This window comes from Pituophis catenifer, unplaced genomic scaffold, assembly GCF_029215685.1.
Source record: "Pituophis catenifer annectens isolate HBS135680 unplaced genomic scaffold, rPitCat1.0.hap2 SCAF_29, whole genome shotgun sequence".
Classification (NCBI taxonomy): domain Eukaryota; kingdom Metazoa; phylum Chordata; class Lepidosauria; order Squamata; family Colubridae; genus Pituophis; species Pituophis catenifer.
Window position 1 is genome coordinate 447,665 of NW_027256909.1, and position 143,481 is coordinate 591,145.

The 143,481-nt window shown below is 43.0% G+C and overlaps 2 protein-coding genes across 6 annotated transcripts in view; one reads left to right on the top strand and one right to left on the bottom strand.

Annotated features, from left to right (window-relative positions):
- The window catches only part of LOC139326283 (dual specificity phosphatase 29-like), an 18,002-nt gene extending 16,996 nt beyond the window's left edge, over positions 1 to 1,006 (top strand). For all 3 annotated transcript variants that reach the window (XM_070956441.1, XM_070956442.1, XM_070956443.1), the window contains one exon: positions 656 to 1,006. In XM_070956441.1, the coding sequence (XP_070812542.1) occupies positions 656 to 906 (251 nt within the window). In that variant the 3' untranslated portion in view covers positions 907 to 1,006. The remainder of the gene's footprint in view (positions 1 to 655) is intronic.
- A 4,929-nt stretch (positions 1,007 to 5,935) lies between these two features.
- Positions 5,936 to 105,312, bottom strand: LOC139326282 (histone acetyltransferase KAT6B-like). 3 transcript variants are annotated; one of them, XM_070956438.1, is made up of 17 exons: positions 104,695 to 105,312; positions 79,900 to 80,008; positions 73,266 to 73,381; positions 72,520 to 72,601; positions 66,537 to 66,669; positions 58,356 to 59,281; positions 57,395 to 57,516; positions 54,825 to 54,940; positions 53,697 to 53,838; positions 48,647 to 48,808; positions 38,844 to 38,937; positions 26,229 to 26,460; positions 24,752 to 24,911; positions 19,100 to 19,423; positions 13,970 to 14,264; positions 12,690 to 12,703; positions 5,936 to 9,826 (listed from the first exon to the last, which is right to left on the bottom strand). In XM_070956438.1, exons 1-17 carry the CDS (start codon positions 105,310 to 105,312, stop codon positions 7,412 to 7,414), a joined length of 6,060 nt encoding a protein of 2,019 aa, XP_070812539.1. In that variant the 3' UTR covers positions 5,936 to 7,411. The 3 variants fall into 3 exon arrangements, with proteins under 3 accessions (XP_070812539.1, XP_070812541.1, XP_070812538.1); XM_070956440.1 differs by lacking the exon at positions 12,690 to 12,703 and having other exon boundaries at positions 5,936 to 9,840; positions 59,226 to 59,281; XM_070956437.1 differs by lacking the exon at positions 12,690 to 12,703 and having other exon boundaries at positions 5,936 to 9,840.
- Positions 105,313 to 143,481: the final 38,169 nt, after the last annotated feature.

Consider the following 143,481-nt stretch of genomic DNA (forward strand, 5'->3'; position numbering starts at 1 on the left):
TTCTCCCTTTCTCCATATCTACCCCCTCTCCTTCTTTCCCTCTCCCTCACTCCCTTTCTCCATATCTCCTTCTTCCTCTCCTTCTCTCTCCCTTTCTCCCTCTCTCCCTTTCTCCCTTTCTCCATCTCTCTCCCTCCTCCTCTCTTTCCCTTTCTCCATCTCTCACACTTTCTCCCTTTCTCCATCTCTCTCCCTCCTCCTCCTCTTTCCCTTTCTCCATCTCTCACACTTTCTCCCTTTCTCCTCTCTCCACCTCTCCCTTTCTCCCTCTCTCTCCCTTTCTCCTCTCTCTCTCTCCCCCTCTCCCTCTCTCCATCGCTCTTTCTCCCCCACACAAGCATGAGCTACATCTAAACTACCATTTACACCACTGAAATGTGGCTCTATGCCTGTTTGCCTGTCCATTTCACTGATTTCAAGAGCTCTTGTTCTCATGAATCTTAAAAAAGGCCATGAGGAGCACTGTAGTGGATTCTTTAAAAGACAGTCACCACTGGATCCTAAGATATTCAAGATCCTTACACTTGCTGAGACCCCTGTAGATCTGTGTGCTGCCCAAGAGCACGCCAGCACAAAATCAAAGCCTCTGATGCCAAATCTCAGTGGTTTCTTTCTCTCACTCTCTCTCTCTGTTTTGGTTTCTTGATCTTTGCAGACAAGATCTTGGTCCACTGTGCCATGGGGCGTAGCCGCTCAGCAGCCTTGGTCTTAGCCTATCTGATGATTTACAAGCACATGACCGTGGTGGATGCCATTGCCCAGGTGCTCAAGCACAGATGCATCCTCCCGAACCGCGGGTTCCTGAAACAGCTCCGGGAACTGGACATAAAGCTGGCCTTGGAAAGGAAAAACTGCACCAACAGGCTCAACGCTAGCAAAGAGGAGAAGGCCCACGCAGAGATTTAACATTCCGTTGTTGTTGGTTTTTTTTTTTAAAAAAAGTAGCTACAAAATAATCAAGGAGTATGCAACCATTAGGTAAAGAGAGTCATTTGTTACCAACTAAGGAAGGAACGAGGTGGGAGTGGGGAGGTGGGTGCAATCAGAAGCCCTTCAAATGTCTTTTAAGTTATTTTCAGCTGGATTATATGCAGAGAAGGAGCGATGGAGGGCAGCTTTTTCATAGGGAGCTTGCAGAAAACGAGGAAGGCAGCTCTTCTGCAGAAAAGGAGAAAGGAGTCTGTAAGCAAGTCTGACGATGATACTGAACTTAACGGTGTACAGTGTGCAGAAAGAGAATACACACAGTGTGTAAGTCTGGGTCGAACTGTGGAGTCCTGGGGATTTTCTGAATTTAGTTGTTGCTTTGCAGCTAGGTAACATCATCAGGGCACTGATGTATGTAAGCAAGTCTGCACACAACCTCAGAGAGCATCAAGGACTCCAGAGTGTGCAAAAAGAAGAGCAACCTATTAGGAGAACCAATTAGCATCTAAAACAGATCATCATCGTTTTTGTTGTCATCGTCATCATCGTTATCTTAAATCACTCCAATGCGGGATGAAATCCTTTGGGTCTCTAACCTAACTCTAACTAACCACATCGGAGCAGCATGTTAGATTATAATCCATAAACTTGAATAAAGAAATCTTCATTTTGTAGTGGATCAATTTTAGGATTATCATCATCATCACTAACACCACCAACAAATCGAGGTTAACACACTTAAATTATTTTCTCCTGGGGGATGATGACTTGCACTTCCTTGAGTGTCCTTCTGTTTTTAAAGAAGACCAGTGAAGCACAAATCATCACCTCCAGAAGCAAATTAGCAGGAACATCTTAGGTTGTCCACACCTATTTTGGGGGGCATTTTGTTAAGAGAGCAATTGAATACTCCTGCGAAGTTCTTGGCATAGATGGTAGTCAGGTACTCATATTTGTTCCCACCAAGTTGCTGGGCAGAATTATTTTATATTATTTTGTCACCCATCTCCACATTGGATTATATTTAACTTTACCCTCACTATCATTTCAAAATATTTTGGATTTGCCTATTTTAACACGATAGTGGGCAGCGACCACAAAACCCATAAGTGTTTAATCAATGGCGGACACTGTTTCTGGGGATATGGAGGAAGATTTCAAATTTCTTAAATGCTCCAAAAGCATGACCCGTTTTCAACACTGAACACATTTTTCTTATTTAGATTTAATTTCAGTTATTTATTTCCAGTAGATCATCATGTCTTCCAGACATCACTTCTGGACATTTAAAGCCACAGCAGATGAATCTAGAAGTGAGGTATTGTGAGATCTGCATGCTGGCACTTTACCCCAAACTTTCCTTTATCGTTGTCCAAAATGACAATGTGGAGAGCAATGGAGTTAAACTGTGAGGTAATTGTTCATGTAGGTCATTGGCCTTCACAGATATTGACCTAAAAAGAAACTAAAAACATGACTAAGTATTAATATATTAGTTTATCCTCTATTTCCTATAGATAATTGTAATTCAGGAGCCATTTATTATACTAATGTGGTGTGAAAATTCCTTAATAGGTTTTTCAGGCCAATTAGCATATCTTGAGTAATTGCCCCCCCAAAAAAACTATGCTAGTCAACCCAAATGACTCTGTACCTTCCACCCATACAATCTTTATTGTGAGCAATGATCTATACAAGGGGTATCAAACTCAAGGTCTGCGGGCCGAAGCCGTGGAGTGCTTAAATCCGGCCCATTGGACCGGCCTGCAAATATCAAAGGACCGGCCTTTGAAAATGAACCAGTTGCTAAACATCTGAATTTTCATTACATGGACCTGGGGATGCTGCAATGGTCGTTAAGTGTGAAAAACAGCCATAAGTCGCTTTTTTCAGTGCCGTTATAACTTTGAACGGTCACTAAATGGAACTGTTGTAAGTCGAGGACTACCTGTAGTTGGGGGGCCCAAGTTTTTCCCCAAAACGCAGAGAAGCAGACTTCAGTTCACGCAGCTGCCTTTGCTTTTTCTAAAGTAAAGAATAGGAATGGCTCAGAAACTAAGCAGTTTGTCCCGAAATGACTTTCCTGGGGGGGGGGGGGGCGGCTGGCTCTGGCTGAGTGACATCCCCCCCCCCAAAAAAATCTGGTTCTAGCCCTAATGATAATTTTGGAACACAGCCGCTACCGACTGGATATTGCTCAAGGTTTTGAAGCTAAACAATTCTGGTTTTATTTTTTGAAGGAAAACCTGAAAGATGTAATGATGTCTTCAGTAAGAACTGATACCGTGTTTCCACTCCAAAATAAGACCGGGTCTTATATTAATTTTTTGCTCTCAAAGTCGCATCATGGCTTAATTTCCGGTTAGGACTTATTTTGGGGAAAATACAGTACTCTCTGATTGACGATCTTAACTGGGGCTTATTTTTGGGGTAGGGCTTATATTACGAGCATTCTGGAAAATAATGGTAGGGCTTATTTTCCAGTTAGGTCTTATTTTGGGGGAAATACAGTACTAAATGCATCCATCTGGCTGACCATCTTAACTGGGGCTTATTTTGGGGGTAGGGCTTTTATTACAAGCATTCTGAAAAATAATGCTAGGGCTTATTTTCTGGTTGGGTCTTATTTTTGGGAAAACAGGGTATATTTCATCATTTATGTTGTTTAGGAAGCAATCCGGCAATCCCCCGCTTTTCTTTCATTCTTTCAAACAATTTAATACCACCTGTCCCTTTTTTTTCTTTCCTAGAAGCTCAAGGTGACGTACATAATAATTCCACCCCCCCCCCCAAATAAGCGTGTAAATTCTGCTGGTCGGAGTGAAGGTTGGTTCCAAGTCGCCTTGTGAATTTCTGGGGCTGATAATGGACTTTGGTTTTCCTGGATAGCTGAATCAATAGGAAAGGGGTAGATTTTTAGAACAGGCTTAAATTATAAATTTGACAGACAGGTAGACAGATCATAGGTAGTTTAGACAGATGGACAGAGCAAGCATTGGCTTCTTTTATATTCACATCCTAAGGCTAGAGACGTACCCAAAAATGGATTTTGTCTACCTTCACTATGAAAGTAAAGATTTTCTGTCAAGAATTCAGCACACGTGCTTCAGAAAAGAGACTCTTGGTTTAGAGCAGGGGGTCTCCAAATTTGGTAACTTTATGACATGTGGACTTCAACTCCCAGAATTCCTAAGCCAGGAATTCTGAGAGTTGAAGTCCACATGTCATAAAGTTACCAAATTTGGAGAGCCCTGGTTTAGAACCATGAGCAATATCAAGCAATTAGGAGGTCATGACTTGATAAAGAAATATTTCGACGTAGGCCTGAGGCTGGTTCCCTCAAATGGAGCCAGGGAGGCAGCTGAAACAGATGAGGGAAGCCCCTTCGTTCCCCAGATGTCCATTCAGATCAGTGATGAAATCCAATTTTTTTTACTACCGGTTCTGTGGGCGTGGCTTGGTGGGCATGGTGTGGCTTGGTGGGCGTGGCAGGGGAAGGATACTGCAAAATCTCCATTCCCACCCCACTCCAGGAGAAGGATACTGCAAAATCCCCATTCCTTCCCCACTCCTGGGGGAAGGATATTGCAAAATCTCTATTCCCACCTCACTCCAGGGGCCAGCCAGAGGTGAAATTTGCCAGTTCTCCGAACTACTTAAAATTTCTGCTACCGGTTCTCCAAACTGCTCAAAATTTCCGCTACCGGTTCTCCAGAACCCGTCAAAACCTGCTGGATTTCACCCCTGATTCAGATGCCTCCATGTCTCTCCTCTTTCTCTCGCTCAAACTAACCCAACAACCTGGAGCCTCACCCAATGGGGTCTATGACAATTCGCCATGGCCAACTCACTGCGGGATAAGAGTTACACTAATACCCCCCCCAAAAAATGGTGGAATAGAATCATTAAAGAAAGGATGAGAAAGAAGGGACAGAATGAAACGTGAATGGAAAAAATTAAAATAATTTTTATTTATTTTAAATAAATAGAATTGTTAAATTGTCCCGCAACAAGTTGTCTCGCGGTGAGTTGGCCGTGGCGAGTTGGCTGCAGTGAGCTTGCCTCAGTGAGTTGACGATGGCAAGTAGTCCCATCCCCACCCAAAGACCCCTAATGCACTCTTTATAACCCATCATCCTTGCAGCAGAAGAAAACATTAAACATTAAAAAGATTTCTCCTCTCCAGCAATTTAGGTCTCAGATTTAAATGTTTTTGAGCATCACTTCACTTGGGGAGAGGCTGGGGAACGAAAAGCTAGATTGCTGCTCTCTGAGTCAGCCTGTCTTAGTCTCTGATTCAGCAAGATGAAGATAGATAAAGATGCAGAGAGATAAAAGATATCAGCAAGGGTTCTCGTGGGATCTCCAGAGAGAGGTTGCTGGATTTCCTGGATTTGTGGTGATCTGTGAGAGAGCTGTGGTGGCTCAGTGGTTAGAACGCAGTACTGCAGGCTACTTCTGCTGACTGCAATTTGGCAGTTCGAATCTCACTAACTTCACAGTGCTTTACAGCCCTCTCTAAGCGATTTACATAGTCAGCCTCTTGCCCCCAACAATCTGAGTCCTCAATTTACCGACCTAAGAAGGATGGAAGGCTGAGTCAACCTTGAGCCTGGTGAGATTCGAACTGCCAAATTGCAGGCAGCCGGCAGGCAGCAGAAGTAGCCTGCAGTACTGCACTCTAACCACTGTGCTATGCTGTATGGCTGTGTCTACCTGGCAAATAGAGCCATGGTGGCACAGGGGTTAAAATGCAGAATTCCCGGCTGATTCTGCTCGTTGCCAGTTCGATTCTAACCGGCTCAAGGTTGACTCAGCCTTCCATCCTTCAGTGTAAAAGCACTGTGAAGTGGTATATAAGTCGAGGTGCTATCGCTATTTTGAGCCAGGTCCCGTGATCTAGGACCAACGTCAAGAAGCATCATCATTTCCAACTGCATCAGTTATCTCAAGACAATAGGCTAAAGTGGCTCATAATTTATTTTTATGTTAAAATGTACAGCTCGTTTTTGTTTTATTTAAGTGACTGACTAGAAAGTTAACATAAATACAAGAAGTTTCACCGTGTGTATTTTTTTTATACATGGATGGAACCACTTTTGGCTCGTACTGTCACTCTGTACAAGTACAAAGGCTACCAAAGGGGGGAATGGGAGGAAAGGAAACCATATAAACAGACACAGATACCATTTTCTTTTTTTTCTTTTTTTACATGCGTTCTTTAAACTTCATTTGATCTATTCACACGCTACTGTTCTATTTACTTTTCTTAAAAAATAACTCCCATATTTTATAAAGATAGAAAAATCTACAGATGGAATGAAAATGTAAAGTTTAGAGGCATTTCCATAAAATAGCAACTTTACACCAAATTCACAATTTAAAAAAAAAAAAAAAATCCTGCAAATTTATCCGCATATGAAAATGTTTCAAAAACTTGATTACACGCAGATAATGCTTCTTCCAAACAATAAATGTTTGTATCTTTAAAAAGAAAAAAACACCTGTGTTAACAGTAAGCTGCCTTTTTTCCCCCCTTCTTAACCGAAAATGATCTTGTTATCTGAACAAAAAGGAGAATTGTCTTTCATGAAATATTTGCCATTCAAAGGTGCAATCCACCATGATAGTCTTCTGGGTCGGCTCCAAGAAAAAAAAATATCAAATTTGTGCAACCACACAGAGGAATTTCCCAATGAACAGCACCCAGAAACTGATCAAATCAAAATTGGAATCATTTTCAATGCTTTTTCTTTTCTTTTCTTTTTAAAATCTAATTAGCAAAAATATATATGTATGTATGCATGTAAGTATATATATTAATACCTCTTAAAGAGGAACAACCAAATCAAGGCAAAAGACCAACCAATTTAAGGAAATGGCTTACTGTTAAGCACAACACTTGTACAGTACTACAAAACGCACTGTCACTAACAAAGACAGCGGCATGCGGAAGTGTCCACTTCGAGGAACAAAATAATCCAATGAATGAATGAATGCAATGCGAAAAAGGCATTTACATGGTGGAGACGAGGGAGGGAAGCTGACAGCCAGCACAACACCGGAGAGGCTCCAGAAGAGCTGGAGTCAAAGAGGAACAGGCACATCCAAAAATGGCAGCGAACCCTCGGCTGAGTTTGCACATTCGCAACGCAAGTTTTCCCACACTACAGAAGTTCCATTGTATTTTTAAAAACAACCCCCCCCCAAAAAAAAACCCCTGCCAATTGCAAACAAAGCAAAATTGCAAATGAAAATAAAAATAAAAATAAAAGGACGTTATATAAGGCTTTCTGCTGCATACACGTTTATCATGGTGCCACAAACCAATGTTTTTTTTTTTGTTTCTTTTTTGCATTTACACCAATTGCTGGTTTTGAATCACACGCTCTGAAACAGCAACGCATTGAGGCAGGTCGACCCCTCGCAGGCTCGCTTAGCAGGGAGGGGGGCATCTCCCCCGCCCGCATTGGGAACCGGGCTCCTATCTCCGCATGTAGGAGCTGTTCAAAGACTGCTTGGGGTTTATGTAGCCGTGATGCGCCGGAGGGGAGTACATCATGTTGCTGTGCGGGGTAGTCTGCATGGGTTGCTGAGCGTAAGCCTGGGTGCCCATCATCCCCATCTGCATCTGCATGGGATACTGAGCAGTTTGATTCATGTAACCGGGATTGGCGTGGTAGCCTCCATTCATCATCGGCTGAGACATGCTATAACCGTTCATAGCGTTCAACGTGTTCATGTTCATATTCACCGAATTGACGTTGTACGCCGGAGCTGGCATTAAGTTCACACTCATGTTCATGCCACGCTGCATGGTTAAGGTGCGGGCTGGCCCTTGCATGGCCACAGACTGCGAGGTGCGCCCATAAAGCTGCGGCTGATGGGCGGCGGCGGCTGCCGCTGGCGGCAGAGAGGATGACTTAGTCCTAACGGAAACGTGGCCTTTGCCGGCCATCTGAGTTTGAAGTCTTTGGGTGTGGGACAAGCCAACGTTAGACGTAGCCAAGTTGCGTTGCAGAAGGGGAGGCGGCAGATTCATAGGGGGAGGAGTGAGGTTAGGGGGCGGAGTCATGGTTGCCTGGACTTGGCCCCCTCCTGGAACCGGGTGGGAAGGCTGAGAGAGCTGGACCAGGCCTGAGCTGCTGAGCGCAGTGGTTAGAGAGGCACCGTTTGCATAGGAAGTCACGGCCGCTGAATGGCTGTAAGGCAACGAATGGTCCATCAGGGTATTGGTCAGCTGTTGTAGTTTAGCCAGGCTGAAGGTGGCGGAGGGCTGCGGGTAATGCCCTGCCGCAAACTCCCCCTGGCCCACCCGTTCGTACAAGCCGACGTTGGCGCTGCCAGCCTCAGCAATTTCGCTCAGCTGGAGAGGCGGGCTGAAGTTGGCGGCCAGGCTGCACTGGGAGAGCTGCTGGCTGCTGCTGGGAGGCCTCTCGACCCCACAGGCTTGGGGGGATTTGACGCTGCAAGGAGGGGGCGAGTTGATGCTGGCGCTCTGCATCATGCTGCAGCTGCTGTTCATGCCCGACATCTGCTGGGTCACGGCGCAGCTGCTCTGGGTCAGGTTGCTGGAGGTGAGAGCATTGTACGAGCAGCTGTTTTGCGACGCAGTGTTCCCGCAGATGTTATTACCCATGGTAGAGTCATAGCTGCTCGGATTCTCGTAGTTCTCTGTTGTGCTCTCAATGCTACCCAGATCGCTGAACCCGCTATCGACCACCTGCTGGGAATGGTCAGACACTGACGGGACGTCCATCATGGGGCTGGTTTCCATGTTCTGCAGGGACGAAACCGAGATGCCGCTCTGATCCGAGCTCATCTGGGCATAAGTGTTTTCTAGGGCAGGCACGTTTGGGCTGCTCACCGAACGAACCGATTGGCTTGGGTGAGACTGGACAGATGAAACGGGGCTGCTGTGATCCGACTGCTGACAATCCTCTAAGGCAGCTGCCGGTGGGCTTTGGGCAACGTTGGAGTAATTCTGCAGGCTCTGGCACGCCTCTTGGGTCTCTGCACAATCCTGGAACACGTCTTCCTGCTCTGCTGATTCCTGGGTTAAAGACTTGACCGCCTGGATGGTCTCGGAGTCTATTTCCAGAGTTTCTGAATTCGTCTCCTTGAACACGCAGTTGAGTTCATGGCTACTGGCTTCACTGGAATTTTCCGCGCTTTCCTCTCTTGGGTCGGGCCCAGGTTCCAGAAGAGCAGGAAGCTCTTTAAGGTCACTGTTACACTTGGGCGAAAGGTCAACTTTACAGTCCATCAAATCCATTTCATTTGGCCTGCCACTCAATTCTTCGGCTTCTACGAAAGCTTCTTGATTCTCAAGCACTTCTTTGAAAGCTTCGCCTGATGCGACCTCCTCTGTTTCCTTTGAATCCAGCTGGCTTCCAGCCTCATCCTCGGCCTCATGTTTCTCCTCATTGCAAGACTGCTTCTTTCCCTCATGTTCTTCTTCAGGCTCGGGCTCATCTTTCTCCAGGATCTTCTCCTCTTGTCGGTCCTTATCTTGACTCTTCATACATTCCGTTTCGATGTTGCTTTCATCCACTTCACCTGCCTTTTCCATCCGGGGAAGTTCTAGATACTCAGACACCAGATCTCTTCCTTCATCCTCGTTTGAGAAAATGGTTTCAGAGTTTTTCCCTTTTTCTGGTGGAGAAGAAACCGGAGACGGGTTGTTTTCAGCTACCTCCTCTGCCTCCTCTCCCTTCCCCTGACAGTCGGGTTCCATAGGAGTCTCGGGTGGCGTGTACAAATTAAGCTTAAACCCTGGTTTTCTCTCTTTATTTTGCCTTCGCCTGGATGAAGACTGCTTCAAGCTTTTAGGCCATCCCTGCTTATGCATTACGGGTTCAAGATTGTCTCTAGTGCTTTCTTTGAGGACATCCGCATCCTCTTCGGCCATAACTGTGAGGAATGGGGAAGAAGAACAAGAAGAAGAAAAAAGTTAGTCAAATTCAAAATGATTATAACTAGTCATTATGTATATTTTTGTTCTAATTAAACCAAACAGCCGAAGCACAAATGCCCAGAGGGTTTGGTAAAGCAAATAAAGGGTGGAGGTCATTAGGACACAGGTGGACTTTTGACCATACCATCACAACACCTTGACCTTTTTTGACCCATGGACCCCTGAGGCAAAAAACCCCATTGTTTTCAATTTTTCGGGCAGAGAAATATAACTTCACTGCAATTTTCTTGCATATTAGTAAGTTGTAGGGACCTTGCATTGGAGGTCCCTGCTCCAAGATGTACCTTTCAGGTGTTTTGACCTGTGCGCAGAATGAAACGGGATCCTTTTCATTCTGCACACAGGGAGAAGAGGAGGGAAAGGCTGAGGGACAGGGTGGAATAATGCTGGAAAGTTTGGGAATCTCTGCTGAGAAGGAGAGGGGACAATCCACACTTATGACTGCCATTCTCTCTGTCTGTCTAGATTTTGTTTTATCCAAACTCCAGAATGCCAAAAGCGTTCCAGATTTGTTGTGGCCCGCCAGCGGCCAGCAGAGCTGGTGGGAGACTCAGACAGTGAGGAGGTTGGGGAGGAACATGGGCCAGTCCTGGAGTCTGGGGAAGGCTCTGATGAGGGCTCTGCGTCGGAGGCAGAGATGGGGCCAGGGCCATCCGACAGTTATCAGCTGCCTTCAGTATTGGATATCAGTGGGGCAGAAGAACAGCTGGAGCCTGTTCCTGATGTGCCCAGGCTCAGAGCTGCCAGGAGAAGGGAACAACTAAGGAACAAGAGTCGACTCGGAAATAAAGGCACAGGTGGACGCTGAATGGCCCCTTCCAAAGGGAATAAAAAGGAGCAAAGGGGAGGGGAGTTTGCAGGAGACAATTAGTTCAATTCAGGAGGGTGAAGATCTGTTCCTGACGTCTTGCCAAGTAATTGCTGCTGCTCCAGTGTGGCGTTTGGAAGATATCCACCTGGCAACTCTCCAAGCCTGATAAAGGTCTGTAGTTGTGAAATCTCATGAAAGACTCTTTGCCGGGACTTTGCTGGAGAGGAATTCCATTTAACCTAAATGAAAGAGGTTTTATCGGGGTGAGGAGTCTGCTTTGTGGTTTGGGGAAGCCTAGGTCAGAACAAGATTTCCATTCTGTTGATCGATGACCAAATTGCTTGCAAAGGCAGCAAACTACCCTAAGCTGAGGCGCTCTATAAAATTTTGCCTTATTTACTAAATATATTGTTCAGGAAAAGAAAAAAGGAGAAGAATATTACTACATAAAACTTTTCAGATAAACATTTATGTGACATCCAAACATTGCAGAATGAGGATTATTTTTACAGGTTAAAAAGCTATAGGAAAGTAACCATTATTAGTCCCCAGTTTGTTTGTTTGTTTATTTATTTATTTATTTATTTATTTATTTATTTGTTTGTTTATTGTTTAATTATTAATGGAACTTGTATGCCGCCCTATCTCCAATGGACTTGGGGCGGCTCACAACAATCAAAACAAAACAAACAAACCATTAAAACAAAAATCCAGGTTAAAATTAACAAACAAAATTTACCTGCTTTTCTTTAAAAAAGTACCGGTATATGTTGCACCTAAATCATGCATCAAAGTAATAAGCTAACAGGCTCGATTGGATTGATTGAAAAGTAACTGTGAGTCCTAAAGAATAAGCCTCAAGCAAATTTGAACACAACATATGGACTAATGTTTTATAGCAGTCGGAGCCCAGGTCTTAAAAAGTTAAGTAACCAAATACAATTTGAGGATACTATAAAACCTAATTAATTAAGTAAATCAGCTCCTTCTGTTTGAACACGTCTTTTACTAATACCAAAGGCAGTGGAATTAAATACTTTCTAATTAGATTATCTGACTATTAAAGGAGTGACATTTTTTCAAATAGAAACCTAATTTCAAGATGGGGAAAGAAAAAATCAGAATAGAGCTGGAAGGGACCTTGGAGGTTTTCTAGTTCAAACCCCTTGCTCAAGCAGGAGATCCTATACCAGTGATGACTAATCTTTTTGCCATCACGTGCCAGGAAGGGGGGTGGGTGGGGGAGGTTTGCATGTGCATGTGCCCACACCCATAATTCTATGTGCCCCGCCACACGCATGCGAGCGCAACCCCCCTTCCCCCCCCCTCCTGGCACGTGATGGCCCGGTAGGCCCGTTTTCTTTCTCACCTGGCTCCAGACCCTCTCTATGCATCTGGGGAGGGCGAAAACAGCCTTTCCCATCCCCTCGGAGGTCGGAAGTTGAGAAACGGACCGTTTCGGGCCTCCGAGGGGGTGGGGAAGGCTGTTTTCGCCCTCCCCAGATGCATAGAGAGGATCTGGAGCCAGGGAGAAAGAAAAACGGGCCTTCCCCCCCCCAAGGCCCTCTTCTGGTGGGCCCAAAATCAGCTGACGGAGCTGAGCTGGTGTGCCAGGCAACATGGCTCCGCGTGCCACCTGTGGCATGCGTGCCATAGGTTCGCCATCATGGTCCTATACCATGTCAGCCAAGTAGTTGTCCAGTCTCTTCTTAAAAGCACCCTCAAAAGGCAAGCTGTTCCACTAGTTAATTGTCCTCATTGTTTCCAGGTTGCTTCTCTCCTTTGATTAGTTTCTTTCAATTATTTCTTGTCCTGCCTTCTGGTGCTTTGGAAAATAAATTGACCCCCTCTTCTTTGTGGCAGCCCCTCAAACACTGGAATACTGCTATCATGTCCCCCTTAGTCCTTCCTTCCTCTAGACTAGCCATAATGGACACCATTCAGCAATGTGTGAGTTTATTTTGCTGAGATCACATCCTGCATTTGGTCTTTCTGTGGCCTAAGTGGAGGAAAAATAAGGAATCCTTTCGGGGATGAAAATTGTTGGGAAACCCACTCTTTTGGGATATCCTTAAAGCTGGAGGAACTTCAAAACCTAACACAATCTCAGGCCATATCCTTTTCCAAAGGTTTATCTGTAGCATCCCCAAGGTCACATGATCAAAATTTGGATACTTAGCAACTGACTCATATTTATGACAGTTGCAGTGTCCCGGGGTCATGCGATCACTTTCTGTAACCTTTTGACAAGCAAGAACCATTTTTACAGAATAACAGAGTCGGAACGGACCTTTTGAGGTCTTCTAGTCCAATCCCCTGCCTAGGCAGGAAACCCTACACCACTTCAGACAAATGGTTATCCAACATCTTCTTAAAAACTTCCAGTGTTGGAGCATTCACACCTTCTGGAGGCAAGTTGTTCCACTGATTAATTGCTCTAACTGTCAGGAAATTTCTCCTTAGTTTTAGGTTGCTTCTCTCCTTGATTAGTTTCCACCCATTGCTTCTTGTCCTGCCCTCAGGTGCTTTGGAGAATAGCTTGACTCGCTCTTCTTTGTGGATTGGGCCATCCTATCTACAAGACAAAAGGCTGGACCAGCTTATCTACAACACAAAAGACCTTCACCCTCAGGGCATAATAGGATTAGCCCTCTACCCATCTCACCACATGGCACCTGGGAAGATTACATCACCCAGTGGAATTCAACCAAGCTTGGGATCAAGACAACCTACAAAGTTGCCCCTACATGGCCCCATGGGAGTCTGACAACCAATCAGAATACATTTCTTCCACAGGAATAGGAAGCAAGTTCAAAGCCCAAGAGAGGGTATAAATATATCTCACTCTCCACTCCATGTGGTCAGCTACCCAGGACTTCAAACCACGTGGTCCTGTCCACCATTAAACCATCTTTCCAAACAGTCTTCATGTTTCCAGTGTCTTTCTCCCCACTTGAAACTGAACCCGGATGGGACATTTCTTCCAATACAACATTCCACTAAGACAAAAAGCAGCAGCTAAACTTATTCAAAATTGGCAGTTCATTTATATGATGATGTTAAAAACACGGCTGTTTTTACTGCCAACCTTCATCTTTCAAATCAATGTATCAGCAACTCACTAACGGTAATTTAAGGCCCTCGCTTCCATCCAAAAAGCTTCTGCAAAAAATCCTGCTAAGTTTAATGTGATTTATACTCAGTTCCACATGTTGAAAGCTGCTTTCCATCTATCTCAAACCTTTGAGACTCACCTCTGCATGGACTCTCTTTCTGGTTACATTGATTGTCTTTCTCCTGCTCCTCTTCCTCTTGTTCTTCCTCTCTCCCAGACTGGTGTTGTAGCATGGTAGGGCACCCAGTTTTCACTTTCTCCTGTTCTCCATCCGTCTCACAAGTCGGCTCCAGCTGTGTCACCGGCTGCTCTTCCTCGGAGTTATTAAAAGGCTCATTTAAAACTTCGGTGGTTTCAGAAATGGTCTCCGTTGTAACGCTACTGTTCATCTTTCGGCGTTTACGTCCCCTTTTCTTTTTCAATATGAAAGGCCTCTAAAAATAATGTGAAATATGTTAAAGTTGGGTGGAAGAATTAACAATCCAAACTAAGGCAACCTTCCCCCCCCCCAATTTTTTATTATTTTTTTTAAAACATAAAACATAAAATACATCTTCTTAGAGCAAGGGTTTGGCATAAAGTAAGTACAATTATTCAAATTCCCTCAATCAATTTTGTTCCAAATTTTGTCCATTTACATCTTAAAAAAAAAAAAAGAAAAAAGAAAAAAAATCTTATTCTAAACATTTATCATTCTACTATTACACCCAAAATTCTAAACAATAAACACCATTCTAAATCTTTATCATTTTAACGATCAATATTTCATATATATTCCTCAGTCCTAAAACCCATTACCTCAAATCTATATTTTACTTCTCTTAAATGACATCTAATATCCATAATCTTGACAAAAAGTATTTTCCTCCTCTCTTAAAGTCATTTCATAAGCAATCAACATTTCCTTCTATAGTTTGTTACTTCCACAATACTTTATTTTATTTATTTCAAATTTATTCTCATATTCTATTGAATCTAATTTTTGGTTAATTCATAGTTTAAATATAAGGCAGTCTTAAGCTACTGCTGTCAACAGAACATCATCAAGGCTTCAACTAGACTCTAAAAAGCAAAATATGTGACTACTGCTAGGCTGCACTTCTTTTCTGACATATTTAATTTAATGAAGAATGAAATACGTCTATATCGTATAAATAAAGCCAGTTAAATCTGTAAAGCAAGGGTCCTCAAACTACAGCCCACGGGCCGGATATGGCCCACTGAAGCCATTCATCCGGCCTGTGCGGGACCATGAGGCTGGCCTGCCCACATTGTCCCACCTACCCGCCAGCCCCCACCTGCCTTCTGGAGGCCAAGGCCAAAAACGGAACGCGTGGAGGCCTCAGGAGGCAAAAAATGAGCCTGTTTTTGGATAGCAGAGTGGTACTGAAGTGGTACTGTTACCTTCCCCAGCCTCCAGAGAGAGAGAGAGAGAGGGAAGGAGGGAGGGAGGGAGGGAGAGACAGACACGGGGGCGAGGGAGGGAGAAAGAGGGACACACACACAGAGAGAAGTCCCTCACCCCACCCCACCCCCAAGGCAGCCACATCCCTTTACTAATCTGCTTTCCACCCCCAGGAGCATAACAAATTAGTTTAATTTATGTGTACTGTTTAATGGACTGCAAAATTGGCCACGCCCACCCAGTCACATGACCACCTAGCCACGCCCACCCAGTCACATGACCACCCAGCCCGCCTAGCCGGTTCGGCCCCCCCAACAGTCTGAGGGATCGTGAATTGGCCCCCTGTTTAAAAAGTTTGAGGACCCCTGCTGTAAAGGTACTTCTAAAAAATCTTACATCAAAGGCTCAAATTTGGAGTTTTGATGAGAATTTTCAAGCTAAAGCTAGACAGAATCCTGAAAAAGTCTGGGAAGTAATAGCATTAAAAAATGTTTCAAATTTAAACAGTTATCAATTCACACTCCTTTTGAGTTTGAAATAATTGTTTCAAACTAGAGACAACTGTTTTGCATCTGAAATGGGCCATATTGGAAACATTTCCAACTCAAAACAACTTACAACTACTATTAAGTCAAACAAATGTTTCCAACCAAGATTGAGACATTCCAAATTGGAGACAATTGGAATTCAAAGTGTTTTATATAACCTTTCCAATATTATTTCCAAAATAATATAATTTAAAAGTGTGCAATATTTACTAAAACTTTAATGACCACTGGATTACAAGAACCTTTCAAGAGACCAGTAGTGAAAGGTTTGCTCAAGTTCCCATTAATATAATAATATTAGCATACAATTAATATCCATTATCTACTTAACTAATATATGTAGCCGCCCATCACTAAGTGACTCTGGCTGGCGTGCAATGGTATATAATCTTAATTATAAAGTAATTAAGACCAAAGGTGGTCTCTATTTTTCTACTTGCATTTTTTACGTGCTTTCAAACTGCTAGGTTGGCAGAAGCTGGGCCAAGGAACGGGAGCTCACCCCGATACGCGGCACTAGGGATTCGAACTGTTGAATTGCCGACCTTTCGATTGACAAGCTCAGCATCTTAGCCACTGAGCCACTGCATCCCTAATTACTGTACATAGATAACATAGAATAATCCGGTCCCCATTCTGCTTCTCCATAAACATCGCTGAAGGTGAGGCACAAAAGTCAGGATGGAAAATAGGTAAGAGACCTTTTGTATTTCAACTTTTGGCTTATTAAGGACACTGCTTCATTGAAATTATAAAGTAAATAAAAAGTACAATGATAAAAAAAATAATGTTTTACCAATAAATAAAACGATAGGTACTAGAATCTGTTTTCAATCAATCCTTATTACGGTCACAGGCCAGCCTAAAAGTTAAATTTTGGAATAAAATAAAACAGAAGGGAAACTTGTGGTTTACAGAAACTCTTGACCTATTTGGTGCTGCCTGAGCCTCATTTAGATGAATTCAGAAAAACTTGAAGAAAAGCTGAGTTAAGGTTGTTTGAACCTTGATGAGCGAACAAGAAGACCTTGATACAGAATCTGATCTTTTTACAACATGGTATTGGTGTAATCCAGTGGTGGGTTGCCCCTAATTCGGACTAGTTTGCAAGAACCAGTAGTAAAACCGGCGGGAGGCTCCGCCTACTGCCCTGGATGTCATCATCGGCGATCTGTGCATGTGCGCGCCATCCCGTTGCGAACCGGTAGTAAAGGTAAGTAGAACCCACTCCTGCTGCAATCTATTAATTTTCCCTTATGAGTTTGTCAATTGAAGGAACTCTTCAGATTTCTATCCCAGCGTTCATTTAGTTATATTGCACGATGCTGGTTTTGAGGATAACAATAAAGCTGTTAATTTTTCTTTAAAAATGTAGGGGGGAGAAAATGGATTACCTCCAACAATTTTCAACATGGCCTCTGACAAAGATTTCAGAAGCATTAATCTGATCTAATTGATTAGCAATCAAAGCACAACTAAAAATTAAAAAGGAATCATCATGTTTGGCAATACCAAAGGATTTTAAAATATTGATTACATTTATATATTTTTTAACACATCAAGAAAATATTCAAAGAGAGAGGGGAAAAAACGGGGGAATCATGTCTTTGTAACAAGAATAATCCTGCCAGTAATGGCCAAAATTGTGGAAATCTTTTGGGAAAAGTGTATTTTTGAGGTTTGATGGCTAATAACACTTTTTTTTTTTTTTTTGGAGTTTCAAGATAATCACATCCCACTGCTGGAATGGCCTGGGAATAGCTCAGACCTTAACCCAATTGAAAATCTATGGAGCCGACTAAAGAAACTGGTTGTCAGAAGCGACCCAGCAATAAAACCCAGTTAATAGAAGCCATGATTCAATCTTGGTTTCACATTAGAACAGCTGCAGAACTAAAAGACTTGGTTCGCTCCATGGGAAGACATTGTGAGGCCATAATTCATGCTAAAAGTTACCCAACTAAGTATTAACTGACATGGTGATAATTTTTGTATATCTCATTTTTTCTACGTGTTTCACTTTTCTTCTTTATACTATAACTGCTATTCTAATAGCAAATCCTTCATAAAAGTTATTGCATTACATTCTTGATTAAATTAACTTTCCATGGATATATAATTTTATGGTACTACTCCAAAAAAAAAAAAAAGTGGTGTTATTAGCTAGTTTTAGAAAATATACTTTTCCCAAAAGGTTTTAACAATTTTAGCCACTACTGTAGGAGATCTTCTGGCTACTAAAATGCAATCCAATAAAATAGGTTGGCTAAAAACAAACTGGAGACAAGACGGTGACGATGTCCCAATTATTCCACAGGATGTTGTGGGTTGCTGGAGGCACATGAATGGGAAAAGCAGAGATCCCATGGGAAACGTTAAAGAAGTAACTAGAGAATTATCTACTACTGTGTTAATATCAGGTGTAAACCTGTGACAGATATACAATCTGATGTTTTATCTAGCAAGCAGAAGAGGCGACAATCTGGAAATGAAGTGAGGGGATGATACCTGGACAAGTCTAATTTAGCACTGGGGTGGGGGGGGGGGCACCACTAGTTTTAAAATTCTTTTTTGGGTCCCTGCGCAGTAAAAAGCTGCACAATTATTATTATTATTTTTGCAAAGGAAAGAGACCGTAAAATGTGTAAGACGACTCACCTTAACACCCGCAACTACTGACACGAGAATAATATTTTAATTGCAAAAATCTGTAAGAAATTAGCGGTATTTCAAAATACGCCTGTTTGTAAGATAAAGACGGAAATCTACTGTATTTTTCGGAGTATAAGACGCACCTTTTTCCCCCCTAAAAGAGGGTGAAAATTTAGGTGTGTCTTATACACCGAATGTAGCCCCGCCTACCCACTGTCCCCCCCTTTGGCCTCTGCCTCCCAGCATTTACCTCCTTGCAGCAAGCAGCAAGAAGAAACAGCTCATTTCAGCTTCAGCACAGCCTAATTAGCACAAGTTGATTGGATCGGCCTCCCAACTCTCAGCTGTTTTGCGCGGACCTCTGCGGCTTGCTGCAAGGAGGTAAATTGCTGGGAGCAGATTTATTTTTTCTTGTGCTAATCAAGCTATGCTGAAAACAAAAATGAAAGTAAAGCAGGCGATTTTCTGTTTGCTGCAACGAGGCAAAATTGTTGGGAGGCAGAGGCAGATTTCCTTTTCTTGTTTTCCTCACCAAAAACGGTAGGTGCATCTTATAGTCTGGAGCGTCTAATCCTCCGAAAAATACGGTAAGCGCTCCAGCATCTAAATGGAGTTAGCCCAGCATTAAAAATCAAGAGATTCTGAATCAGTGTTTGGAACTGACCTTTCTCTTCATTGCAAGCCACTGGGGTTTTGCCAGCCTCGGAGGAGAATTCTGATGATGTCCGTCCATCTCCTCCTCCTCCCCTTCTTCCTTTTCTTCCTCCTCCTCCTCCTCTTCCTCCTCCACCTCCTCCTCTTCTCCACTGCTTTCTCTTGGTAGGTCTGCAGACGTCTCTCTCTCCATTACTACGGTTACATTTTCTTGAGGTCGCAAATACTTGCTTTTAGACTGGGCTTTTTCGGGCAATTGTCTACTACCTCTCGTGGAGAACAGCTCTTGCTCCTCTTTCTCCCAACAACTTGCTTGCTCCATCAACCGCTCAGCCTGAGCAGCACAAGGGTTAAAATAACAGGGCACAAAAACAACACTGAGTTATAGGTTAGCTTTGATCAACACCAAATCCTATCAAAGATGCACTCTCGGAAAAGGTTCCTCTAAGCCAGGGATGGGATTCAGAAATTTTAGCATCTTTGCCCTCCTCAGATTCCTCGAGCCTCCGGGAGGGTGAAAATGGCCTACCCACGAGCTCCGGAGACCCTCTGGAATCCAGAAACGGGCCTGTTTTTGGACTTCTGGTACTTCTGGTAGGCCCGTTTTTCACCCTCCCCATGCTCCGGAGGCTTTCCTCGAGCCTCTGGGAGGGCAAAAATGGCTTCCCCTGGGCTCCGGAATCCGGAAACAGGCCCATTTTTGGACTTCTGGTAGGCCTATTTTTCACCCTCTCAGAGCCTCCGCTTGGGCCCTGCACTTACCTGGCATCCAAAACGGGCTGCGTGGAGACTCCTGGGAGGGGCAAGTTGGGGTGGGTGGGGTCAGCCAGTCCTTGCAACAAAAGGTTTGGGGAACCAGATGAAAATTAACATCTGATTCACCTGAACTGTTCCGGACCAGCTGAATCCCACCTCTCCTTTAAGCAGGTTCCCCCCCCCATAAGAAAACAAATTGAATTTGCATTTTATGGAAAATTTTGCCTCCTTAATAAGGCAACAGTGATTTTAGTTCTTTGTCAGCATTATGCTCTTGGATGTGCAATTTCAACCATCTCAGAAAGGCACAGAAAAAAATAATTAAAACTTTTTGAACTCTGTGTCTGGTTCTGCCGAAGCCTGTGCGTTTCATAGCATTTGGGAAGAAGCAGTGAAAACACAAAGCAAAAATGGTTCCTGCCTTTACGTTGCACCACAAATTCTTTTTTAAAAAATGATTTGGCACTGATTAGCAGGGGTCATTAGAGTAAACTACTCTTTATCACCCACACAGAACTTTATACTATAGTAGATGTCAAAGGTTCATCTAACCTCATCACCACCTGTATCTCCATTTTTTAGAATAGAATAGAATTCTTCATTGGCCAAGTGTGATTGGACACACAAGGAATTTGTCTTGGCGCATACGCTCTTGGTGTACATAAAAGAAAAGATACATTAGTCAAGAATCATAAGGTACAACACTTAATGATAGTCATAGGGAAACAGTCAATATAAATCTTAAAGATACCAGCAACAAGGTTACAGTCATACAGTCATAAATGGGAAGAGATGGGTGATAGGAAAGATAAGAAGATTAATAGTAGTGCAGACTTAGTAACTAGTTTGACAGGGTTGAGGGAATTATTTGTTTAGCAGAGTGATGGCGTTCAGGGAAAAAACTGTCCTTGTGTCTAATTGTTCTGGTGTGCAGTGCTCTATAGCGTCGTTTTGAGGGTAGGAGTGGAAATAGTTTATGTCCAGGATGCAAGGGGTCTGTAAATATTTTCACAGCCCTCTTTTTGACTCATGCAGTATACAGGTCCTCAATGGAAGGCAGGTTTGTAGTAATTGGTAGTAATTTCAGTCTCTTTCTCCTTAGTACTTTTAACTAAATACCTTGCAAACATTTTGGTCATCTCTGTACTTTGTCTGCTTTTTTCACCTCCTTGCTGTTTCTTTCTCTTCAGAGCTCAGTACTCTCCCTTTGATTCAGAACTCTAAAGTCATGAATCTTCCAATTGTTTAGAAAACAATCTCAGTAGGGTATTATCATTTGTTTCCTCTCTAAAGCTCTGTAATGATGTTTCCCAACCTTGGCAAGTTTGAGATATGTGGACTTTAAACTCCCAGAACTCCCCAGCCAGCCTGAGGAATTCCGGGAGTTGAAGTCCACCTATCTTAAACTTGTCAAAGCTGAGAGACAATGCATTGTTCTTTCTTTCTCACAATTCTGCCTGCTCACTTAAACTGACCCACGTTTCTTGGAGCTACTCCTGCTCAGAAATCCTTTTTAAAGGATATGATGCTTCCCAACAAACTCTGGTGTAAAAACATACTTAAATCTTTGCCCCTATTTGAAATTAGCCTTTAGGAGCAAGAATGCTGCCTTGTGATCCACAAGGAGAGCAGTTATAAAATTGGTTAAATAAATTGATTCTGGTGGCTAAACCGTGAGATGAACAGGGAAACTAGATACAGTTCTACAGAGGAATTATTGAGTCTGTCATCTGCACCTCTATAACTGTCTGGTTTGGTTTTGCAACCCAACAAGACAGACACAGACTTCAGAGGATAATTAGAACTGCAGAAAAAAACAATTACTACCAACCTGCCTTCCATTGAGGACCTGTATACTGCACAAGTCAAAAAGAGGGCTGTGAAAATATTTACAGACCCCTCGCATCCTGGACATAAACTGTTTCAACTCCTACCCTCAAACGACGCTATAGAGCAGTGGTCCCCAACCCCCGGTCCGCGGACCGGTGCCGGGCCGTGGAGTACCTGGCACCGGGCCGCGCAGCGGCCGGGGGACATGAACGCTGCAGCGCAAAGGCTCCTGGGCCGTGCGCAAAAGCTCCTGGGCCGTGCGCAATGGGCCGTGCGCAAAAGCTCCTGGGCCGTGCCCCCACCCCTGCGCGCGTTCAGCGGGCCGCGGCGATAAAAAGGTTGGGGACCACTGCTATAGAGCACTGCACACTAGAACAACTAGACACAAAAGCAGTTTTTTCCCGAACGCCATCACTCTGCTAAACAAATAATTCCCTCAACCCTATCAAACTAGTTACTAAGTCTGCATTACTATTAATCTTCTTATCTTTCCTATCACCCATCTCCTCCCACTTATGACTATACAACAACTTGTTGCTGTATCCTTACGATTTATATTGTTTTCTAGTATGATTTGATTGCTTATCTGTTCCCTATGACTATCATTAAGTGTTGTACCTTATGATTCTTGATGAATGTATCTTTTCTTTTTATGTACACTGAGAGCATAGGCACCAAAGACAAATTCCTTGTATGTCCAATCACACTTGGTCAATAAAAAATTCTAATCTAATCTAATCTAATCTAATCTAATCTAATCTAATCTAATCTAATGAAGAGAAGGTTTAGGGGAGGCCTGATAGGAGTCCCATACTTTAAGGGCTGTCAACAGAGAAGAGGGGATTGATTTATGCTCCAAAAAGACCCGGAAGACAGGGCAAGAAGTAATGGATGGAAGCATCGGAGAGAGAGATCCAATCTTGAAATAAGAAGAAATTCTCTTACAGTAGAATCATTAATCAGAGGACAGGTTGCCTCCAAAAGTAGTTGGTACTCCACCACTGGATATTTTCAAGAAAAGATTGGACAAACCTGCCTTGGGCAGGGAATTAGACTAGAATTCCCAAGCTCCTTTCCAGCCATATAATTCTATGATTTTATGACATCATCAATACGCTGATGATACTCAGCTGTACATTTCCACCCCGGACCACCCCAATGATGCCCTTGACGTGATGTCCCGGTGCCTGGAGGCCATGTGGATCTGGATGGGGAGAAACAAGCTCAGACTCAACCCCTCCAAGACCGAGTGGCTGTGGTTTTCGGCGTCCCGGTATAGCCAGCTGGCTCCATCGCTGACTATTGGGGGTGAGATCTTGGCCCCCTCAGAGAGAGCTCACAACTTGGGTGTCCTCCTGGATGCACAGCTGTCTTTAGAAGATCATATGACGGCTGTGGCCAGGGGGGCTTTTTATCAGGTTCGCCTGATTTACCAGTTGCGTCCCTTTCTGGACCCGGACGCCTTGTGCAGGGTCACTCATGCCTTCGTCACCTCCCGTCTGGACTACTGTATTGCTCTCTACATGGGGCTCCCCTTGAAGAGCACTCGGAGGCTCCAACTGGTCCAGAATGCGGCTGCACGGGTGATTATGGGAGCAACACGGCGCACCCATGTAACACCTCTCCTGCGCGAGCTGCACTGGTTCCCGGTGGTCTTCTGGGTGTGATTCAAGGTGCTGGTTACCACCTTTAAAGTGCTCCATGGCTTAGGATCTGGGTACGTACGAGACCGCCTTCTGCCACCGATAGCCTCCCACCGGCCAATACGCTCCCACAGAGAGGGACTCCTCAGGGTGCCGTCGGCCAAACAATGTCGACTGGCGATACCCAGGGGGAGAGCCTTCTCTGTGGAGGCACCAGCCCTCTGGAATGAATTGCCCCCGGAGGTTCGCATGATCCCCGACCTACGTACCTTTTGCCGTGCCCTTATGACTCTATTGTTTCAACAGGCTGGGCTGGCTTAGAAAATGAATTTTAATTTGGGTGTTTGTAGTTTTTTAATATAAGGGCCAAATTTTTAATATATTTTAAACTGTTTTTAAATTTTATGGGTATATGTTGTTTTAGTATGGCTGTACATCGCCCTGAGTCCTTCGGGAGAAGGGCGGTATAAAAATTTAAATAAATAAATAAAATAAATAATGAATGAATGATCCTCTCCACCCATATGTTTTCACTGCTTCTCTTCTCACCACAACCAGCTTTTATGTTACAATTGCGACTGTGTTATATGTACAGTGCCAACAGAACTATAGAAATGAATTGACCACATGAAACCTACTGGGAGAGGGTCTACAGTAGGGGTGTCAAACTCTAGGCCCGGGGGCTGGATCTGGCCCACGGGGTGCTTAGATCTGGCCCACTGGATCCTGGAAACAGTGAAGGACTGGCCTATGGTGCATCTGCCAGCAAATATGGAGCTCAGGAGGGGCGCATGTAGCCCTCGCAAGCTCCGTTTTAGCTGGCAGAGGGTTACAGGAGGCCGTTACAGCCAAAAACGGAGCTCGGGAGCCCATTTTCGCTGGCAGAGCGCTCGGGCCGCCACAGGCGTCCCCGTCACGAGTGAGGTTGAGCTGGCCACGCCTACCCTGGCCACATACCCCCATCTCCCCCAGGTCAAATACAATCCTGATACGTCCCTCAACAAAATCGAGTTTGACACCCTTGGTCTATGACAACTCGCCGCGGCCAACTCACCACGGGACCACTCGGTTACACCAAGATCGAGGAAATAGTGGAATAGAATCACGGAAAGAAAGGATGCCAAAGGAGAGGCAAAATGAAATACGAATGACAAAAAACAGAACAATTTTTTAATTATTTTAAATAATTAAATTAAGTTGAATTGTTCTGCAGCAAGTTGCGACGTGGCGAGTTGTCCTGTGTTCTGTAGAGAGTTTACAGTTGGCTACGGGAAATTGGTTGTGGCAAATTGGCTGCAGCGAATTGTCCCATTCCGTTGGGACAGGGCAGCCTAACATAGCTTTTTTGTTTTTGTTGTTCTGCCCATCATCTTCACAGATTTATTTTTACTTATGTTCAGGAGGTGGTTACCACGTGACGTGGTTGCCCTTACCTCTTTTTCAGCTTCTCTCTCTTCCTCAGAAACAGCTGCATTCGGAACCTGGAGAGGACTCCACCTCAAACTTTCTGGGTCCACTTCATTGACGCGCGGATGGCTTTTCAGTTTCTCCATGTAACGGGAGATCAATTTCTCTCTTCTAATTACCGTAAATCTGTAATGGAAACAAATCCGAAGTTAGAAGAGAACAATACAAATAAGCAGATGGGAATGTAGGGATTGGTGGGTCTGGAATTAGAGTTAATTTTTTTTTAATACACTTAACCCCTCCTTTATGTTGAGCAGGGGTCTCCAACCTCGGCAACTTTAAGACTTGTGGACTTCAACTCCCAGAGTTCCTCAGCCAGGAAGTTGAAGTTGAAGTCCACAAGTCTTTATTTATTTATTTATTTTCAGATTTCTATTCCGCCCTTCTCCTTTTGGACTCAGGGTGTTGAACAGCCAAAATAAAACATTTGTACACAAAAGTTAAAATAGATTTAAAATAATTAAATAAAGTTTGGCCCATAATTTAGTCTTAAAGTTGCCAAGGTTGGAGATCCCTAATGTAGAGGCCATTCTTGCCAAAGCATTTCTCCTAGTCTTGTGATCGGACCACCATCCAGAGGTAAAAAGCTCTCACACATAAGGTGTAAGTCCAGCTCCTGGGGTAAATAATTGGTTTTATCTTTTTTGATCTTATCTAGTGGTAGCCCACATGTTTGCAATCTGGATAAAAGCTATTTCTCAATCTTGTTTTTTTTTTTTTTTTTAACGAGCAAAGGAGGGACGGGGGGATTTGGAGACTAGCCGCCAGCGATGGATGAGGAAGCTGTTAGAACCTGTGAGAGCTGTTTCTGGTGCATGCAGCTACTGCCACTGAGGGCAGCAAATAATCATTAGTTGAAGAAAAGAGACTCTTCAACTTGATTTCTCAAGTGGATTGCTAGAAGGTTATAGTGGAGAGCATGTAACCCTGTAATGTAATCACGAGATGGGCACCAACTGCCCGGATTGCAATCATGTGACAACGGGTTGCTGCAATAGCTGGAACTCCCAAGAACTCTTTGCAAGTACACTGAGAGTTTATGCACTGAAGACAAATTCCTTGTGTGTCCAATCACACTTGGCCAATCAAGAATTCTATTCTATTCTATTCTATTCTATTCTATTCTATTCTATTCTATTCTATTCTATTCTATTCTATTCTATTCTATTCTATTCTATTCTATTCTATTCTATTCTATTCTATCCTATCCTATCCTATCCTATCCTATCCTATCCTATCCTATCCTATCCTATCCTATCCCTATTCCTATTCTATTTTCTACTCTACTTTATTATTTTGCACTATTGCAAGTTTGAATGGTTGCTGAACAAGTGGTCGTTAAGAGAGGGATGAACTGTGGATGAACTTAAACACTAGGCATCTGCGCTTAACGAAAGCAAGCAAGAGAGAGAGAGCAAGTGCAGCTCAGGAGCTGTTACTGACTTTTCTTCTCGCCTGTCAATCATGCTGTGATGCTGGAGGATGGTAGCAATGTCATGGGGACACATCCCGGTGGCTCGGCTCATCGCCTTGATGCTGATCTGTTTCTCGGGGTGGCAATGAAGATATTCCCAGATGACGCTTTTCCAGTAAGCCAAGTACGAGACACGGCCGAGATCGGAGAGAGGCTTTTCGGGCGATCCGGCCTGTCCCTCTTTTCGAGAAAGTAGATAACCTAGCAGAAAAGAACAAGGGGAAGAATCACAATGTGCCACTCGCAGAAAACGTTATTTTATTTTATTTTATTTATTTTGTCAAGCATGTATTAGATAACAGACATAAGTATAAACATGATTATGAATACATGAAATGGATACGAATAAATGGGGACAGTAGGACGGTAGGCACATTGGTGCGCTTATGCATGCCCCTTACAGATTTAGGAATGGGGTGAGGTCGACAGTAGGCAGTCTAAGGTTAAAGTTTTGGGGGTTTGAGGAGGAAACCACAGAGTCAGGTAGTGCATTCCAGGCATTGACCACTCTGTTGCTGAAGCCGTATTTTCTGCAATCGAGTTTGGAGTGGTTTACCTTAAGTTTGCATCTATTGTGTGCTCGTGTATTGTTGTGGTTGAAGCTGAAGTAGTCATTGACAGGTAGGACATTGTAGCAGATAATTTTATGTACTTAGGTCAGACTGAAGGCGACGTAGTTCTAAGTTGTCTAAGCCCAAAATTTCAAGTCTGGTGGCATAAGGTATTCTGTTGCGAGCAGAGGAGTAGAGGACTCTTCTCGTGAAATATCTCTGGACTCTCTCAATTGTATTAATGTCTGATATGCAGTGTGGGTTCCAGATAGATGAGCTGTATTCGAGAATTGGTCTAGCAAATGTTTTGTATGCTCTAGTTAACAGTACAATATTACTAGAGAAGAAGCTATGCAAGGGAGTTTAGGATACAAAGACCTTCCACACCAAGCATATTACTCTCTCTTTTCAGTATATCTGGCTCGGATGATAAACTGATGGGGAAAGCAAATTAGCTAGAGGCAGATTTCAAACCAAGTTCGGGGATGACAATGAAATCAGATTTGAGTTGGAAGATATGCTACTTTAAACTCCTATCTTACTGAATATTAGATATATTTTTTTACTCCAAACTTGCTGTCATTCATGAAAACATTAACACAACGAGCAACGGACTGTCAAGATTTCAACCATTTCAGATCAAAAGATAACTTACATCATGCTTTGTTTTTAAAGGTCATATTCATCACAGACCGGGGTGAAATGCATCTGGTTCGGACCGGATTGCTCAACCCGGTAGCGATGGCGGTGGGTGGTTCAGAGAACCGGTAGCAAAAATCCCTGCCCCCCCCATGCCTAGCTGAGCCGCGCAATCATCAGAGGCTTTTTTTTAATTTTTAAAAGCATTTTTTCTACAACTGCTTCAGCCAAAAAAATGCTTTTAAAAGTAAAAAAAAAAAAGCCTCTAATGATCACGCGGCTCAGCTGGGATCATTAGAGGTTTTTAAAAGCATTTTTAAGAAAAAAACCCTCTGATGATCAGGCAACTCAGCTGGGATCTTCAGAGGCTTTTAAAAGAAAAAAAGCCTCTGCCGATCAGGCAACTCAGTTGGGATCGTCAGAGGCTTTTAAAAGCATTTTTTTACAACCTCTTCGGCTGAAAAAATGCTTTTAAAAGTTAAAAAAAAGCCTCTGATGATCACACAACTCAGCTGAGATCATTAGAGGCTTTTAAAAGCATTTTTTCTACAACCTCTTTGGCCGAAGAGGTTGTAGGAAAAAATGCTTTTAAAAGTCTCTGACAATCCCAGCTGAGTTGCCTGATTGTCAGAGGTTTTTAAAAGCAGTTTTTTTACAACCTCTTCGGCTAAAGAGGTTGTAGAAAAAATGTTTTTAAAAGAAAAAAAAAAGTTGGCCACGTCCAGTCACATTACCCCACACCAAGCCTTGCACACAGAACTGGTAGTAACAACTTGTACATTTCACCACTGTCACAGACATCTAAATATATAATGAATGTAGTAAGGAGTTCGTGGCATAAGAAAACCACCATTTTCCATTTTTTGAATTTTCAAATTACCCAAGTATACTGTATTTTTCGGACTATAAGACACACCAGAGTATAAGACGCACCAAGATTTTGAAGAGGAAAACAAGAAAAAAAAAAGGTTTTGGCCTCCTCACGTCCAGTTTTTGCCCTCCCAGGCCCCCAGGAGCACTCTGCAGGCCTCCCAAACCCTCTGTGCGTCCTGTTTATGGGAGTTTTGAAATTGTAAGGATGCATGTGGAATTACCGTACTTTTCGGAGTACAAGACACAATTTTTTCCCCCTATAAGAGGGTGGAAATGTTGGTGCGTCTTATACACCGGATACAGCCATTTTTGGCCTCCTGAAACCCTGCCCAAGCGTCCTGTTTTTGCCAAAAACAGGCCTTCTTTTTCACAAAAACGGGACACGCAGAGGGTTTGGGAGGCCTGCAGAGTGCTCCTGGGAGCTGGGGAGGGCAAAAACCTGATGCGTGGGTGGTTTGGGAGGCCCTCCCCGCCGCCCAGGAGCACTCTGCAGGCCTCCCAAACCCTCTGTGCATCCCATTTTTGCAAAAAACGGGCCTGTTTTTGGCTAAAATGGGAAGTGCGGGGCAGGGTTTCAGGAGGACAAAAATGGTTGTATTTGGTGTATAAGACGCACCAACATTTCCACCCTCTTTTAGGGGTGTGTGTGTGGAAGTGTGTTTTATACTCCGAAAAGTACAGTAATTCCACATGCATCCTTACAATTTCAAAACTCACGTAGAGAAATACACATCTCACACAGCAGAAGAGTATCTTTTGTCTCTCCTAAATATCTTCAGAACAGCAATTATGGAGAACTTAATTGAATAGGCTTATTATTCCCCTCAGTTCAAGGGTCTCTCAAGAGCTTATTTTCTTAATTTTCCAATAAACCAGTTCTACTGCTCAGAAAATCTTAAACGTTCAAGACAAAATTACACATGATTTGTGAATGCTCCTACACACCCAAGTCCCTAAGACCGAGTTTCTGGACCTTAGCAATAGGACATGTGAATTTCAACTCCCAGCCAGCCAAGAGGAAATATTACTTGAAATACATTTATCAGGTTAACATTCCCTTTTTCATTCGGGGGGCTCAAGGTATCTCCTTCTCCTCAAATTGCCTGTGATGTAGGTTGGGCTAAGAAGACAGGACTAGTCACAATAAATCTCAGTAAATAAAACTCTCTGTGATTGTTTCTGGAAAGCAAACCTAATGCCAATATCATCTTGCAAAATAAGTTATTCAAAACTGCTGGTTCATCATGATGCCTATAAAAAGATGATTTTGCCTGGTCTAAACTGGTTATGTGCCTTCTTGAAAGTGGGGCGCTTCTAATTTTAGGACAAAGGCTGAGTAGAGTAAAAAAGCGAAATATGCAGTCTGTAAATCCATCTAATTCTTCCTTATAAATCTTTGGCAACTTAAGAGTCTGGCTTGCCGCTCTTAAAATGCATGACACACATCATCCTTCACCCAAATGCCTGTTCTGTCAAATGGTTGCTTTCTTCCAAGTGCACAGGTTGAAATGAAATGGGACTGCCAATGGTTTGAAGCCTCAAGAAAGCTAATAGTATCAGGTCTTTCCGATAAGGTGGTTCAATAGGATGACTACAGGTAGTCCTTGAGTTACGAATGTTTCCCACGAAGAAACATTAATCATCCCTCTTAGCTATAGCAGCCTCAAAAATCCAGATTCACGGAGCGAGTCACTCCATTTCCTGTGCCAGGAGAATGTAGTGCGTCACGTAGCTTTGATCTTTCTCTTAATTATCCTTCTGCCAAAGCGCTCAGAGGGAATCACAGCGAATGAAAGTGACAATCCGTTGTGTGGGTGTTGAGAAAAGAAAAGGCAAATTCTATCCAAGGTATCGTTAGGAAGAGGATAGAAGGTAAAATGACGTGCTTGAATCAATGATGTGCAGTTGCAGTTGGCTTTCTGGGTATAGTTCTGATCACTGCATTCAAAAAAGAATGGGAAAGAAATGCAGAAACAAGCAACAGAGAAAAACCAAACAGTTGTCTCCGGAGCACAATGATTTTGCATATTACAATGCGTGCCTGTGTTCTGTTTCATGTCTGAATAAAGTTGGGGTTCATTGAGGTTCATATGCATGCAGTGGTGGGCTGCAAATAATTCAACAACTGGTTCTCTGCCCTAATGACCAGCTGGGTGGGCATGGGCAGGGGGCGTGGCTGAGGGGGCGTGTCAGCACTCAGCCTCCTGCAGCACTCTGCCAGCCAAAACAGGGCGCAGGGGGTTAACTACAAAATGTGGACTTTGCTTTGTGACATCCAGATCCAGCGAGCAAGGAGTGTGAACTGCAGAGAAAATACACTTTTGTTTGGTTATGAAGAAATACCCCAAAGTCAGATGTACACTAAATGTAGACTGACTTTTAGCTACACACCCAGTGGTGGGTTCCTCCCAGTTTGGCCCAGTTCTCCCGAGCCGGTAGCGGTAACGATATGATGTCACTGAACCGGTTCTGTCCCCCCGCCCCCTCCAGCGTTATTCTTACCTTTTATTTGGCCCCACCCCCAATCTATTGCTGCCTCCTGAGTCCCAGCTGATGGCTAGAGGAAAAAAAACTTTTAAAACTCTTGTCGCGGGGCTTCAAAGGGCCGCCCTACAGCTGATCAGTGTTAAAAGAAAACAAATGAGTAGACCAGTGCCTGCAAAAATAAATGGGTAGACCAGTGCCTGCAAAAATAAATGGGTAGACCAGTGCCTGCAAAAAATAAATGGGTACATCGGTACAGCTCTGCAAGCAGTTAAAAGCCTGGTAGACCAGTACCTCTGCCAAATCCTAAAGAATTGTCACATGACCATCAAGCCACGCCCACAAAATAAGCCACGCCCACAGAACCAGTAGTAAAAAAAATTAGAACCCACCCCTGTACACACCTCCCCAGCAAACAGCAAATTTTGAAGCTCCAGGTAAAGAGGATTCATTTTAGGATGAGTAAACATGGTTTGCAGGCTGGAGGTTCCTAAAGGAATGCTGGGAAACTCTGTATTTTAAAGAACATTTGAGGGAGGGGTGCAGAATAGCCCTTCTCTGCCTGAGACTGTAAAGACCCGGCACCAATCAAAACACTTTTTGTGAAACAACTGATCCACACTGACAGGGTAGAATTGTGTTTGCTAAAAACTGGAAAAATGAGAAAATACCAACGCAAGATGAAGTTATTAAGAAAATTATGGAATGTGCTGAAATGAATAAATTGACATTTGAAATTAGAGAACAAGAAAATAAACAGTATTATAAGATATGGGATTTATTTTATCAATGGCTAGAAAATAAAACATGGAAATGAAATATGATATATGAAATGAATGTTATAAATACAATATTTGAAAATAATTTTTATGAAGCGATAAAGCCATAGTTAAATAAATGATAAACGGGGATGTTGATCTGTTTGACAATATGAGAAATTAGATAATTAGTAAATTCTGAATATGGGGATGAAGCACAAAAGATTTGCAACTGACCGACACACTGATTATTTATTTATTTATTTATTTATTTATTTATTTATTTTTTATTTATTTATTGGTTCCATTTATATGCCACCCTTCTCCAGAGACGCAGAGCAGCTTACAATGCGTTAAGCAATAGCCTTCATACTTTTGTATATACCTGCTTAGTAGGGCTTTCGGCCCCCACAAGCGGTGTTCTTTTTTATACAAAGTCAGCTTATTGCCCCCACAATCTGGGTCCTCATTTTACTTATCTCGAAAGGATGGAAGGCTGAGTCAACCTTGAGCCTGGTGAGATTTGAACTTGCAGTAATTGCAGGCAGCTGGTGCTACTTAATAGCACTTTAGTCTGCTGCGCCACCAAGGCAATTGTAATGGATGATGGATTTGTTTTATGTTTTGTTTATTAAAAAAAAAATTCAAAAAAACAGCAACACTGACAGGGTAAGCCACTAGTATATGAAAATAAGAGCAAACTCCACTCCCTTCTAATACTGATGATGTTACCTAGTTTGGTAATGAAACGTCTGCAAGAAAACCATCAAGCTCAGAGAGCACCAAGAAATCCACAGTTCAATCCTGAGCTATAAATATTCTCTTCTATCGATAAACACTTTTTGGTTAGGAATCTTGAATTGGAGTAAAAGAGTTCATGTCGGGTGCAAGAAGTTAGAAACCAGAAGCCACGATAGAGTTCAAAAGTACTACAAGTTTATTTCATGCTACCTATACCAAAGAATCTGAAATAGTAACATCCGAGGCGAATTGGCGACAGATAGTCGCCAATTCTCCTTGAATGTTACTATTTCAGATTCTTTGGTATAGGTAGCATGAAATAAACTTGTAGTACTTTTGAATTATCAACAGACTTTAAGGAGAGCTGGACTTAGGTCTCTTAAAGGGGCACGGAGACTCCAAACTGATGACGTGATTGACACCACCACCTGCTCATCTCATACCCCATCCATGATGTTAAGCAATCAAAATACACTTTATCAGAGTTTCAAACCCAGAAGCACACCCAGATAACTGATTCAGCTGGATTCATTAACTTCTTTATATACATAACAACAGATGAAGTATTTACAAGACCAATAGTTGATTCCTTCAATGTGGTAGAAGTTGCAGGCAGAACACAAGGCAGGAGGGAACAGTTAGTTTCATTTCAGCAGAGCAGACAAGCTCACACACTGGTTTCAGTTTCGATTCTCAGCACAGACTTGGAAGCTGCAGACTAAGACACGCTCTGGCTCCAGTCTGTCTCAGCTCCCAATTGGCTGACTTAGTTGCTATGCCTATTCACTGGCTGACCTTGTTACTATGTCTCTGCCGGTTCATGAATAATCTGACACACTTCTTCATAAAAACATTCCTGAGACCTGGCAGCAGTTGTTGCTTCACCTTGAGTTTGATGAAGCAACAGGTAAGCTGGTTCATCAGAATTAAGACACCGTATTAAGCATTCTCCCAATTTAAATTTTGCATTTCAAACATCGCCTTTTTCATCAGAAGAGAAATGTCAGCCGTCGTTTTGATTCAGTTCCTGAATACTCTCTGACGATGATCCCTGCTGGGTTCCAATTTAGAAAGAGGAGGCAGGCTTTTGAAAAAGATTTTTTTAAAGTTTTCTAGCAGCACTCAAGTCCCTTCTGTAATTTCTGAAATGTCAAACATGAATATTCTGAAAGAAAGTGATTAGCAATATCTCTTTTTCACGACCACCGCTAATGCAAAACAAAACTTCCTACTTATATCCATCTTCTTCCCAATTTCAATTTTGACAACACAGATCACGGAGAAGAAACTCTACAGTGCCAGAAATGTCAAGTTTCTTTTTTTAAAAAATGTGATTAAATGTGACTTGAATTAAGCATTTGGGGGGGGGGGTGGCGGGGGGAGAAAATAAGATAGATGAAAGAAAAAGGAGAAAAAAATTCAGAAAGATAAAACACGAAGTGAACAGGGAATTTACAAGCAGCAAAGAGGGTTTACCGGGTTTACAATAATGAAATACAATTTTAAAGACTACAAATCATTGTCAAAACCCAAGTAATATATTAATATCAACTGCAGTACAGATAGTCCTTGTTTAATGACTTCAATAGAGGCCAGCCAATCTGTTGCTCACCAACATGGGTGTTAAGTGAGACATCAGATGACTCATAACTATGAGCCTCGGTGGCGCAGTGGTGAGTGCAGTACTGCAGGCCACTTCTGCTGACTACTGGCTGCCTGCAATTTGGGAGTTCAAATCCCACCAGGCTCAAGGTTGACTCAGCCTTCCATCCTTCCGAGGTGGGTAAAATGAGAATCCAAATTGTTGGGGGCAATAGGCTGACTCTGTAAAACCGCTTAGAGAGGGCTGTAAAGCACTATAAAGCGGTATATAAGTCTAAGTGCTATTGCTATAACTTGTGATTTGTGATGCCTTCCTCGCATCCTGGACATAAACTGTTTCAACTCCTACCCTCAAAACGACGCTATAGAGCACTGCACACCAGAACAACTAGACACAAGAACAATTTTTTTCCCGAATGCCATCACGCTACTAAACAAATAATTCCCTCAATACTGTCAAACTAGTTACTAAGTCTGCATTACTATTAATCTTCTCATCGTTCCTATCACCCATCTCCTCACATTTATGACTGTATAACTGTAACCTTGTTGCTGGTATCCTTACGATTTATATTGACTGTTTCCTAATATGATTTGATTGCTTATTTGTACTCTATGACTATCATTAAGTGTTGTACTTTATGATTCTTGACGAATGTATCTTTTCTTTTATGTACACTGAGAGCATATGCACCAAGACAAATTCCTTGTGTGTCCAATCACACTTGGCCAATAAAGAATTCTATTTTATTCTATATTCTATTCTTCCAATTGGTTGATTGATGTTTTGATGGCCGGCGATTGGCTATTTCTTTGTGTTGCCAAGTTCTTGGCTCCTAAAATAAGCTGGTGGTAAATCAGTACTCCTGTTAACTCCATTTCCCAGGCTTCGATCACTTCCTTGGTTATCTTACCTGTTGATTTATGATCAGCTTATCAAATACTTAGGAACTGAGGATTTGGCAGGAAAAGGAAACAACAGCCAACGACTTAGTGGCCACCCATCAATACCCCAATCAAAGCTAGGGGGCCACACAGAACCAGGCACCACATAAATACTACCTATGGAATAGCTCAGTGGTGGCGAACTTTTTTGGCACCGAGTGCCCAAAGTGGAATGCGCATGCCGGAGCACCGGAAACCCGAAGACCATGCGCGCCAGCCAGATGATCTTTGGGTTTTTGGCATGCGCATGCGTGCCGGCCAGCTGGTCTTTGCACGCACCCAAACTCAGGAAACCCGAAGACCAGGTGGCCAGCGCATGCGTGCCTGTTTTTTGACTGGTGCTGCCCGTTTTTCAGGCCGTTTTTCAGCTGTTTTCAGGCTGTTTTTCGGAACCTTTTTGGCCTGGAAAACGGCCCAGAACACGGCCTGTTTTTGGGCCCTTTTTTTGGGCCATTTTCTGGTGCTCCGGCATCCGCAAAGACCAGCTGGCCGGTTAGCATGAGCGCGCCAGAAACCAGAAAAGCAGCTGGTGACGGCTCGTGTGCCCACAGAGAGGGCTCTGTGTGCCATCTCTGGCACGCATGCCATAGGTTCGCTATCACAGAAATAGCTCAAATTATACATTCCAATACAGAGAAGTTCCCCGAGGATGAGCTTCAACACGAGTCTGAAAGCTTGGAAGACTAAAACTCTGGTCCTGGTGACGGACCAGATTGGATCCTGCAACATTATCTTGGGATATGTATATCATGTGATTTTTATTGCTGGCTTCTCTATTGACTGCTTGTTGGAAGCTGGCTGTTGTGGTCCGCCGGCAGCCTGTGGAGCTGGCAGCGGAGTCGGACAGTGAGGAGGCTGAAGAAGAATATGGGCCAGTCCTGGAGGCTGGTGAAGGCCTGGATAAGGGCTCTGCGTCGGAGGCAGAGATGGGGCCAGGGCCATCTGGGAGTGATGTGTGGACTCCGGAGGCTCCAGAGACTGATAGCAGAGAGGCAGAGGAACAGGAGGAGCCTGTTCCTAGTGCACGTATGAGAAGAGCTGCCAGAAGGCAAGAGCAGCTAAAGCAAAAAGGACGACTCGGGAGAAAGGCCAGGAGATGATTGGCCCCTCCCATAAGGCTTAAAAGACCAGCAATGGCTTTTGGGCTCTTTGTCGGAAAACAATGTTGATAGATTTGTTTCTTGTCTTGCTGCATTTATTCTTGTCGGGGTCTTCTGCTGCTGAACTTTTGCCAAGAAAAGCCTTTGGCAGGTTGCCTAATTAAACCAAGGTTGGTGATAAGGCTGAAGAATTGTGTTATGAAGAATTTGTTTTGAATTAGTTTGGACTACGCTGAGAATAAGTTAATTCTCAGCCGTTCTAATAAAAACCGTTTGTTTCGAACTGATTGCATCTGATAATACCTACTTGGGCCTGGGTCACAGCACTGGCTGTGAAGTGCGCGAATGGCAATCATGGGATCGCAGGATGCGAGGATCAGTCATAAAGTAACCTTTTCAGCACCATTGTAGCAGCACCAAGTCAAAAGGTAAAAGAAAAAAAAAAGAAGTTGCTTTGGGACTGTAAGCTTCTCCTTTCTCTGAAGACGCCTAAGGAGCTGGACCTTAAGAATTACTTTAAAGAATACTAAAAAGTTGCTAATTGAGAAGAACGATGAAAAAAGGTCACAGAAGGTGATCACGTGACCCTGGGACACAGCAACGGTCATAAGTATGAACCAGTTGCCAAACATCTGAATTTTGATCACATGGCCTTGGGGATGCTATGAAGGTCGTAACGATGAAAAACGGTCATAAGTCACTTTTTTCAGTTATAACTTTGAACAGTCACTAAAGGAACTGTAGAGGTTTTGTTTTATGCTACGATGGATGGGCGGGGGGACAGGAAGGGACGAGACCAGAGATGGGCTGCTGTTGGTTCAGGCCGGTTCAGGTAAACCGGTAGTTCCGACCAGCAGCTGGTCCCACCCACCTGCCCTGGCGCTATCCTATCCTATATGATTGCCGTGTTTTTGAAGCCGCGTGCACGCTCACATTTTCGGTGCTTGGCAAACCGATTGTTACATTATGTGACACCCACCTCTGGATGGGACCATAACTCCCTTCAAAGATTTTGCCTCTGCCTGGAACTTTGCCCATCTCCCCACCCAAGCCTTCTTCCTGGCACCTGGAACATCCCTTTCTGAAGTTTCATTCTGACCTGCATTACGTACACTATGGATGACAGTATCCCACCTGTGCCATCTGCCCCCTGAGAATAAAATGCATGAACAGACACTGTCTTTGTCCTTTCTTAGTGATAACACAACCTTTAATCTAAATTGCAAACCATGGCCACAAAATGTCTTCTTCTATTATCGCGAGACATATACTATCCTGTTTCCCCCAAAATAAGACATCCCTTGATAATAAGCCCAATCGGGCTTTTGAGCGCATGCGGTAAAATAAGCCCTCCCCCGAAAATAAGCCCTCCCCCAAAAATATTTAAATGCATGCGTAGCCGGTCCTCGCCATTTCCTCTGGTTAGGGTTAGGGAGAGAGCTGGAATTCAGGTAAGATGGCAAGAGGAGCCCCATCTTGCTCCATACACTCCAAAATAATAAGACCTCCACGAAAATAAGGCCAAGCGCTTATTTCGGGGTTAAAAAAATATACTACAGGGTCTTATTTTCAGGGAAGCACGGTAGCTACCGGTCACCAAGTCGATTCAAACACTGTGTTCAAAGTTTTGCTGCGCCACAGGAACTCTGATGTTCTACGTTTCGCCGAAGCAGTTGTTATCAATCGATTGAAACCTCCTTTGTGTGTGCAGAAACAACTGTACGTCAATCTACAACTTCCGTGGGCCTAAGGTTTGTCATGGGCTGGTCTCCGCATACGTTGTATGTTTAAATAACGCTCTCGCTAGACCCTATGTTCTATGTCGCTTTTAACTGTGTTATTGTAAGTTTGGTATTGACTAGTCAGTACGAAATGCTTGCATCTACTGCTGTTTGTTTTTTAACTGCATGGTTTAAATCAGGGGTGTCGAACTTAAGGCCCGCGGGATGCTTAGATCTGGCCCGCAGGGCCGCCCTGGTAACAGCAAAAGACCGGCTCGCTGTGCCTCTGCCAGGGAAAATGGAGCTCAGGAGGGCTGCAGGCAACCCTCCCGAGCTCAGTTTTCACTGGCAAAGGGTTGCAGGAGTCCATCGCAGCCGAAAACAGAGTTCGGGAATCCGTTTTCACTGACAGAACACTTGGGGCACCACAGGAACCCCTCACACAAGTGATGTTGAGCTGGCCATCCTAACCCCCTAAGGTCAAACACAACCCTGATGCAGCCCTCAATGAAATCGAGTTTGACACTCCTGGTTTAACCGTTTAGTCTGTTTATTGGTTACGTTTTGTTTTCCTGCCTTTCGATAAAAACTATACAGAAGCAGTAGAGGTAATAATTTAAGCTGTTCAAAATCTGCCGGCTGGCTAAGTGCGTGATTTAAAAAAAAAAAAAATTAAAATCAGGATATACCGTTTTTTACAGCGTGCTCCAAGAAGTATTATCTCTTTCAGACAGGAGACAATTACGTTTTTGAAAGGAACAAAAGCCTAAAACGTTATGCTCCGTTTTAAGTACTGCTCAACTAAGGTACACTTTACGCTAAAAAGAAATCTAGGAACTGAAGAAGGTCCTAAATTACCTTCTTACTTTAATGACAAATCACGGCTTCTCTCAGTATTAATGAACAATGTGAAAGGAATGCAATTTAGACAATTCGTTCAACCTAACAACACCGAGAGCTAATATCCCTGCGAAGGGAGAAGGCGTCTGCTGCTTCAGGTATATACACAGGATTAGATGTTTCTTTTAATAGACTTATTCTGCCCGGATGCAATTAGGTACAGAAAAGCCGATTATCTATGCACAGAAAAGCACCGTTGCTCTTGCTGGTTTCCCACTGCAATATCTACTTCCCAAATTCAAAGGAATGCAAAGGCAGCCCTTCACTTACTGAAATCGATGAGGAACCTCCCAAATCCTTGCCTTTGGTATTGGGGCATGATCATGATGCAGGAGACGTTGTACTTCTGCTGGCAGAGCTTTTCCTGGAAAAGAGGAAACAGGGGAGACGGCTGAAAATATCGTGAAGGGGCTGCTTTTGCCTCCCCACCCCCACCCGCGTTCAACTTTGAACATTATCCCAGAAAGCAACAGGTGAAAACTGAGATTACGCTATGCCTCAGAAAGCAGAACAAGGCAAAGGAGACCAAAACTCGAAAGATTCTGTGTTTTATGAATGAAGAACTGGGAGGGGGACGAATCCGAAAGGAACTGTGCGATCAAATTAAAAAAAAAAGTGGGGGGGGGGGGGAGAAGATGGATATTTATCCTTCCCCATTTTCCCCCCATAGGAATTATGCAAAAGAGGTAACCCCCCCACCCCAAAGCATTCATTCATATAGGGTGGATCAAAGGCCACGTGTATCAAAACGACTGCTTTCCGTTTTTATTTCATCCGCCAACATTGCCTGGCACAACTGTTTATCTACAATAAAGTTATACTCTGGAATCTTAAGCATACCAGTTCTGTTTGGAACATCACCCAAGATCAGACAAAATAAAAATTCCTCCAAAAATGTCTCCTACAGAGACTGTAGGAAGCTAACCTCAAAGTAAGATCCTGGGACACTTTCTATGATTGGTCAGGGGTTCACATGTGTTGAGAGAGGCCTGTCTACAGGAGGGAACCTTCCATGGTGCTAAGACGCTTATCAGGGTTCCAAGTAACCCCCTCCAACGAAAGAAAACTCCAAGGCTTGAGTTTCCTCAAAGTTCTATTTTTTTTTTTTTTTAAATTTGATTTATATGCCGCCCTTCTCCGAAGACTCAGGGCGGCTTACAATGTGCTCAGCAATAGCCTTCATCCTTTTGTATATTTATACAAAGTCAGCTTATTGCCCCCACAAACTGGGTCCTCATTTCACCTACCTTAGAAAGGATGGAAGGCTGAGTCAACCTTGAGCCTTGGCGAGATTCGAACCCTGCAGTAATTGCAGGCAGCTGGTCTTAAGCAGCTTAATAACAGGGTGCCTCAAACCCTTGTACTACCAAGGCTCTTATTAGAGATGTCATATTGGTGCATCTAGGAAAACCCGAATCTGAAAGCTTCCAGGTTTTCCCCACTCAAAGGAAAGTCCAAGTCCCTGCCCAACACCCACAAGTCCATCACATGGTCCAATCCAAGCACTGTCCCAACTGGAGATGACTCCCAGTTCCAACCATTCAGGTGCAGGGCAAGATGTCCTTGACTCTCTGAGAAAGGAATGTTATTATGACTACATATCACCCTGGTTCCATACAATCTCCCCTCCCAGTTTCCCACAGTAGTAAATGTGGCAGGCCTGAAGGCCCAATGCAAAAGATGGCTTCCACCACTGTCCTTACCATGTGATTGAAGTCAGGATGAAGAAAGGTTGGTTCAAGGGAATATCTTACTAGTAAATCAAAACCATGAAGTTTGCCACCTGGAGTCTTCTAGAATCAGGAAGGGGAGGGGAATGTTTGTGTCACTGTGGCGGGTGGGAAGTTTACCTCCCCCCACATACATATTTTTAAGGAGATCAGTGAGTGTGGGATAGGAGGAAAACCAGGAAAGCAAAATGGAGCTTATGAGATGACCGGCTACATCCATGGTCCTTCGGAAATAGGAGTGGACAACCTCTCCGGCTGCAGATGGGTCCCAGCACCCTATTTGCAGCTCCTGAGATGCCATCCATGAAATTTGGTGGCAAAACCTCTGAATGTTGGGAATTATGCCTCTCAGAGTAAACTACAAAAAGAAAGAGGGGGTGGGTGGGACTCCAAAGCCTTCATTCCCTCTCTCCATCCACCCACAGGATGACAGCAGAGCCATCTTCATCACTCCCTCCTTTGATGACAATCTACAACCTACCAACCAGCCACTCAGGAAAAAAAAAAAAGAATTGTAGTCCTCCATCCAGGAAAGCTGTCAATCATGCCCAATTTAGTATAATTTACTATCTTTTCTTACGCAAAAGGAATCAATAGAACGAACTCACAACTGTGCCCGATATAAATTTGTACTTAGGCAGGCCTGGTCCTCTTCTGGCACAGTTGGCTATCTATCTACAATGGCTATCTATTTCCATCTGCAATTTTATGAATTCGGTGTCTAAAGGAAATCTGCAAGCCACTTAGCATAATTACTTTCAGAGATCTACGTAGCTCTGATCCTCTTAAGAACTTTGTTCACATCGTTCGCTGAATGAATTGGCTCACGATTCCTTCTTCTGCCAAGAGGACAGAGCCTAACAAAATGTATTTTTTGGCGTTGTCCTGAATGAGGCCCTTAGTGAAATCTGACTCATGTAGCATTTCACATTTAAGCAACATTCCTGACACTTACATGTTTTCCTGCAATATTTTTTATACCTGCAATATTTGGAGCAAGTGTTCCAAAACACCAATGTTTTTATGTTCAAAATAAAAAAAAAGTGAACAAAGAAACAAAAATAATGAGGAAATCTAAACAATGTCAACAAGGTTTTCTAATTGGCCCATTGATCAAAATAACCAAGATGGCAGGCAGAAAAGCCATCCTGATTTTTTTTTACACACACACACATACACACACACACACATCAGCATTTGCCTAGTGTGCATAACTGCTAGCTCATATGTCTGCTCTTCCTCATCAATGGGAAATAGCCCATTATTTCTACAAAGTGAGGAATTTTGAGTGAGCGAGTTAACTTGAGGTAAATGGCTGGCTGGTGCTCATTACAGGGCATGTTGTTGTTTTAATTGAACAATGACAGCAGTAAGACAGAAATTGGCTCTTGGGGAAATAGACCAAGATTGCTCTAAAGCAGGGGTCTCCAACCTTGGCAACTTTACGACTTGTGGACTTCAACTCCCAGAATTCCTCAGCCAGCATGCGCTGGCTGAGGAATTCTGGGAATTGAAGTCCACAAGTCGTAAAGTTGCCAAGGTTGGAGACCCCTGCTCTAAAGGAAAGCATGAAAGCTATTGGCTCCTACTTACAAACAAACAAATCTTGGTGAATACTTGAATGAAGGAAATCCCAGGGCTGCAGAGTAGAATTGGAAATCATAAAACTACCCACACAAGACCAAGCAGAGCCCTTCTGCATTGTCAACAAGAAAAGCTACCCGGAGTGGTTACTTGGAGTATAGCTGAGTTCAATTCAGAGGGAACTTTAATCTTTATATTATACTTGAGATCATTTTTTATTTCTACCCTCACCCACCCCCAATATCTTATCCATAAATGGACTTTCGCTTCTTTATTGTTAGATATCTTTAACTCTAGAGATAGAGAGAGAGAGAGAGAGAGAGAGAGAGAGAGAGAGAGAGAGAGAGAGAGAGAGAGAGAGAGAGAGAGGGGATAGATATAGATAGATGATGGATGGATGGATGGATAGATGAGTGGAAGAATAGGAAGAGATAGAAAGAAAGGGAGGATAGATGGATGATAGATAGATGGATGGATGGATGGGAGAGAGAGAGAGAGAGAGAGAGAGAGTCAGTCATCAACTTACGACCACAATTGAGCCCAATATTTCTGTTGTTGAAGTCCACAAGTCTTGTTAAGTGAATTTTGCCCCATTTTACGACCTTTCAAGCCACAGTTATTAAGTGAACCACTGCAGTTATTAAGTTAGTAATGGGAATGCTGCAATGGTCGTAAGTGTGAAAAATGGTCATAACTCACATTTTCCAGTGCCGTTCTAATTGTGAAGTCACTAAATGAACTGTTGTAAATCGATGATTCCTTGTGTATGTAGATCTATATCAGGGGTCCCCAAACTTGGCAGCTTTAAGACTCATGGATTTCAACTCCCAGAATTCTCCAGCCAGCAGAGCTGGGTGGGAGTTGAAGTCTTACAGCTGCCAAGTTTGAAGACCTCTGATATATAAAATGCAAATAAAATACTCAGAATCAGTAAAACAAAATGGTCATCAGACTCTCAAATTTTAAAAGGAATGAAAAGAGTAAGGAAATAAATTAATTAATGTAAATGATGGAACAAAAGTGCCCAGAAGATCTATCTGGTGTACTCCGAAGCAGACAAAATGCAAATCAGAAACCCCTTGAATAAACTGTTGTGAATAGATAACAAGCAAACTATATTTCATTAAGATTTGCTCAGGGTTTTTTTTTTTTTAATCAGACGTTAAGAATCTATTTATTCTAGTGAACAGATGGTCCTTCTGTCAGACTTCTAACAATTGGGAAAAGAAGCTGGAACCAGCCAAGCAAAAGAAGAGGGGATGAATTTGGAATGCAGAACATCCAGCATTTCTCCATATGTGGACTTTCAGCTCCCAGAATTCCTCAGCCAGCATGCTGGCTGAGGAATTCTGGGAGCTGAAGTCCACACATCTTTACAGTTGTTGGAGTTGAGAAATGCAGAAAAAGCAAAGAAGACATTCAGTAACTTCTGGTCTGTGCCTTTTTTTGTTTTATGCTGTTTCATTCATGTGTGAAGAATAATGTATGAATGTATTTTTACAATGACTATGATAACGATCCATCAATACAGTATGTACACTGAGCGCTTATGCACAGGAGACAAATTCCTTGTGTGTCTAATCACCCTTGGCCAGTAAATAATTCTAATTCTAATTCTAATGCAGGGCTGCAGAACTCAGTCCCAAAGCAATGGCACGGGGAAACTCCAAAGAGATTCTAATGCGTTTGGGTGATCCTACTCAGGACTCAGAAAGTTGTGCAAAATTGGGCGGGTGATGGGTTTTGGAAGAAAGAGAAGTGGCCCACACACCATTTTTGTTTCTGAGATGATGATGTTCGTCCATCGTGTTCAAAGAGGATCTTGACATCTAGCAGGTTGTGGACTGTCCACAGTGTGTCCACAGGTGGCTGGTAAGGCCTTTACGGGCACGGACTGTTCTGCCACATGTCGGGCAGACGTGTGTGGGCACGTGTGTGGGCACCACTGCTGCAGCATTTGCAGTTGGGCTTTCAGAGTGGCTGGTGCATCATCTCAGAGATGAACCACTCAATGGAAGACAGGAAAAGAACACCTTACTAAATCTCCTATGTTGAAACGAAACGCATGTTTTGGAATTGCAGCTGCTCGTCACCTCATGTAGGCCAGCCAGGAGGACAATTATAGCCATGGGTAGGCTAAATTCCCAATCCCATATTTTGAGGGAGGAGTTCATTTTTGGCCTAGTGCAGGGGTCTCCAAAATTGGCAATTTACAGACTTTAACTCCCAGTGTGTCTGGCTGAGGAATTCTGGGAATTGAAATCCACAAATCATGAAGTTGCCAAGGTTGGAGCTTCTTGGCTCCAGCTCTTCCGCTATCTTGCTTATCAGTATCTTCCCCCCAATTCTGGACAGCAATAACAATAGCCCTTAGGCTTATATACCGCTTTACAGTGCTCTACAGCTCCTCTAAGCAGTTTAGAGTCAGCATGTTGCCCCAACTATCTGGGTCCTCATTTTACCCACCTCAGAAGGATAGAAGGCTGAGTCAACTTTGAGCCGGGTGAGATTGGAACTGCCAAATTGCAGACAGCTGGCAGGCAGCAGAAGTAGCCTGCAATACTGCATTCTAACCACTGTGCCACCGCGGGCTCTTAATCTTAGTAAATCAAATGGATACACTCCTAAACCAAGCACTGGGCTGTAGTTTTCTAATACTTCTTTTTCAAGCAAATCTTGAGAGTCTATCTGGAGGCCCAGAGGCATTTATGTAAATAAAAATGGTTAGAGAAGTATGCCAGCTTCTAGTTTTCAATTGAAATACTATTAAAAAAGAAGAAGAAGAAGAAGAAGAATGCCAGGCGATGCTTTGAATACTAAGAACAACATCTGAAGGCAGATTGGTGCCACAGGCACTTTTACCTACCCATAGTGCCATTTTTTTCCCATTCCAATGTAATTTTTTTCAGTGCATATTGGAACACTGTCACAGCTTCCTCCTGCGATGGACATCTTTCATGAGAAATTGCGGCAGGGGGTTTTCACACATAACTCAGGAAAAAGGAGCCTTCTGCGTAATTTAAAAACCCACTCTTTAATTTGCGCCCTTATCATTTATTATCAGTTCATTATTAATTTGCACCATTATTACTATGAGTATTTCCGTTTGTCTTTATTAACAAATACAGTACGATAGAACTCAAGAATTTTCACTGAAAGAGGAAAAACTGATGTGCACATATTGAAACGTAATCAAAGGGAGTGATCGTGTGTCAGCTATCCCACACTTCATGTGGAAAGCAAACATAAAAACATTGGGAGAGAATGCCATCACTGCCAGGTTATATTCCCATTTCAAAAAGAAGAATTTTAAGAAACGGACCAAGTTAAGACCAGATACGAAGCTAAATTGAGTCGAGTTCCACAAAGCCAGAAAAATGGCACCTGCGGCCAGGGTCTTAATAGGTTCGTCCTACAATGAGGAACAATTACGTACAATGTCATTCATCTGTGCTTACTTACAACTTACCCTTCATATAAGCCACATTTTTCCCTCTCCTTTTAGGGGCAAATCCAGATGGAAGGTTGGAGTGCCTGGGACGAGCAGAGAAGCCTAAGATGCCCTGAATCCTATGGAGCTGTTGCTTAAATCAGTAGCCAACAAGATGGGTTAAACTGCCGAGACTCGTCCAGTGCAGAAGAGTTGAGACTCGTACTGCAGCTTTTGACGGGGCTACAATACGTAGCCTGACCTCTTAGCACCACCGTGAAGGTGTCCACAATGTCTCTGAATAGAGCTGGAAGGTCCAGCACCCTGCTCAAGCAGGAGATCCTATACCATTTCAGACAGGTGACTGTCCAGTCTTCAAAAACAAAACAAAAAAAATGAAATGAAAAAAGTCCAAGCAAGGTTTGAAATCATTCATTTCTTTGGAATATTTTCTTTCGGAATATTTTAATATTTTCTTTGGAAAATATTAAGAGGCACCAAGCTGCAGTGCATTTTAGATTGTGGGGATCAACACTGATTTTCAGCAAGAATGGCTGGTTTTATTACAGGTAGTCCTGGACTTAGGACCAAACTGAGACTGTTGAGCAAGGCAGTTGGTTAAGTGAGTTGCACCCCGTTTTATGATCTGTTTTGCCATGGTTGTTAAGTGAATCATAAAGGTAAGGTTCCCTTTGCACATATGTGCTAATTGTTCCCGACTCTAGGGGGAAGTGCTCATCTCCGTTTCAAAGCCGAAGAGCCAGCGCTGTCCGAAGACGTCTCTGTGGTCATGTGGCCGGCATGACTCAACGTCAAAGGCGCACGGAATGCTGTTACCTTCCCACCAAAGGTGGTCCCTATTTTTCTACTTGCATTTTTTACGTGCTTTTGAACTGCTAGGTTGGCAGAAGCTGGGACAAGTAACAGGAGCTCACCCCGTTACGCAGCACTAGGGATTCGAACCGCTGAACTGCCGACCTTTCGATCGACATGCTCAGCGCCTTAGCCACTGAGCCACCGCGTCCCCTAAGTGAATCTTTAAATTGTTAAATGAACAGGAGTGGCAGTTGGGTAAATCCTGCTTCCCCCATTGACTTTGCTTGCCAGAAGACAACTGAGGAAGGTCTCAAATGGTGGCCACATGACCCTGGGACACTGCGATGTTTACATGCCAGCTACCAGGTGCCCAATTTTTGATCGCGTGACCATGGAGATGGTGTGACAGTTGTAAAGTGCGAGGACCAGTTGCAAGTCACTTTTTTCAGTGCTGCTGTAGCTTTTGAGCGGTCACTAAATGAATAGTCGTAAGTCAAGGACTACCTGTATTTATGTTTCTGTACCTTTGTACACCAACAGCTGGTCCTCTCTTGAAGTCCCCTCGTTATATCTGGGACTTGATAGAAAATAGCACATAAAAATTTTATGTTCAACCACCTTGGTCCAAGTGTCTTTTCTGCTATTGAGAAGACACCATTTTGGACAAAGTATCATGCCCTCATCATTTTTGTAACATTCAGCCTGTTTTATTCTCACCGAGCATCTCCTGCTAAGCAACTGCTGATATCTTTCAGCCTCACTGCCGGCGGGAATCTCATATTGTGACGACTTATTCCTTATTTTTAGCACTTCTCGGTTCAGAACTCCTTGAAATTTACATAATTCCAGTCTTTTGCTATTCTGCCACGTAAACATGTATCTCTTTGTACTATTCTATAAAACACCCTGGAATGTATTCAGGTAGAGCAAGGGAACGCAAACACTTCATGAAATTTAAAAAGAAAAAAGAAATAATCTTTGACAGGGGAGTCCGTATGGGAAGAGACCAAAGAAGTCAAGAAGCGCCAGTTCTTGTGCCATCGAAGTCCCATCCTTTTCTACGTACTTCAATCACACCGTCACGGCTGACACCTTGACTTTTTGGGCCCTGCCCCTGTGGTCACTCCTGGCCAATCAGCAAACAGATGAAGACGAGTGCTAGAAGATAACTCCCTCCCTCTGTTTAACCCATCCTGCTAACTACAAATCTAAGCAACAAACAGCTATGGATCAACTCACAGCAGGACTCCTTTAGCAATAGAGTAAGGCTCAGACACTTCGTAAGGCAATGCCGGACCAGGGATAATCTGGGGCAACTTTGCTGGTCCCACACACTGCATCCTCTTCATCTGAGCCTGAAAAGAAAGAAGAACATGGGTGGGAGGCTGGAAAAGGGAGGCGTAAATAGCCAAGACGGTGGCAAAAATATTGTTTCGGATCATGGGTCCATAGCAGTTCTTGGGTTTTGGGGAGCTAGACTTCACAAAACGTAGCCTTAAGTCTGGTCTGAGGTTCTAGGATTGCGAAACCCAGTTACTTTTATTTTTTTAAAAAAATAATTTTATCCCACTTCTTCCAGGTAACTAATGAGGGAAGTACAGATCGAACATACTATATGCAAGTGACAAATTATATGAAATAGGCAACTCAATAAAGTAAGGGAGAGTTAAATGGCTGAAGGCAGCACCTTCTCTGAACAAACATTATTACCGTATTTTTCGGAGTATAAGATGCACCAGAGTATAAGACGCACCTACCTTTTTTGGTGAGGAAAAGAAGAAAAAGAAATCTCCCTCTGCCTCTGAGCAATTTTGCCTCTTTGCAGCGAACAGCCAACAGCCTGCTTTACTTTCATTTTTGTTTTCAGCATAGCTTGATTAGCACAAGGAAAAAAAAAATCTACTCCCAGCAATTTACCTCTTTGCAGCAAGCAGCAGAGCCCTGAGCAAAACAGCTGAGAGCAAATCAGCTGAGAGTCGGGACGCTGATCCAATCAACTTATTGCTTAAAGCATTGTAAGCCGCCCTGAGTCTCCGGAGAAGGGCGGCATATAAATCAAATAAAAAAAAAAAAAAAAAAAACTTGTGCTAATTACGTTGTGCTGAAGCTGAAAGAAGCTGTTTTTTCTTGCTGTTTGCTTGCAAGGAGGTAACTGCTGGGAGGCAGAGGCCAAAGGGTGGGGGCCAGTGGGTGGGCGGAGCTACATTCAGTGTATAAGACGCACCTAAATTTTCACCCCCTTTTGGGGGGGGGGGAAAGGTGTGTCTTATACTCCGAAAAATACGGTATACTGTCAGATTTTGCTTCAAACATGGGCGATTTAAGGGATCTGTGTGCCCTGTATTTTTGACCTGAATCCAATGTCTTTCAGAACACTTTTTTAAAAGGATAACGGCATCATTATTTTCAAACAGGAAAAAAAATGTGTCCCTTCCCATTTGAAATGCCATTTCCTAACAAACATTCTGCATAAAAGGCAAGACACTCTGGTAATGGTAAGATCAAACGTTTACCTTCGAGAAGTATCCAACTAAGTGGCACCCTTTCTCATCATTCTTGGTGAGAACATAGAAAAGGAATGGCTCAACATCATAGTATAAGGTTTTGTGGTCAAGAAAGAGCTTTGCTAACAAGCAAAGGTTTTGGCAATAAATCTTGCTGATATTCCCATCAACCTACGGAGGAAAGAATTTTCACATCAGTTATCTTAGCATAGCAGCAGCTCAATGCAACTCTACAAGGAAATATCCGTGCCATTCCTCCGATGAAATGTACACAAGGTAATCCAAATTTAGCTTCTTCTTTTTTTGTTGTTCATTTTCTCTAATTGGACATCAACTCCGAGGGCACATTATTTAAGATATGTTAAGCTTTAATAAGCTTAACAGCCTTAAGTACAACATAGCATTACTCTCTCTTTCTGTACCGTTACATCTGCAAATAAGAATCTAATTTGGCACGTTTTAGAGTGGCTTTCAGATAGAATTCAAGATGATAAGATTACATGATGAAAGGTTTCCACGTTCAATACAATGACAGCTCCATACTCGTTCAGCAAGATTGAATTTGTTTTGGGGTTTGGTTATTTTATTTATTTATTTTTGGGGCCTTCAAGTCAGTTTTGATTCTTAGCGACTGTCTGGACATATCCCTGCAGTTTCCTTGGCAAGATTTTGGAAGTGATTTGTCATTGCCTGATTCCTAGGGCTGAGAGAGAGTGACTGGCCCAGGGTAAACTTGCTGGGAACTCATGGTCTTCCAGTTTCTAGCCTGATGCCTTAATTATTATACTAAATTGGGTCTCTGATTGAAATTTACTTGATCCTAAATACATTCTTATATCTCTTTTAAGAATTAGGAAATTCTTCTGTCATTTTTGTATTAATTTTTGCCCTCTTGTATATTAATAGCTTATATTTTGGCCACTGACCAGTAAGCCATAAAGATTTACATATATTCCAGGTAAGAATACAAAAAAATGTTTCTATAAAATATATCAAAGTATTATTAGTATGACAATAGGGGAAAATGCATTAATAGAAACAGAAGCTAAAATACATGTGGGTATTATGAACAAACAAACAAAAACCCGGTCAATTAACTTGAATAAAATAAGGTAGCTATAAAACGCCTGAAATACTCGGCAACTAAAAATTGTTTTAAGACTGTTTTTTTAATATACTACTACAATTTTAAAACCAAAGCGTTAGAGTACTGTTATAAATATACTGTCAGGTACCTTCACAATATTTTCCCCATCTAAAATTATTTATTTATTTATTTATTTATTTATTTATTTATTTATTTGTTTGTTTGTTTGTTTGTTTGTTCGATTTATATGCCACCCTTCTCCGGAGACTCAGGGCGGCTTACAATGCATTAAGCAATAGCCTTCATACTTTTGTATATACCTGCTTAGTAGGGCTTTTGCCCCCCCCCCCAAGCGGTGTTCTTTTTTATACAAAGTCAGCTTATTGCCCCCACAAACCGGGTCCTCATTTTATCTACCTCGGAAGGATGGAAGGCTGAGTCAACCTTGAGCCTGGTGAGATTTGAACTCACAGTAATTGCAGGCAACTGGCAGCTAAGTGCTACTTTAACAGCAGTAAATTAAATTAAATTTAAATTAATTCTTCTTCCTTTCTTACCTATCAAAACAAATATTATATCTGATACAGTTAACTATCTGGACAACCGTATTCTGCCTTTCTGGTCTAAAAAGACACAAAGCTGCTATGAATTAAAGTCAATACAAAGTCACAACTCCAAATACATAAATTAATGCGGGAAGTAGCAAACTGTAGTATCTAAAATCTTGCAGGCTGTAAATGAGCCACTAATATTTCTAAGGAATCACACAGCTCTTCTGATTCATTTCACTTGCCCCTTTGCCCTAACCTCTAGAGCCCTTTATAAATCATCAGCTCAAAACTCTGAATATATAAAATACGTAGCAGGATCCTGAGGTGGAGATGAGTTACTATGAACAGGTCATTCTTCAAATATAATCAACTGGGGTAAGAATTTAAAGGCCACTTTCTAAGGACAGCCACCAGATGCAGACCTATGCAGTGAAGTCTTTAGAACACTGGTGGCGAATCTTTTACTCACCGAGTGCCAAACAGATACGCGCTTCATGCACTTGCTAACAACGCTAATGTGCAGTTCCTCCCCGTGCGCTGTGCACCATCTGCGCATGCGCATGGCTTGTGCGCACACAACCACACCATCTGTGCATGCGCTCAGCTTTTGCGCGGCTCCCCTGTGCGCTGCAAACCCAATTGCACCATCTGCACATGCGTGCAGGTTTCGCATGGCCCCCCGTGTGCTGCGCATGCAATTGCACCATCTACACATGGTTTTCACACACATAATGCATGTGCGTGAACTCTGTCTGCGCAGGCATGCACTGCGCGCGAATACTCTCACGCGCATGCGCAAATGCACGTACGTGCGCAGGAGAGCTCTGAAGATCAGGTGGGTCCCCTGAATTGCACACATGCGCACTGGAGCCAGCTGGGGCGGGTGCGCATGCGCAGCTGAGTTGGGTGACAGCTTGTGTGCCCGGAAAGATGGCTTTGTGTGCCACCTCGGGCACATGTGCCATAGATTTGCCACCACGACTTTAGGAAGTCTCTAGCAAAACCTTCGTTCCCATAACTAGTTCAAATAAATCCCTACACAGAGAACTCTAGGTAGTCCTCGACTTACGACCATAATTGGGCCCAAACTTTCTGTTGCTAAGTGAGTTTTGCCCCCATTTTACAACTTTTCCTGCCACAGTTGTTAAGTGAACCACTGCAGTTGATCAGTTAGTACCACGGTTGTTCAGCGAATCCGGCTTCCTGCTTGACTTTGCTTGTCAGACGGTCGCAAAAAGGGGATCCCATGACCTTGGGATACAGTAATGGTCATAAATATGAACCAGTCGCCAAGCGTCTGAATTTTGATCACGTGATCTTGGGGAGGCAGCAAAGGTCGTAAGTGTGCAAAATGGTCGTAAGTCGCTTTTTTCCCAGTGCCGTTGTGACTTTGAATGGTCACTAACTGAACTGTTGTAAGTCAAGGACTGCCTGTACTTAACTTTTGTTTTATTCTAATTTATTTGGCAGTTTGTCCCTAGAAAGACCGAGCCAGGCTTGGACAGGGACAATGGCATGGTACCTCCAAATCTCCTCCCTTGGGGCCCGCATCCAATATTAAAACAGAAATGACATAGGATTGAATAACAACTGCCCGTTCTTTCTTCCCACTTCCTAAAATTTCACCCCAAAAACATTGTAAGGCCAACACAGTAAATGGGGATCTAGAATATGTAAGATTATATCACTGTCTTTCTCACTGTGCAACATAAGTTAAGTTACAATCATTCACAGAACAGCAGTGGTGTTTTTTCTAATGCAGAGACATGGGGTAAACTTCCTATTATAAAACACAGAGTTTTTGCAAAGGGCTAAATGCGTATTAATTATGCATTTCAAACGCCAGGTTTCTAGCTTAATTACCTCAGGAAATAAGAAGACGAGATAAAGCTTTAGCTCCACTTTTTTTGAGACTTAATTTTCCATTTCCGTTAGTTAAACTGTCAAAGCAACATGCATGACTTTCAGACCTGAGAAATTGTCTAAGAAATTCCCAAAAATACTTACGCTTTGAATACTGTTTAGCAAACACATCAGGATGTAAATAAGCTGAACTTGTGTTTAAATTTAAATTTATTGAGATAACTTTTATATGAACCTACTCCTTCAGGATTTAAAACTATTCATTATATGTGCAACACATGAATTTTGTGTTGTTGCGATGAAATCAAGATATAATTGGTTAACGACATATCTATCTTAACTAATGAATTGTAAGGGACATATAGCTTTTATTTTTATTTTATACCTACTGTTTTAGATTTTTCACCCAGGTAATAACACAGTCACAGAAGGGTTAATGTTATATTTTGTGATTTATTCTCCATTGCTGGTATATTATTATATTTATTTGCCACTGATTAAATAAGGATTATAGATTGATTGCATAAGGGCTTTAAAATCTACTTGAAATAAATTAAGGTTGCCCATTTCACTGGGAGGTAGGAAGCCAAACACCAGCTCATTTCCCCCCCCCATTGTTTTATTTCATTGAAAAATGACCCCATCAATTGTACAAAGGATGCCAATGATATGTGTAGGCTGATGCCAGTCTAAACAATGACCTTTACGTTCATTGTCAATCCATTTCTCAACAGGGGATAAGTTATTTATAAATAATCAATGAACACCATTCATATTAATGAACTAATCTGGAAGCCAAGAAAGGAACTAGGAAACCATAACAGCAGCAAAAGTCTTTCGGCTGGAAACAGTCAATGTGAAGTAGACTGAAGATTTGGAAAGATTAAGAATTATATGTCGCTGTACAATAAACCTATTAGGATAGACCCGTAATGGCTCACCTATGGCACACGTGCCACAGGTGGCGCACAGAGCCCTCCCTGCGGGTACGCCATCCCAGCAAGGCTCCACCACGCATGTGTGTGCCTCCCGCCGGCCAACTAGTCTTCGGGACTCTGCCGCGCATGCGTGGGGGCCGGGTCGCATGGGGGACACACACGTGCATGCACGAGGGCGGGGCACATGGACGGGGGATGCTTGCATTGCATTTTGGGAGTTCGCACGTGTGTGTGCGCAAGGCCCCCCTGTGCCCCGTTTTGGGCCTGGAAGGCCTCCTGCACCAACCTGGAAGCCAAAACGGGGCGCAGGGGGGGCAGCGCGAGGCCCCTCTGTGCCCCGTTTTGGGCCTGGAAAGCCTCCTGCACCAACCTGGAAGCCAAAAATGGGTGAGGGGGGGAAGGGCATATGCGTGGGGGATGCTCGCATTGCATTTTGTGGTTTCGGGCACGCGCATTCACACATGCACATGCGCGCTTGGGGCACTCGGCACCAAAAAGGTTAACCATCACTGGGATAGACTCTAATAATCCGAGGAAAACACAGCTCAAAAATATTGCATAGGTATCTATAATCTTCAGCCACCCACAGTACTTACTGAGGACTATGGAATATCACCTACCTCAAACACGGAAAGGTCCTTCCTCCTGTAGATCTCATTGGCTGGAGGATGGAACCAGCCACACTTCTTCCCATGCCTTAGCAAGATATTTTTACTTTTCATGTATTTAAGACAGAATTCACACAAGAAAAGCTTTGATAGTCTGTTGAAGTTTAAAATCAGAGTATCAGTATGAAACGCTCTAAACAAATTATAAGTCACCTTTATTTCTTCCAGATGAATTAAAGAGGCAGGAAGAAAAGATTAAAACAGATATTCTGCCATGCCTGGAATAAAACGAGTTGCTTACATTGATAATAATCAAATACCCATTTAATAATATACAGCCCAAAGGAATGCTACAACTGCACAACTTCCTATAAATATTGTACTAGTTCAGTTGGAGCTAGTGGTGAAATCCTCCCCGGTTTGCAACTAGTTTGCTGCCCGTGCATGCATGCTGCATGCCAAATGCACGCTGTGCGCACATGCATGCATAGTATGTGCCAAACGCACACAGTGTGTGCATGCGCATTGCGTAACAAATACATGCTGCATGCGGAAAAAGGAGGCTTAAGAAGGTAAGTAGAACAGCAAGGGGGGGGAACAGCTGTGCCGCGCGATTTAGATTCGCTAGAAAGCAGGATTTCCTGTTTTCTAGCGAATATAAATCACGCGGCACAGCTGATTGTCGGAAATACAGGTTTGGATGAACCGGAAGCTTTTTTTTAATTACCGGTTCGCCGAAACCGGTGCGAACCGGTAGCATTTCACTCCTGGTTGGAGCCCATTGTCCCTACTGAACAAGTATCGGTGCATATTTTGTCAACCGATAGTAGCAGAACCATAATTTGATACCTATTGTTGGGGTTTTTTTTGGGGGGGGGGGTAGAATCAAGCTCATTTTAAAAAAATATTTCAATGACAATAAATGAGCTAGAAACAAACATATATGGTTTCGGGAGCAGAGTTTTATACTACAGAATTCAACTTTTACTTAGTTTTTGAATTTGAGGCGTCTTCTAAATGGTAGCAGCTATAATTGGCGCAATGGGATGGTATTGAACGCATCACTGTATGGATCACATTTTCTTTCCGTTCTCCGTAAATGCATATATGGCATTCCTATGTTTAGGGGCGTTCTCTTACCTTGCATATTCATGTGGATAAGGTGAGGAGTACCAAGTCTGGATCTCATATTTTCCAAATTCTATCACAGAAGGGTAACGTCCATTTACTTCTCCACCGTTTTTACAACCTATCTTCTATTAATGACAGTTTTTAAGAAAATGTATCAGTGTACAATAGCTATTCCTTTTCTCCCATAATAGTTCAATTTCAGACATTTTTCTCCCCAATGATTGTTTGCTACTAGGGGTTAGGAGATAACAGTAGTGGCCAAAATTGTGGAAACCTTTTGGGAAAAGTGTATTTTTGAGGTTTGATGGCTAATAACACCACTTTTTTTTTTTTTTGGAGTTTCAAGATAATCATATTCCACTGCTGGAATGGCCTGGGAATAGCCCAGACCTTAACCCAATTGAAAATTGATGGAGCCGACTCAAGAAACTTGTTAGTCAGAAGCGACCCAGCAATAAAACCCAGTTAATAGAAGCCATCATTCAATCTTGGTTTCACATGATAACAGCTGCAGAACTAAAAGACTTGGTTCACTCCATGGGAAGACGTTGTAAGGCTGTAATTCATACTAAAGGTTATCCAACTATTAACTGACATGGTAATAATTTGTATATCTCGTTTTTTCCATGGTGATAATTTTTGTATATCTCGTTTTTTCTATGTGTTTCATTTTTTTTTCTTTATACTGTAACTGCTATTCTAATAGCAAATCCTTCATTAAAGGTATTGCATTACATTCTTGATTCAATTATCTTGCCACTGACATATAATTTTATGGTACAACTCCAAAAAAAAAAAAAATGGTGTTATTATCTAGTTTTAGAAAACACACTTTTCCCAAAAGATTTCCACAATTTTGGCCACTACCGTACCTTGCTGCAGGTAGCAACTTAAAAATGGCAGTGGTCACTCCAATAGAAACATGAAATCTCCTTGGTATCCAAGGATTGAGAGTAAATGTTTAGTCCAGCCAAATAGCTTAAGTACAGCTATGGAAGAAGGCTACTTAGCCCTAGTACAGGTGATCCTCGACCTACGACCACAACTGAGTCCAAAATTTATGTTGCTAAGCAAGACAGTTGTTAAATGAGCTGTGTCCCATTTATGATCTTTTTTCGCCACAATTGTTAAACAGGTCACTGCCGTTGTGTGCAGTGAATCATGAAGGTGTTAAGCAAATTTGGCTTTCCAAATTGACTTTCCCTGTTGGAAGCCAGCTGGGAAGATAATAAAGGGCGATGACATGACCCTGGAACAGTCATGAGTTAGGACACTCGTCATAAATACGAGCCAGTTGCCAAGCGCCTAAATTTTGATCATGTGACCATGGGGAAACTACAACGGTCATAAGTGTGAGAAACAGTCATAAGTCACTTTTTCCAGAGCCGTTGTAACTTTGAACGGTCACTAAACGAATGGTTGTAAGTCAAGGACTACCTGCAAATAACTTTTTCTCTTTTAAAAGTATCTAAGCTTGTTCTAATTTTCGTACTCAAGGTCAGAGTTGGAAAAAGAAAACTGAACGGAAAATCAGACAATGCATAGGATAGGAGATCTTGATTAGAAACAATCAGGCTAATTTTAAGATGAGCGAACAAAAGTTGTTGTAGACAAAGCAACTACTAGAAACCAAGAGAAAAAACACTTAAAAATTCGGCATAGAGCATATCGGCCCAAAGAAGAGAATATTTCTTAGCTGGGGGACAAACTCATCGTCAATAAAATTCCCGTCAATGTTATATTACATAATTATATGTTTCAAGTTTACATTTATGAAATCAGAATGCAGAAGGTCAACAATAAAGAATAAAATTACATGGGGCTGCCCTTGAGGACCACTCGGAGGCTTCAGCCGATGCAAAATGCAGCCTCACGGGTTGTGATGGGAGAATCCCGATACTCCCATGTTACACCTCTCCTGCGCGGCTTGCATTGGTTACCGGTTGCCCTCCGGGTGAGATTCAAGGTGCTGGTGATGACCTATAAAGCCCTACATGGCTTAGGTCCAGGATATTTGGCGGACCACCTGCAGCCAGCAACGATATCCCATCGCCCGGTTCGCGCCCATAGAGAGGGCCTGCTCAGGGTGCCGTCGGCTAGACAGTGTCGGCTGGCAGCCCCCAGGGGTAGAGCCTTCTCTGTGGGTGCGCCCACCCTCTGGAATCAACTCCCCTTGGAGCTCCGATTAGCGCCTGACCTTCGCACCTTCCGCTGTGAATTAAAAACTTGGCTTTTCAAATCCCTCGACCTTGACTGATGGGGTTTTAAGGGTTAAATTTTAAATTTTAAATTTTTTAGATTTTAGATTTTATTTTGTATTGTGGCTTGTGTTTTTATTATTGTGATCCACCTTGAGTCCATTGGGAGATAGGGCGGCATATAAGCCAAATAAAATAAATAAATAAATAAAATTAACCACTTCTAAGACATTTTAAAAATCATGTTTTTAAAAACCAGGTTGAAATTTAACCAATGTTAAATTTCAAGGAGAATCAAACAATTAAATGAAATGAAATACAATTAAAATTACTACTACTGTTTACTAGGACGTTGTGCCTGCCACCTGCCCTCCTGCTTACCTCCATTGCCAGTTCCTGGGCCTGTTTAAACATGTTCAAATCTTCTTCTGTGACAAAGTTCTTGCTTCCCACCACAAACAGGTCTGAATTTTCTTGTTTGATGCTTATTTTGATTTCTGTACCTGTTGTTTAAAATCAGCAGAGAATTTCTTCACCAACATGAGGGCAAAAAGTGCATTAAACTAACAAAATGGAAATCCTGTTTCTCTTCCTGGACAGTTCCTGCTTTCAAACCCTTGAATTCTCTACTGAGATAATACATCTATCAATTTTAAGTACCTTGACAATTAAAAAAAAAAAAAAACTCTGGGCAGATTATTTAAAAGATGCTGCCAAGGTCTTTTGTTACATCTGTTAGAATGCTTATTACACCTTTCATGCGTCTTACTCCTGTGAAATTCTAAATATAAAAACGCATCACATAGTTTGCATTAACCTAATCTTAAAAAGAATATCAAAAGTAGATTAGAAATAGAGGAATTCAGGGGGATTTTTTTCCCTCATGTTTTTAAACAAACCAAACAAACAGAAGGAATAAATTTCACAATCGTACAGATTCAGCCTTGTGTAGCAGGGTGTATGTTTTTCATGGGGAAAAAAAAAAAGCAATGGAGGAGAGAGGAAGATGAAATGCCGAAATGGGGATCCTAACAGGACCGTAAGCACAGAAAGGGCATCGAACGCGATGAAGCGGCTACCGATAATGCAGCCAGAAAAAAGTGCCAGCAAGACCATGAAGAGATGAGACCGTGAAAGCCACAGCAGACACAGGACGGACAAACGAGATGAGATAAACATTAGTTGAGAAAGCGCTTTGGCAGGGTTAGTCAGCGTTAGTTACAAGGTCAATGCTCATTGCTTCGATATCAGAGTGAAGTAAGAACAAACCTAGGTGAGAAAATAAGAATTTGGGATCTGATAGGGATGCAGGTTTAATTGGGCACTTGGACCTGTTGCTTACCATCATCCTGATCAGGCTTAATCCTTCCGTCTGCCAAGCTCCCCTTCCCTGGTGAGGGGGTCCCCATCTGAGGGGTCACTTTATACCTTAATCTGCCTAGAACCACGTGCTTTTTAAGGAAGGTTGTCTGCTTGAAGCCAGCAATTGCTTTGAAAGCATGTCCTCTAGACACAGCCCACCCAGCGGTGGTGGTGGGAGGAGAAACCAACCTATCGCTAATCTCTTCCTTTCCACAGAAAGCAGGATTAGGCTCGGGCGCGGGCGAGCGTGCTGCTTTACGATGCCAACGCTTGGGAGGGGCATAACATGGCTGCCCCTTTGGGCGCGACTGTCCCTGAGCAGCGTAAATATGAGAAAGTCCATCAAAAAGCTGGCTGTGATTAGGAAGGCCGCTAAAGGAGAGCGCGCTCGGCTGACCGGAGGAACTCTGGGGAGAACCAGAAGAGATGGAAGTGCCGGGTTTTTGTGAACCGGGGCTCTGACCAGAGACGGGGGCCGGGGGCGGAAGTGAAGAAGGTTTTAGCTTTTGTGTGGTACCTGTAGCCAACACATGAGAAGTACAGGAGGGTTTCTGAGAGGCCATTTTCCTTGGACGATAATGCTTTGAAAAGTCAATTATTTCACCTCGTGATCTGCGACCATCGGGTGATGGTGTGAAAAACTTAGTGAGGCCATCAATGAGCCCCTGGGTTTTCTTGTTAACGTTAAGTGTAGCGGCAGGTATGTAGGTGGAGGTGATGGTGGTGATTTTGGTGGCGGTGGCACCAGGCCAGGTGAGGTCTGTAACAGCCAATCTGCTGCTTGAATCCTTCACAGATGCAGCATGACCAGATGAAGGTGTGGTACAGACTTTAGTCTTTTGACCCCTACCAGGTGACCCCCTTCCTGGGAATGCATTCTTGGATCCTTCCGCACTGGGAACAGACCTAGCAAAGAAAAGTGAAGGAAAAGGAGAACGGTCAGAGCAGAGAACCAACACACCGTACCTGGGGTGTCCAGAGAATCAACTGTTCTGACCCAGCCTTTGCAAGCAATGAGAAACCGCTTACTCACAAGTAAAACAACTCCCTTTTTAAAACATACCGGGAACAGTCTTTATGCACGTTGGATAGACAGAACCAAAAATAATTAGTCACAAATGAGAGTCCCCCTTCTGAAACAAGGCACGAAAAGTCTCTGTTCACATGAGTACTCAAGATAAAAAAAGTCCTTTTCAGTGATTGAGCCAAGCATAAACAGTCCCTGTTCACACTGGCTGAGGCAAATTCACTACCTATTATTTCCTAGCAGGAGACCCAGTTGGCACCTCAAATATAGAGCAATTAGTCTCAACAAACCAAGGTCTAGCAGAGGAATCCAAGTTGATTGATGTACCCTGGAAAATAAATGGCTGTCTGCGACAACAGGCCACTCCCAAACCCCTACTATTTATTTCTCAGCCAGGGGGAGAGGCTGGCTAGCATCTACGACTTCTTTTCCCTGAGAGCCGGCTTATTGCTTTCCGTTGCTCTCCTCTCCTCTTTACCCATATGCGCATTTGGGATGGGCCCCATCTGTTCCTCTCCCTCCTTCCGCTCAAGTCTCGAAGGCAGCTGCCTCTCCACCTGGGGATGGACAGAAGGCCCCGGCTCTGCATCTGCCTCGGATTCTGCTTCCTCATCAGAGCCTTCCAATGGCTCCGAAGTCAACCTAGGCTCCCCGTCACCCTCCTCCTCGTCTGACTCTGCTGCTAACTCTGCTGCCAGAAGCCGATGGGCCACAACATCAACCTGTTTTCCTCACAACAACAAAGCAGGCCTAGGTTATAAGCTCACTCCTTTTGGGTGTTCACAGCGGACCCACTTAAGGGGAGCAGCTGGCACTGCCAGAGCACAGGTAGTCCTCGAATTAATAACCATTCATTTAGTGACCATTCGAAGTTACAACAGCACTGTAAAAAGTGACTTGAGACCGTTTCTCACACTTAATGACTGTTGCAGCTTCTTCACAGTCACATGATCAAAATTTGGATGCTTGGCAGTTGGCGTGTATTTATCACAGTCGCCGTGTCCCGGGGTCATGCGATCCCGTTTTGCGATCTTCTGACAAGCGAAGTCAACAAGGAAAGCCGGATATCCTTAAGATCGTGTTACTAACTTAACAACTGCAGTGATTCGCTTACAAACTGTAGAAGAAAGATTATAAAATGGGGCAAAACTCACTTAACAACTGCCTTGCTTACCAACAGCAAGTTTGGGCTCAGTTGTGGTTGTAAGGCGAGGACTACTTGTACAATACAGTTTTCATAGTTCTACGGGTGCCACCTGCATGTAGACTTAAATCATGCACTTCAGTGTTTTTCAACGTTGGCAACTTTAAGCTTTGCTGGCTGAGGAATTCTGGGAGTTGAAGTCCATCCATCTTAAAGTTGCCATGGTTGAGAAAAACTGAGGTACTTTATTTACATACTCTGTTTCAATAAATGTCCTGGTAAAACCTTATTAAGATAGTTCCTGTTCTATTTCAGAACAGGAACCTTCACAGTATTGTAGACGAAGCTAATTTTATTTTTAAAACTGCTTGATTTTTATTTATTCTGATGATGATAATATGTTAATAAATCTCAATCTTGGAAGGAAATATTGTTAGCCACATCAGTTTTTTTGAATGAAATAGAAAATGCAAGGATTGTGAAGCATTCTGTATATTAAGGGTGTTGTAAAACTACAAAGAAATATAACACACTTTTACTAAGCGTAAATTGAGACCCACTCGCACAAACACAAGAGCTCTTCCCTTCCCATATTTTCTACTGCTTCTTAAAAACAGTTAAGCGCTTTCCCAGAATTGGCATTAATCGTAGTTAATTGCATTAAATTCAGACTACACTTTAACATCAACTGTACCCCTCCAATGGAGGTTTCTGAAACAGTCCTAGAGTTGCACCCGAGCAGAGGTGGGCGTCACATACTGTAACAAGCGGTTCTCCTGAACCGATCCGAACCGGCAGCAGCCCACCTCTGCACCCGAGCCATTTCATAGCAACAAAACTAATAAGAAACAATTTAAAAAGTGATTAAAAGGTCCAACACCTAATATTTTGCAGAGAAGAGAAACTTCCCTGGGAAAAAAAAAGAAACACCCTGCCTTGTCTGCTATAGCCGTTTAAGAAAAAAGCTGAGTGCATTGATTTTCAGCCAGTCCCATGAAACCTTAGATAGCCAGAAGTCAGTTCTTCTTAACAGAGTGACAGTATGTTCTCTAATAAATTCTGCACAGATGTCAAACCGACGTGACAAGAAGTCAATCGGTTCCAGTAAACCATCTTCTTTTCCTTGAAAAAGGTCACAGTGTATATTGCCAGATTCTGAATTAAAGAACCTTGCGGGAATGGAGCCCTTGAGGCTACATGCTGATTTGATAACCATGGTAGCAATTTACAGACCTAATACAATATAAAGTTAATACACTTCACCCATTATAATGTACAATTAGGGCAGTTTAACCCTACTTATAAGAACAGTTTCATTGACTGTATGTGAGGCTGCATCTGGCAAATAAAATGCTTGCCTCAGGAGCATAGTTACAACTACAATACACATCCAGAGGGTCACAACAGATAAGCTTCAAGCCAATTTATTCTATTAAGGCAACAACGATAAAAACAAAATTCAGACAATATAGAGGCAGGCGATACCCCAAATGTTGCATGCTCTCATATAACACATACATAGATGATTACTTATAAAAAATACCACTTTTATATCGGCCATAAAATGCCACTTAAAGTAAATTAGTTTCTAAAGAAGAATGTTGCTCTACATACCATTAAGACCAAAATGCAAACACAGTAATTTATTTTTCTTTAACTGCAAAAAAACAACAAAAAAGTGTGCAAGCCTAGCAAAAAGTTACGGAGGCGTAAATAAAATTAACAACAAAGGAAAACAGACACTGGGGAAAGGATGAGTGAGAAGTACTGAAATTTAGTGAGAAAGAACATACCGTTTGCTTAAGGAAGAATTGAAAGGTTGAAGAAATCACTTTTTTTAAGTAAATGTCAGACCCATCTCAATGGTACTAGTGATTAAAAGGAGGATATTTCACTTTCTCATTCATTTTACGAGAATGGACGAGAAAGTGAATATCCACAGACAGGAAGAGTTATCCAAGTGAAAATCAACAGAAAATAGTGTAATTACTTCAAATCAATTTAATCCCTTCCTACATCTCACTGAATATTAAGCATCTCTTCGGGGTGGGTTCTACTTACCTTTACTACCGGTTCGCAATGGGAGCACGAGTGTGCGCGCTTCTGCGCATGCACAGATCGTCAGTTATGACGTCCGGGCGGGTGGGCAGAGCCTCCTGCCGCTTTTACTACTGGTTCTAAAGAACCAGACAAACCCGGGAGCAACCCACCACTGTATCTCTTCCCCCCCACACACACACATACTTAATGGAAGAACTATAGATAACATTAACTGTCTTAACACGAAGATAAAGGTCAACCTAAGGTAGCAAATTTGGTTTAAAGAAGGTGACATCATTCCATTTGGTCCATAATTGAGTGTTCATTTTCATGTACTTCTAAGTTTATTAGCTACTGGCCATCGGCAATGTGATTACTCTTCTAATCTTTCCACATAGCGGTTTGAATATTTTAAACCAGGAAACTGGGTCCCCACAAACTGAGGACCCAGTTTGTGGGGGCAATAAGCTGACTTTGTATAAATATTCAAAAGTATGAAGGCTATTGCTTAACGCATTGTAAACCGCCCTGAGTCTCCGGAGAAGGGCGGCATATAAATCAAATTTTTTAAAAAAACCCAAAACCCTGGCATTCGCTACGAAGCTACAGTTGTGATTGATTTCTCTGTTTTTAAAGATTTTTTTTTAATCTGTCTTTATTATTTTTATAAATAACTCAAGGGGACAAACATACTTAGTACTCCTCTTTTCCCAACAAGAGTATCAACTCTGTTAGGTTGGTTGGGTTGGGTTGAGAGAGAGGGATTGGCCCAAAGTCATCCCAAACTTTCATGTTTAAGGTGGAACTAAAACTCACCCTCGCCTGGTGACTGGCCCAAAGTCACTGAGCCAGTTTTTACGCGAAGGCAGGTCTAGAACTCACCATCTCCTGGTGATTGGGTCAAAGTCACCCAGTTGGCTTTCATGCATAAGGCAGAACTAGAACTCACCATCTCCTGATGATTGGCCCAGTCACCCAGCCAGTTTTCATACCTAAGGCAGGACTAGAACTCACCCTCTCCTGGTTTCTAGTCTGGTGCCTTCATCACTATACAAAACTAGCTAATAACTAGTAGATGCTAACAGGCATTAGAAGCCATGTATTTTCACATTATTGTTCAAGCCACATAGGTAAATTAAGCAGTATCATTTCTGTATTATTCCCTCAATGACGTGGGTCAATTTAATTTATCTATAAATGGGTTTTTTATGATTTGTTTTCTTATTAATAATAAAAAAAAGAAAGAAAAGCAAATCACAAAAATAATGATGGAGACAGATATGTTGTCAAAAAAAAAACAAAAAACCCACATAAAATAGTGTTTTAACAAAAGTACAAAAAAAAACACACGACAAAGATAAAAACATAGTACGATTTGTCATTGTCAACAATAAATAGCTACAATTCAAAAACAGCATTTTGTGGGAGATGTAATAAGGATCATATTTTTATAAAACAAATGTTTCTACAATGTCCTGTAGTACCTACTAAGTGTTAGGAGAAAGCAGTATATGGATTTTGACAACCGGACAATGCGAATGGATTCTCCATGCCCTTCCTATGGCTGAAAGATGGAGGCTGAAGCAGAGGAAAGTTAAATAGATCGAAAATTAGACTGCACTGGTCATTTACAAGCAAACCAGGGGTGAGATGCTCCCGGTTTGGACTGGATTGCTCCATCCGGTAGCGATGGCGGTGGGTGGTTCGGAGAACCGGTAGCAAAAATCCCTGCCCCCCACTCATGCCCAGCTGAGCCGCACGATCATCAGAGGCTTTTTTTTTTAATTTTTAAAAGCATTTTTTCTACCACCTCTTCAGCTGAAAAAAAATGGTTTTAAAAGGCTCTGATGATCCCAGCTGAGTTGCCTGATCGTCAGAGGCTTTTAAAAGCATTTTTTTACAACCTCTTTGGCCGAAGAGGTTGTAGAAAAAATGGTTTTAAAAGAAAAAAAAAAAAAGTTGGCCACGCCCACTCATTCACATTACCCCCCCACTAAGCCACGGCCACAGAACCTGTAGTAACAAATTTTAGATTTCACCACTGAAGCAAACTGTCTACAGACGTAAACTTTGTACCGGCAAGTGTATTGAAATCTGGAACTCATTTAAACAGGAATCGATAGAGGAAGTTTTTCAAAAAGATTGTTGTATTAATGGATGAGAAAAATATACCGTACATACAGTGTTTGAATAAAATTTGCATTAGATATAGCTTTTTTTTTTAAACATAGAGAAGGCTAACACCCACAAGCTATTTTTGCCTCACCTGCTAAATCTTGCCTCTTTTAACACTATAATGAGAACTAATTTGCTGCTCTCCTCAGTGGTGACTGCGGCAATATTGAAAATCTTTGAGTGTTCATAAAGCTCTGGAGCGAAGAAAAATGCGTCTATAAGCTGAGACTGAGTTGAAAAAACTGAGGAACGTCACCAGGAAGGCGGAACCTCAGACGTTTCAACTCAGTCCATAGAGCTAGAGCCTAGAATAACCCAGCCTGGCACCTCCCATCGCCACATTATGGAGAAAATGCGTAGGCTAAACAATCTCTATTTTAAATATATATGTATATTTAATCTATGAACATGGCATCACCACAGCATACAAACCAACTAAAGCCGTCCAAAACATCCTAAGAAAAACAAACAAACAGGAGTCATCTACAAAATACAAAATGCATGGACTGTACCAGTCACCAAACAGGCAGAAGATACCATGAAAACACCTTAATTTCACAATACATGAACAGACCATAATTTAACCAGAGTTTCGACTGGGAAACTGTGAGCATCCTAGATCAAACCAAGTCCAAAATTGCTAAGGAATTCTTGGAAGCTGGGTACTCAAAGCACAAACACACAAGACTATAAATCTTGGGTATAAATCCTTCCATTCCCCACCATCCAGTCAGAGCTGAAGAATTTTCCTAGATGAGAAGTGAAACAACTTTATAAAAACCCACACACACGCACATCAGAACAGGGGTCTCCAACCTTGGCAACTTGAAGAGTTGTGGACTTCAACTCCCAGAATTCCTCAACCAGCAAAGCTGGCTGAGGAATTCTGGAAGTTGAAGTCCACAAGTCTTCAAGTTCACAAGTCTTCAAGTCCACAAGCCTTCAAGTTGCCAAGGTTGGAGACCCCTGCACCAGAAAGTCCAGTTGCCTTTTGAAAAAGCACATTTGGGACAACTATGACCTGGATGACTGAGAATCTCCATAGAGAAGATAAGACTTCTTTAGGATGAAAAGCAATTACCTCACGGGTAAGAACCTATGATGCTTTTTGCATTGGGGCATGCTGTACTCACTTGCTCTTAATCTACAGGTGAAGGGGTGAAGGACCAGGTAAGCTGCTTGAGTAACCATGCAAACTGTTCTGCCAAACAAGACATGCATCAAGATATTCCAATGCACTTTTTAAAAGTACCTTGATTTTAATCTCCTAGTTCTGTACATTAAAAGGAAAGGGGAAAATAAAACAAAACAAATAAAACAAAATACTATTCCGGTGCACTTAAAATAACTTGATTTTAATGCCCTGTTTCCCCCAAAATAAGACCCTACTGGAAAATAGGCTCTAGCATGGTTTTTCAGGATGCTCATAATATAAGCTCTAAAATCGTTAAAATCGTCAACCAGACGGGTGCATTTAGTACTGTATTTCCCAGAAAACAAGACCTAACCAGAAAATAAGCCCCAATTTGTCTTTTGGAGCAATCTTATTTTCGGGGAAACATGGTAATGTCATAGGTCTGTACATCTCTCTTCATAAAAAGCAAACAATAAACAAACAAAAACAAATACCATGAGTTTTAATGGGAGAAGGAGGAGGAATGTCATCCATCCAGCAGTTTATAGTGGATTGGGGAAAATTATTATTAATCTCATTTTAAAAGGATCATAAGGAAGGGATCTCCTAACTGGAAAGAAGAACGAGGCAGAATACTTACAACATTTGTTGCTTTAATTTGTTTTTTGGCCGTCCAATAGGTTTTGTGTAGCGTCGCCTTATCTGGGAAGCTCGCTCGTGAAGCAACTTCCTTCCTTTTTTCTTTGGTCTGCAGACTTGACAAACCCACATACCTGTATTCGACATGAAACAGAGCTGATTAATTCTGCTACCCCTTTACCCTCATCATAGGCTTCCAAGTTCACTGATTGTTGAGAGACAATAGACAGTTCCATGAGCCTCTTGTATCAAGTAAAACCCAAATGTTATGCCACTCAGAGGTAGTATTCAGCTGGTTTGTACCGATTCGGGTGAACCAGTAGAGGCAACTGCGGGTGGGCCCCTCCCACCTGCCCTGACGTAATGCCGTCCTATTTAGCCACGTTTTCGAGGCGGGCGCATGCATGGTAGGTGCGTGTGCAAACAAAGCACATATGCGGAAGGGCGGGCGCGTGCGCGGAAGGCACACACCCAAAGCGAGCATGTGAGCAGCGAACCGGTGATAAGAATATGTGAAACCCACTACTGATGCCATTGTCCTAACATAAAGATGAACATTGGAGGCAATGTACTAGTTCACCGATTTATACCATGCATGTCAATGGGTTTTCCGTGTGTTTCAAGCTCGGTATGCAAAGAAATATTGACAGGTATCAACATCCAACAGTATCTAGATTTCTTTTCAGCAATGAAAAAAAAGACAGCAGAGATGACTTTCTCTCAAAAGAAAAACTTTTTAAAAATTCTGTTTACAGATTTCAATATTTGTAGCTCAGGGCTGAACTGTGGGGTCCTTGGTGCTCTTGGAGTTTGGTTGTTTTCTTACAGATGTTTCGTTACCCAAATTAGCTAACATCACAGTGCTAAAAAGGAGAAGCTCTCTCTGCTCTCCGCTCACCTGGGTGTTGCTTATGAGGAAGTATTTTGGCCTTTTTGTTTTCTTTTTGGCTCTTTTGAATGATATGTAGATGTTGTTTATCTTATGTGCCCGTTGATGTCTGATCTGTATTGAGTATCCATCTTCCAAGAATTCCTTAGCATTTTTGGACTTGGTTTGATCTAGGATGCTCACAGTTTCCCAGTTGAAACTATGGCTAAGTCTATTCATGTGTTGTGAAATAGTTTTCATCATGTCTTCTGCCACTCTTTTGCCTGTTTTGTCCTACATGGTGGCTGGTACAGTCCATGCACTGTATTTTGTGGACGACTTCTGTTTATTTTCCTGGGTCTTTCAGTTTACCATATTTTTTGGAGTATAAGACACACCGGAGTATAAGATGCACCTACCTTTTTTGGTGAGGAAAAGAAGAAAAAGAAATCTCCCTCTGCCTCTGAGCAATTTTGCCTCGTTGCAGCAAACAGCATAGCCTGCTTTACTTTCATTTTCGTTTTCAGCATAGCTTGGAAAAAAAAAAACTGCTCCAGCAATTTACCTCCTTGCAACAAGCAGCAGAGCCCTGAGCAAAACAGCTGAGAGCAAAACAGCTGAGAGTTGGGAGGCCGATCCAATCAACTTGTGCTAATTAGGCTGTGCTGAAGCTGAAAGGAGCTGTTTTTTCTTGCTGTTTGCTTGCAAGGAGGTAACTGCTGGGAGGCAGAGGCCAAAGGGTGGGGGCCAGTGGGTGGGCGGGGCTACATTCAGTGTATAAGACGCACCTAAATTTTCACCCCCTTTGGGGGGGGGGGGAAAGATGCATCTTATACTCCGAAAAATATGGTACTTAGGATGTTTTGGATAGCTTTAGTTGGCTTGTATGCATCTTATGAATTCTCAGTGATTTTCAATATTTTATGGTAAAGAACCATCACAAAGTAGGTTCAGTGCAGAACCTTCTATTTTAAACAACTCCCCGACAATTTTATTCTTTCCTTTAGACCAGGGGTGTCAAATTCAAGGATCTGGCCTGTGGGGTGCTTAGATCTGGACCGTTGCGGCCCTCAATGAAATCAAGTTTGACACCCCTGCTTTAGACTATGTTTTAGGAGCATGTTCCCTATCTTACACTCCAAGTATTTATCACTTGGGACAGGGACGTGCTATTATCTCTTAGGTGCTTTTACTAAAATAACAAAATTGCTTCGTGATGGATTTCGATGGAACCAGGTAATGTTTTCATAGTCAAACTGCTGAATGGATAGGATATCAGGGGATAAATTGCTTGGAACCATGAAATGAAACTCGGGATTCAACTATTGGGATTCAACTATCACACTCTTTGGGAAATGTAGAAGGTTGTATTTTCTAACACATCTGTAAGACAGCAGAAATATATTTATTCAACCTGAAAGTGATGCAAGAGTCCATGTAGGTGAGGACTAAAACTCACCTCTCCTTTCTTAACAAATAGTAGAAAAATATTTTTCTATCAAGAAGGCCCTGAATGGAAAGCAACCCCCCCACCTCAAAATTTTCCTCAGTGTGAAGAAAGGATCATACACACACACACACACAAATACAAACACTTCTATTACAACCTATTACTCCTTCTGCCCGTACACATGAATAGGGTACTTGACATTCCAATTTCTTTTTTATTACAAGGTACTGTGTCGGAAACACAAAATACAATTTTTCAGTGCCAATCAACAAAAAGGGTCAATTAGATAAAGAAAGAAAGCATTGGCCAGTCCTTTTGCCCCTTCCCTCCTCTCCTTTTGGGTCTTTTCAGGATTTCTGGTGGCGTTGGGGGTGGAAGGGAGCAGAAGGAGAAGCAGCAGGTGAAGCTGTTGTTGTTAAGTAGCCCTGGAAATCAGCCTCTTCCAAACAGCTCAGCAAGGGATGGATTTTGCTCAGCCCTGAGGGACTAGTAGAATCAAAAAGGGTAAAAGCCAGCTGAGAACCAAAGTCTGTTTTACGGGAGAAAACAGCAGGGGAAGACAACAGTTGACGGTACAATATAATCCTCAACTTACAACTAGTCATTTAAATGACTGTTCAAAGGTACAACAGCCCTGCAAAAAGTGACTTGTGATCATTTTTCTCACAACTGTTGCAGGATTCCCATGGCCACGTGATCAAAATGGACAATTGGCATGCATTTATGACCATCGCAGTGTCCTGAGGTCATGTCTTCATCTCTTGCGATCTTCTGACAAGCAAAGTCAATAGGGAAGCTAAATTCACTTAACAACCATGTCACTACCTTAACAACTGCAGTAATTCACTTAACGGTGTTGCTTAATGTTAGCCTTCTGCATTCGGATTCCAGAAACGTAAACTTGGAACATATAATTATGTAATTTTTTTTTAAAATTTTTAATTTGATTTATATGCCGTCCTTCTCCGGAGACTCAGGGAGGCTTACAATGTGCTCAGCAATACCTTCATCCTTTTGTATATTTATACAAAGTCAGCTTATTGCCCCCACAACTGGGTCCTCAATTTACCTACCTTAGAAAGGATAGAAGGCTGAGTCAACCTTGAGCCTTGGCGAGATTCGAACCTGCAGTAATTGCAGACAGCTGGTCTTAATAACCAGCTTAATAACAGGGTGCCTTAGACCACTGTACTACCAATGTAATATAACATTGATGGGAATTTTGACAATGAGTTTGTTCCCCCAGCTAAGAAATATTCCCTTCTTTCAGTACCAGCTGTTACTCTTTGGACTGATATGCTCGATGTCCAATTTTTACCCTGTTTTCCCCAAAATAAGACATCCCCTGATAATAAGCCCAATCAGGCTTTTGAGTGCATGGCAATAGGGCCAAGCGCTTATTTCAGGGTTCAAAAAAATATAAGACAGGGTCTTATTTTTGGGGAAACATGGTGTTTTTTCTTTTCTTTTCGAGTAGTTGCTTTGTCTAAAACAACTTTTGTTCACTCATCTTAAAATTAGCCTGATTGTTTCTAATCAAGATCTCCTATCCTATGCATTGTCTTATTTTCTGTTCAGTTTTCTTTTTCCAACTCTGCCTTGAGTACGAAAATTAGAACAAGCTAAGATACTTTTAAAAGAGAAAACAATATTTGCAGGGAGTCCTCGATTTACAACCATTCGTTTAGTGACCGTTCAAAGTTACTTACAATGGCTGTGGAAAAAGTGGCTTATGGCTGTTTCTCACACTTATGACCGCTGCAGCTTCCCCATGGTGGGTCACATGATCAAAATTCAGGCACTTGGCAACTGGCTCGCATTTATGACGAGTGTCGTAACTTATGACTGTTCCAGGGTCATGTCATCGCCCTTTATAATCTTCCCAGCTGGCTTCCAACAGGGAAAGTCAACGGGGAAAGCCAAATTCGCTTAACACATCATAATTCACTGCACATAACAGCAGTGACCTGTTTAACAACTGTGGCGAAAAAGGGTCATAAATGGGACCCAGCTCACTTAACAATTGTCTTGTTTTTGGTTGTTGTGGTCGTAGGTCGAGGACTATCTGTACTGACATAAGTGATAAGATTAGCGTACATCGTAGTTGAATATAGAGCCAGAGTGTAGACTATAGTACAATAAATTATTTATAGCTTTTATTTGTTTGTTTGTTTGTTTTTGTAGCCATCCAAGTCAATCAACATCTCAAGAACTGGATAGAAAGCAGAATAAAACAACATAACAAATAAGTGAATAAGAAAAAAAGCAAAATAAATTTATTTAATATACAGTTATAGTATGAAAACATGGCATAACAGCCCTAGTTGGAGAGCTCATATAAAGATGATACATACCACTCATGGTCTGTGTTATAGAGAAATCTTTAATCAGATGTGTATATGTGCAATAAATCCTCCCAGGCAAGATAAGCGGTTCATTTTTAAAAGCTATTTTTATTCCAAGCTTTTGATTAATTATCCAGCTGGAAGTATTATAAAAGGAGCAGCAAAGGAGACTTTGGTATTAAAAAAAGTCATTCCCAGTGCTGAAATAAACAGCATGAAATCAAAATATAACCCACCTTGTCAGCAGTAAAAGGCTGAGTACATTATTGATTATCGTGTTAAGTTTAAAGGTAGAAGTGAGCAAATTATAAAAACATTTTTCTTCTTTTGTGAAATGGAAAGTATTCCTTTGCAATCTTAAATCCCAAGTACCGTTAATTTTATACAATGTCAAAGTCAGGGGTGGGTTCTACTTACATTTACTACCGGTTTGCAACGGGAATGCGCGCGCTTATGCGCAGATCGTCTACAATGGTGTCCGGGAGAGTGGGCGGAGCCTCCTGCTGGTTTTACTATCAGTTCGCAAAAACCGGACCGAACCAGGGGCAACCCACCACTGGTTAAAGTAGAGAATAGCTTCATCCCTAAGAAACTGTGGCAAAGAGACCCCCTCTTCACCAGGCAAGCTATTCTAACTAATCCTTCAACTATAATTAATCAAGCTTATGTTTAGCAGATCAGTTCTGGGTGGTGCAATGGATATTTCCTTAATTAGCCACACTGAAGATTCATCATAATTCTAGAAGCAGACATGAAGGAAAAGTTTTCAGATCGTATTCCAGGCAGAATAAGGAAGGAAGAATTGTGCAGGGAAGCTAAGGAGGGTTAGCCTCAGAGGTGGATTCACATAATTTACCTACGGGCTCACCCAGCAACGAAAATATGTGTGTGTCCGTTGCTCGCGCAAGCGCCTTCCGCACATGCACTGGGCCTCAAAAACATACCTAAATAAGGACAGCATAGGGCCAGGGTGGGTGGGTGAGCCCACCAGCGATTTCCGCAACCGGATCGTCAGAACCTGTCCGAACCGGCTGAATGCTACCTCTGGTTAGCCTCATTCATGTCTCATTGAGCATCATTTAGCATATCATCAAAACAGTAACCAAGAAGACCCTGGAAAAGGAGGTTTGCTTGGGACACCTAAATTTTAAAAGTGTTATGAATGCAATTAGTAAAATAAAGCTACTTCAAATGTCCAGAATGCTCAATCATAAGCAGACATTGGATTCTACCCTATTGGATTTTCCATAAATCGCTCACAGAATCACTTAGTGACGGCATAAGTGAACGAAACCTCAAGGCATACAGATGCAAAGCTCACCTTTTGGCATTCGAGAAAGTGGCGGGTCACAGCACTCCATGTGGAAACCTCTATCACAAGAGTCACAGAAAAGCATGTTATCCTGAAACAGAGAAAGGGGGGAGGAAAATAAATAAATAAAGGAATCTCAAAAAATAAAAAAGTTGATATTTTCATGACTAAAGACTCTTATTAAATTAACAGTTGGGCTACCTGGCTAGTTCTTATTCCTATCATTCTCTTCACATGAATATTTTAGAACAGAATATAGGGTATTCTTCATTGGCCAAGCATGATGGGACATGCAAGGAATTTGTCTCCAGTGCATTAAATATTTAGATAAAGATTTAATGATGTCACAATTTTATTATAAATTAATACTGGGGGAAATCCTGATAATAGTTATAGGAAGGGTGATATATAAATATCTGAAATACAATTAGTATACATTCTAATATTAGTAGAAAATACTAATAATTATGTATTAGTCCTATATAAGCCAAATGTGTGATATAAAATACCAATAGCAATAGCACTTAGACTTATATACCGCTTCACAGTGCTTTACAGCCTTCTCTAAGCGGTTTACAGAGTCAGCCTATTGCCCCCAACAATCTGGGTCCTCATTTTATTGACCTCCGAAGGATGGAAGGCTGAGTCAACCTTGAGCCTGGTGAGATTTGAACTGCCAAATTGCAGGCAGCTGGCAGGCAGCAGAAGTAGCCTGCAGTACTGCACTCTAACCACTGCGCACCCGTATTACTTACTGCATTTTTGCCTTGGATTCTGCAGGCACTGCATGTCTTGCACTCGATACACTGCCATCTTAAGGCCTTCACGTTTGTTGTTAACTCCAAACAAAATTTAAGACAGGATGGATGCCCTATGAAACAACCAAGAATTATAACATTTATTTTAGCGTTCTGTTACGTCAGAAACTCTAGGACAGGAAGTCTTCAATTTACAACCCTTAACTGAGCTTAGAATTATGGCTGTTAAGTCATTGAGGCTGCATCATGTGACTGGATCTGATTTTTTTTTTACATTTTTTGTAGTGATCATTAAGCAAAAATCACAGTTGTTAAGCTAATCGATCTCCCAATGTCTATTTTTTTTTTGGTCAAAAACTGGAAGTAAATGCAGGAAACTGGCAAAAAGTTATAAAAATCACTTAAGTAGCTTTTGGGGGGTCTGTTATACCTTCAAACTCTTTAAAGCAATTGTCCTAAATCAATCACAGTAAAACCGTATCAGTACTGACCACTGTTGTTTATTCTCACTCAGGAACCAGATTAAGGATGTTTGCTTAAAATATTTTATTATAGATCTAAAGTGGGTCCTGCTATTTGAATGCTATGTATTGCAGAGCCCAAAAACAGGTCTAGCCCATTATTAAAACTAGTTACTCTGAAACACATTTTTCTTTACTGAAATCTATTCTCACCACGCTAAGCAACTGAACTGTGCATATGTTCACATTTTAGTTTTCTGGATCATGCAGTTCTGTTTATAATATTACAATCATTTGATGAAAGCAACAGACACGAAGAAAGACTGAGAACACTGAAGAACAGGTCACTGTATTATTTCTGAAGAATAGACAAAACTATGATGACAAAGACTAATATATACGAGTTTGGGGTGTGATTCTGGTTAGACACATTATGCAAAGACTCTGAAAACTGAGAGTGATAAATATTTTTTTCCAATCCTTTATGCATTCTTGCCTGGCCCAACATATCTTCTATATAGAGAGTTTAGGAAATGGAACAACATAACCTTAGAATAAATAAAGTGATTTGCCTAAAATTACCCTCATCATCCAAAATACTTATCAAGAGAGGCAACAGGTGACCTGAATTAATCTTTTGAGTAAATGAATTCCAGGCATATAGCATAAGTATTTTTGAGACTAATCATTATACCAAAGAGGGGATATATAGCGTGCATGGCCAACTTCTGAACATATGGGCAAGTTACAAAACTCATATGGAGTAAGGAGTAAAATAATGATAGTAATTATTACTTCCTACTGAAGTCTTACTGAACTTCATTTTCTAAAGAGGAAGAAAATACTGAAAATGGGTGTATGTTCAGCAAGAAAACCAATTTACTAAGGACACAACAATGAGGAAGAGATGAGAGAGGTGTATCCATTCAGTAATGGTGCCATTCAAAGATGACCATAGAACATTCAAGGAGGGTGACAGTCAGAAACAGCGATTTAGTCCAAAATAGCTAAAATGATTAATCCATGTCAGGGTGGATAAAAATCTATGATTTTTTAAAAAAAAAACAATAAAAAATTGGATTTTTAAAATTTAAATTGGATTTTTTTAAATCAAATTTATTTTAATAAAATGCTTTTGGAGTAAAAATCTATCTAAAGATATTTTTCAATTTAAGATACATTAATAATTTAGTTTATTTTCCAAAGCGCGTGAAAGCCAGACAAGGAATGATGGATGAAAACTGACCAAGGAGAGATTCAACCTGGAAATAAGGAGGAACTTTCTGACAGTGAGAACAATCAACCAATGGAACAGAAGTTGCCTTCAGAAGTTGTGGGAGCTTCCTCACTGGAGGCTTTCAAGAAGAGATTGGACTGCCATTTGTCAGAAATGGTGTAGGGTCTCCAAGACTTTCTTATTTTATCAAGCTGGCCTGGCCTAAATCTTCTCCCCTTTTAATTGTAAATTTTAATTTGTTTTTAAATTATTGGGTATTTTAAATTGTGTCTCAGCCAAATTATTTAATTCGTTTTTATTCTATTTTAAATTTTTGTATTTATGTGTTTTATTCTGTGGCTGTTCACCGCCCTGAGTCCTTCGGGAGTAGGGCGGTATAGAAATCCAATAAAATAAATAAATAAATAAATTGAGCAGGGGGTTGGACTAGATCAGGGGTCCCCAACCTTTTGGATCTCAGGGACCACTAAATTATAATTTTAAATCCCATGGACCACTAATATGATCTGTCTAATGATTGGCTGGGTGGGCGTAGCTAGGTGGTCATGTGACTGGGTGGGCATGGCCAACTTGATGTCACTCACATTGAGGGGCGTCTTGCCAGCCTCTACTCACCCCTCCCCTCCCAGCTACTCCTCACCTTCCCGCCCAGTCTCCTTAGGGCCCTAATAGGAAGCAGTTGTTGGAGCTAAGCAGCCACCACGAGAAAAGGTTAGCAAAACAGCTCGCTCAGTTCAAATTGGATCTCACCGAGAAGGAGGCTCAGCAGAAGCACCTCACTGAGGACTACAAGCATAGGCTTTCCAAACAGAGGGAAGACCTGTGGGAGTGCAAGGCCAGGCACCGGCACCTGGAGGCTCAGCAGGCTGAGATGGTCAACTGGTTCCAGGCCACGAGGCAGTCCCACTGGAACAAGGCCCTCCAGCTCTTTGCCACCAGCGGCGCTTCCCTCCAGCCTTCGCCCAAAGCCCCACACCAGGAGGCTGAAGCAGACCCCAAGTCGGAATTTCTGTCCCCCTCCGACCCACACAAAAAGATCCCGAAAGGGGAGACTCTGCAGCAACATGAAATGTTCATTGCACATATCTGTCCCAGGGGCCATAGTTTGAGGACACCTGATTTAGTGCAACATAAAAAATGCAAATAATTTTTCTGTGGACCACCAAATTTTTTTCATGGACCACCAGTGGTCCACCGACCACCAGTTGGTGACCGCTGGACTAGATGACCTATAAGGTCCCTTCCAACTCTGTTAAACTAATCTAAATAAACTTCCAAAATTCCTGAGCCAGCATGGCTCAGTTGAAGTCCATAGTTCGTAAAATTGCCACAGCTGCTCTCCCCTGTTCCAGGGAAATAAAGGAATAAAAACTATATCACTACATATTGCCTGGCAATCCCATTCCCAAATGTAAATGTTCAGTGCAACAACAAGAAGAAAATAACTTGACGTGTGGCAGGGGGGTAATCCTATTAACAACAGTAGATATAATTTATTTGATGGCTTCTAAATTAAATCTGTTCATTTCTTAGGCTGTAGTGCCTTGGAAGCTACTAAAGATCTTCGACTTGAAAAAAAATATTAAGCACCCTGCCTCAATCAAACAATGCACAGGAAACACAAGTCATGGTTTCTCTTTACAAATCTTTCATTTTAAGATAGGCCTTAAGTTATTCCGTTCCAAAAAAACCCAGGGACATCTGCCATGCAACCAGAAACTTAGCCGTATAATGCAAGCCAACTACTGGATGCCAGATAATACTGCACATATGTAGGATTGAGCTGTCACATCTGTATCCTGCTTCGGTTTTTCCTACTGGACTGCATGGGCCTTTGCTCATCCAGCATAGCTCTTCTTACAATTTTACAGGCATGCATTCCGCATAAAACAGATGCAGCCGTAAAAAAAGACAAAGCATCTTTTACGAAAGTTCCTCTATGAAGCACATGAACTCTGACAAAATGAAGTCCTATAAGAAAATGTGCACAAAATAAAATTTAGTCATTTCTACTATGGTAGTATACCCAGTGCGTGTATCTTCTTGGCTGCATTTTAACGGTGCTTCTCCGTGTGTGTTTCAGTGTATCCACCACACCAGACAGTACTTCATTCATACTCAACAGTACTTATTTCATAATTTTCTCTGACATTTGGCTAATAATTAGAGCAGGGCATACTTCAAAAAATGATTGGGAGAAGACATGGTGGATTCAATTATTTTTTTGAAACAGCCACATCTCGTTTCAAGGTTTTGCGTGAACCTGGGGGAAAAAAAACTGTGTCCACAGTTGTAACTGTGTAACACAACAAAGTCAAAGCTGTTTTAATGAGTTAAGGGGTTGCGTTCATGTTCCCATGCACTCCAAATCACTTGACCCAAACAGAAGTGGCTGTGGGGTCAAAAAAATCAAGATGGCAGCCTCGACAGTGTGTTGAAACCCTACCCCATTTTTATATCTAGTGATACACCACCAAAAAGGGCCAAAACTTTTAATTGCATGGCAACAGATGTCAGCTTGATTTCTTGTCAAGTACTCTGCTTTTGAATCATTTCTAAAGCATGTGCGGTCCTCCGAATAACGGTAATCACGTTTTTAAAAAAATTCTGTTCACCCATTTCATAATTTGCACTAAGATATCCTTACTATGAGAATTAGAAAGACTAAGTATGGGTGCTCTTCATTGTGAATCGATAGTGGGTTCTCTTTTGTACTCTGGGTAAAAATTCTAATTACCGTATTTTTCAGAGTATAAGACACACCCTTTTCCCCCAAAAAAGAGGGTGAAAATCTGGGTGCATCTTATACTCCGAATGTAGCCCCACCCAGCTTCTCAAACGGAGGTTTCAGAGGCTGAAAAAAGCTTCAGAAACGAAGCTTCAGAAACGAAGCTTCAGAAAAGAAGCCCCCAAACAGAGCTTCAGGAAAAAAGCCCCCAAACAGAGCTTCAGAGGCTTTTTTGCTGAAGCTGTTTCGGAGGCTTTCAGAGGCAGGAAAAAAAGTTTTTTCTGAAACTAAGTTTCAGAGGCAGAAAAAAAAAGCAAGGCATAGAACTCACAACCAAGGAACCTGTTGCTAAAATTCACCTCTGGGAACAGCTGAGTGGGGATATTCCGGAGGCCGATCCACCTGCCAATCAGCTTTTTTCTTATATTGCTCCCCAAAAACTAAGGTGCATCTTATATTCTGGTACGTCTTATACTCTGGAAAATACAGTAGAAGTTCTTTGCCTTTTCTCATTGCAACAGTTCTCACCAAAGATTCACAGACCCAAAAAAGCTACTTCCAATGGTGTCTGTCCCTCAATCACCATTCAAGGTAGTGGTGGAATTCAACTGGTTCTATCCGGTTCAGGCAAACCGGTAGTGGCAGCTGTGGGAGGCTCCACCCACCCACCCGGATGTCATCACGTCCTGGTTTTTACCCTCCGCGCATGCGCAGAAGGCTCTATGCATGTGCGGAGGTGGCGCGTGCGCTCATATTTGCGAACCGGTAGCAAAGGTAAGTTAATACCACCCCTGATTCAAGGTATGGAGCCTGTCAATCTGTTTCTTCATTCTTCTTAAAAAAAAAAAAATGGCACTAAATACAGAACAGAACTGGCATCTATTTTTCCTAACATTTCCTTGACTCCTGTTGCAAACCCTGGATTTGCGAAAGTCTCCATCCCTTTGATTTCCTGTTATTTTCCAGCATCATCTATTCTAGCCCATCATCTGTTAGCCGTACTCTACTATTTTATACTGGGTAGCTTTCAAAGAAACTTTCTGCTGAACTAACTTTAAATTAAAAACAAAAAGGGAAAAGAGACAAGAGGAAAGTTATCATAAATGGAATGGATAAAACAAGAAAAATGTTGAAATAAGCAACGATGAGTAAAATAGAGCTTGCTGAAGCAGTCTTCAAAAAGGATCTGAATTAAACGCAGGAGATGGTGGGGATCGGTTAACTATTGCCAAGACAAGAGCTCAAATAAAGATTCCAAAAAGTTGGCCGCAGAGATAGGCAGACTTCTTTGTGTGATCCAATATGAGTAAAATATATTCCATAACCAATGGAAAAACAGTTCACTTCCTTCCCAAGGTACCCTGTCTGAGATTTCAAGGTAACAAGGGTTAAGGATCCATGGATTTAGCCAAAATGGACTTTATCTAATTTAGCACCGTCTGTTGTGGCTTAAACAAAGACAAAAATTTCTGATTACACTATCTGGATCACGTATCTACTGGGCATAAAAATGTCTGGCCCACATCTAACTACCGTGTTGGATTCTGTCACTATCCCAAGCAACATTTCTTTTCACTTCTTCTACGATTCTCCCTTTTCTCTCTTCTTCTCTTCCCATTGCAGCCCCAATAATGGCTGCGAATACAGAATATTTCTCTCTCCAAATGACACTCTTGTCAATCAGATGAAATCCACAAAATAACCCATTTCTTAGCCTTGAACGTGCCACAAAGTTTTTATCACGTTCAACTCACAACGGCTACTCCACTACTTGTATCAGGTTAGATGCAGTGGTGGGTTGCCCCCGGTTCGCACCGGTTCTATAGAACCGGTAGTAAAACCGGCGGGAGGCTCCGCCCACCGACCCCGTCGTCATTAAAATGATGCTTGCGCAGAAGAGCGCATGCGCAGCCCCGTTGCAAACCAGTAGTAAAGTAAGTAGAACCCACCCTTGGTTAGATGGGTAGCTGCCAATGACACACTCAACTCCTTAGTTTTAAAAGACAAAAACGAGAAGCAGACATTCCAAAATGCTACTTTTTTGCTCTGTGGAAAGAACTTCAGAAAGAATTACAATCATGGAAGAAAACTTTCTAACTCACGCTCTCCTGGGAATGGAGTTCTCCTTCCATTGACGGGAGCACCTCCGCTTGCAAACATAAACATGCCTTGACAATTCTCATTTGGCCAGACTGAATGACTTACCACTGCTACCACAGTCTGCGCAGGAGAGAAGTTCTTCTGGCTTTTTCTCACGGTTTGATTCTTTTGTCCCCAAACAGAAGCTACATATGGGAATGGGATCAGCCCGGGGCTATGGAAAGAATGGTCAAATTAATAGTTAGTTCTCTTTCAAAGAATGTTTTCTTTTTTCTTGACCTCAGTGTATTAAGATGTTATATAGATACAGATTAGCAGGTCTAGATGCCTTTTTTATTAGCAGAAACAAACATTTTGCCTTTTATAATTTCGTAAGTTTAAATACTTTAAGTCTTGTTTCCAGGATATTAATTCATTCCTAACAACTAGAAATAAATTTGCCAAAATTTAGAATTATCCTTTGTATGATCTAGACCTCATGGGTATTAGGAAACAGGATTAAGTATTTTCAGGTTATGAAAGGAAGTATCTTAGAGGCATGAAAAATCAGCTCCTCTTCCGCAACTATAAAAGAAAATCAATGTATAAGAAAACTGCATAGTTTTTATCAAGAGTTACAGATGAAACACTCAACTTATATCCTACCCAGACTCACAAGAACAGGTATATGTATTAATACTGGAGTGTGCATAGATCACAATTCAACATACACTTACCTGGACCTGGGAGTAAATCTTATGTCAATCATTGGAGTTGACACATACACTTGAAATTAGTTCAAAGTTGCGTTCGGGAACAGAATTTGAAACATTTGAACTTTGCCAAAGCCTGCATTGTATGAAATCTAGATTCAAATTATGCGGATACATTTAATTGTTCAGTTCAGCTTTTTCTATACAGAACTCCTCACCTCTAAAGGAAGAGTTGCAATTGTCCCTATCTTTCATATATTCACATAAGTATCTAAAATTTTATATATGAAACGCTCTTATTTTGGGGGACACAGCCCTCATAAGAAGGGTTTATAAAACTTAAAAAACAGTAAATGTTTAATGCATTTTCAAAGATCAGTGATTATAAATTTCTAAATTTCTCTAAAAGTAGCAAAAATTGAACAAAAATCAATACAGACTCACAACTTTTTTACAGTGAGAGCACGGAGAATATATGCTTACATCTTATGTCTCTGGAGAAGAATGTCAAAGATTATTAAAATATTCTTCCTATATCATCCTGTATTAAGAGGTGTACAGAAATAGCCATACCCTTATAATATTCTAATAAGTTCCCAAAGTTTGATACTCTGTTGGAAGGATACTCTGAATGATGAATATCACTACAGGTAGTCCTCAATTTACAACAGTTTATTTAGGTGATTGTTCAAAGTTACAACGGCACTGAAAAAAGTAGTTATGACTGCTTTTCACACTTATGACTGTTGCAGCATCCTGGTGGTCATGTGATCAAAATTCAGATGCTTGGCAACTGACTCATAATTATGGCGGTTGCAGTGTCCTGGGGGCACGTGATCCTTTTTTGCGACCTTCTGACAAGCAATGTCAATGGGTGAGCCAAATTCACTTAACAACCACGTTACTAGGTTTACAGTTGCAGTGATTCACTTAACAACATTGACAAGAAGGGTTGTAAAATGGGGCAAAATTAACAAATGTCTCATTCAGGAACAAAAAAAATTGAGCTCAATTGTGGTTGTAAGTTGATTCCAGTGGAATCAGCTGCTACAACTCTGCAGATCTCACTGGGTTTTCTTTGGCCTAATACACTTCTAAATTCTTGAAATACAATACTGAATAATAATTTTTGGACCAGCCTTTTCATAGTTTTTTTTTTTTTTTTAAATCTTGAGCAAGATTTTATTCAAAAGCAAATTGTTCTTAAAGAAGAAATCAAACACAGTGAATAAAAAAAAAAACACCACTCAACCACTTGACTGAAATTAATCACATTAGACAAAAATAAATACGATAACACCTCCTGAGCTTTCCAACAATAGAAAGGTTTGTTATACTAAAGATGAGATTACTTTTAACCAGGGGTGTCCACAGAGTGTGGTCAACAAAGCCACGATGATGGCCTCAAAGGTGCAATCGACGTTCTGCAGTGCACACAAAACATGGCCAGGCCTTCAATTACATGGTTGTGGCCAACCCACTGGACCAGGTATGGGATTCAGCCAGTTCGGACAGTTTTGGGCAGACCGGTACTTCCGATGATCAGCTGAAAGCGAACCGGTTCGCTCCGATGATCAGCTGGGTCAGCCTGCCGCCCCTGCGCTATACCAACCTATATTTCCTTTGTTTGAAGCCCAGCTGATAGGCATGGCAGAGCGAACTGCCGCGCCTCAGCTCTTTTACTCGCCGGGGCTGCAGTAGAAGTTAAGTTTTAGAGATGTTTTCAAATGTACTGCGCGCACGTGGAGTGCGTGTTTGGCACGTGTCTACGAAGTGAACCGGTTGTTACACCGGTTGAATCCCACCACTGCTTTGGACTCTTCTGACTACAACTTGCAGATATCCTTGACCTTAATCGTTAAGCATCTCTCGTATTAGTTTAACTGTAAGAATCCTTTATTGCCACAGGTGTCAAACTTTTCGCGTTAGGTTGCCTTCATGTGACGTCTCCCGACGGCTTTCCCATTCACGGAGCTGGGTTGGGCGTGGCCTGCGCATGGTGCATCCGGCCTGTGGGCCGCCAGTTTAACACCCCTGCTGCATTGTATAAGTTAATAGTTAATTGCACTGTCAAAAAACCCAAATCTGCCTAGCCTTTTTTTCCTCTGCTCCTTTGGCATGATAATCTAGCACAGGGATGGCGAGCCGTTATTAAAAATTTGGGAAACGACTTAACTGCTGGCCCCTTCCCAACAAGTGAGCAACAATTCTTTATATATTTATTTTTTTATTTTAAAAACACAGTCCTATCATGTGTGATGCTAAGTATTATATAAAGAAGCATCAAGTAATGACAACATTAAAATACAAGTGAAGCGAACTCATTTTAGGAGAGTCTGGGCAATGCACCAGAGCACGCATGCACACACACACTTTTGCACGGTCTCTGCAGCCTCCAAAATCATGTGAGAAAGGATGTGATTTTGAGATCATTTCTTGACAGGGGTTGATGAATACTGGCATGTCACCCCAAGTGTCATGGCGTGTCACCTTTCACATGTGTGTCTTCACCATCGCTGATCAAGCATAATCAAGAGATGGTCTAAGCAGGGTCAACTTGTAGGCACTTAGTAGAATAACAGAGTTGGAAGGGACTTTGGAGGTCTACTGAACACTCTATTGTGTTCTCCATCTTTTTCTATTTACAAATTTGATAATCATTTTTTCAAATCCCCATTCACGGCATGTGGGGTGCCGTGCGCACATGCACAGGGGTTGGGCATGTTTACCGGATACCATGCACATTGCATTTTGGGGTCCAAGCGCATGTGCACGCATTCTTTGGGCACTCGGCCCAGAAAAGATTAGCCATCACTGGTATAGGGTCTCCTGCTTGTGCAGGGGGTTGGACTAGAAGACCTCCAAGGTCCCTTCCAACTCTGAGAATATCTTGACTTTAGCAGAACATCTGAGAAAGTTTCCTAATAAGGAAGTCGGTATGAGGCAAAAACCAGGCTGGGCTATATATTATTAGATGGATGCAGAATTGGCTGAACCTAATAAATCCTTTCTTGTTGAAAGAAGAGCCTGGTGGTGCAACACACTAATAGCCTGTTATTAACATTCAGCTGCCTGCAATTACTGCAAGTTCGAATCTCCCCAGGCTCAAGGTTGACTCAGCCTTCCATCCTTTCTAAGGTAGGTAAATTGAGGACCCAGCTTGTGGGGGCAATAAGCTGATTTTGTATAAATATACAAAAGTATGAAGGCTATTGCTTAACGCATTGTAAGCCGCCCTGAGTCTCTGGAGAAGGGCGGCATATAAAATCAATTTTTTTAAAAAAAATACAGGCAATATTACTAGATTCAGAGCATCTCATAAAATCATACAGGTCAAATAATACTGCAATTGCAGTGGTACCTTAAAACAGAGCAATCTGGAAATTATTGTATATCTCAAAGAACTTCTTAAAAGTCCCTTATTCACCATTTATTTATTTATTTTTTTTTATTGCAAAAGTTTTACAATTAGATTTTCACCCCTTTTTTCACCCCCCCCACCTCCCTCCCCAAACCCTCCCTAACCCTCCCTAACCCTCCCCCCCCAGACTTCCCTATTATATACTCATAACTAATAACACTAGTAAACAAGCTTAAACCCATCCCTCCCCCTGTATAATTTTTCCTCTTTATCTCCTTACATTAAAATATTTCTAATACATTAAAATATTTCTAATACATTATTTTCAAATAAAAGCTATTTGATACTTTCTAGTTTGGTATTTGTTCTGAACATATTCTATCCACCTTTTCCATTCCCATTCATAAGTCTCTTGTGAACAGTCTTTTAAATATGCTGAAATCTTCGCCATCTCAGCAAAACTGGCCATCTTCAAAGTCCATTCCTCGATAGTGGGTAAAGCTTCATTCTTCCAATATTTACCTATCAACAATCTTGCTGCTGTTATCATATACAATATCAGTTTTATCTCACCCCGTGTAAAACCCTTAACTATACCCAATAAAAACAACTGTGGAGAAAATTGAATTTTTTTCCTCAAAACATTCTGCATGACCCACCAAATTTTTATCCAAAAAGCCTTAACTTTCCTACAGGTCCACCAAACATGATAATACGTAGCATCCAAACATTCGCATCTCCAACATTTTGGCTGAACATTAGGGTACATACATGACAACTTTTTAGGATCTAAATGCCATCTATAAAACATTTTATAAAAATTTTCTCTCAGGTTTTGCGACTGTGTAAATTTAACATTCTGAACCCAAATTTTTTCCCATGTTTCCAGCATCACTGGTTCTTCAAAATTCTGTGCCCACTTAATCATACAGTCTTTAACTAATTCAGTTTCTGAATCTCTTTCTAGCAAAACATTATAAAGCCTTTTAATATGCATTGGACCTTTCTCTCTTATATGTCTAACCAATTCTTCCTCATGCAACATACCAGTTTTTTGGTCCTCTTTCCATCTCAGTTGTAATTGATTATATTGTAACCAAGTTAGATTAAGCCCTTCATCCAACAGTGTCTGTAATGTCTTCAGCTGCCATCTGCCCGCATCTGTAAAAAGAACCTCTTTGTATAAAAACCCCCCGAGTGACATTATATTTGTATTCCACAAAGTATGACCAAGATCCAGCCATAGCGGTATTTTATAATCCCATTTGAGTCGGTGCTTCTTCCAAACTCTCATCAAAGAGTCTCTAAGTATATGACTTTTAAATACTTTATCAACTTTGTCATCGTAGAATAAGTAGGCATGCCATCCAAATTCAAGGTCAAAACTTTCTGCTTTCAATATTCCAGTCTTTTTACTTCCAAACCAATCACTTGTTAAAGTTAAAGCTGCTGCATCATAATATAACTGTAGGTTTGGGAGTTTAAGACCTCCTCTTTCTGGAACATCTTGCATAATTTTCAATTTCACTCTCGGCTTCTTCTCGTTCCAGACAAACTTATTCACACCAGACTGCCAGACTTTCAGTTGTTTATCACTTTTAAGCACCGGAATCATTTGAAACAAAAACAGAAATCTTGGCAAAATGTTCATCTTAACTGCTGCTATTCTTCCAAGTAGAGACAGTTGCAGCTTTTTCCAAGTCTCCATGTCCTTCTGAACCTCTCGCCACAACACCTCATAATTATTTTGAAACAATTTCATGTTTGATTCTGCAACCTGAACTCCAAGATATTTTACCTTAGGTACAATTTCAAAACCTGCCCTCCTTTCAAGCTCATGTTTACGATCTTGTGTCATATTTTTAACTATCATTTTAGTCTTTTTTGAATTCAGTCTAAAACCTGAAACTCTACCATAGTCTTGTATAATGTCGTTCATCAGGATTGTTGATTCCATTGGTTGTGATAGGGTAACGACCAGATCATCTGCAAATGCCTTTATTCTATAATCCTCTTGCCTTATCATTATACCTTTCAAAATTTTAGAGTCCCGTATTGTATTTAACAAGACTTCCAATGTTAAAATAAATAAAAGTGGGGACAATGGACATCCCTGTCTTGTTCCTTTTTCAATTTTAAACTCTGTCGTCAAACTTCCATTAATAATAATCTGTGCTTTTTGCTCTTGATAAATTGCTGCAATCACCTGTATAAATTGATCCCCAAAGTTCATCTTTTTTAAAGTCTTTAGTAGAAAATTCCAATCCACTCTATCAAAGGCCTTCTCTGCATCCAAGAAAACCAGCACTGCAGGAATCTGTTTATTCTTATCAAGATATTCCAATAAGTCTATTACTTGCCTTACATTGTCCTTCATATATCTACCCTCAATAAATCCCGCTTGGTCCTCATGAATCACCTTTTGGATTACTGGCATCAACCTGTTGGCTAATACCTTCGCATAAATTTTATAGTCTGTATTCAAAAGAGATATTGGTCTATAATTCTCTGGTTTTTTAGGACCAACTTGTTCTTTTGGTATCAAAGATATATAAGCAGTTGTCCAAGATGGGGGTATTTTACCCCCTTGTTGAATATTGCGAAATAAATCTCTAAGTTGTCCCACCATTTCAGCTTGTAAAGTTTTATAGTACACTACAGTCAAACCATCCGTGCCAGGAGCTTTGGCTGTTTTTAGCTGTTTAATTGCTGCTGTTATCTCCTCCTCTGTTATAGGATAATTCATTCTTTCCTTTTGTTGATCGGTAATTTTTGTAACTCTCTTATCATTTAAATATTTTTCTATAAGTCCATTCTGCACCTCTTCTTTGGCATATAATTTAGTATAATAGTCCACAAAAGCTTCTTTAATTAATTTTTGTTGAAAGATTTCTTTCCCTCCAATATCAATACGATCGATAATCCGTGCACTTTGTTTTTTCCTCAATGTGTAAGCCAACCATCTGCCCGGTTTATTAGCGTTGCAAAATGTGTTATGCTTCGCGTATTGTAGGCTTGTTGCAACTTGTTCCGCCATAAGCATTTGAAATTGATCTTTCAAAAGTTTTATAGCACTTCGTATTCTTTCATCTGATGGGTTTTTAATAAGTAACTGTTCTTTATTCTTATTCTCCCTTATTCACCATTTATTAATGTCAGTATTATTTCAATTTTAATTCGTTTGAAACTATTAAAAGTAATTTATGGACTACTACATTCTAAAGAAGATTTCAAGAAGACAAATGGTTATAGTAGGAAAATTCTCTAGAGTAACTAGATTGGGTTAAAAATTTAATATGCAACCACATATATTAAACAGATGACACAGAGAAAATGCTTTGATAGGTTATGATAATTATTCATGAACATAAGGTATTAACTATTACTACATAATTTTACAGATTTATTTCAAGCCTCTGCCAAGGATAGCAATTTATTCCAGGTATAAATCTGCACCAAAAGATAGTATCAAAAACAGGGTATAGAGACATCTGGTACAAGCCATGATGAAGTCATCTACATCTTGACATTATATTATATAATTTGCATCATTTTCCTTCCCTGACAGGTGAAGTACTAAATGGAAGAGAAGCAAAAAGTCAATACAGCAGTCCTGGGTAGGACGGCCTTTGCACAACTTCATGTTGTGCGACAGTTGTGCCTGTTCCTTGAGAGAGAGAGAGAGAGAGACCGTAAACCATTCCAGACAGTTGCTTGTGAGGCCACGTGAGCCCCCCCCTCCCCACACCCTATTATGGGCCTAGAAAGCCTCCTGCACCAACTTGCACCCCACTGTGCTCCGCCCCCCCCGCGCATGCGCGCACGTGTCCCCCGTCCCCCAAGCATACGCAACAGAGACCCAAAGACCAGCTGGCTGGTGGGAGGCATATGCACATGTGCATGTGCGGTGGAGCTGGGCTGGGGTGATGGCTGGCGTGCCCGCAGGGAGGACTCTGCGTGCCACCTGTGGCATGCGTGCCATAGGTTCGCCATCACGGGTCTAGATGATCTCCAAGGTTTATTTATTTATTGGTTCAATTTATATGCCGCCCTTTTCCGGAGACTCAGGGCGGCTTACAATGCGTTAAGCAATAGCCTTCATACTTTTGTATATACCTGCTTAGTAGGGCTTTCGGCCCCCTCTAAGCGGTGTTCTTTTTTATACAAAGTCAGCTTATTGCCCCCACAATCCAGGTCCTCATTTTACCTACCTCGAAAGGATGGAAGGCTGAGTCAACCTTGAGCCTGGTGAGATTCGAAGTTGCAGTAATTGCAGGCAGCTGGTGTCACTTAACACCACTTTAATCTGCTGCGCCACCAAGGTTCCTTACATTCTATGATCTCATACACAGCATACCCTCACAGACTATAGTGGAGCTTCTTATCTGAAATGGTAATTGGGAATATTCCTAATATAGCATTCAGTTTAGCTACCTTGCCATTTTGATCATGCTTATCCAACTCTTAAAACTGTTTTTATTTTACCCTATCGCTTGGATTATGCGTTTTATAAAAAGGCATGTAAATTCCTTGTCCAGGTCAATGAACATGCCTCGGTAAGACAGATAGTTGCTACCAGTAGTACTTTCACCAACACTTTAACCGTAATCAATTACAACTATTTAAACAAGGTCAAGCACTCAGCATTTAATCTGAAGTCTTTTTTAAATATGATACTGTTAGGTCACCTTAAAACAAGCCAACAGAGAGGCCTGGAGTCTGTTTAATATTTAAACAGAATCACTCACATCTGTTTTCATCCAAGAGCGAAGTTATTGTACATCACTTGAAGCAGCTCATTAATATCCACTCCGCATCTTTCAGAGGTTATAGGGATGCCAATGCTTTCAGAAGCATCTGTCATAAGATCTAAACAGCACAGCTAGACAGGCATACTTCTTTCCTTTATTGACTCATGAAATAATCAACCTTATTTAATCTAAGCGAAAAGAATGGAACTTTAAATGAAAATAACCAATTACTTTTGATATCAGCCTATATGCATCATTCATCTCATCTCTTTAGGTGGCTCACTTGATAGCAAGTGTTCCAAAAAAAAAAAAAAAGTTATCTGCTCGTAATTAAACTGAACAGCTGTCATGTTCAATTATAAATCTGTAGAATTTTTCTCCTTTAACTTGAAATACATGGTTTTTAATTGATGTTTGATCAAATATTTGAACACCAGGCATTTTAATGATTCTCTCATTGCATTAATGAAGAAGGCAAACTATACAACTGCAATGTAACATCGTATAAATAATAATGATAGTATTTGCATAAAGCGACTTGAGTTTTATTCTTAATATGGTATGAGTACTCACAATCAAAGCATCGGAGATATAATAAAATAAAAATCATAAAAATAGTAAACCAATTTGGGAGTATGAGGTCCAGGTACTGTATGCGTCAGCATACAACCAGTTTATTGATAAATAATAAACTAAGCGGGATCAAACCTCATTAAGACCTAAATGGGAGACTATTAGGAACAGCAGTGTCTCCATACACTCACAGAGGCTTCTTGAGTGTTATTTATTTGTTAATTAAAGCAACTGACTATCCACCGTGCTTATGACATTATGAAATGTTATACACAAATGCATAGTATATAATTGCAAGAAAACCATTGTACTTGCACTATAATTTGCGTTACGCAGCTGCACAGAAGTTCCTTGACACTTTAATAACAACAGGTTGGTTATCAATCAACCTCATCCACGCAGGATAAATCACAGAGTTCCTAAGAACAAATTCCTTTCTACCTACCTGGTCAACAGGGAGAGAAAATGTTGCTTTACAGCTTCAAAAGAGCCTTGATAGTACAGGGGTTTAGTGCACCCTGTTATTAACACAGCTGCCTGCAATTTCTGCTGGTTCGAATCTCTCCAAGGCTCAAGGTTGACTCAGCCTTCCATCCTTTCTAAGGTAGGTGAAATGAGGACCCAGTTTGTGGGGGCAATAAGTTGACTTTGTATAAAATATACAAAAGAATGAAGGCTATTGCTTAACGCATTGTAAGCCGCCCTGAGTCTCCGGAGAAGGGCGGCATATAAATCAAATTTAAAAAATAAAAAAAAATAAAAAAAGTGCGTTAGTTAGGAGCGTTAAATTAGAATATACACAACCCAACTATTTACTGAAATCATCAACCCAAAAGTCATCATAAAAGAGGTCTAACAAATAATATGTTGTATTTTTTGGAGTATAAGACGCACTTCCTCCCCCCAAAAAAGTGGGTAAAAATTTCAGTGTGTCTTATAGACCAAATACGGGCCTGTTTTTGGCCTCCCGAAACCTCCGCGTGTTGCGTTTTTGCCCTCCCCGGCCCCCAGCACTCTGCAGTGCTCTGCACATTTCGTTTTTGCTAAAAACGAGGCCGTATCCGGTCTATAAGACACACCGAACCCTTTGTGCATCCCGTTTTCACCCTCCCTAGCCTCCAGAAGCACTCTGTAGGCCAAAAATGAGTGTGTTTTTAGTAAAAACGGGATGCGCGGAGGGTTCAGGAGCAGGGGTGGTATTACCTTTGCTACCAGTTTGCAAATGTGACTGTGCACGCAAGCTTCACTCGCACATGCCACCTCCGGCATGCGCAGAGACCTCTGCACACATGCAGAGCATCAAAAATGGGATGGATGGGTAGGCGGAGCCTCCCGCAGCCACCGCTACTGGTTCGCCCAAACTGGATAGAACCAGCTGAATGCCACCATTGTTCAAGAGGCCAAAAACGGGCCTGTTTTTGGCCTGCAAAGTGCTTCTGGGGACCAGGGAGGGCGAAAACAGACGCGCAGAGGCCAAAAACTTTTTTTTTTTGTTTACCTCCTCTAAATCTAGGTGCATCTTATAGTCTGAAAAATATGGTACTTAAAAGAAATAGCATCAAGATATTGAATTTAAGAGTGTGTCATATCACTGGCTTGAACATTGCAAGAATTAAGAGAAAAAGTCGAATGTAGATTTTAACACTACCTTTCCTGTTTAAGCATATCTCGAAGTTTATTCCAAAACAAACAAGTATCCTAAATAAAATCCTTTATGTACCTTCTCTGACATTACAAATGTTATCTACACAATTGTCCAATACATGTTTGGTGTTGTTCTTGTATACTATAGGAGCAACATTACTCCTGCATCATTCTCCACTCAAACTGGAACAACATAAATATTTATATGGTAGTTAATTCATTTCTATACCATTTTTCCTAAACCTGTTCAGTGTTCCGCTGATTTTTGGGCTCATCAATTTCCCACTCAAATCACATTGACATCTACCTGTCCTCTTCACTGAAGCATATTCCCCAAACTGCTGCCTATTTAGCTGTTAAGATTTTATGCATCTTCTAATAATTAATTCAATCACTGTCAGAAATGTAACAGCCGTTCTTTTTATCTGCAAAGGGCACAAGCGTTGGCAGGAGAGAAAAGTGGAACCTGCAATACTACATTTAAATCAATCAATCCATCAATCAATAAATTCTGGACATAAATTCCTCTCCATGTAATTATGCGTCATTATGTAAATATTGCTCTCCGTGTGGTTTCGGTCACCACATTACAAAATAGATGTTGAGACTTTGGAAAAAGCGCAAAGAGGAGCAACTAGGATGATTAAAGGCTTGGAGGCTAAAACATATGAAGAACGGTGGCAGGAATTGAGTATGGCCAGTCTAGAGAAAAGAAGGACTAGGGGGGGATATGATAGCAGTATTCGAGGGGTTGCCTCAAGAAGAGTGGGGTCATCTTATTTTCCAAAGCACCAGAAGGCAGAACAAGAAGTAATTGAAGGAAACTAATCAAAGGAGAGAAACAACCTGGAATTAAGGAGAAACTTTCTAACAGTTGAGGACAATCACAAGTGGAAGGGCTTGCCTCCAGAACTTGTGGGTGCTCCATCACTGGAGGTTCTCAAGAAGAGACTGGACAGTCACTTGTCTGAAATGATATAGGGTCTCCTGCTTGAGCAGGGGGTTGGACTAGAAGACCTCCAAGGTCCCTTCCACCTCTATTCTGATTGATTGATTGACTGATTGATTAGCAATCGCAATAGCACTTAGACTTATATACTGCTTCATAGTGCTTTTAAAGCCCTTTCTAAGCGGTTTACAGAGTCAGCACATTACCCCCAACAATCTGGCTCTTCATCTTACCCACCTCGGAAGGATGGAAGGCTGAGTTAACCTTGAGCCTGGTGAGATTCGATCTGCCAAACTGCTGGCAGCCGGTGATCAGCAGAAGTAGCCTGCAGTACTGCACTCTAATCACTGTACCACCGAGGCTCATTAATACTTTATTACCCACAGGCCTATTAATACTGTATTACCCACAGGCCTGGGACGTGGTGGATCAGTAGCTAAGACGTTGAGCTTGTCAATCGAAAGGTTGGCAGTTTAGTGGTTCGAATCCCTAGTGCCGCGTAATGGGGTGAGCTCCCATTACTTGTCCCAGTTTCTGCCAACCTATTAGTTCGAAAGCACATAAAAAATGCTAGTAGAAAAATAGGGACCACCTTTGGTGGGAAGGTAAGAGCGTTCCGTGCGCCTTTGGCATTTAGTCATGCTGGCCACATGACCATGGAGACATCTTCAGACAGCACTAGCTCTTCAGCTTTGAAACAGAGATGAGCACCGCCTCCTAGAGTTGGGAATGACTAGCACATATGTGCAAGGGGAACCTTTACCCTCAGGCCTATCAAAGATAGTAACAGATGGATCTACAACAACTCAAGCAAAGTCCTGATCTGATTTCTCCACTTTCTTCTAATAGTTTTCTGTACCAAAAAGTCCAAGCAGCTGATTTCTGAGCTGTGCCTACCTGTGCCAGGTGGACCAAGGGACTGGCCTGCCAGAAAGAAGGCACTTGGTGTCTCTTCCTCCACAGGAACGTCAGTCCATTTTTCAGGGATAACAGCAGAGAAACCACAACCACAATCACATTCATTGCTTTCCTTTCTCTCAGCAATCCTGTCAAGCTTACTGGACTTTGTAAGGTTAATGTAGACGAATGAAAGTCGTTTTTCCAAGCTGAAGAGCCACCTGCCCAGAAAGGCAGATGGGCTTCCTTTGATGCAAAAAGAACATCAGAAGATCTGGTGCCAATATTTAAGTTTAAGTTTTTAAGTTTATTGTTATTGCACCTCATACAACGAAATTAAATATCCCCTTCAGTGTACATCATACATAAGAAAATTATAAAAAAATAAAACAAAAACACACCTCCTTCAGATTCTATACAATTGAATTGAAACCCCCTGATACTGCATTAATATTGCACTATACAGTAGAATTCAATATAGTTACTGCTCTGGGATAGAAGCTGTTTTTCAGCCTGTTTGTCCTTTTTTTTATTATCCTGTACCGTCTGCCAGATAGTAATAGTTCAAAAAAAGGGTGCCCAGGATGAGATGGATCTTTAAGAATGTTTTGAACTTTCTTAAGGCAGCGGGAGCTATAAAGCTCTTCCAAGGAGGGGAGGGGGCAACCAAGGATCCTCTGGGGAATGCCGTTGACCCTCTGGAGTGCTGTCCTATCTGCCACTGTGCAATTGGCAAACCATACATAGGTGCAGTAACTTAAAATACTCTCTATCGTGCAGCGGTAGAAGGTCACCAGCAATTTTTCATTCAGTTGTTCTTTCCTGAGAAGTCTCAGGTTAGTATAATCTCTTCTGGGCCCTTTTGACCAGTGCTGTAATGTGAGCGCCCCAGGTCAGGTCCTCGTTTATGATAACACCCAGAAACTTAAAATATGTGCTTAATTATAGCACCAGATTTTTTTTTTTAATGCAATATTACCATAAATACTCTGAGTCTACTCTAAGTAATGCTAGGTAAAACTAGGCACATGAAACCATCAGCCAAACTTTATTCTGGACAATGCTATCGACTTTTGAACTGATACCAGTTCTTACTCCGATCAGAATCGATTTCTGGAAGACATTTCCAATTCTGAACCTATAGATTTTCTTTTCAAGGATTTAAAATGAGGTCCTTGTTCTCTGTATTCATTCACATGCATGCTTATTTGTTTTACTTGGTGTTACGTCTTTTCAAAAATATCAGGGATTTCCTCTGGCGAAAGAAGTGAGAAGATTTTAGAATAAATGGGAGAGTGTCCCACCTTCACTTTCTTCTGATCGTTTTTTAGGCATTTATCTTGCGCCTTGCGCACGGTCATTCATGCCCTTGTCACCTCCCGGCTGGACTATTGTAATGCTCTCTACATGGGGCTCCCCTTGAAGAGCACTCGGAGGCTCCAACTGGTCCAGAATGCGGCCGCGCGGGTGGTTATGGGCGCAACTCGTTGTGCCCACGTGACACCCCTCCTGCGTGAGCTGCACTGGCTCCCAGTGGTCTTCCGGGTGCGATTCAAGGTGCTGGTTACCACCTTTAAAGCGCTCCATGGCATAGGACCCGGGTACCTTCGAGACCGACTTCGGCCACCAGTAGCCTCCCACCGGCCAGTCCGCTCCCACAGAGAGGGTCTCCGCAGGGTGCCATCGGCCAAGTTATGTCGGCTGGCGACACCCAGGGGGAGGGCCTTCTCTGTGGGAGCCCCAGCCCTGTGGAATGAACTGCCCCCGGAAATATGTAAGATCTCCAACCTCCGGGTGTTTCGCTGCGCATTGAAGACCCTGTTGTTCCACCAGGCCGGGCTATCAACATAATAATTTTAAATTGGGGTATTTTAAATTTTTGGGGTTTTAAACCGGCCAAATCTATTTAATTATTTTAATTTTTAATCATTGTTGTGTCTTGTGTTTTTAAATTGGCTGTACACCGCCCTGAGTCCTTCGGGAGCAGGGCGGTATAGAAATAAAATTGTTGTTGTTGTTGTTGTTGTTGTTGTTGTTGTTGTTGTTGTTATTATTATTATTATTATTCTATATTAGACAGATACCGAATACATATGGCTCTGCAGAGATCTTCAGTGATATCACAAAATAATGAAATGTTGTCATTCTATTCAGTTAATGAGAGAATAGTCTTGCCTCTCAAAGCAATCTACTCCATTCCGTTATTCTTTAAAATAAATAATACACCATGAACTCTAGAATCACAATAATCATTTTTAAAACAATCTACATAATCTACATCATGAGTATTAGTGAGCCTTGATAAACTTTAAAATGTTTCGCCCCGCAGCCAAGACAAGCTGGATTTCAAAAACACTGTACGGTAATTGGATTTGAACAGCAAAATTACCGAGAACAACACACTGAGTGGTAAAGAAATCTTACAGCAATAACTTTGGATGAAAAGCACTATTTACCTTCCAGGATCAGAAATTAAAATTAGCCTTTGCAATAACAATCTATATGAACAGATGCATCAATTCTGCTTTTCTTGCCAATGACAACTAATTGCCATCACGAACTGATACAAGAGATTTTCTCAATTCATTCTTTTCACCTACTTATTTTCCCTGAAGATAATATCCCCTAGGAGATGGGATGGGAGGGGGGACATTCCTGGGAGCTGAAGTAGTAGATATGGGGAGAGTGATTTGGAAGATGGCCAATGAGACGCAGAGAATTGGGGAACGGAAAGGGAAGATTTGGTGTCAGGAAGTCAGCGTTGGCTACGACATAATCGGGGACAGATTGTCGTGCTTAATAAATGAAAGATTTCATCAAAGACTATTTGTTTGGAAATGCAATTTATTTGATACGACATCGAAACCTGACAGTAACTCTTGTCCCGCAGCGACTTGTCCTGCAGTGAGTTAAGGGGCGTGCATAAGTGCACCAGTGTGCCTACCTTATGTTCCCTTTTATTTGTATTAATTTCATGTATTCATAATTATGTTTATACTTGCATCTATTATCTAATACATGCTTGACGAAAATAAATAAATAATAATAATAAAAAAGTTGGCCGTGGCGAATTTCATAGACCCATTTGGGACAAAGACTATGTGTAAACAATAGCTGCAGCTCGAAAGGTGTGCAGAAAAAGGAAATATTTGGCCAGTATTGTCCAAGTGGGACCAGGCAAGGCTCTTCAAGATCCAAATTACCTTTTTCTTTTCCTCACTGATGGTTACTGCTGTATTAAATGAAGCCCGGCCCGTGATAAAATGTCCGTCTTTATTTTGATCACGTGACCGTGAAGATGCTGAAACGGTCGTTAAGTGCGAAAATGGACATAAGTCGCTTTTATCAGTGCTTTGAACGGTCACTAAATGAATGTTTGTAAGTCGAGGGCTACCTCTATAGCTTTCGAGATTAGCATCTAGATCAGTGTTTCTCAACCTTGGAAGCTTGAAGATGGGTGGACTTCAACTCCCAGAATCCTCCAGCCAGCAAGCTACCAAGGTTGAGAAACACTGATCTAGAATCAAATAAACCAACCTTTCTGAGTTGGTGGCCCAGAAACGGGGGGGGGGGGGGGGGGGGGGCATGCGCCTTTACACAAACGTGTGTGTGAACGGAGCCGCAAGTATATGTGCAACACTTGCAGTGACGCTAGCGCTCACATGGCGCTCACGCCAACTCTAGCATGAGTGGTGTGTGCGTGCGTGTGCACACTGCCCAGACACGGTAGTGGGCCCCAGCCCACAGGTTGCGGATCCCTGAGGTAAAGAATAGGCCTATTGGCTGGGGAATTCTGGGAGTTGTAGTGCACACATCTTAAAAGTTGCTGAGGTCAAGAAACGCTGCTCTCTCTACACGCTTGGAAACTGGATATCATTACAATTTTCACCCAGGCTGAGCATGAAGGTGTCAGTCAGTTTCATTTATAATCTTTGTGATCTGTTATTATTGGAATCCGGCTCCAATGTCTTTCAGCATTTTTCTTTCTTTCTTTCTTTCTTTTTTTTTTGCAAAATAAGTTCATATTTGGCACTGCTTGGGGTACTGCATATCCTTTTGTAACTTTCTTTAAAACAAGTGTTTGACTGTGGGCAGGTCAGTTGTAATGTCCTGACTATAGATAGTCCTCAACTTACAACCATTCACTTAGTGACCATCAAAGTAACAGCAGCACAAAGTGATTTATGACCGTTTCTCCCACTGACCACCGTTCCAGCATCCTCTTGCTCGCGTGATCAAAATCCAGATGCTTGGCAAGTGGGATGGATTTATGATGGTTGGTGTGACCCAGGGCCATTTGCGACCTTCTGACAAGCCAAGTCAATGGCGGAAGCCAGATTCACTTAACAACTCAGTTATTAACTTAATAATTGCAGTGATTCACTTAACAACGATGGCAAAAAGGGGAATGATATGAGGCAAAATTTACATAAGAAGCCATTCTCACTTAGTAACAGAAATTTTGGCCTCATTTGTGGAAGTCAAGGGTTACCAGTATTTGCATTTTAATATTTAGTTCAAAAGGGTTTCTATATTTTATTTTTCCTCTTTTAAAATAAATTTGATTTTATTTATCTCTTATGAAGTTGGTCTGGTTCTCCTTACCAGGCCTGGATTCCCAAATTACACTAAATAAACAAACACACTTTTCAGCTAAACGTTTATAAGACTAATACTGGCTTTGAATGAAATCTGAAAATATTTAGGTCCTTAAACTGAATGTGTGTATCAATCCTGACACTTAGGAACTACTGGAATTTTATTTTTATAGGTTAGAATTACAGACTCTTATATGAAAATGGAAAGTGACAATATTTATCATTTAAGATAAATATTTCAGTTCAAATATTTCATAAATACTTCAGTTAATTGGAGGGACGAGTCACACTTATTAATTTCCAGTAAAAGGAGGGGGGGAAATGATAATGTCAACACTTAGATTACATTTGCATCATTATTGATGTTTTATACGATGCCATTATATGAATGATATGAAGGGATGAAAATGAAATCATTGGCGCTATTTGCGTAATAATCAGTAGTTGTGCCAATGCAGAAATTTCAGCAGAAATAGGTCCGTTACACTGAGGACCGGTAACATGACGACTGTAATGTTCATATATGTTAGTGAATTTACAGGTGATGGCAAAGAGGTTCAGGTGGGAGAATAGATACAGGTAGGCAGAGTGCAGAGAAGGAAAGAGAGGGTATTAATTCTGAAGAGGAAAGCAGGGGCAAACACAGATTGTGAAGGATCACACAGACCTTTCCATGCCAAGGAAGGCCAACATTGCTAAAGCAATTATTTTTCCAGTGGTTGTGCACATTTGTGAAAAGTGTATGCTGGGGGGTGGGGGGGGGGGAATGTGAGAAAAGGTTGTCTTGGAAATTGGAAATGGTTACCAACAACTCCCATGAACTGCACAAAGAAGCCTGCGTCATAACAAAGCTGACTGTTCCCTTGAAGTTTCATAGGCAAGAGCTCGTACGGGCAGGAAAGGCAAAAGGATAAAGAATAATAAGAATTCTTACGCTTGGACCAGTTGAAGGAAATGGAAGGAAGGGGGGGGGGACAAGAAACAAAAGGGATGAATGGGGTAGGTAAACACAGAAACGAAATGTCTTTGAATATTAGTAGCTCAAGTTGATAGTTACCGTATTTTTCGGACTATAAGACGCACCTAGATTTAGAAGAGGAAAACAAGAAAAAAATAGTATTTGGCCTCTGCGCATCCTGTTTTTGCCCTCCCTGGCCCCCAGAAGCACTTTGCAGGCCAAAACCAAGCCCATTTTTGGCCTCCCAAACCCTCTGCATGTCCTGTTTTCACCAAAAATGCGCCCATTTTTGGCCTGCAGAGTGCTTCTGGGGGCTGAGGAAGGCGAAAATGCAAAACACGGAGAGTTCAGGAGCTCAAAAATGGCCCCGTTTTTGGCGAAAATGGGCCGTGCAGGGGCCGGGGAGGGTGAAAACATGACACACGGAGGGTTCGGAAGCCCAAAAACGGGGCCATATTCGGTCTATAAGATGCTCCGAAATTCTCACCCACTTTGGGGGAGGGGAGTTTGTCGTATACTCCGAAAGATACAGTATGTTGTGGGGTTTGAGCTCTGAGCTTGGCAATTTAGTTGCAAACGTTTCATTCTTATTCGAGGAGACATCAGTGCACTTTGGATTGTGCTTGCCTTGGGGAGGCCTGGTCTTTAAATACCTTGCTGAGTCTGGGTCTGATTTTGGGTTGTGTGATTGGCGGGCTGTAGTTGCTGAGTCATAGTCCTTGGTTTTAAGTACCGTACTTAAACGGTACTTTAAAATACTTAAACGGTATCCAGCCAGCTATCTTAGCCAGGTGGAGGCGGCAAACCATCAGAAAGCATTTCCGCTTGCACATTGCCATGCGCTTCCATCGGCCGCCCTGTATGGCAAGTATAAAAAGATACCGCTGACTGAAAGACTCTGTTCCTGTGACTCAGGAGAGGTGGAGACTGTGGGTCACATATTCCTTCGATGCAGTGATGGGTTGCTCCCGGTTCGGACCGGTTTGCAAGAACCAGTAGTAAAACCGGTGGGAAGCTCCGCCGACTGAGCCGGATGTCATCATAGGTGATCTGCGCATGCACAGAAGAGCATGGGCGCGATGCGGTAGTAAAGGTAAGTAGAACCCACCCCTGCGTCGATGTTCCTTTTATAGAGAGATTCGGGGGAAAAAACGTATCTTTCAAATAATTGCTAGGTATCCTGGCCATTCCGACACTGCTTATCTCCAGTGGACAAAGAGTCCGAAATTACAGCGCAGGTGGCTAGATTCTGCGCAACAGCCCTGGGGATTCATCGGAAACACTTGTCTAATCCACCATAGCTATTTTATATAACCAATATGGGAAACCCTTTGCACTGCTTATTTCTTTCCCTTTTAGTATTAAACTGACTATCGGCCCCACAGTTTAAGGATTGTGATTTTAGTATAGTTTTAGTATAGTTAAGACCATGTGTAATTGACAGGCTGGGGTTTATCTGTTATTTTATCTATTATTTATTATTTTATTCTAGAATTTTTAATTGCATATTTATTGACTGTTTTTATTTGTTCTGGTCTCATACAGTAATAAAATTCTGTTAACGGTTAATTTAAATGTCACTTAAACAGTACTTAAAACCAAGGACTATGACACGGCAACTACAGCCAGCCAATCACACAACCCGAAATCAAACCCGGACTCAGTATTTGAAGGCCAGGGCTCCCCCAGACAAGCACAATCCAAAGCACATGGAAGATGTCTCCTCGAATGGGGACGGAACATTTGCCACCAAATTGCCAAGCTCGAAGCTCAAACCCACAGCCTAAAACACAGAAATGCCCTTGAAAAATTAATAAGTCATTATTCAAAATCATGGGAATAGGACTGTGTGTGCTACACAGTCAACGGAAGTTAGAATCACTAGCGCTTTAGCCACAAGGCTCAATGGTTTCTATGTCACAAAAGCCAGTGTGATGTAGAAGATGCTAGGCCCATGATGCGAATCTATGGCATGCGTGCCAGAGGTGGCACGCAGAGCCCTCTCTGTGGGCACGCGTGCCGTCGCCAGCTGCTTTTCTGGTTTCCGGCGCACCCATGCACGACAGCCAGCTGGTCTTTGCAGGTGCCGGAGCACCGGAAGATGGCCTGAAAATGGTCCAAAAAATGGCCAAAAAGCAGGGCGTTATCCAGGCCAAAAAGGGTCCGAAAAACGGCCTGAAAACAGCTGAAAAACAGCCTGGAAAACGGACAACACCGGTCAAAAAACAGGCATGTGCGTGCCGGCCAGCTGCTCTTTGGGTTTCCTGTGCTCGGGCACAAACAAAACCAGCTGGCTGGCGGGCAGGCACATGCCAGAAATCCAAAGACCATGGCCGGCGCACATGTTCTTAAGGTTTCTGGCGCTCCGGTATGCACGTTCCGGTTTGGGCATTCGGTGCCGAAAAGGTTCACCATCCCTGTGCTAGACTAACCCTGGAGACATCCAGATCTTCCTTTCTCCTCAGTTCCAGAAACCCAGTCGGTAATTTTGGATCACATCCTCTTTTTGTTGTTGTTGTGAGAAAATATGAAGAGAGGAAGAACTACGTATGCTGTGTTACTCCAGGATAAACAATGGAATGTCAGTTTAATACGTTACAGGTAGTCCTCGACTTACAACAGCTCGCTTAGTGACCGTTCGAAGTTATAATGGCACTTAAAAAGTTGACTTATGACTGTTTTTCACACTTAGGACCAGGGATGCTATTCAGCAGGTTCTGGAGAACCGGTAGTGAAAATTCTGAGTAGTTCGGAGAACCGGCAAATACCGGCCCCAGAGTGGGGTTGGAATGGAGATTTTGCAATATCTTTCCCCTGCTACGCCCACAGAACCGTTAGTAAAAAAAATTTGAATTCCACCACTGCTTACGACCGTTGCAACATCTCCAGGGTCACATGATTTGCATTCAAGATGCTTGACAACTGACTCACATTTATGACAGTTGCAGGGTCCCCCAGGGTCATGTGATCCACTTTTGCGATCTTCCGACAAGCAAAGTTAATGGGGGAAACCAGGTTCACTTTACAACTGTGTTACTCATTCAACAACTGCAGCTATTCGCTTCACAAAGGTGGCAAGAAAAGTCGTAAAGTGGGGCAAAATCCACTTAACAAATTTCTCACTTAGCAACACAAAATTGTGGTCGTAAGTCGAGGACTACCTGTACTACTGCAACAGTTCTATATGATAACTAGCTTTTATTTCTACAACAAATAGTACTAGGGCCTTTACTGTAATAACACAAGTGAGTGAAAATACTAAATCCTTCCTTTTCTGTAATACCATGCTTTCCCCAAAATAAGACTGGGTCTTATATTAATTTTTGCTCCAAAAGACGCATTATGGCTTATTTTCCGGTTAGGTCTTATTTTTGGGGAAATACAGTACTAAATGCATCCATCTGGCTGACAATCTTAACTGGGGCTTATTTTGGGGGTAGGGCTTATATTACACAGCATCCTGAAAAATCATGCTAGGGCTTATTTTCTGATTTTTTTTTAAAATTTGATTTATATGCTGCCCTTCTCCGGAGACTCAGGGCGGCTTACAATGCGTTAAGCAATAGCCTTCATACTTTTGTATATTTTTACAAAGTCAGCTTATTGCCCCCACAAACTGGGTCCTCAATTTACCTACCTTAGAAAGGATGGAAGGCTGAGTCAACCTTGAGCCTGGCAAGATTCAAACTTACTAATTGCAGATAGCTGGAGTTAAATTACAATGTATTCGTCTGCTGAGCTATCCAGGCTCAGGGGATTGGGTCTTATTTGGGGGGAAACAGGGTAGATGTGCAGTAAAATTATTCGAAGAAGCTGAGACGGCTCTCGTTTTCAGATAATAGTTTAAATATAAGGTGTGATATTATTAAGGCATCGACTGAAGTATGGTCAGGCCCTTATAAGGAGCCCTTCAGAAGGCAAAGCGATCCCAGTTCTCATTTAGAATTTGCAGGCATCGCCAGCAGATGCACACAAGCTCTCATGACCAACCAATACATCCGAATGTTGAATTGGCCCAAGAATTTTGCCGACGTTCCAAAGATCAAAGGAGGCAGTCCGATTGTTTTGATCTTGGGGAGAGAAGCCAAGAGGATTTTGAGCCATGAAATTTCACTATCAAATCCCAAGTTCCCAAGCAGTCAGCCAGCGTCAGAAGTGTGAATGCTGCATTGACCTCCTCCCTCTCTCGTTATTAATTTCAGCGTTTCTACTTCAATAAGTGAATAAATATTCTTCTATCCCTAACGTTCCCTGTTCCGTTTTTCAGCACAGGATGAAAACCATTCATTTTTCATCCTCTCTGCATTTGGGAACGTATTAAAAAAATACCAAAACTAGGTAAAAGTTGGTTACCACCTTTAAAGCGCTCCATGGCATAGGACCTGGGTACCTTCGAGACCGTCTTCTGCCACGAATAGCCTCCCACCGACCAGTCCGCTCCCACAGAGAGGGTCTCCTCAGGGTGCCATCAGCCAAGTTATGTCGGCTGGCGACACCCAGGGGGAGGGCCTTCTCTGTGGGAGCCCCAGCCCTGTGGAATGAACTGCCCCCGGAAATACGTAAGATCTCCGACCTCCGGGTGTTTCGTTGCGCATTGAAGACCCTGTTGTTCCGCCAGGCCGGGCTATCAACATAATAATTCTAATTGGGGTATTTTAAATTTTTGGGGTTTTAATCCGGCCAAACTTATTTAATTATTTTAATTTTTAATCATTGTTGTGTCTTCCGTTTTTAAATTAGCTGTACACCGCCCTGAGTCCTTCGGGAGAAGGGCGGTATAGAAATAAATTTATTTATTTATTTATTTATTTATTTTATTTATTTAAAAATCACGCTTGCTGAACAATTTTAAAAACCTTGCGACTGAACAATTAGCACGAACAACTAAATGTGGTGCTCAACAGTCCACCTTTGCGGAGGGAAACCCCAAATTTGGAGATGACACGGTACGTGTATTTTGGGGTCAGTTGTGAAAGTGTACAATGTCGTTAAGGATGCTGAAGGATTGGATGGGTGGTAAATACCCTGCATTAGGGAGGCATCCGGAGGGCAAGGGCAGATTTCAATTAATGAGTCAGGGAGCCCTGCAGAATGGAGCAGTCAATTTGAAGCGAATGGAGAAAAGCCGTCTATCCTGCGAAGACATGGAATAAGAAAGCCACCAATCCGTTGGTGGCAACAACTGGCAAGCAACACAAAAGACCACGGAAGAGGTCCAATAATAATTTCCATTAAGCGTGTCTTCATGCACTGCTGCTTTACTCCACTGCATACTTATCCACAGCAACCAAAATAGCAAATTTGACTGATAATAAAGAGATTCAGAATCCCATTAAATTTCACAGCAGGGAAACAAGTTTCATACTGCAGAAAACAGAAAGAGGTGATCCGGAGTAGGTAGACCGACTGATCATGTATTCCTCAACATTTCAAAAGATAAAAAATTGTATTATTTATTCTTAGATTTCTTAATACCAGTAATCCGAATTTAAAATGCATAGCCTTTTTTTTTAAAAAAATCAAATACTTTTTACACTTATAGGCTTCTAAGTAGTGACTTTCTTTCTAAGTATGTGACTTTCTTTCGGTTGCATTAGTTTGGATGGATAGTCCTCAAATCAGTGGTGAAATCCTCCAAGGTTTGCCACCAGTTCGCTGCGGGCGTATGTGCAGCAGGAGTGAAATGCTCCCAGTTCGGACTGGATCGAGTGATCCAGTAGTGATTGTCGCAGGTGGTTCGGAGAACTGGTAGCCATGGCAGCGGGAGGCTCCCTCCACCCACCTGGGTGTCACTTCCTGGTTTTAACCAGGAAGTAATGTTTTTTACCCTCTGCGCATACGCAGGTTTTGCGCACGTGCAGAGGATCTGCATGTGCACATAATGCGCGTGTGAGCGAAGCAAGTACTTTTGAACGGTAAGGAAGGTAAGTAGATTTCATCCCTGATGTGCAGTGCACAACACACTGTGTGCACACATGTACAGTACGTGCCAAACGCATGCATCGCGCATGCTTTGTGCATGCTTCGCGCGGAAAAATGATGCTTAACAAGGTAAGTAGAACAGTGGAGGGGGGAACAGCTGTGCCACACGATTTAGATTTAGATAGATTTAGATTTAGATAGATTTAGATAAATCGCGTGGCACAGCTGATCATCAAAAATACCAGTTCGGACGAACTGGTAGCATTCGTTTACTACCGGTTTGCCTGAACCAGTGAGAACCGGGAGCATTTCACCCCTGCCTCAAATCCACATGTTTTATTTTGGGAAAGGAGAATAAATATTAAAATATTTTTAAGCTCTCCAAGGATGTGAGATTTTAACCTATCTTGAAACCACGAGACATTTGGAAAAACTCCTTAACCGTTGTATGTTAAAATTTCTCTCCATGCGGTTATGTATGGAAAAAGAAAACAAAACAAGTATCCCGGCAAAAGGCACACTAACAACTGTTGTGAAACAACCTGACACACTTACCTGGTCCTTTTCGTGAGGCAAAAGGCTGACGGGAGGGAGGGAGGCTGGAAATGAACTGTATTTGTATGTCCCTCGGCTTTCCAAGCTACCTTGGTTCACCCTGTACTGAGGTCCTTCTTTCAGTAATCTCCCATTATTGACGGCACGTTTGGCCCCCAGGCGTAATCTCCGCTGAAAGACGGGGTTGTTGAAGACACCTGCGAGGTCGTGTTGGCTTCTTAGGTATTTTTCGATGTTTCTGAGGGAAGATCCATTTGGTTCCTGAAGCCCTTCGATGGCTCTTCGCAGGAGCTTATTCCAATCCACATTTCGAAGCTCGTGACAGGTTCCCTTAGATCCTTTCGAGGGTTTAGGAATGTCGTCCAGCTTAAGGGATGAAAAACGCCCAGGATTATCTGGGTCCTTATAGGACGCAAGGCCTTTGTTGGTAACTTTGAGAACCGAGCCATCTTGGACACTCAGTTCCAGCTGCTCAGAAACAGTCTTCTTATCTAAGCCGTGGGATGCGCAAACGGCATGGCAAATCCGTTCTTCCGAGGGCCTCTGCTTCTGCCTTTTCACTTTGTGTATCGCTTCCAGAATCCACTCTGTGTAAAGTGGATTGGCGAGCTTTACCATGGTTGACCAATAATCTTCCACCCACAAGAGTTACCCATAGAGTTCCTTTCTCTTCCTACCAATGATCCTTTCTCCTACGTCTTCACATTTTACCTTCCGGTACCACCATCTGAAGAAGGCATCCCTTAGATACAAAGAGTGTGAAGAATCTCAGGCATGATCTTCTAAAGGCAAAGAGCTTCATCAACCAACACAGGAAAGGGGAGTCATTTTCTTACACCAGATGAAATACATCTCTACAAACTTGACGGCTGTTCTCTCCGGTCGACACAAATCTTTCCAGATCTTCATAAATTCTAAAGAATATTTTTTTTTAAAAAAAAAGCAAGTTAAGTTTCATTCGCAGCAAAATTCATCAGTTCATCATTTAGGAATGTCAATATATACCATTTTGTTTAAAAAGCTACACCTCTATTGACCAATGCATTCTTTATTAACTAGTATTTAGAAGCACCAGTTGGACTGGGGGGGCAAAGGTTACATGCTTCTTAAGATTAAACTCCAAAATTCATATTGGACGATAGGTTCAGTCTTTCGGAAGATAGAATATCAGCCAATGTTACAGTATATCTGCCACCTTTCAAAGCCCAAGTTGAAATAAAGCATACAGCAATTGGATACATAAAACTACCAGTTTCTCAACATCCCCAAATCTAGTAATTTTTAAAATCCCACCATGTTCTAAGGCAGTGATGACTAACCTTTTCCGGACTGAGTGTGCAAAGGCGCACGCGTGCCAGAACCCCCCAAATGCAATGCGTGTGTGCCCCTCACATATGTGCCCCGCCCCCCACGCATGTGCAGCAGAGGCCCAAAGACTGGCTGGCTGGCGGGAGGCACGAACGCACGCAGAGCGGAACTGAACTGGGGCGATAGCTCGCATGCCATCAGAGAGGGCGCTGCGTGCCACCTCTGACACGCGTGCCATAGGTTCGCCATCACGGTTCTAAGCACTCTGCTTCTGCAGTCTTATTGGGCATGGAGATGTCACGAGGCTGGGAAGAAGATGCTAGACTTCCCCATGTAACCAGCTCCAGTAAAAGCAAGAGCTCCTTGACTAAAGGTTGTGGATGACAAATACAATAGTTACTAATCTCATCATCACTTATGTCATAGTATGCTTCAAATGCATCGAGGGAGGGAGGGAGGGAGGGAGATTTAATGCCAAAATGTATTCATCATCTCAGTTTAGGAGAGCAATTGGCTATTTGATTGGAAACGCCTTGAATTTTCCAAAAAGTTCAGGAGAGCATCTAAAAGTCCCTATAAAATTCACATGGACAAGACAGAACTGGCACTCCTTGTCACCCCTATGTAATCCCAAGCAGGCAAGAGTGTTATTAACCATGGCAATTTTTGACTACTATTATAATTCCCCTCAAACACTCCATAACTTGAAAGGGACACCCAGAACCGCATCTACAGTCCACAAGGATTCATTTTCTCTTCACATCAAACTGTACAGGTAGTCCTCGACTTACGACCACAACTGAGCCCTAAAATTCTGTTGCTTAGCAAGACAAGTTTTGCCCCAATTGTTAAATGAATCACTCCAATTTTTAAGTTAGCAACATGGGTGTTAGATGAAGTCCGATTGTCAGAAGGTTGCAAAAGGTTGCAATCAGTGATGAAATGTAAAATTTGTTACTACCAGTTCTGTGGGCGTGGCTTGGTGAGGGGAATGTGACTGGGTGGGCGTGGCCATTTTTTTTTTTTAAACTTTTAAAAGCATTTTTTCTACAACCTCTTCGGTTATAGAAAAAAATGCTTTTAAAAGACTGACGATCCCAGCTGAGCCACACAATCATCAGAGGCTTTTTTTTTTTACTTTTAAAAAGCATTAAAAGCATTAAAATGCTTTTAAAAGTAAAAAAAAAAAAGCCTCTGATGATCGCGCGGCTCAGCTGGGCATGGGGGGGGGGCAAGGATTTTTTGCTACCGGTTCTCCGAACCACCCGCTGCCATCGCTACCGGATCGGGCAATCTGGTCCGAACTGGGAGCATTTCACCCCTGGTTACAATCGTCCTTAAATATGAACCAGATGTCAAGCAGCTGGATTTTGATCAGGTGACCACGGGGACTCCACAACGAACGTTAAGTATGAAAAATGGCCATCACTTTTTTCCAGTGCAACCTGTAACTTTGAACAGCCATTAAACAAATGGCTGTAAATGAAGGACTATCTGTCTCACAAAAGATAAGATGCATTTCAATACAGGTAGTCCTTGACTTACAACAGGTCATTTACTGACCGTTCAAAGTTACGACGGCACTGAAAAGAAGTGACTTACGACCGTTTTTCAGAGTTACGTCCCCATGATCATGGCGTCCCCATGATCATGTGATCAAAAATTCAGATGCTTGACAACAGGTTCATACATATGACCGCTGCAGCATCCCGGGGTCATGTGATCCCCTTTTGCGACCTTCTGACAAGCACAATCGATGGGGTACCCAGATTCACTTAAACGCCAGGTTCTTAACTTATCAAATGATTCACTTTTTTTTTTAAATTTGATTTATATGCCGCCCTTCTCCGGAGACTCAGGGCGGCTTACAGTGCGTTAAGCAATAGCCTTCATACTTTTGTATATTTATACAAAGTCAGCTTATTGCCCCCACAAACTGGGTCCTCAATTTACCTACCTTAGAAAGGATGGAAGGCTGAGTCAACCTTGAGCCTGGGGAGATTCGAACTAGCAGTAATTGCAGGCATCTGGATGATAATAACAGGCTATTAGTCTGCTGCACTACCAGGCTCTTAATAACGTGGCAAGAAATGTCACTAAATGGGGCAAAACCAGTGGTGGTATTCAGCTGGTTCAGACCAGTTCGGGCGAACCGGTAGTGGCAACCTGTGGGGAGGGGGTGGGCCCGACCCTATGCCCTATGCCATCCTATTTAGCTACGTTTTCTAAGCCGCACATATGTGTGCAAGCCGTGCGTGCGAGCAAAGCGCACGTGCAGAAGGCCACCCTTGTGTGCAGAAGGCGCACGAATGAGCGAAGTGTGCATGCACACACACACACACTCACATCTTCGGTGCATGGCAACCCGGTGGTAAAATTACCATTTTTTTCGGAGTATAAGACGCTCCGGACTATAAGATGCACCTACCTTTTTTGGTGAGGAAAACAAAAAAAAGAAATCTGCCTCTGTCTCCCAGCAATTTTGCCTCCTTGCAGCAAACAGCAAACAGCCTGCTTTACTTTCATTTTCGTTTTCAGCATAGCTTGATTAGCACAAGAAAAAAAAAATCTGCTCCCAGCAATTTACCTCCTTGCAGCAAGCAGCGGAGGCCTGCGCAAAACAGCTGAGAGCAAACCAGCTGAGAGTCGTGAGACTGATCCAATCAACTTGTGCTAATTAGGCTGTGCTGAAGTTGAAAGGAGCTGTTTCTTCTTGCTGCTTGCTGCAAGGAGGTAAACTGCTGGGAGGCAGAGGCCAAAGGGTGAGGACCAGCGGGTCGGCAGGGCTATATTTGGTGTATAAGATGCACCTAAATTTTCACCCCCTTTTAGGGGGGAAAAAGGTGCGTCTTATACTCTGAAAAATATGTATGTGAAACCCACCTCTGGGAAAAACTCACTTAACAAATGTCTCACTTAAAAACAGAAATTTTGGGCTCAATTGTGGTCATAAATTGAGGAGTACTTCTGTTGGCACCTTACTGAATCCTTCTGACATGAAGCTTCCTTCAACTGCAAGATGCGTCTCAAATCTTTAATGAAGAAATCTTTTGAGACAGTTTATAAGAAGTTGGAGCAGTAAGAAAGGAAAATCCTTCTCTAAGAAAAAAAAAGCCCAGCTCCATCAGGTAAAAGGCTTCTAGAGTCAGGCACTTTGTTCCCCAGGGCCTAAATCTGTTCAGAGGATGTAGGAGCAATTTCATGCTCATACCAGGATCCTCCAGCAAGAGAAATCAAGGGGTGTCACGTTTCTCTTCTGGAGATAATATGGATAATACGGTTACGTCCTCCATTAATTTATTAAATCACCTTTTAATGGTCTATAAATCATGCAACTTATAGTAGAACATTCTGTAATTTAATACGTGCTGTGAAAAGAAATAATTACTTTTCCGAGGGCGCAGCAAGAAGTTCTTCCTATCCACTTTTTCTTTTCTGTGCATGACTTCATCGTGGGAAGAAAAACCAAGAATAAGGACTGCATTAGATACGCACCATCCGCTCCCACACTTCTTTCGCTGGCATCGATTATTTCACATTAACTGTAGGGAAAATCATAGCCATTATTTGCACTGACACTTACTTTGTTTAAAATAATACACTTCCAATTTTAAAACAAAAAATTTGCATTCCACTTCTTTATGAGCCTTACAAAAGGACACATAAAGCAGATTCTTGTTAGATCAGTGGTGTGTTGTTTTAACCTTGCTCCCAAACCATCCCAAAATATCTCTTTACATCTCAAATTACTTTAAAAGGAAATGAAAAACGTTTGCCAGTGACTTGCTGCACATAGCAATAGCATCAAGAAATAAATTGCCAGTATTTTGACACCATGGTAGAACTTTTATATCATCTACAGTGAAAAGTTTCCCAATTAAATTCATTATTATTTTATTCTTAATAAATAAATTTATTTACCGCCCATCTCACCTCCAGGCAACTACAACAGTCACACTTCCGGCAGCCGATCATGGGCTCTTCTATTTCAGTGAGCTAGATTCACATATAAACCACTGTTTGCTTAATCTCAAATTGTCACCTAAACTACATTCACAGAACTGATGCATTCTATCACAGATCATGCTAAAACAGAAGCCACAAAGCTGTGGCTTTCAGAGTATTCTTGTATTCTTATACACTGAGCAGCGTCACTTCTCGTGAGATGGTCAGTTATATAAATTTGATAATAAATAAATATACGGTGGGCTTAGCTTCTTCTGCCATTCTATTATTCTGATGGTGAATAAACCATAGTTTGTTTAAGAATGGTCTATGACTAAATCACAGCTGACTGGATTTGAAAAGAATACTAAGGAGAACTCTTGAAATCTGAAGGCCACAAAAAGCTTCTCCCAAAGTTATCACAGTCCCTAGCAATGCACTGAAAAGACTGAGGGAAGCTGTCAGCTCAAACAAAATACAGATAAGTCCTCGTTTAGCAAACAAAACTGGGACTAGGATCTTAGTCATTAAGCAAAGCAGTCAGTAAGTCAAGTGGGCTTACTTACATTTACTGCAGCTTTCCTTTGCTTTACAGACCTGTGAAGGTCATAAAGGCAAGGATTGGTCACAAAGTCACTTTTTCATCACTGTTACAACTGCGAATGGTCACTATGCAAAGCAGTCACTGAACGAGAACTATCTGTATCCTAAGTCGCAGTTCAGTTACAGAAGGCCCTCTAGAGAGGCAGAGATGTCAGTAGAAGGCTCCCGGTTTTTTCTGCTCGCATTTGTGAACTTTAATGGATCAGAAAGTTAGAAACGAGGGGACATATTCATGAACTCAGGAGTGGGCCTCAACTTGAATACTACCTTACTTTTCATTTGTGACTTTTTCCTCTCCCTCTTTGCTCTCATTTCACAGATGGTTCAAGTGCTCCTAGCTGGGAGAAGCCACCTCCTTGGGCCCGCAAGACATGAAGCTCAAACTTTGTATTTTGAATTTTATTAATCCAGACCCAGCGGTTGTACCAAGCCATATTTTGTTTGCTCTAGAAACTTTAACCGGGAAGATTCAGACTTTGGGCAGGAGACCACCAGGAGATCACATAAACAAAGTTGTTCCATATTGTGGCCAAAGAAAGACCTGGATGGTGATAACAGGACTCAGCCTCATTTGAGGAAGAGCGACTCAGCATTTTGCCCACCTCGAAAAACTAAGCCGGCCCTAGACTGGCAGTTGGGAGTTCACCAGTAAATGCCAATTCATATAGTGCAGGCCAAGAGGTTGCAAAAAGAAAAGAAAAGAAAAGAAAATTCTGGAAGAGGTCAATGACAAAGGGGAGGACCTTCTGAGAAACACAGAAAGCTCTTGCAACTTTTGGCTTTAAAAATTACAGTAAACCCAGGCTGCCCTCCGAGATCTCTAAAGCCTCCTTGACAGCTATAAGATGGGCGGACTTCAACTCCCAGAATTCCCCCGCTAGCCAAACTGCCTGGGGAATTCTGGGAGTTGAAGTCCGCCCATCTTCAAGTGCCAAGGTGGAGAAAGGTTGCTGTAAATCACGGCAGCGCCACACCTGGCACCGCAGGTGACGGAAGAGCCACGCTCCCGGGAGCAAGAGCTGACGGCGGGCTCCCGCCACATGGCTTCAACGGCGGAGGGCGCTCACGGCCCATTCCAGTCCGACAGCAGCAGCGGCGCCAGGTACTGCGCGACCCAGCCCACCTCGGCAACCAACGCCGCCATTTTCTTTCTTCCTCTCTAGACGCGACATTGGATGAAAGCCCAATCCAGGCGCTTTCATCCCGCCTCCCGATTAGGCAAGCCACAGCGATAGGCCAAACGACCTGTCCGTCCCCTCGCCACCAGCCAATCCGTTCTGCCACACGCACACCACGACCAGCCTATTGGAGGCCGAGAAACGTCAATTACGCTCCTCCCCCCTCAACCTCTCCTGGCAGAGCCGTTGACAGCCCAAGCGTCACCGCCCTCGGCCCTCATTGGAGGGCGATTACATCTGGAAAACAATAGAAAGGGGAAAGGGACGAGCCTCGCCTCCGGATAGGCTCCCGAAGTGTCAATCGAGCATTATCCCCACCTCCCCATCACTTCACCACCACCACTAACCCTTTTCTCTCCTTCCCCTTTCCTCGCCCTCCCGCCGAGGAAGTTTGTTTCGCGGGCGGGCGGGCGCGAGACCCACACTAATGAGCGATCCCGAAGTCGTTGAGTTTTACACGCCACGTGCCGGGGCGCTCTCCCTAACCCCGTCCGGTCGGGCGAGATTGACGAGAAAGCGTCTCCCTTTGCCCGCTTGCAAGCTGCACCCGGGCTGGGCTGGGGTGGGGGGGCAGCGCTCTCCCGGGTGTGCCCGTTGCACACGTGTATATATATATATATATATATATGCGTGTGTGTGTGTGCGCGTGCAAGCAGGGTGCATGCAAAGAGAAAGCCTCCCCGCAATGCAAAAGCCCCACCAGGCTGGGGGGCACAGACACGTGCAGGGGCTGCAGAACCAAGACCACCCGCGTCCCCCTCCCCACCCACCCACCCATTTCTCGCGTGGAGCCTCAACCCCAACCTTTCCACAATCCCCCACCTCCCTGGCGGAGGGAGAGCGGGAGAAACGCGGGTGGGGGGCTTTGCAAGGCAGCCCCCCGACCCAGCAACGCCCCCCCCCTCCCCGGTCCACCCGCGCCCTCCGGGCCCCCGCGTGGAAAAGCGGCTCCCGGGGCCGCCCTGACCTCTTCGCTCGCTGCGGCTTCTCCCACCCGCCCTCGCGGGGAGTGGGGGGGGGAGGGAAGGGAAATGGGTCTCCGCTCCAAAAAAGGCGAGCTGCAACCCCTCGCGAGCCCCGTGGAGGAGCCCGGCCGCGGGTGGGTGGCTGGATAGGTGGGTAGGGAAAGAAAGAAGGGAGCCAGCCCGGCGGATTTTTGCAAATTTTGCAAGCAGCCTCCCCGACTGGAAGGCAGCAACCGGGGGGGGGGGGGGGACTCTCGTCTAGCTTCCCTCCAGCCGCCCGCCCGGCTCCACACAATGGGAGGGCGCGCGGAGACGTCCCGCCGCTTCCCCGCGCGGAAAGGAACCCCCCGTGGGTGGGTGGGTAGGTGGGCATCGGTCCCCCGTGGATGCCCAAAAAAGCCCTCCGGAGGAGAGGAGGAGGAGGAGAACGGGGCACAGGGGGGAGGGGGGGGTCTTTGGCCGGCCCTGGGGATGCCAAGGGTGGGTATGTGGGATGGAGATTGGGGGTGGTTGGGGGGGGAGCTCGCCTTCCCCTTCTGCCCGCCGTCCTCCCCCCCCCAAACCCCAACCCCAACCCCAACCTCGCCCCCTCGGCAAACCTGTTTTTTGGGTGGGGGGGGTCGGATGCTCAAAACGGCCTCAACCCGCCAGGACCGGAGCTCCGAGACGGGACTTGATAAGAGGAGCTAATTGAAAGGTTAATCTGCATGGGCGCTGACAGCCGAGGTCCCTCCCCGTTCCGGCTCTCTCTCTCTCTTTTCTCTCTCTCTCTCTCTTTATAATCTGCTATTGGCAAGCGGGAAACGGAGCGGCTTAGGGGGAGGCAAGGGGGGGGGGCGGCGAGGGGGCTGCTCCGACGAGCCCACCAGCCGGGTTAAACGCTCGGGCGGTGGAAAGGGGGTGAGGGAGAGGGGCGTGGGGGGGGGGAGAGAGAGACAGAGAAGAAGGCAGCCACTACGACAATGATGCCGGGATGCCAGAGTCCCTCGGGCGGCCGCTGCGATCCCCGATGAGCAGAAGCCGGAAAAAAAAAAAAGGGAATGAGGAAGAAGAGGAGGAGGAGGAGAAGAAGCGGGTTGCAAAGGTCTCGATCCAGCCGGGGGGGGATTCCAGCCGCCGTCCTGTTTCTCCTCCTCCACCCGCACCCCCGGCTGAGCTTCGTGCCTTAACTCCCGAGTCTGCGTTCCCAAGACCAGAAAAACTCGCTTGTTGCGAGCCGCGGCCACTTTCTGCCAAAAAGGAAAAGAAAAGCGCAGCGCCCCGTGGATCCGTTCCGCGTAGAACCCAAGTTCTTGCGGGGCAAAAAAAAACACCTTGGAAGCCCAGGATGCCTTCTTCGGGGCTCGAACCGCTTGGCTTTTAATGGGAGGGGGGGGGTCTTTTCAACTTTTCGGGGGCGCAGTTGTGGCGCAAGACTTTGCGCGCAAGGAAAGCCTTTTTCTTTTTTTTTCTTTTTTTTGCAGCGCTCCCCAACAAGCGCGATCCGCTGAATTCATTGCAGCGGTGTCACTCGCGAGTTCAGTAGACGGGCGATCCCTGGGTTGCGTTTATTTATTTATTTTATTTATTTATTAAATTTTTATACCGCCCCCTCTCCCGAAGGACTCGGGGCGGTGAACAGCCAGGATTAAAAAAAACATACAATATATACATTAAAATAATTTAAAACATAATTAAATCTATATTGGCTTCCCCCAGTTTAAAACCCCTTACCCATAAAATTCACCAATTAAAAAATGTTTAACCCAGCCCGGCTTGCTGAAATAAAAAAGTCTTCAGAGCCCGGCAAAAGGTCCGGAGGTCCGGGATCAGTCGTATCCCTGGGGGTAGCTCGTTCCAGAGGGCGGGTGCCCCCACAGAGAAGGCTCTTCCCCCAGGGGTCGCCAGCCGACATTGCCTGACTGACGGCACCCTGAGGAGACCCTCTCTGTGGGAGCGTATTGGCCAGTGGGAGGTTATCGGTGGCAGAAGGTGGTCTCGTAAATAACCGGGCCCTAAGCCATGTATGGACTTCCCCCCCTTTGGTGGCCCATCTCAAGGTTCTTGCTCAGTGGTGAAATCCACATTTTTTTTACTACCGGTTCTGTGGGCGTGGCTTGGTGGGCGTGGTGTGGCTTGGTGGGCATGGCAAGGGAAGGATATTGTAAAATCTCCATTCCCACCCCACTCTAGGGCCAGCCAGAGGTGGTATTTGACGGTTCTCTGAACTACTCAAAATTTCCGCTACCGGTTCTCCGAACTACTCAAAATTTCCGCTACCGGTTCTCCGAACTACTCAAAATTTCCGCTACCAGTTCTCTAGAACCAGATTTCACCCCTGTTCTTGCTCCTCCTTCATGATTCTCTTGGCAAGTGTTGGCCACTCAAGCTTGGCCACTTTCTACCATCTGTGGACTTCAGCTCCTACAATTCCCCAGCCAGCAGTTTCTCAACCCTAACCCAAGGCCATTTTAGCATGATGGGCCCCCAGGCAAAGCAGTGTACAGCAACTACTCACAGGAATAAAAATGTAAATGGTTGATAAAATTAAACATATATTCATCAGTGTTGATTTCTATTAATGCATGTTAGTATTAATAAAAAATAGGGATGCAGCAGCTCAGTGGCTAAGACGTTGAGCTTGTTGATCGAAAGGTCGGCGGTTTAGCGGTTCGAATCCCTAGTGCCGCGTAACGGGGTGAGCTCCCGTTCCTTGTCCCAGCTTCTGCCAGCCTAGCAGTTCAAAAGCATGTTAAAAATGCAAGTAGAAAAATAAGGAACACCTTTGGTGGGAAGGTAACAGCATTCCATGCACCTTTGGCGTTGAGTCATGCCAGCCACATGACCACGGAGACGTCTTCGGACAGCGCTGGCTCTTCGGCTTTGAAACGGAGATGAGCACCGCCCCCTAGAGTCAGGAACGACTAGCACATATGTGCAAGGGGAACTTTTACCTTTACTTTTATTAATTAAAAAAATGCAGTAAAATGTAATAAATATTACATAAATATTATAAATATTTATAAATATTATAAATATGAGCTCCCCCCAGAGATACAGAAGATTCTGGATCTGCGCACTTTCCGCCGTGCCCTCAAAACATTCCTGTTTCAGCAGGCCGGCCTGGCCTAACTTTCCCTTTATATTACTTTTTGATTTTATTTTAAACTGGGATGTCTCGAATTATCTAGGACCAGAATGTTTAGTATATTTTAATTGGTTTTTTTTATTATTAACGTTTGTATTACATGTATTTTTATCATTCGCTGTTCACCGCCCTGAGTCCCTTAGGAATAGGGCGGTATATAAATTTAATTAATTAATAAATAAATAAATAAATAAATAAATAAATAAATAAATAAATAAATAAATAAATATGTTGCTGTATTTATAGGATACAAGGTGCACTGAAGGGTTAACATACACAGATGAGTATGGAGCCCCTATGCTCTTGGGTGCCCATCAGGCCCATGTGTTAAGACAGCCCTGCCCTAACCCCTTTAGGTCAGATTTTTTTTTCTATAATGTCAACACCCACATCCATTAATTCTTTAGAAGCTAATTTCTACAGCTAGAAATCCATCTGCATATTAGTGGTGGGATTATGTAAGTCCCATGAGTTGCCCTCTGGAAATAGCTGAGCTCTAGATGTCTGTGGAGAGTCTCAGTCATCAGAGCTGAAGAAGCTTCTTGGAGGAGAAGCGAAACGTCTTCAAAGAAAAACCAGAAAGTCCAGCTGCCTCTTGAAAAAAAAAAAAGGACCTTTGGGACAATTGAACTCTAGCTTGGTCCTCTCTAAGGGCCAAGAAAGGAAAAGCTCCATTGCTTCTCCTGCCCCAAAGGATCTTGTGTCTAGTAGCACACACTTTTGGTCCTCAGATTTGGCCGCCTCTATTGCTACGAGATACAAGGGCCCCAGAAGTGCTACAAGGATGCTACTACACAAGATGCTTATCATGGAGAGATCCAACTTAGAACTAAGGAGAAATTTCCTGATAGAGCAAGTGGAACAATTTGCCTCCAGAAGTTGTGGGTGGTCCATCACTGGAGGTTTTTAAGAAGAGATTGGGCAACCATTTGGTATAGGGTCTCCTTCCTGAGCAGGGATTGGACTAGAACAGGGGTCTCTCTAACCTTGGCAACTTTAAGAGTTGTGGACTTCAACTCCCAGAGTTCCTCAGCTCAGCTGAGCTGAGGAACTCTGGGAGTTGAAGTCCACAACTCTTAAAGTTGCCAAGGTTGGAGAGACTCCTGGACTAGAAGACCTCCAAGATTCCTTTCAACTCTGATTCTGAGACCCGGTTTGGTCTAGCAGTTAAAGCACCCAGCTAGGAAGCAGGAGGCCATGAGTTCAAGTCCCACCACCTTAGCCATGAAAACCAGCCATGAAAACTTGGAGCCAGTCACTCTCTTTCAGCCCAACCCACCTCATAGTCTTGCTGTTACGGGGAAAATACGAGGAGGAAGGAATATTGTGCATCTTTGTCACCCTGAATTATTTTTATTTTTTTTTAATTTGATTTATATGCCGCCCTTCTCTGGAGACTCAGGGCAGCTTACAATGCACTAAGCAATAACCTTCATACTTTTGTATATTTTATACAAAGTCAGCTTACTGCCCCCACAACTGGGTCCTCAATTTACCTACCTTAGAAAGGATGGAAGGCTGAGTCAACCTTGAGCCTGGTGAGATTCGAACCTGCATTAATTGCAGGCAGCTGGTCTTAATAACAGGGTGCTTTAGACCACTGTACTACCAAGGCTCTTATTTGTAAAAATAATAAAGGAAGTACACAAATCAATAACATTCTGTATTCTATACTTCTTCGATCCATCAGAATAGAGTTGGAAGGGACCTTGGAGGTCGTCTAGTCCAACCCCCTGCTTCAGCAGGAGATCCTATACCATTTCAGACTGTCCAGTCTCTTCTTAAAAGCCTCCAGTGACGGAGCGTCCACAATTTCTGGAGGCAAGCTGTTTCACTAGTTAATCGTCCTCACTGTTAGGAACTTTCTCCTTAATTCCAAGTTGCTTTTCTCCTTGATAGGTTTCCATCCATTGTTTCTTACTTTGCCTTCTGGTGCTAGAAGGTAAAACAAGAAACAATGTCTTCTCTTAATTTCCTAATTTGCTTTCTTAATTTCCAGGAAAACCAAACCACCCATTTCCACTGGTCTATGAAAAAGCAACAGTAGAGACCTTCTTCTATAAGTAACAAAAAAAAAAAAAAAGCACTTAAGTGTCACTGACAGATATCCTGAGCCTCCAGGATGAAGGAGAACACAGTCTGGCCTTTGCTACAAGACATTTACCGGTAGTAAAAATTCTGACTGGCCCCGCCCCCATCTATTCTCTGCCTCCCGAGTCTCAGCTGATTGGGAGGAAACCGGGATTTTGCAGTAACCTTCCCCTGGATTGGGGAGGGAATGGAGATTTTGCAGTATCCTTCCCCTGCCATGCCCACCAAGCCACACCCACCAAGCCATGCCATGCCCACCAAGCCACGTCCACAGAACAGGTAGTAAGAATTTTTTGAAACCCACCATCGGCATAGAGCCAGGGCAAGCCGACCTGCGATTTCCGCTACAGGTTCGGGCGAACCAATCCAAACCGGCTGAATACCACCTCTGATTATGCGGAAGGAGATGGACGAGAGTGAAGTTAACATCCTTTTGTTTCTTCTGTTCGGAGACCTCTGTTAAGGCCCCCCCCTTTTTTTTGCAATTGCTGCCTCCTCCTTTGCTTGCGATGTCCACTGCCAAGAGGAAGATTAACATCACACGGCTTTATATTTAATTTTGAGGAGGAGGATGATGATAATGGCAGCCTAAGTTTTGCTGGACAATGTGCATCAATCCCGACCAAAAAAAAAAATCAATTAACTTTTTACTAATAGCAGTTAATTGTCACAGCAGGTTGCGTACCTGGCGTACTTTGGTTGATCTTGAAAAGCAAATTGGAGCTGGTTACATTTGAACTCGGCACATTTAGGAAATCCCAAAGCTGCAGGCTAAGCTAGGAAACTGAGGGGGGAATCATTCCAAAAGAAGGCAGTGTCCAGTTACTTCAGTACTGTTGTCAAGGAACGTTGGACTCATCCATGAAGACACCAGGGCTCAAAGTTTACTAAGAACATATAAACTCATAGGACTCGAGGGGACCTTGGAGGTCGTCTAGTCCAGACACTGCCCAAGGCAGGAGACCTTATAGATCAATGTTTCTCAACTTTGGTAGCTTGAAGATGGGTGGACTTCAACTCCCAGAATCCCCCAGCCAGCAGCGCTGGCTGGGGGATTCTGGGAGTTGAAGTCCACTCATCTTCAAGCTTCCAAGGTTGAGAAACACTGTTATAGATAGTCTTCAACTTAGCAACCGTTCAGTAACCATTTGAAGTCAAAACAGCACTGAAAGAACTGACTTAATGACTGCTTTTCACACTTCCAGCCCTTGTAGCATCCTCCATGGTCACATGATCAAAATTCAGGCACTTGGCAACTGGCATGTACTTATGACAGTTTCACTGACCTGGGGGTCAAGTGTTCACCATTTGTTATCTTCCCAGCTGGCTTCCGATAAGCCGTCACTGAGGTAAATCGGATTCACTTAACAAATGTGGCAAAAAAAATGTGGTAAAATTTGGCAAAATTCACTTACTGACCGCCTTGCTTAGCCACAGAAACTAAGTTGTGCTGAATTGGGGTCGTAAGTCGAAGATGATCGGTGCCACCCTCGACAAATGACTGTCCAATCTTTTCTTGAAAACCTCCAGTGATGGGAGGCAAATTTGAGGTGGACTATTGGGAGAGGTGAATACTGTATAAGGCAACATACAGTAGTGGCCAAAATTGTGGAAACCTTTTGGGAAAAGTGGTATTTTCTAAAACTAGCTAATAACACCACTTTTTTTGGGGGGGAGTAGTACCATAAAATTATATATCTCAATGGAAAGATAATTTAATCAAGAATGTAATGCAGTAACTTTTATGAAGGATTTGCTATTAGAATAGCAGTGACAGTATAAAGAAGAAAAGTGAAACATAAAAAAAACGAGATATACAAAAATTATCCCCGTGTCAGTTAATCCTTAGTTGGGTAACCTTTAGCAGGAATTACGGCCTTTACAACAAGTCTTTTAGTTCTGTAGCTGTTATGTGAAACCAAGATTGAATGATGGCTTCTATTAACTGGGTTTTATTGCTGGGTCACTTTTGATTTTCAATTGAGTTAAGGTCTGGGCTATTCCTAGGCCATTCCAGCAGTGGAGTAGGATTATCTTGAAACTCTAAAAAAAGTGGTGTTATTATTTATTTATTTATTTGTTTGTTTGTTTATTCATTTATTTATTTATTTTATTTTATTTCTATACCGCCTTTCTCCCGTAGGACTCAAGGCGGTGTACAGTCAAGAAAAATATAGATACACAAACATCATAAAATTGCTAATTAAAATTATTATTATAACATAGTTTGGCCCAATTAAATAGAACCTAAAATTAGATAACATTTTAAAAAACATTCACATGTTCATATGTTTAGCCCCGCTTGTTGGAACATCAGGTTTTGAGGGCATGTTATTAGCCATCAAACCTCAAAAATACACTTTTCCCAAAAGGTTTCCACAATTTTGGCTACTTCTGCAAACCAATGGAAGCACCATCCATCATCGCTTTGCTGGCTGAGGAATTCTGGGAATTGAAGTCCACAAGTCTTAAAGTTGCCAAGGTTGGAGATCACTGCCCTGAACTGAGCCTGAGCCCTTTCAAGTCAGGCCTGATGCTTCAGTCCAGCGCCCGGCATTAACTTTCAGGTGGAAGCTTGAAGGGCAGTCATCAAAAATAGTCGGGGAAAGTGGGAGGAATCAGACTTTTCACAGGAAACCTGTCAGGCCTGGAAGCCATCTTTTGCATTGGGCCTTCAGGCCTGCCACATTTACTACTGTGGGAAACTGGGAGGGGGGATTGTATGGAGCATGGGTGATATGTAGTCATAATAACATTCCTTTCTCAGAGAGTCAAGGACATCTTGCCCTGCACCTGTGGGGTGACTGGGAGGCATCTCCAGTTGGGACGGTGCATTGATTGGACCATGTGATGGACATGTGAATGCTGGGCAGGGACTTGGACTTTCCTTTGGGTGGGGAAAACCTGGAAGCTTTCAGATTCGGGTTTTCCCAGACGTGCCAATATGACATCTCTAATAAAATGGGACTTTGAGGAACTTCAAGCCTCGGAGTCTTCTTTCGTTGTGGGGGTGTTACTTGGAACCCTGACAAAACCATGTCGGCCATACAGGTTACAGAATATGAGTTGTGTGCTTGGTGAGTGAGGCAATCAACATGCTGACAGGAAATCTCTGCCAGGCAGGTCTGGTTTTGATTGGGGCGTACCAATTCTAATCTATCAAGACAATATTCATCGTTCTCTGCTTTCTATTAGTTCTTCATCCTGCTTTGGGGTCCTCTCCGGATTTTATAACATTGCTCTCTATTTTCTTGGCCAGGAAGGATCAGACAGGTGAGCAGTCCCTCCAATCAGTTGGGGGAGTAGAGGAGGTGACCTCCGCACCCCCCCCCCACCCCACCCCACCCTTTGTTGACTGCTTCTGGGGTTCTGAAGCTGAGAGGCTTGATTGATCTTCATATTCAAAATTAAACCCTTTAAATCATCAAGAGAGTAAAAGGAAATGGAAACGGGCTGATCACGTAGCAAGAAGAAGTGAGGGCAGGTGGACCAAGGCAGTCGTAGAATGGATCCCACTTGATAAAAAAGTGTCCATGAAAGAGACCTAAAATAAGATGGAGCAACGACATCAGCAAGTATGGCGGGCCCAGCTGGCAAAAGAAAGGACCCTATGGGTTGGAAACATGAGGAAGAGGCTGTCATCCTGCTATGGATAGACAATGGCTAGGAGGAGGAGGAGGAGGAGGACGAGGACGAGGAGGAGGAGGAGGAGGAGGAGGAGAAGAAGAAGAAGAAGAAGAAGAAGAAGAAGAAGAAGAAGAAGAAGAAGAAGAAGAAGAAGAAGAAGAAGAAGAAGAAGAAGAAGAAGAAGAAATCATAATTACAACCATCACACTGCAAAATTTCTCTGATGGCGCTATAGATTTTGTATTAACTGCCAAATTTCCAGTTCATCCCAAGAATGACACTTTAGCCTCCATGAATTCTGAACCAGATTAGATTAGATTAGATTAGATTAGATTAGATTAACAGAGTTGGAAGGGACCTTGGAGGTCTTCTAGTCCAACCCACTGCTTAAGCAGGAGACCCTACACCATTTCTGACAGATGGCAGTCCAGTCTCTTCATGGAAGCCTCCAGTGATGAAGCTCCCACAACTTCCGAAGGCAACTTCTGTTCCATGGGTTGATTGTTCTCACTGTCAGAACAATCTCTTCTTATTTCTAGGTTGAATCTCTCCTTCTTTGGTTTCCATCCCCTCCTCTCTGTGGTAGCCCCTCAAGTGTTGGAAGACTGCTATCATGTCTCCCCTGGTCCTTCTCTTCATGGAACTAGCCATGCCCAGTTCCTGTACTGTTCTACCATCTTCTACCATCCAAACCGATGCTTCTCTGATGAAAGTGAAGGTTAAGATGGGAAGCACCAGACACAATTTTGCCAAATGAGGTCAAGGCCGAGCTGTTACAAGATTGGTATGAATCAAAAATGTCATGAAAAAACACACACTTAAATCGATTCAATTCTGTTCAGTCTCTCAAGGATATTATTATAAGACACAAGCTTTTTGAAGGACACAAAACTCTCATTTTAAAAGTTTGCCAACTATCTATTATATATGTATCTTATTCTACGTAGAAGAAGTTCTCTGTGGGTCAAAGAAAAGACTTTTTAGACTTTATTGTCTATGTCCAGGCAAACGTTTTTTAGAATTATTATTTATTGAAAAGATTTGTATAGCCACCCATCTTACATAACGTAACCCTGAGATGCTCACAAGCAAAATTACATATTTAGTAGCAGAAAATCTCTCCCTCTCGCTTTCTCTCCCTTTTCTTCCCCCCCACCCAGGGGTGAAATCCGGCAGGTTCTAACAGGTTCTGGAGAACTGAGAGCGGAAATTTTGAGTAGTTCGGAGAACCGGTAGCAGAAATTTTGAGTAGTTTGGAGAACCGGCAGATACCACCTCTGGCTGGCCCCAGAGTGGGGTGGGAATGGGGATTTTGCAATATCCTTCCCCCAGGAGTGGGGTGGGAATGGGAATTTTGCAATATCCTTCCCCTGCCATGCCCATCAAGTCACGCCCACCAAGCCACACCACGCCCACCAAGCCACGCCCACAGAACCCAGAGAACCGGTAGTAAAAAAAAATTAGATTTCACCACTGCCCCCACCCCCAAATGGTCTTATAGAATGATAAGCAACATGAATTGACAGGAACGAAATCAAGCTGCTTGTACAATATTTGAGAAGTCCTAAGATCCCTTCATGTCAAAGTAAGCTATTTGCTTCTGGAGCGCTCCTAAAATAGAAATTCCCCCCCAAAAAAAGCAAAGCAGAAGAGTCAGTTCCAAGTTTTCAATTAATCATAGAGCCTTCCCTTAAAAAAAGAGAAAAAAAAGCCGCACAATCATAAGCAAATTAATTTTGCTGAGCAAACAGTTGCTGAGTCTTTCAGTTTACATTGCTTCTTTGTACTTAGGAGGCTTATAACATTTCTGTTTGGCTGCTTTAAAACCACATCCCAGTGGAGACAACCTCATGCTACCATAATCAGCATATGAAAGCTAGCCACAGAATAGGTATGCCTAACATACTTTTGAATTAGTCCGGTGCCAGAGTGGGCAAACTTCACATTACTTCCAGATGATCAGCTTCCAACATCGGGCTGCTGCTGGCCAGGATTTAAGGGAATAAAAGTGTAAAACCTCTGGAAGGCATCAGGTTGCACACTTCTTCAACAGAACATAAGGAAGGAAGTATAGCCAGAAACATCAGCTCTGCTTTCTGTGTGTGTGTGTGTGTGTGTGTGTGAATCCTAATTTAAGACAACCCCTCCCACCCACCCCCACGAAGAAAGGCAGACAAACATCCAGAGCAGTATCCAATTCGTCCGGTTCCGGTCACCAAGATACATAAAAGGTGTCAAGACCCTTTAAAAGATGTGCAAAGAAAAACAACAAAGATGATTAGGGGTCTGGAGGCTAAATTGTACAATAAGCCTTTGGGGGATCTGGGTATGACTAGCCGAGGGGTCAGCAACCTGCGGCTCTGGAGCCGCATGTGGCTCTTTCATCCCTCTGCTGCGGCTCCCTGTTGCCAGTCGGCTCCACAATCGATAGGGCTTTCGGTTAGGACAGGTAGAGGAAAAAGGATGCCGCGCTAGGAGGAGACTCTATGGTGGGGGAACTGGACTTCCGGTCAGCAGAGGAAAAAGGATGCCGCGTTGGGAGGAGACTGTGATGGCGGAATCGGACTTCCAGGCGGCTCCAGAACGGCTTCTGGTTAGGATCTTTGTGGCTCTTTGAGTGTTTAAGGTTGCCGACCCCTGGACTAGCCTAAGGAAGAGAGGGGTGACATGATAGCTGCCTTTATTCTTTAAAACACCTGAGGACCACACAAGAAGTAATGGGTGAAAGATCATTAAAGATAGATCCAATCTAGAACTAAGGCAAAATTTCCTGCCAGTGAGAACTGTTACGGGAACTTCCAGAAGCTGTGGATGCTCCATCACAGGAGGCTTTCAAGAAGAAACTTCACAGTTATTTGTCCAGAATGATATAGGGTCTCCTTCTTGAGCAGAAGACCTCAAAGGTCCCTTACGACCCTATTACTCTATGTTCCTTTTGGCCTTGCTTATCAATCTAACCTTGGCAAATTCTACTCTGATAAATATGAGCGACTGGCAAATTCGTATTTCCTCTTGGTGGAAATGGTGATCCTGGAGCCCAGGAAAATAAAATCTGTCACTACCTCCATTTCTTCCCCGTCTATTTGCCAGGAATTGAGAGGGCTGGATGCCATGATCTTAGTTTTCTTAATGTTGAGTTTCAAGCCAACTTTTGCACTCTCCTTCTTCACTCGTGTCAAGAGGCTCTTTATTTCCTCTTCACTTTCTGCCATTAGTCAAGGGCCACCCAGTGGTGGGTTCCTCCCGGTTCGACCCAGTTCTCCCGAGCCGGTAGCGGTGACGATATGACGTCACCAAACTGGTTCTCCCCCGCGCCCCCCGTGCCCCACCCACCCACCCCCCACGTTATTCTTACCTTTTATTTGGCCCCACCCCCAATCTATTGCTGCCTCCTGAGTCCCAGCTAGAGGGGAAAAAACTGTTTAAATTCTTGCCGAGGGGCTTCAAAGGGCCACCCTATAGCTGATCAGTGGTAAAAGAAAACAAATGAGTAGACAGGTGCCTGCAAAAATACATGAGTAGATCAGTGCCTGCAAAAATACATGAGTAGATCAGTGCCTGCAAAAATACATGAGTAGATCAGTGCCTGCAAAAATACATGAGTAGATCAGTGCCTGCAAAAATAAATGGGTAGATTGGTACAGCTCTGCAAGCAGTTAAAAGCCTGGTAGACCAGTACTTCTGCTAAATCCTAAATAATTGTCACATGACCATCAAGCCACGCCCACAAAATAAGCCACGCCCACAGAACCGGTAGTAAAAAAAATTAGAACCCACCCCTGGGGCCACCTATACTTTATGGAGCAGCCCAACAATCTGACTTTGCATACAGATTTTCTTCTCTCTATAATCTCCCACTGGACAATGAGAAGCCCTTGAGATTTACGGCGGCAAGATTAGCGCTAGCACAATTTTGGAAAAGTGATCGACTGCCAACGGACCAGGAATTAATACAAAAAATATATACATGCGCAGAGATGGACAGACTAACTTTAGAGTTACAGGATAAGGAGGACTCTAAATATTATGAAACATGGAATAGATGATACCAATGGATAAACCAGAGGAAAGGAAATGGGTAGAGATGAAATTTAGAAGAAATTAATATAACAAAAAACAGCACTGTCAGAGGTATAGAACATGGAATATTTTATTGTATGTTTGTATATATATATACATATAATACATATAATATATTTATATAGAGAAGCCCTTGAGATATCTAATCGCAGTCTCTGGGGTGACACCCCAAATTTTAGAGCCGGTTTCAGGAAACCCACTTGCCAAATTCACTGCACAAGGAGTATTCGGAGACCCCGGCTGAAATCCGGGCTCGGTTTCACCCCACATGGCTTAGCCAGGGTCTGAGCCACCATAATAAACTCCCCCAGACCCTTTAAGACTCGATTAGCATGTTTGGGCCAACCCGGTGGGCGAATGGCATTTTTATATTCTCCCTCCTTCATAAAGATGGGATTAATCTTTCTTCTGACCAAAGCTGCGTCAGCGGGACAATGAGGCTGCCCCTCCTCCCCCCGCCCAAAATCTCCCGTCCATCCAAGTTGGCCATTATCTCAGGGAAGGGGAGGGGGGGAAAGAGAGAGAGAGGGGGGGGAAGCCTCACTCCGCCCAACAGTAGCACCAGCTGCACCCCACACGCTACTCAATTAGCCGGCCGGTGGTTGTTGTTTTTTCTTTTGAGTTTTGTGTGAATTGAAGAATAGGCCATGGATCTCTTGGCAACTGATGAATGGGGCCTTTTATGGAAAAAACAAAATCGCCTGGCAATGGAGCTGCTGACAGATGCACGGAGTTCTTTCCATTAATTAAGTGAGAGGGGAAGACAGCCCTCCTGTCCCTCTTGGCCTCCGATCCCCCCCCCCCCCATTCCCATTCTCTTGGGCGTTCAGGACTGGGCTGGTTCTCGTGCTGTGCCAGCCATCCTTTAATCCCAGGCCACCCAGGGAAAAGCAAAGCAATTGCCACCAACCCGTAAACGCAAGTTGCCAATTTCCCTTCGGATGCCCTCGATCCTAAGAATGGGTGGCTTCCTTTGGATTCCGAAGGAAGTCAGAGGTGCATCGAAGAGAAGAATGCAAGTTCCTTCATCCAAGGGGCTGGGCTCCTAAGTCATCCGTGTTCAAAAAAATAACCACACACGGGACTCTCAAAGGTCGCCAACGAGAAGGACGAGCCATTTCCAGGGTTCTAAAGCAGGGAATGATGCCCCATTGAGCAGGTCGGTAAGCCATGATTTAAGTTAGCCCCCAATGCACCTGCCCTTCTATGGCTCTTCTTAGCCAACCTTGATTAGGAACCAGGTGACTTGATTTTCAGGTATTTTCCCTTGCAGGAGAGCCAAGCGGCTGGGACATACAGTAGTGGCCAGAATTGTGGAAACCTTTTGGGAAAAGTGTATTTTTGAGGTTTGATGGCTAACAACACCACTTTTTTTGGGAGAGTTTCAAGATAATCATATTCCACTTGCTGGAATGGCCTGGGAATAGCCCAGACCTTAACCCAATTGAAAATCCATGGAACTGACTAAAGAAACTTGTTAGTCAGAAACGATCCAGCAATAAAACCCAGTTAATAGAAGCCATCATTCAATCTTATTTTCACATTATAACAGCTGCAGAACTAAAAGACTTGGTTCACTCCATGGGAAGAGGTTGTAAGGCCATAATTCATGCTAAAGGTTACCCTACTAAATATTAATTGACATGGGGATCATTTTTGTATATCTCGTTTTTTCTATGGTAATAATTTTTGTATATCTCGTTTTTTCTACCTGTTTCACTTTTCTTCTTTATACTGTAATTGCTATTCTAATAGCAAATCCTTCATAAAAGTTATTGCATTACATTCTTGATTACATTATCTTTCCATTGATATATAATTTTATGGCACTACTCCAAAAAAAAGTGGTGTTATTAGCTAGTTTTAGAAAAAACACTTTTCCCAAAAGGTTTCCACAATTTTGGCCACTATTGTAAGCTCTAGAAAAGGAGAAAGAAAAGCACATCAACATATCCAGAGACTTTCATCTGTTCTTCTTCTTCTTCCTTGTCTTTGTAAATTACTGCTAGCATTTTTTAAAATATAAAAATGAATGAAGGGCATGCTGCAATGTTTCCAGTTTGGCAGCTATGCTCTATGCCAGCGTCTCCCAACCTTGTCAACTAAGACAGGTAGATTTCCACTTCCAGAATTCCTGAGCCAGCCTGGCTGATTGACTGGGGAATTCCGGGACTCCACTAGTCGTAAAATTGGCAAGGTTGGGAAACATTGCTCTATGCTCTCCTTCCTTCTTTGAGTCCATTTTTGCCTATAAAAAAAGGAGAAGAAGGAAGAGGAGGAGGAGGAGAGCTTTGTTATAAGTGAAATACAGCTTTGCAGGACAAGTCAAAGGTACAACTAACAGCAGAACCCAATTTTGAGCTAACATAAGAAAAAGAAAAAAGAAGAGAAGAAAGAAAGGAAGGAAGGAAGAAAGAGAGAGAAAGAAAGAAAGAAGAAAGAAAGAAAGAAGAAAGAAAGAAGGAAAGAAGGAAGGAAGAAAGAAGGGAGGAAGGAGGAAGGAAGAAAAAAAGAGAAAGAAAGAAAGAAGAAAGAAAGAAGAAAGAAAGAAAGAGAAAGAAAGAAGGAAGGAAGGAAGGAAGGAGGAAGGAAGGAAGAAGAAAGAAAGAAAGAAAGAAAGAAAGAAAGAAAGAAAGAAAGAAAGAAAGAAAGAAAGAAAGAAAGAAAGAAAGAAAGAAATGGGAAATGTGCAGCAGCCACAATGAAAAGATTGTTTTTGAACCACGAATGCAGAACATTGGGATGAAAAAGTGAAATCCATGTTGTCAAATATCAGACATTCTAACATCACCCTAAAAAAAAGAGGATCTTTAGCATGCAAGCCACCCAATATGTTTTATAAATCATAATTTATAAGAAATGTTGATTAGAATCCTTGACCGGTATCATTGAGAGATACCAAACCTGAAAGATGATAATGTCCATCCCAGTATCCATGCAGAAATTTACCACAAAGTGCATCAGGAGTTAAGATAAAGTTCCACAGTCTGAATTTCAAATGCAATTCTACAAGTCAGTTTATACAGCCCAAGGGTAGCAAATGTCCCATCTCTCTCTCTCTCTCTCTCTCTCTCTCTCTCTCTCTCTCTCTCTCTCTCTCTCTCTCTCTCTCTCTCTCTCTCTCTCTCTCTCTCTTATCTATTAAATCTATAAATCTGTCTGTCTGTCTGTCTGTCTGTCTGTCTGTCTGTCTGGAACTGGGTATGTCTAGTTTAATGAAAAGAAGGACTAGGGGAGACATGATACAGTGTTCCAATATCTCAGGGGCTGCCACAAAGAAGAGGGAGTCAAGCTATTCTCCAAAGCACCTGAGGGTAGGACAAGAAGCAATGGGTGGAAACTAATCAAGGAGAGAAGCAACTTAGAAGTTAGGAGAAGTTTCCTGAAAGTTAGAACAATTAATCAGTAGAACAATTTGCCTCCAAAAGTTGTAAATGCTCCAACACTGGAAGTTTTTAAGAAGATGTTGGATAACCATTTGTCTGAAGTTAACAATAACAGAGTTGGAAGGCACCTTGGAGGTCATCTAGTCCAACCCGCTGCTCACACAGGAGAGCTGTACTAGGGATTCGAACCACCGGACTGCTGACCTTTCTGATCGACAAGTTCAGTGTCTTAGCCACTGAGCCACCTAGTCAGGCTAGTGGTGTAGAGTTTCCTGCCTAAGCAGGGGGTTGGACTAGAAGTCCTCCAAGGTCCCTTCTAACTCTGTTATTATATTGTATCTATCATCATCATCATCATCATCATCATCATCATCATCATCATCTATATCTCTCTCATCATCATCTCATGAAGAAACTGCCCATCTCCTTTCACAGAAAGCTGTTCAGAGTAGATCATGTTTAGAATTTTTTAAAAATCCCAGTCTTTGAAGAATAGCTTGTATTCTTCTTTTTTTTTATTTTAATCATTACATTCCCATTCAGTAGTTAACCAGTCCCATCAGCTGAATGACAATCGTTTTTCCCCAAGGCGAAATGTAGCCGTTTTTGAAGCAAGAAAAATGACAAGGAAACAAATGGGTGGACATCAGTTGGCAAACAGATCTCGTCTGCTTGAGGCATGCAGGGATTCGGTTCCACTGATTTCCGTCTCAAATCCATTTGTCTTGTTTTGAAAACCCACTCGCCTTTTTACATCTCTCTGCTTCAAGTAGGCCACAAGCAGCAAGACACTTGGATGGAGCCCTGCGGTACAATCCCCACTTTTTGGGAGCTGGCCGATGTTGCTACCTGCTCCATCACTGGAGGCGTTTAAGAAGAGATTGCACGGCCATTTGTCTCGAATGGTACAGGGCTGTGATGGTGAACCTAAGGCACGCGTGCCACAACTGGAACGCAGAGCCCTCTCTGCAGGCATGCGAGCCGTTGCCCAGCTCAGCTCCACTGAGCATGTGCGCGTGCCTCCCGCCAGCCAGCTGATTTTTGGGATGGGCAGGGGGTGGGGCCAGGGGTGGGTTCTAATTTTTTTTACTACCCGTTCTGTGGGCGTGGCTTTTTTGTGGGCATGGCTTGATGGTCATGTGACAATTCTTTAGGATTTAGTGAGGTACTGGTCTACCAGGCTTTTAACTGCTTGCAGAGCTGTACCGGTCTACCCATTTATTTTTGCAGGCACCGGTCTACTCATTTGTTTTTGGAGACACTGGTCTACCACCACACTGCCTTTTACCACTGATCAGCTGTAGGGCGGCCCTTTGAAGCCCCGCGGCAAGAATTTAAACAGTTTTTTTTTCCTTCTAGCTGATCAACTGGGACTCAGGAGGCAGCATTAGATTGGGGGTGGGGCCAAATAAAAGGTAAGAATAACGCGGGGGGGCAGAACCGGTTCGGTGACATCATATCGTCACCGCTACCGGCTCGGCGGAACCGGGAGGAACTGGGAGGAACCCACCACTGAGCGGGGCGCATGCAGGAAACACGTGCGCATGTATGGGGTTGGGAGGGCAGGGGGAGCGGCACACATGTCCCGGAAGTGCGGAAATGGGCCTGTTTCTGGCCTCCAGAGGGCCTCTGGAGCCCGAGGAAGGCTGTTTTCGCCCTCCCGGAGGCTCGAGGAAAGCCTCCGGAGCCTGGGGAGGGTGAAAAATGGGCCTCCTGGAAGTCTGAAAATGGGCCCGTTTCTGGCCTAGGGAGGGCCTCCGGAGACCGGGGGAGGCCATTTTCGCCTCCCAGAGGCTCAAGGAAAGCCTCCAGAGCCTCGGGAGGGCGAAAACGCCCACCCCCCGCCATGGTGCAGGTTGCTAAAATTTTTGAATCCCACCCTTCATGTGCATTGCAGGGGGTCGGAAGGTTGCGTGCGCATGCATGAGTGTGTGTGCGCCCATGTGCGGGGGCACGCACTGCATTATGGCTGCTGGCACGTGTGCACGCACTTTTGGCACATGAAGAGAAAAGGGTTAGCCATCACTAGTATAAGGCCATGATGGCGAACCTATGGCATGTGTGTCACAGTTGGCACACGGAGCCATATCAGTGGGCACACAAGTGTTGCCCTAGTTCAGCTCCGGCGCATATGTGTGTGCCAGCCAGCTGATTTTCGGGCCTTCTGGGCCCACCGGAAGTCGGGAAATGGGCCGTTTCCGATCTCCGAAGGGCCTCTGGGTGGTGTGGGGAAGGCAGTTTTCGCTCTCCCCAGGCTCCTAGAAAGTCTCTGGAGCCTGGGGAGAGCGAAAAACTGGCCTACCAGACCATCACATGCCAAAAGCATGGGGAACGTGGAGGGGGTCATGCGCACATGCGTGGGGGGCGGGGCGCATTGAATTATGGGGGTGGGCACGCGTGTGCATGCCCCCCCGTGCACTCCCCCGACTTTTGGCACGTGACAGCAAAAAGGTTTGCCATCACTGGTATAGGATCTCCTGCTTGAGCAGAGAGTTGGACTACAAGACGTCCAAGATCCCTTCCAATCCTATTATTCTAGAAGCTACGTTCCTGTAATCTGCTTCCTTCTCAACGGGAAGGCAGGTCCCCGATGTTTTAATTGCAACCTCAGAGATGGTATAATATTTGTATACATGTTATTATCTCTGTGGAAATAAAAAAAGCTGTCAATATGTTAGGAAATATGAAAAAGATTAAAGTAACATAAGCCTCTACTATATGCCTTAACTAACCTGATTTTTTTTTTTAAAAAAGTACAGTGATATCTGTTGAAAATAGGCCATGTTTACAGTAAAAAACAATAAGCCTCTGAAGGATAGATTTAAAACTGTTACCTCAGCCATTTTGCGAAAGATCTGTCCCAAATTTATGCAGTTATGCAGGTTGGTTGATTAAAGTATAGACAGTTTCAGGGAGATCCCTGTAAGTTCTAGCATGTTATTTCTTTTACACTCTGTTTTATTTTCTCACTTGGTCTGCCATTGACCATCAAACCTTTCAGTAATTTACAACAGAAGCAAATTTAAAATCAAGGCATTAAAATCTGGTGAAAGTAGCAGTTCAAGCCAATGAAACAAATAGAATTAATAACTAAAACGAACACCCCCAAGAGTTAAAATCCTGACTATAGTTAAGAGTGAAAATACAAGAAGGCGCTTTTTGAGAGAATTGGGCTACCGATGGTCAAAGGAGACCTTCAGGATGTCACGTAGAAGCTGGACCTAAACTATGTAAGATAATATGGAAATAGGGAAATTTTGTCCTGCCCACTGACAGCCAAGGCAGGGTTTTAAGCAGAGATGTGATATGGTCCTTTCCGAGACTGTGTTTTGTACCAACTGAGGTAGCCAGGTGAGACCCCAGCACCATTCCATGTAGACTCCATTATCCTAAGTGGAGCCGGAGGATTCAGAATAATGACAAGGTGCCACAAGCTCCGTCTCTTGAGGGGTGTGGTTTCTCAGAGAAAAGGGGTGGGACTTGCGTCACAATGTTATGATACTGCATTGGTATCTCTGTCGCCTCAACTGGGAAACCAAAGAGGTTGATCTTCCGGTTTCCAGCACACACATGTGCACCAGCCACTTGGTCTTCCGGTTTCTGGCATGCATGCACGTGTGAAGATTAGCTTGCCGGTGTGCATGTGCACGCCGGAAACCAGAAGATCATCTTCCTGGTGCACGTATGCGCACTGAAAGGCTGCTCTTCCGGTTTCCGGCGCTCCTGCACATGTGAAGACCAGCTGGCCAGCGCAGCGGAACTCAGAAGAGAAATGGGCGACAGCTCACGTGCCCGGAGAGATGGCTCTGCATGCCACTTCCGGCATGCGTGCCATAGGTTCACCATCGCGGGTATAGGTTCTCCTCAGTGGCGGGTTTCAAATTTTTTTGCTACCGGTCTGTGGGTGTGGCTTGATTGGTGTGGCATGGCTTGGTGGGCGTGGCAGGGGAAGGATACTGTAAAATCCCGATTTCCTCCCGATCAGCTGAGACTCGGGAGGCAGAGAATAGATGGGGGCGGAGCCAGTCAGAGGTGGTATTTACCAGTTCTCCGAACTACTCCAAATTTCCGCTACCAGTTCTCCAGAACTGGTCAGAACCTGCTGAAACCCACCTCTGGTTCTCCTGCTTGAGCAGTCGGGGGTGGACTAGAAGATCTCCAAGGTCCCTTCCATCGCTATTCTATTCTAATGCCACTCAAAGTAGGAGGATCCACCACCTCGCTGGAATGATGACCCCCGCCCCCCGATTGCTGCAATCTGGATTTAGTGTCAATCTGGTCAGCCAGCTGCAGGCAGGACACCGAGAGGAATCCGCCATCTGTGACCAATGGAGCCGAGTGTCTTTGACAGGCTGTCAGGGCGTGGACAGTCTGTTCTTCGTGAAACCGCCGCTGCTTTTACGAGGAACGCGGGGTTGAGGCTTTCACATGGTAGGTCATTCAAAGCTCAGATCGTCCTAAAGTATAACATTTTCACAATGGGCTGTAAGACAAAGCGCCAGTCGCAACCCGCAGGCTCCCCTTAGGGAGGGACTTCTACGGCCAGGAAAAAGAACAATACTTCAAATCTGAAAAGCATCAAACGCTTCAAACTCACTTTTCCTAAATGGCTTTCTTTGCTGGTTGATCCTTTAGAGACACCAGAACTGCTTCTGCTGTGTTTTCACACCTTAGAGCAGCTGAGCTTGGATTTCCCAGCGATGGAACAGAAGGCAAGTCTGTAATAAATGCTTTTATCTTTTCCCAATCATCTCAGATTATTCACACGGAAGATCCTGTTTTCTCCCTTGGACTCTAATGAAGCTCCTGTTGAACCAATTATTCTTTTATTGTCTAACAAGGAAATCCACCAAGCATCTTCATTAGGAATAAGGCATGATTTGCTTGGGCTTTCCCTCCTCTCTTTGCTTCCTATTTAGCTCTAAAAAGTCAGAGCTTTTACGGAGCAATTTGAAAGGGGATCATTTGATGGCAAGTGATTAAATGGAACAGTGACTACCCGGCTGAAAAATGAGAAAGTCCATCAAATTACTCCTCCTAGGATTATGCCTTTGGGAATCTTCAATTATTTTTAAATTGACAAATTTTTAAATCAATCATGGCATTGAGATGGGCGTGCCGAAAAACAAGATTTATACACTTTTATGGGATAATTAGAAATTCAGTACAGGTGGCACGCGACTTAACAAACCCAATTGGGACCGGGGTTTCTATTGTTTAATGAGTCACACTCAGTATTGCAATCTTTTTTTTTCCCCATGATTATTAAGTGAATCACTACAGTTGGTTTGAAATCTTGTATTTGTTAAGCGAATCTGGCTCCCACACCCCCATTGACTTTGCTTGCTGGAAATTGGCTAGGAAGGTAACAAATGATGTTCACATAACCAGAAGTGGATTTCACATAATTTTACCACCGGTTTGCCCAGCACCAGATATGTGAGCAATGCATGTGACGTCACAAAACATGGCAATTTGCTCACGTACGCTGTACGCACATGCGTGCAACACAGTGGTGGGTTGCCCCCAGTTTGGACTGGTTCTATACAACCAGTAGTAAAACTGGCCGGAGGCTCTGCCCACTAAAGAGATCTGTGCACGCGATCCAATTGCGAATTGGTAGTAAAGATAAGTAGAACCCACCCCTGGTGCAACATCAAAAACACAGTGATATAGGACAGGATTGCGCCCAGGTGAGTGTCCACCCACAGGCCGCCACTACCGGTTCATTTGAACCGGTCCGAACCGGCTGAATACCACCTCTGCACATAACCCAGGATGCTGCAACCATCATAAATACACGCTGTTTGCCAAGTGCCCAAATTTTGATCATGTGACCGTGGGGATGCTGCAACCGTCATAACTGCAAGAATTGAAAGATGATTTTACTATGCATACTTAAATAATATTACTATGGCTATTAGTATTGTGTATTAAAATATTGAATAATTAAATGATGAAGGATTATATACAGGGTGTCAGCACTTCAATCTGCATTTACTCTAGTGCTGACATAAGAAGGAGAAGAGGGGGCAGCTGGCAAGAGGACGCTTGACTTCTCACCTATTTATTTTCCCTGAAGATAATATCCCCTAGGAGATGAGATGGGAGGGGGGACATTCCTGGGAGCTTAAGTAGTAGATGTGGGGCGAGTGATTTGGAAGAAGGCCAATGAGACGCAGAGAATTGGGGAACGGAAAGGGAAGGTTTGGGGTCAGGAAGTCAGAGTTGACTACGCCACGATCGGGGACAGGTTGTCGTGCTTAATAACATGAAAGATTTCTTCAAAGACTATCTGTTTGGAAATGTAATTTATTTTATTTGAGACGACATCGAAACCTGACACCGGTAGTGATGGTGGTGCGAGGCTCTGCCCACCCGCCTGGGTGTCATTACTTCCTGGTTTTAACCAGGAAGTAATGTTTTTTACTCTCTGCGCATGCGCAGGTTTTAACCAGGAACTAATGTGTTTTTTGCCCTCTGCGTATGCGCAGTATCCCAGTAGCATTTCAACCCTGGGATAAAGCATATGAAATCATCCTTTTTTAATCTTTAAAATTTTCTTGTAAGGTAGAGTATACTAAGATGAAACACTGTTAAAAGATGGATCAAAATAAATTATAGATCGCTTAACAATTGCTTTATGCCCAGTAATTATTAAATATTAATCTCAAGTATGTTTTTAATTGAGGCTGTAGTTCACAATTATTCTTTTACCAAGGAAAAAAAAATAGATCAGTAACTTAAAAAAATAACATGGATCAAAGACAGTTGTGAACACGGGTGTCAAACTCGATTGAGTCACGTGACGTATCACAACTTTTTTTCCTTTGCGGAGCTGGGGTGGGTGTTGCCTGCGTGTGACACATCTGGTCCGCAGGCCGCCAGTTGACACCACTGATTTAGAACAAAGTTTTATTCAGAGACACCAGGCAGGATTCTCAAAAACAAACTTGGTGGGCGGGGCTGTGCCATCAAAGTACCGCCCAGTTTTTATGGGTTGACCGGGCCATGAATGCGGAAAAAGGGTGGGGCTTCAGCTGTACTATGGCTACCATAATGACCTTTTCGACTCTAGCTCCCTATTTTATGGTTTTATCAATGAAAAAAAAAAAAACAGTTTTGAAAGGTTCTCCCTTGGCAGCAAGGCAACTGGTCCTTCCCCCAAACAGCCAAAATTCTTCTTTTTTGAAAATGCAAAGTAAACACCGTAAAACAGTCAACAATGGAAATTCGGGATCAATTTCTTAGCCAACTGTTAGAGAAACAAGGAGCAGAGACTTTGACTGGTCAAAAGCAGATAGTAGCTGTCTGGAATGAACCATACATATATTTAGGTTTCCAGATAAAGATATCAAAAGCTTAGTAACTGACAGGCAGGTCCGCAGGGGGATTGAAATGTAAGCGTTTCTGAGCTTCTGTACGTCTCAATTAAAAAAAAAATGAAGCAACAACTAAAGAATGTGGCGGAAGGTATTATTGTGGCACCTCTACGAGACTGTAGCTCTGAGGCTACCATCCTCTCCAGATGTTTGGGCAGAGATGACTGTTGCGTGTCCTTCTGGTTGCACGCATGCCTGTCCTACTTTGGTTTTTCTCCTCAAGATTCAGCCATAATCCCATTAACCCAGGGGTGAAATCCAGCAGGTTCTGACAGGTTCTGGAGAACTGGTAGCGGAAATTTTGAGTAGTTCGGAGAACCGGCAAATACTACCTCTGGCTGGCCCCAGAGTGGGGTGGGAATGGGGATTTTGCAGTATCCTTCCTCTGCCATGCCCACAGAACTGGTAGTAGAAAAATTTGGATTTCATCACTGCATTAACCCAGGAATCTCTGAAGGATCTGATTGTCTTGTTGCTATCACCACCTTTCTGGTTTCAGCACTCTTTTCTCTCTTTCTCTCCCCCCCCCCCTATATATAATGTAATTTGGGGAAGATACAGAATGGCATCGTCACTTTGCTACTGGTTAAGCAAGGAACAGCAATAGCAATAGCCATAGCACTTAGATTTATATACCGCTTCACAGTACTTTTATTTATTTATTTATTTTATTTTACAGAATTTATATGCTGCCCTTCTCCCGAAGGACTCAGGGTGGCAAACACAGATTAAAAACATACAATAATAAAAAACCCACTAAAACCAGATTAAAATAATAAATAATAAAAACCCAAGGATCAGAATCAGCCCATTTGTTGGAATAACCAAGTCTTCATGCCTCGACGGAAGGAGCAGAGATCCGGGGCTGTCCGGAGCTCAGTGGGTAGTTCGTTCCAGAGGGTAGGGGTGCCCATGGAGAACGCCCTACCCCTGGGCGTCGCCAGATGGCATTGCCTGGTCGATGGTACCCTGAGGAGAGCAACCCTATGGGAACGGACAGGACGGTGGGAAGCAGGCAGGAGATGGTCCTGCAAATATCCCGGACCTAAACCATGTAGGGCTTTACTGGCTTGAAGTGGATCTGGAGGACCACCGGTAGCCAGTGCAGGTCGCCCAGGAGTGGTGTTACACAGGAGTAAACGAGGAGCTCCCCTAACAACCCGCACGGCCGCATTCTGGACCAGCTAGAGCCTCCAGGTGCACCTCAAGGGCAGCCCCATGTAGAGGGAGTTGCAGTAATCCAAGCGAGAGGTAACCAGGGCATGAGTGACCATGCATCACTGCATTACAGCCCCCTCTAAGCAGTTTACAGAGTCGGCCTATTACCTCCAACAATCTGGCTCCTCATTTTACCCACCTCGGATGGATGGAAGGCTGAGTCAACTTTGAGCCTGGTTTGATTTGAACTGCCAAACTTCTGGGCAGCCGGCAGTAGTAGCCTGCAGTACCGCATTCTAACCACTGCGCCACCGTGGCTCTTAAATCAATTAAACTGGTTTGCAGAGACATTTAGAACAGGATTTAGAACACCCCAGTGTTGCAAAAAAACCAAACCAAATCGAACAAAAAACACCCTTTCCTGATGCCAAAGATACACTCACCAACTCATCACCAGGAAAGGTTGAGCGTCTCCTAAACTAGGCCTGAGCGTCCCTCACAGCCAACTTCCCAACCCCTCACCTCAGGTCTTCTGCAGTCTACACTCAAGCGAAATGTCCTGGGTTACTGTGATGAAGCGTCCACCGGACCTGGGAAGACAGGAGAAAGAGCCGAGGTGGCGCAGTGGTTAGGGTGCAGTACTGCAGCTACTTCACCTGACTTCACCTGAATTCAGCAGATCAGCGGATCAAATCTCACCGGCTCAGGTTGACTCAGCCTTCCATCCTTCCGAGGTGGGTAAAATGAGGACCCAGATTGTTGGGGGCAATATGCTATTTAATATACTGTCTTTGGTGTAAGCTGCCCAGAGTCCTCGGAGAGTGGGTGGCATAGAAATATGACTAATAAATAAATTAAATAAATAAATAAATAAATAAATAAATAAATAAATAAATAAATAAATAAATAAATAGGACAAACCTAACCTCCACAAATTCCCAGTTTTTCTTGATTTTGCCAGCCGTCACCATTCACTCTAAGTTGGTCTTGCTCTTCGTCATTAAAGCGGCCAATGAAAGTGCTATTGTTAATTATATCCTCTTTTTAACAAGTGTTTCTTTGTGGTCTGCTTTCCACTGTGATTTCCCCCCCAATCCCATGTCTCTCATATTGTTTCATTTTCTTCATTGTCCCCTTTTTGATTGATTACAATATCTGCAATATCTTCGATTCCTTTCTCTGTTAAGACAATGCCTTGAAATCATCCGAGACCTGAACTTCCTAGTTCAGTCTAGTTTCATTCAGCTATTAATGGAAGACACAGAAATGGTCTTCCAATATTTGAAAGGCTGTCACAAAGAACAGGGGGTTGACTGATCCTCCAAAGCAGGGGTCTCCAACCTTGGCAACTTTAAGACTTGTGGACTTCAACTCAAAGCTCAAAGCTGGCTGAGGAATTCTGGGAGTTGAAGTCCACAAGTCTTAAAGTGGCCAAGGTTGGAGACCCCTGTTCCAAAGCACCAGAGGACAAGACAAAAAATAATGGATGGAAGCTTTTCAAAGAGAGATCCAACTTAGAAGTAAGAAGAAATTTCGTCACACTGACAGCAATTTTCTGACGGTGAGAGCAATTAATCAATGGAATGGCATGTCTCCTGGCATTGTGGGTGTTCCATCATTGGAGGTTTTCCAAAATAGAGTAGAGAACCATTTGACCAGGATGGTATAAGATCTCCTGCCTTGAGTAGAGGGTTGGACTAGAAGAGCTCTGAGGTGCCTTCCAGCCCTATGGTTCTATGTTCAAAACCGAACCGAATCTTGCACGCTCCCATCATTTTTGCAGCTTTATCCTGCAAGGCTCCCTTCCCTGTTCTTCCATCCCAGAATCAAAATGTAGAGAAGTCCTGACACAAGACTTGGGGATGATGTCATCCAAGCAAAAGATCAGAAGACTCATCGGACATCCTTCTATGTTCATATCTGAAGTTCTGAATGATGACAGAAGCAACCGAACAGCCACCGATGGAACATCTCACCCCATTTCTTGAATTCTGCATTTCCTGGATTTTGTCGGTTGGTGCATCTTCTGCTTTTGTCCTGCAGCACCGAAGGATTGGAAGAATCCTTACCAAGGAGATGTACAGCCATATATAGCTATGAATGAGTTTCATTTCCTAACCCAGGGGTCTGCAACCTTAAGCACTCAAAGAGCCATTTGGACCCGTTTCCCACAGAAAAGAAAACACCAGGAGCCACAAAACCTGGGTGGGCGTGGCCAACTCAATGTCACTCACTTCCACCAGTCACATGACTCACCTCTAGCCATGCCTACCCAGCCGGTCATTAGGGCAGAGAACGAGTTGTTAAAAAACACTGGGAACCACAAAACCCTTTTGACATATCTCTCTCCCCTCCCTCCCTCCCTCCCTCCCTCCCTCTTTCTCTCTCTCTCTCTCTCTCTCTCTCTCCCTCACTCTGTATCTCTCTGTCTCTGCCCTGGCTGCTTCTCTATCTCCTGCCGTCACCCTTACCTTCTCAGGCCAGGTGAGGAGTGACTGGGAGGGGAGGGCGACGGGTGGGGCCAGCCAGTGGTGGGATCGCCCAACAGGGAGCCACAGCAGAGGGCCCAAAGAGCCGCATGAGGCTCCGGAGCTGCAGGTTGCTGACTCCTGTCCTAACCCGTCTTAATAAAATTAAGGCTTTAGTAGCCATTTGTGGACTCTGAAATGCATTTGGGTCCTCTCCTAAAAACCTTTCAGGAATTCTCACTAGTAGAGGCCAGAAAGTCTCGGCAAAAGAGAAAATGGTATTATTTTGTTAGGAAAAAAAGGGCAAGGATTGAACTTTGACTGCTGCAAACCAGCATGGCCCCCACCCCAAATTTATTTCAAAGGTTTCCTCTCCGCCAAGACAACACTTCAGGATTAAAATCCACAAACTCATGCATATATAAGAAGATAAGAAGATCCCTGTAGGATCAGGCTAAGGTTCATTTAATCCGTCTTTCTAGTCCCAGAGTCCCCAGCCAGGGAGATTAAAAGGCAACAGCTATTTTCTGTTGCTGCTCGCTACTAATTACTCCTCGGTGCAGGATTCTGGAGCAGACAGATAGTTGTCATCACTATTAGCCGCTGGTGGACTAATCTTTCTTTGCTTTATTTAATCCTATTTTCTAAACCACTGGTTCCCTACATTCAACCCCCAGTAGTTACTGGACCATATTCCCTTCCTCCCCAGATAGGATGAGCAATAAATGAGGATTATGAGAGTTGGAAGTCCAGCACCTGGAGACCCACTGCTGTCCAATGATCCTAAATCCCTGTTTCAACTTTCCACAGGAAGACAATGCACGTTCTGCTTAGTCTTGAGGCTATTCTGCTCCAACAATGGAAAAAACGGCACATATTTTACCTCAGGATAAAGATGCTGACTTGAGGTAACAGACAGCTGCTAAATGATGGGAAGGAAATCAATGAGCCACGGTGGCGCAGTGGTTAGAGTGCAGTACTGCAGGCTACTTCTGCTGCCTGCCGGCTGCCTGACAGGCAGTTCGAATCTCACCAGGTTCAAAGTTGACTCAGCCTTCCATCCTTCCCAGGTGGCTAAAATGAGGGCCCAGATTGTCGGGGGCAAGAGGCTGATTCTGTAAACCACTTAGAGAGGAAAACACTGGAAAGCGGCATATAAGTCTAAGTGCTACTGCTATTGCCTCAGCTTTCCATTTTTCCGAGGCTGGTAAAATGAGGACCCAAATATGCTGACTCTGTAAACCGCTTAGAGAGGGCTGTAAAGCACTGTAAAGCGGTATATAAGTCTTAAGTATTATTGCTATTCTTGTGGGCACCTACACAGAGCAACCTCATTCAGCAGGCCACTCCCTTGGCAGGTAAGGTCTGTGTTGGGAAACCAACCGAGGCCAGCTTGGTCTTCTCTACCAGAGGATGCATGAGGCAGCTTCTTCAGGTCTATCTATGCCTTTTCCAAGAGGGGAAAGGACCTGCTACTCGAAGCTGTAAGAGATGACCAGGGTTTTTGTTGGGAAACTGTCAGGAACAAGGAAGAGGGATCAAGCGGGAAAGTAGTCATGAGTCCTTGCAGACAGAGGTGGTATTCAGCCGGTTCGGACCGATCCAGTAGCGGAAATCTTGTGGGTGGGCCCGCTCCCTCGCCCCAGCTCTATGCCATCCTATTTAGGCACATTTTTAAGGCTAGGTGCATGTGCGCAGGCATGCACACAAACCGGACATGTGCTCATGGTGAACTGGTAGTAAGATCATCCGAAATCCACCGCTGCTTGCAGAGCTGCAAGAGACTTGCACCTGATCCCACCCACCCCCCAAGTTCCATGAAACCTTATCCGTTTGTTCCCAAGGGAAGGCAAGGAGTCCGGGGAGGTTCTTGTATTATAGGTAGAAAGCAATAAAGTACTGATCACGTATGGATCTGGTTGCTTGCACCTGACAGTCTTCCTAGCGAAGAAGCATGATGGGGAAGAGTCCAACTGATGTGCATCTTCTCTGACAACCCTTTTTTTTTTTTTTTTTTGGAGGTTGGAATGTGCATTACGAAAAAACAGCAATAAATACAAAGTGCAACCAGAAAAAAAAAAAAAGGCCTAGATTGTTCTGCACAATTAGATTAGAACTGTGGGTGAAAATTCCCATTCCTGCTTAATGCCATGCATTTAAACGAGCTGCTATGATTTATCAAATTTTTAATTTACCTAATTTTGCCCCACTTAAAAAAAACGGCATTTAATATAAATACTTCAAAGCGCATTTTGCTACATTTCTAGGCCATAAATAAGGAAGTCCCTTTCTCCCTCTATATTCCAAGTTAACAAGGAGGGTTGCAAAAGAAGAGATGTGATGTCTTAGTGCCGCAGGAAATGTATCTACATTTCCTGTATCTAGGAGCCTTGGTAGTACAGTGGTCTAAAGCACCCTGTTATTAAGACCAGCTGCCTGCAATTACTACAGGTTCGAATCTCGCCAGGCTCAAGGTTGACTCAGCCTTCCATCCTTTGTAAGGTAAGTAAATTGAGGACCCAGTTGTGGGGGCAATAAGCTGACTTTGTATAAATATACAAAAAAGGATGAAGGCTATTGCTTAGCGCATTGTAAGCCGCCCTGAGACTCCGGAGAAGGGCGGCATATAAATCAAATTAAAAAAAATGTATCTACCACCCGTCTCCTGACGCACACACAGACAATCACAATTCTCAAGTGTGCGAAACTTAGCACAGTGGACACCACAGCCCCCCTCAAGTTGTTTGGAAAGGCAGTGCAGGTCAGCCACCCACCAGCCTGGGCAATGACTTGTGCCCACAGCCACAGTGTATCTGTGATTTGCAGGGTTCTAGATGGCTTTGCTTTTCCTACTCATGTTCTCTCCAAGAAAGTTGATTGTTCAGCAGCATTGGCAGCCGATGGCTATTAACCGCCTCACTCCAGTAACCGGGAGAAGAGCGATGTTAAGAAGAGTTTGGAGAAGCTGTCTTTCCACTTGGGATCCAGGAGCTGGAAGGACGCCCCCCAATTGCTATTCTGATCTCTCGACTTTTCATTCAGCTTGAGAAATTGGCCATCTCCAGTGCCACAACCGATGTCTGATCCTTTGTGTCAGTTCAGTGACATGTGAATAACCAAGGGCAAACTTTTCTTTTGGCTTCTTTGTGAAGAGAGAGAGCTTCCATTAATTGCTCTCCCTGCAGAGTGAACAGTTACACACCTCTGTTGGGCAGTATTATTTTGCCATTTCAAAACTGAAATCCTGAGGGTCTTTTTTTACGCACGGCACAAGAGAGGCGAGATGAACTCAACTAGTTGGGTGAACAAAAAGGAGAACAGATGTAATGGTGTGTGTGTGTGTGTGTGTGTGTGTGTTTGTGACAGACTCACTAATGCTTGGCTGTCCAAAGCTACGAAAATACATTTTATTAACATTAACCACCACTGGTTTACATTGTATGCTGAAATGTAAAATTTCAAGTAACCA

What these genes read in the sequence shown, in the direction of transcription:
- LOC139326282 (XM_070956437.1), bottom strand. Translation starts at nt 105,312, where the DNA reads ATGGTAAAGCTCGCCAATCCACTTTACACAGAGTGGATTCTGGAAGCG. An exon ending in AAATTAAAGCAACAAATGTT is followed by an intron (nt 59,282 to 66,536) that starts GTAAGTATTCTG and finishes TTTCTTTGCTAG; the next exon opens with GTCTGTTCCCAGTGCGGAAG. An exon ending in GGCTTGCAATGAAGAGAAAG is followed by an intron (nt 14,265 to 19,099) that starts GTCAGTTCCAAA and finishes CATTATTTTTAG; the next exon opens with AGGCCTTTCATATTGAAAAA.